This window comes from Apodemus sylvaticus, chromosome 2, assembly GCF_947179515.1.
Source record: "Apodemus sylvaticus chromosome 2, mApoSyl1.1, whole genome shotgun sequence".
In the NCBI taxonomy this organism is placed as follows: Eukaryota; Metazoa; Chordata; class Mammalia; order Rodentia; family Muridae; genus Apodemus; species Apodemus sylvaticus.
In genome coordinates, this window is record NC_067473.1 from 62,291,692 (window position 1) to 62,413,587 (window position 121,896).

The 121,896-nt window shown below is 44.6% G+C and overlaps 2 protein-coding genes across 3 annotated transcripts; both read right to left on the minus strand.

Annotated features, from left to right (window-relative positions):
- Positions 1 to 1,864: 1,864 nt before the first annotated feature.
- Svopl (SVOP like) lies at positions 1,865 to 70,315 on the minus strand. The gene is made up of 15 exons (XM_052172837.1): positions 70,234 to 70,315; positions 69,768 to 69,859; positions 65,892 to 65,990; positions 60,530 to 60,601; positions 58,914 to 59,038; positions 56,531 to 56,594; positions 52,434 to 52,559; positions 48,650 to 48,778; positions 46,514 to 46,587; positions 43,846 to 44,057; positions 40,223 to 40,334; positions 39,386 to 39,467; positions 38,316 to 38,405; positions 3,001 to 3,114; positions 1,865 to 2,263 (listed from the first exon to the last, which is right to left on the minus strand). Exons 1-15 carry the CDS (start codon positions 70,313 to 70,315, stop codon positions 1,865 to 1,867), a joined length of 1,872 nt encoding a protein of 623 aa, XP_052028797.1.
- Positions 70,316 to 78,075: 7,760 nt separating this feature from the next.
- Atp6v0a4 (ATPase H+ transporting V0 subunit a4) lies at positions 78,076 to 121,688 on the minus strand. 2 transcript variants are annotated; one of them, XM_052172471.1, is made up of 20 exons: positions 121,572 to 121,688; positions 120,409 to 120,487; positions 120,051 to 120,145; positions 115,541 to 115,666; positions 114,895 to 114,989; positions 112,850 to 112,976; positions 109,487 to 109,569; positions 108,603 to 108,696; positions 105,322 to 105,534; positions 102,499 to 102,649; positions 100,166 to 100,305; positions 97,766 to 97,923; positions 93,935 to 94,028; positions 91,445 to 91,563; positions 88,444 to 88,660; positions 84,791 to 84,892; positions 83,613 to 83,720; positions 81,107 to 81,224; positions 79,897 to 80,068; positions 78,076 to 78,389 (listed from the first exon to the last, which is right to left on the minus strand). In XM_052172471.1, exons 1-20 carry the CDS (start codon positions 121,686 to 121,688, stop codon positions 78,296 to 78,298), a joined length of 2,502 nt encoding a protein of 833 aa, XP_052028431.1. In that variant the 3' UTR covers positions 78,076 to 78,295. The 2 variants fall into 2 exon arrangements, with proteins under 2 accessions (XP_052028431.1, XP_052028432.1); XM_052172472.1 differs by lacking the exon at positions 114,895 to 114,989 and adding an exon at positions 114,778 to 114,786 and having other exon boundaries at positions 115,539 to 115,666.
- Between the last annotated feature and the right edge of the window lie 208 nt (positions 121,689 to 121,896).

The following is a 121,896-nucleotide window of genomic DNA, read 5'->3' on the forward strand; positions in this document are numbered from 1 at the left end:
ACAGTTTGCTAACACAGCATTTCATTGTGGTTGCAGCGGCAGTCTTTTCCTCTGCACTGTGAAGGAGGGTAGGGGAATCCTCAGCCCGCTATGGTCTCTATAGTGGGCCTCCATAACAAGCCTGAACAGCAGTAAAAGACAAAATGTAAACGCAGATGCTTTGGATGTCTTCTTTCCACAGCATGTCTTTCCTAACAGAGCTTGCATAGCCAACACCCTCATATATCACTTTTCCGCAAACAGTACGAAAGTTATCGGAAAGCTGCACATCCACCATGGGAAGCAGTAATTCCCTCCTATGATTAAACAAAAAAGAGTAATGGCATATGGAGAAAATTAACTTTATTCCCAGCTTCTTGCCAACCACATACAGAATAAAGTAGTTCTTTTGTAAAGTACCAAGACCATAATTTAAATTCAATGATAATCAGTCTTAATTTCTTGCCTTAGCTACAGAATTGCCATCCTTCAGCCACAGACCATATGGAGCAATACCAAGTATTTGTCTAAGGTTAAATAGTTGTCGATACCAAAAGAGAAGTATATCCTCTACCCTACCTTCTAGTCCCATTCAACCTCAGGGTTTGTTGGTTTGTTTAAGGGGCAAATGGTTTGGTGGTAGGCTGTTATTTGTTTGTAGACAGGATCTCATGTAGCCCAGGCTAGCCTCAAACTTCTTTACAGCTGAGGATAACCTTGAACTCCTGATCATCCTGCCCCCTCAACCTGTACATGCTGGGATTTCAGGCATGAACTACAGTGTGGCTAAGTATATCCTATAAGAGGCTTTCATACATTGTTTCCTAAAAAAGAGTCCAACTGCAGTCTTTGTTTGCCTTGGATGCCTTAATATATACTTGTCTTCTTAATTACCATGAGCAGAAGTCAACCCATTTAGAAAATAATCAGTAACTCGGTGAAGATCAAAACACACCTTTCTCCACATAGTATTGCAGGTCCTCATTTTATTTGCTATGGGAAAGAAAAAAGAAATTAGTTGGTAAGGCTTTGTTCTTAATTTACAAGGAATTAGATACATCATTTACAACACTAGCTTTATAATTTAGAGTTGATGTGATACGGATGTGATCTGAAGTCCACATTGCACTTATGCTGGGTTTGCTTTTGTTCTCGCCAAGCATCGTCTTTTTTTCTGTGTAGTCTTGGCTGTGCTGGATGTCTCTTGTGTAGATGAGGCTGGCCTTGAACTCACAACACCTGCCCATGCCTGGCACTATAAACACATTCTTTAATGACTGAGATTTTTTAAGTTTACCAACTCAACACTAAGCTATTGACCAAGTTGGTTTATCCAGTCAAATTACTGCTCTGCTGTTGTCTTGTTTTGAAAAAGATGTGCGTGTCCATGTGACTCTGATCACAGCAGTGAGCTATGTGTGAATCTATATGTGCATCTTTAATGTTCCTAAAACCACCACCATGTAGTGGCCATGGGTGTGTTTGTGTGTAAATACTGAACCAACATGTTGAAGGTTGACAGTGCCCCAGTGCCAAGTTTCTGTCCTACCCTGGCAACAGGCTTTATAGGTGAGTATGAATTGGAAACCTGTGAAGGCACATTACAGGATCCAGTAGGTTCTTCATTCATATTTCTAAATGTGGTAGCTCATACCTAATAACCCTAGCACTGAAGGGAAGGCTGAGGCAGGAGGGTCACCACTAATGTATGAAATGGAAATTTTGGAAGGAAATGGAAAATTAAAATGTGCCCAACTTGTCCTTAGTAATACTTTGCATAATGGGTATGGTGATCCCTTATAAGAAAGACAGCACCTGAGTCATCTTGTCTGACTAGTACTCAGTGATGGGATCAACTGCAGATTATTTCTGTTAACACTGTGCTCTAAGGTACAAAAGTCCCCAGACCCTCCTTTCTCAGTGATAACCAGATCTTGGTAGGCCTCCGTGTTCTATTCTGAGAGCCGTGGTCCCAAGTTCCCAGGGACTTGAGCATAGAACTGTGTAAAGGAGCCTGTGTCCTCCCTTCATCCACAGCCTCCAGAGAAATAAGGAGCCCAAACACAAAAGCGAGCGAGCGAGTGAGCTCGGGGCCAAAATTCATAGGCCAAATAATTCTGCCTTCATAATCTTTAATGTTAATTAGACCAATCATGAAAGGAAGAATGAGAAAGGAAAACGCAAAAGGGGAAAAAGCCAGTCCTTTGCGGCAGGACTGACGAGTCTGGGGAGGTGAAGCCATTAGGCGCCATCTGGCCATGTGACTGGTCAGTGGCATGGCATTCTGGGAAGACATTCGCTCAGGCAGGTGTCATCTTAGCGACATGGGTTTAGTTCAGCTGTGAATCTCCTCTTTCAGATGCAGTGGAACTGGAGGTACATTTATTTGTGGCATCTGGAAACCACAGCTCATATACCAGCCTGCTTCTAGATGAAGAAACCACTCGTACATGGTGCCTGAAATTAGGTTTTCCAAAACCAGCTGGCCCAGGGAATCCACATTGAAATGTCCACCCCTCACTAAGATACTAGGGGAAGGAAGCTAGTCTGCTAGCTACATCCAGACCATGTGATCCCAAAGGCTCTGCGGTAATGTTTTACCCCAGCGACCTGATTTCCAGCAGTACCTTTTACATAAAAAGATAGGAGGAAAATCCTTTAACTTCACCTTTATTGCTGTTAAAAACTATATGTGAGAAAGACTCAAGATTCAGAATTTCTATCAAGACCCTGATAATGAGAATTCTTTGCCTGATTTAATAAAGGCTTATCCCTATCCCACACTTCTCTTTGCACAAAAGTGGCGGCTAAGGAGCTAAAACGTGGCTTAGGTGAATTACTGTTCTGGGTTCAGCTCTCAGCTAGCTCCCATTTGGGGCACCTCACAGATGCCTGTAACTCCAGTTCCAGGGGCCTTGCACTTGCTCACACACCCACATACAGACACATACACAGACATGATTAAAAATAGATTTTAGGTGGTAAATGCAAGAAAATTCAAGAACTTCCTGAGCCACTTACCTGCAAAGCACGTCCTTTGGTCTCAATGGGAAGAGTAAATGCAGAAATGGCGCACACAACACAGACAGATGAGAAAAGACACAGGGCTCCCAAGAATGAGGCACTCATTAAGACCTGTAGTCAAAACAGAATGACTTGATTCATTATGCCCCAGTCACTTTACTGGCCTTTGATATCAAAGAATGTGTTACCCCCAGGCAGTGGTGGCGCACGCCTTTAATCCCAGTGCTTGGGAGGCAGAGGCCGGCAGATTTCTGAGTTTGAGGCTAGCCTGGGCTACAGAGTGTTATCAAATACATATATAAATGGTTCTTGTAGCCAGATGTGTTATTGAGCCTTTGGAACATCAGTTTGATTGGACAAAGCTGGGGTAGGCATCCTGAGTGGCTGGCATTAATATACACTGCACACCTTACATCTCTTTGCACCTACCTGCCTGTCAGATTTCTAAATTCTAGAGCAGATTTCAATATCTGAGGACACAGGAAAGTCTCCTTGTTCTCCCAGCTGCTCAGCCTACTTAATTCCTAATCTCACTTTGTGGTATACTTTTTACAAAACCTCCATTCCCTCCTTCACTTCTGACAAGGCAACAGAACTATTTTTTTCCAGAAGAGATCTCCAGTCTTTGAAAAGATTGCTACCCTGTCTTGTCTCTATTCATAATGCTTTGTATGACTTGTCAGAACTTTGTTTTGTTTTCTTTAAGACATGGTTTCTCTTTGTAGCCCTGGCTGTCCTAGAATTTACTCTGCAGGCCAGGCTGACCTCAAACTCAGAGATCTGTCTGCCTCTGCTTTCAAAATTCTGGGATTAAAGGTGCATGAGTGACTGTCAAAACATTCCATTTAATAGTTTTTTTTTCCATGTAAGAAAGGGTTTCTGTCAGTCTATAGTTGCCTCCAGTGCAGAAGGAACAAGGTGGCTTGCTAACATCAGACTACCTACAGTTTTGAAAGATCTGGAAGTTACTGAGTCTAGTCCAACCCTGTGAGTTTAGAGGTGAGCTTGCCCTGGCTCGTCACAGTAACTATCAGCACAAAGTCTTGGGTCTCCAGAAACCAAAGCCTAGTGATACTACTAAACCCAGAAAGCAAACGCCAGTATATAAAGTCTACTGCCTTCCAAACTAGCAAATAATACCACATATGTAAACAGAACCCATCACATCAACCTCTAATTAATTAGAGTTGACCTAACATGATAAATAATATTCATATGGGGAGAGTGCTTTGAAGGGATTGGCTTGGTCTCATGTAGCACCGGTGTGCCTGAACTCACTCTACAATTGTGATTAGCCTTGAACCTCTAATTCTTTTCTTTTTCTTTTTTTTTTTTTTCTTTTTGGTTTTTTGAGACAGGGTTTCTCTGTGTAGCCCCGGCTGTCCTGGAACTCACTCTGTAGACCAGGCTGGCCTCGAACTCAGAAATCTGCCTGCCTCTGCCTCCCAAGTGCTGGGATTACAGGCGTGCGCCACCACCGCCCAGCTGAACCTCTAATTCTTCTCTGCCTCCCAGATTCTATGAATGTAGGCACAAGTCACCTAGCCCTCTGCTCTCTGATTTTCCTCACCAAAATAAAATTTTCTGTATTGTGAGGCTGGGAAAACAGAAAAGGGACAGAACCCAAAGAGACCAGATAACCTGCACAGTACATGGTGAGGTCACCACACAGCATGCCTAGAATCCAACATTTCTGTTACTGAACATCAAAATTCTCACTATCACTAGAATAGATTCTAAATTATCCCTACCTTTTTTTTTCTTTGCACCTATTTCAAGATTGTGAGTTGGGTAAGACTCTAAAGAGTTTGGTTTAAATTATCCAATTATCATACAAGCCAGGTCCAGAGAGCTAGAAGATTGTCTAGTCTTTTTGCTTCCCTAGAGAGATGTAGGGCCCTGCTCTGTGGCAATCCAGTGTATAGCTAGCTGTCACTGCACATTAATACAATCTAAGCTAGCCAAAGGAATTTTCTATTCTTCATAATCAAGAAGTTTATGGAATTAAATGATTGTAGGAATCGTCTGGGACTTAAGGATGTAGCTAAATGTTAAGAAATCATGCTTAGCATGTGTCAAAGAGTTTCTAATGTGACAAAACACCATGACCAAAAAGCAAGTTGGAGAGGAAAGGGTTTGTTTGCTTTATACTTCCAGAACATCATTTGAGGAAGTCAGGACAAGAACTCAAGGAGGGTTGGAACAGGGCAGGAACTGATGCAGAGGTCATGGAAGGTGCTTACTGGCTTGCTTCCCATGGCTTTCTTAGCCTGCTTTCTTATAGAACCCATGACCAGCCCAGTGTTGGCACCACCATCATGGACTGGGCCCTCCCCCATTGATCACTAAATTGAAAAAATGACTTACAACTGGATCTCATAGAGGCATTTTCTCAACTAAGGGTCCTCTCTGATGACTCTAACGTGTCAAGTGGATACACAAAACCAGCCAGTACAGCATTTATGAGTCCTGAGTATAGTCAGCATTATAAAAATAAATGGAAGTTCAGTTAAAATTTGTCTTTCTAGAGTTCACATTGTCTAAGTCAAAAGGAAAAAGAACACTACTTTTAAAAGTTTCAGGAACAAGGGCTGGAGAGATGGCTCAGCAGCTAAGAGCACTGACTGCTCTTCCAGAGGTCCTGAGTTCAAATCCCAGCAACCACATGGTGGCTCACAGCCATCTGTAATGAGATCAGATGCTCTCTTCTGGAGTGTCTGAAGACAGCTACAGTGTACTTACATATAATAAAAAAAAAAAGTTTCAGGAACTAAGGATGTAGATCACCTAGCTTGTGGGAGTTTCCAAGTTCAATCAGCATAAAACATAAAGAACTAAAAAGCAGAGCTGTGTAGCTCTCTGTGATAGAGCAATTACTCAGTGTGAACAAGGACCAGGGTTCAATCCCACAACAAGGAAGAGAAACACAAAAAGCAGAGCCTAGACCAGAGGCAAGAAACTCTATGTGACAAAGAGAGTCTACTAGACAGCAGTCACAGAGGTTAATATACAAGATGAAAGAGCTCAAACAGCTAAAACCAAGAGCAGAAGTAATTCACACATGACTCGGGACCTTTATAAAGCCCTTTCTTGTTTTAATATTTTTTTAAATTTATGTGTGTGCGTGTGTGTAGATATGTATGAATGAAGATGTCCATGAAGGCCAAAGGGCATGTCAGTCCCCTGGAGCTGGAATTAAGAGGTTTGTGAGCTACCTGATGTAGGTGGTAGGTACTGAACTCTGGTCTTCTGGAAGAGCAGAAAGAGCTCTTTCTTGTTTTTTTAAGATTTATTTATTTATTGTATGTAAGTACACTGCGGCTGTCTTCAGACACTCCAGATCCAGAGGGCGTCAGATCTCATTACAGATGGTTGTAAGTCACCATGTGGTTGCTGGGATTTGAACTCAGGACCTTTGGAAGAGCAGTCAGTGCTCCTAACCACTGAGCCATCTCACCAGTCCCAAAAAGAGCTAACTGCTGAGTCCACTATCCCTTTCTTAATAGACAAACAGAAGAATTAAACTTTATGACACAGACCAACAAGGTCTGATTACAGTCCATCCAATATCAACAGAGAGCCCTTTTTCAGATGTTCACCAAATGCTGAGATAAACCATATCCTTGGACATAAAATAAATTTCAGTAGACTTGCAATAATTAAAATAAAAATATTCTAGCTAAAAAGGCATCAAGTTATAAATAAAGACAATAACAAAATCTTCAAACCGTTCTAAGCTATCAAGAAGCTCAATCTAAACTGAATACAATGGAAATGTATTAAATTTGTGAGACAAAGCTAAAAGTGTAAAAAACATTATTTAGGAATAAATACACATGAAGGGGCTGGGGTTATATACTTCAATAGACTGCAGTCTACTATTCACCAAGCACTGGCTGGGTTCCACCCCTAACGAGCGCTATTTAAACAGTGAAGCAGTATCCACCACATGTGGATAGTGGATAGCACTAGGGGTCATCCATCCTCGGATGTGTACATAGCAACTTTGAGGTGAGCCTTGGTTACATAAAATCCTGTGCCCAGAATTAAGTTAGCATAAAAAATTAGGAAAGTGCATACTTATACATTAATTAAATGAACAGCACATGAATGAGCTTTAGTCCTTAGATAAAGCCTTACATAATTCTCATCAAGGTAATTTGTAATTCTAATGGAAATAAAAATTCCCAGAAGGAACATGCAATCAGTTTGGAAAGAAAATTGTTTTTAAAATGAATTTCAAAGAACTTGTAAGGGAAAAAAAAAATCAGGAAACCTGAAAGTTTTCAGGGACCTCTAGGGAGGTGATTAGCCACAGGTACTAATAAAAAATTGCTATTTTATAGAAAAAAAAAAGCAAAGTAGTGAATCCCAAAAGATCACCTGTGCAAATTTGTCTTTACTAGAAGAGGACCATTATTAAATCAGGTGAGGAGAAGCTAACAGCCATTAATCCTTACACCTGCTAAGCAGGCTATGGTTGAGCTACAGTCCCTGCTTTTGTGTTGCTCTAAGAGCCATATTCTTACCTCAGACCTTAAGCATAGAGTAGAAATCAAAGCTTAAAAAGCAGGTGAATGTAGTTGGCCTTGTGGCACATGCCAAGACTACATAGACAGACCTTGTCTTTAAAAAAGGCATTTAAACATGACAAAAACACCATAGATTAAAAGTATTGGCTCATAATTTTTTAAAAATGTATAGGTCCGAAAGTTTTGATAGTAAGCCAAAAAGCAGACTATAAAGTTACCTGTGTTGTAGGGGCTGGAGAGATGGCTCAGGGGTTATGAGCATAAATTTACCGCTCCTGCAGAGAACCTGAGTTTCATTTCCAGCCTCCGTGTCAGGAAGTTCACAGCTGCGCATAGCTCCAGCTCCAGAGAGATACACTGTGCACCCATGTGCATACACAATACAGACATATATGCCTATACACAATTTAAAATGTAAGAAAAACTAATCCCCATTTTTAAAAAAAATCTGTTGCAATGGTAAAATAGAGATCTACCCTGACAAGATCCATGTCCTTCCAGAAAGAGGAGACACCACACACTCCATGATGGGAGACAGCCACAAGCCAGGAACAGAGCTCTGAACAAGACCTTCATCTTGGACTCTTGTTCTAGAACGTTAAATAACATCTGGTTATTTCCACACAGCCCATGGTCTTTTGTTTATAGCAGTTGAAGAGGCAGCAACTGACCCAATCTGTAAGAATGTGTGAAGAAATGTCTGAAGCTTAATCAAAAAAAACTGGAGTTAAGATTCTTTTAAGACACTCACATAGAACTTCAGAGAGAATCGATAGGTGAATCTGGGGCTTGGAAATGAGGCCTGACACAAAAATGAGAATTTAGGAGTCGTGAATGTGAGCATGGCAGGACAGCCAGAGTCCCAGCACTTAGGGCATAGAGGCAGGAAGATCAGGAGGATATCACAGTCATCTGCTACATAGGGTATTTGAGGCCAATCTGGATATGTGAGACCCTGCCTCCCTCAAAAAGGGTGGGGCTTGGGGCTTGGGGCTTGGGGCAGGAGTCAGATAGCTCAAATACTAAAGCCTGATACTACCAAGCCTAAATTCAATGCCTAGGATGCTCATGATGGAAAGACTGTGACTTCCGTGTATGTCACAGCACATCCATACACACAAACACACACAAACAAATTTAAGAGCTCTGGTTGCTCTTCCAGAAGACCTGGGTTCAGTTCCCAGTACTCACATCTTTCTCTAACTTCAGTTCCATGAGAGCCAATGCTTCCTGGCCTTAAAGACTGCACACAATGGTGTATAAACAAAAGATACAGGCAAAACACCCATACACATAAATTGTTTTCAAATTAATGAAAAAACTCTTAAAAAGCAAGCTGACAACTCTCCCCCCACCCAAAGGTCATGGGCATATAGTTGGTAATTAAAACTGTAAGAGTGATGGAACTAAGTACAGAGCAATGAGGAAAGATAAGCATCCAATATTAACAGCAAGAACAACACATAAAGGAAGCAGAACAAAGATAAGCCTCAAAGCAACTGAGCTGAGTGCACCAGAGGAAAAACAAGAAGGTAAGATGGTAGATGTTACCAGCAGGAAACAAACTCCTTAATATGGCTGGGAGCATAAGTAACCTTTGGATTTAGGGCCCTGAGCAGTGATAGAGGAGGGATTACTGCAAGAGTCAGTGGAAGAAGAAGTGCCTCAAGAGTTTACTGGAGATTCTGGAGGACTTGGTTTACAGCCTGTGGAACTTGAAGCATCTTAAGAGGCTGACTGGAAGTATTCAGCAGGGACGGTAGGTAGCAGTCACAGGTGGATGTGATTACACAGTCAGGAGCCTCGATGAGCAACCATTCAGAATGAGGTCTGCCTGTTGACTTCTCTAAAACAATAAAAACAAACAGTAGCTAGGGGTTGGAGAGATGACTTGGGATAAAGCACTTCTGATCCCCAGGACCTGTGTTAATGCTCAGCAAACCAGCCTACTGGCAGATTCAGCAAGAGACCCCTACCTTCAGAGACTAGAGAGTGATTGACACTTGACACCAGTCTCTGCCTACACAGTCACCACCTGCACGTGCATCCACTTACACATGTGCATACCCATGAACTTGTAAATACAGACAAGGCAAAATGAAAGTTATACAGTAAACAAATATTAAAATAAAGGTGTAAAATGCCTATGAATGAACTTACAACACATGAATCTCTCAGGAGCTATGGAAGGAAAGGAGCACAGATGGAAATTACAAATAGACACAATTCTCAGAAAGATAGAGACAACATTTTTAAAAAGTCAATTCTTAATTAACCAATACCTTTAGCAAGCATCAAATCTTAGTAGTGGGCTATATGTATCTTTGCATGTGTGTCAAGGATAGAATGTCTGCCTGACATATTGTAAGATTTTGGTCCAATATCCAGTACCAAGTCAAAAAGAAAAAAAGAGAAAAAAAAAAACTTATGATTTGGGCTATTGGGAGCTAAGAGGCTAAAACCAGCAAGTGACTTTTCTGGAGATGGCTCATTATTTTGCATGGCTGAGATGGGTAAACTCTGAATTGCAGGGCCTTCAGAGATTACATCTCTGGATTGATTCTTGTTTATATGTCTTTCCTGTCATTATTACAAAGTCCAATTATTCCTGGGCATTAGCCCACCCTGTTGGGCAGATTTTCTACAGATTAACAAAGATGTACTCTCATGTAGCAATGCTATGTAGACAAATTGATGACTTCATAGTTCCTGATAATGATTTTATAGAATTCCTAAATTTATACAAGTAATTTCCCACTCTCTAAAAAGCTGCAAATAGGGCTCTGTAAGCCTCCATGTGTCACAGGCTAATTGCACTAGGATAAGAACTCCGGGCTTGGAACAAATTTATGACCAGGAAAAACATTCCTTCTAGGTTAGCCATGAGCCCATTATCTGGAAACTAAAGGTCATAAGCTGAGAATGGGCAATTTATTATAGGTGCAAGGACAGAAAATAAAATATTGACCAGTTTATCTATACAAAACTTCAAAACTAATGAGATGCTAGGCAGATGATTTGCTTCTTGACAAAACCTGTGATAACTTAAGACAAAATTATTGTTTTAAACTTTTAATGAACTTATGGAGCTAATAACAGATAATGAATGTTTAGTCAGATACTAGTCTTAATGGAAACACATGTAAACATTTCTGCTGTGACTTATTGACCTTATCAATTTATGACTCAAATTAGTGTCTTAAACTTACTATGGACTTTTAGAATGTAAAGATGCTTGCAAACCCATGTGAAGATTTATCCTGAAAAAGTATTAAGAACTAAGAACAACAATAAGGAAGGGGCTTTTTTTTCTTTTTCAGGAATAAAAAGGTTAAGGGTTTTTTTTCTTACTTGTAGGGCTTTTTCTTTTTTTCTATTTTTTTTTTGAAAAGAGAAGTAAAAACACTTTATGATAAAATTAAAGATTTATATGGAAAATATTTCAGATGAACATATTAAAATTGACAATTTTATGGAAAATTAAAGAGTAAAGTGGTAGGCATATAAAGCATTGCTAAATTAATTGAAATATGGAATAGGAACATTTTATGATAGAATTTAAGATTTACGTGGAAAATATTTCTGATAAAATTGTAGAAAATGTAGAAAAACATACTAGAATTGAAGATTATCATGGAAAATTTTATATAGATATAATAATGGAAGACACAAAAGTATTCCTAAGTTGATTGAAAGTGGAATTATAAACATTTTCTGATAAACTTAAAGATTTATATGGAAACTATTTCTGATAAAATTGAAGTAATATATAGCAAAACAAGTTAAAATTAAAGATTATCATGGAAATTATACAGATAAAATGATAGGCATAAAGATAATTCTAAGTTGATTGAAGGTGGAATTATAACCATTTTCAGATAAAATTAAAGATTTACATGGAAAATATTTCTGGTAAAATTTAAGAAACATATAAACACGTTAAAATGACTATTTCATGGAAAATTTTACATATAAAATGATATAAAAACTCTTTCTAAATTGATTGAAGGTGGAATTAGAAACATTTGTGATCAAATCAAAGATTTAGATTGAAAACATTTCTGATCAAATAGAGGAAATATATAGAAAGATATTAAGATTGAAGATTATCATGAAAAATAATGCAGATAAAATGGTAGACATAAAAAACATTACTAAATTAATTAAAAGGTGAATTACAAACATTTTCTGATAAAATTGAAGATTTACATGAGAAATATTTCATTAGTCTATGTGTTTTTACTGGGGAGTTGACTCCATTGTTGTTAAGAGATATTAAGGAATAGTGCTTGTTGCTTCCTGTGTTGTTTTTGTTTGTTTGGTTTGGTTTGGTTTTTTGGATTTGATTTTTTTTTCAAGACAGGGTTTCTCTGTATAGCCCTGGCTGTCCTGAAACTCACTCTGTAGACCAGGCTGACCTCAAACTCAGAAATCCACCTGCCTCTGCCTCCCAGAGTGCTGGGATTACAGGTGGGCGCCACCACTACCCCACTTGCTTCCTGTTATTTTTGATGTTACTTTTATGTTTGTGTGGGTATCTTCTTTTGGGTTTATTGGAAAATGATTACTTTCTTGCTTTTTCTAGGGTGTAGTTTCCCTCCTTGTGTTGGCATTTTCCATCAATTATCCTTTGTAGGGCTGGATTTGTGGACAGATATTGTGTAAATTTGGTTTTATCATGGAATATCTTGATTTCTCCATCTATAATGATTGAGAGTTTTGCTGTGTATAGTAGCCTGGGCTGGCATTTGTGTTCTCTTAGAGTCTGTATGAGGTCTGCCCAAAATCTTCTAGCTTTCGTCGTCTCTGGTGAGAAGTCTGGTGTAATTCTGATAGGTCTGCCTTTATATGTTACTTGACCCTTTTCCCTTACTCCTTTAGAAGTCTTTGTTTAGTGAATTTGGTGTTTTGATTATTATGTGCCAGGAGGACTTTCTGTTCTGGTCCAGTCTGTTTGGAGTTCTGAATGCTTCTTATATGTTCATGGGCATCTCTTTCTCTAGGCTAGGGAAGTCTTCTTCTACAATTTTGTTGAAGATATTTACTGGGCCTTTAAGATGTAAATCCTCGCTCTCATCCTTAGGTTTGGTCTTCTCATTGTGTCCTGGAGTTACTGGATGTTTTGAGTTACTAGCTCTATGCATTTTGCATTTTCTTTGACTGTTGAGTCAATGTTTTCTATGGTATCATGAGCACCTGAGGTTCTTTCTTCTATCTCTTGTATTCTGTTGTTGATGCTTGCATCTATAACTCCTGAATTCTTTCCAAGGTTTTCTATCTCCAGAGATGTCTCACGTTGTGATTTCTTTATTGTTTCTACTTCCACTTTTAGATCCTGGATGGTTTTGTTCAGTTCCTTCACTTGATTGTTTGTGTTTTCCTGTAATTCTTTAAGGGATTTTTGTGTTTCTTCTTAAAGGGCTTCTGCCTGTCGACCCATGATCTCCTGTATTTCTTTAAGGGATTTTTGTATTTCCTCTTTAAGGGCTTTTACCTGTTGACCGATGCTCTCCTGTACTTCTTTAAGGGAGTTATAAGTTTTTCTTGAAGCCCTCTATCAGCATCATGAGATACAATTTTAAATCCAACTCTTGCTTTTCTGGTGTGTTGGGGTATCCAGGACTTGCTGTGGTGGGAGAACTGGGTTCTGATGTTGCCATGTGGCCTTGGTTTCTGTTGGTAGGGTTCTTGTGCTTACCTTTGGCCATCTAGTTATCTCTGGTGCTAGTTGGTATGGTTGTCTCTGGCTGGAGTTTGTTCTTCCTGTGGGCCTGTAAGCCTGTGCCCTTATTCCTCTGAGCTCAAAAGTGAAAGCACTACTTGGAGGTTTCTCTCTCCTGGTGGGCTATGCACAGAAGGCTGTGGAGTCCCCCACCTCCCTGGTGCAAATGGCAGTGGGAAGACTTCCATCCCAGCTGCTCCACTGATCTTATGCCCTGTGTGCTCCTAGCTGGTCCCTCCAGAGAGAAGGTGGAGATCTCACCTCTGAGCTCAGAAGTGAAAGCACTGCTGGGAGATCACTCTCTCCTGGCGGGCTGTGCACAGAAGGCTGTGGAGTTTCCCCAGATCCCTGGTGCAAATGGCAGCATGAAGACTTCTGTCCCTGCTGTTCCACTGATCTTATGCCCTGTGTGCTCCTAGCTGGTCCCTCCAGAGAGAAGGTGGAGATCTCACCTCTGAGCTCAGAAGTAAAAGCGCTGCTGGGAGATCACTCTCTCCTTCTGCTATTCACAGAAGGCTGTGGAGTCTCCTGGATCCCTGGTATGCAGGGCTTTTTCTTATTAGCAGCAATGAAAGATAGAAGCTTTTTCTTTCCATGAGCAATAAAGGGTGGAGCTTCGTTTTTATCCAAAATGAGTGAGTTTTTTCTGCATTGGTGCTTGTTCATTGGAACTTGCTTGGGGACGCTTTTGCTCCAGCCACCAAATGTATATATGCATATGTAATTATAGGCTGTATATGTAAAGATGCATGGACACTTGGGGGGGAGTTGATGAAACAGGTGGTCATGCTGGACCAGAGTATGTGTGTGCATGCATATTGTCTGTGTAAAAGATATTAATTCTTTTCCTTTCTTTTCTATCTGGTTCACAAAAAGTTCATGAGTCCCAAGCCTCTCACCTGGACAGTGAGAGGTCATTGAACAAGAGAGAAAAAAGAAACCAGTGCTTATTAGCACAAAATAGTAAGAGAGTGTTACATAGAAAGAAACCAGTGCTTATTAAAGCACAAACAGTAAGATTATAAGGCCAGAGATCATCAGTCTTTAGCCTTAGTATAGCACTGTGCCCTACCTAGTACCGTTTAATAGTAAAGACTGGGGCAGACCCAGCATTGAACAAACACAGGAGGTAGAATGCAAGTAAATAATTCTCATGGATATCTAAAAACATCATCATGGTGCTTTAACCAGCCACTTTCATTGGAGCAATGAAAATATGATTAGCAACAAAACCATCTAGCTCAGAGGACTGGAATAGTGAATTGGTAATGCACCAAACAACTGGGAACATAAGCAGACTGACATTTCTAAGTCCTCAGCAAAAGACAGATCATCCAATAGTATTGAGACAACTAGCCTGCCACTTGAAAAAAACCGTTCCTTTCATGAGACCTCAGTAAAGAAATTTCAGTAGACTTAATTGAAGAGGGCATATCGGGGATTTCTAGTCAGAATCTGGGCTTCATCTTTTGCAAAAGTAATTTGGGTTGGGGAGTTAGCTCAGTGGTTGAGAGCACTTGATGCAAAAGCATGAGTTTGACAAAATCCAACATGCTTTTATCATGATAAAAGTCCTAGAGAACACGAGACTGGAGGGAACATGCCTCAACATGATAAACATGATATGTGACAACTCCATAGACAATACCATCCTTTTAAATGGAGAAAAACTCAAAGCAATCCCATTAAAATCAGGAATGAGACAAGGCTGTCAACTATCTGCATACTTTTTCCACATATGCTTGATACTAAGCAATAAGGAGAAAGACACTAAAGAGTTACAAACAGGAAAAGTCAAATTATCCCTATTTGTAGATGATACATAACATCCCAAAAAATTCCACCAGAAAATATTAATGACCAACAATTATAGCATAGTTGTAGGACACAAAATCAAAGCCTTTTTTTATGTCAACAAACATGCTGAGAAAAAGGATCATGAACACGCTCTCATTCACAATAACTAGTTGTTTTTTAATCTAGGAATAAGTCTAAAGAGGTGAACAATCCCATAATAAAAACTTTTAATTACTGGAGAAAGAGATTGAAAAAGACACTAGAAAATGCAAAAACCTCTCATGTTCATGGATCAGTAGAACTAATATTGTGAAAATGATCATTTTACCAAAAGCAATTTATAGATTCAGTGCAATCTCAATCAAAATCCACATGGTATTCTCCACAGAAACAGGGGGGGAAAAGTAATCCTAAAATTTATTTGGAACCACAAATGACCCCAGACATCCAAAGCAATCCTAAGCAAAAAGATGAATTTCCAAAGGATTATGATCCCATCCCAGAGCTGTAATAATAAAACAGCTTAGTATTGGTACAAAAACAGACCGTGGAGATCAGTGGAACAAAACAGGAGACCTACCCAAGCACATGTCAGCAGAGCCACCTGATAACAGGCAAAGTGGAGAGAAGACAGCATCTTAAACAGATGGTGCCAGGAACATGTGATGTGCATATGAAGAATAATAAAATAGAACCCACATCTATCTATTCCAAATAGATCAAAGACCTCAAGGCAATGGCTGAAATACTGAAACTTTTAGAAGAAAACGCAGGCAGTACAAGGTGTAGGAAAAGACTTCCTGATAGGACTCTGTTTGCTTCAGGGATTAATAATGACAATGGACACATAGGACCACAAAAAAGCTTCTGTACAGCAGAGAAAACATGAGAGGAGGAAGCCCACAGAGTGGGAGAGCATCCTTGCCAGCTTTACACCTGTTGTGTCTATGGGGCCATACCTGTTGCAAGATATTTCCTATCCATTCACACTGAGGCAGTGAGAAACCAGTGGTTGGAGGGGAGAGGAGGAGGAGCTAAGAGAAGTGAGGGAGGAGGAAGAGAGAGGCATGGTGGACCACAGGAATGGAGCAGGGAGAGAGAGAGACATGGATATCCAGATGGCATCAGACATATTTCTGGTGTTTTGGAGAGGTTAGAAATATTGGGATAAGCCGGGCAGGGTGGCACACACCTGTAATCCCAGCACTCTGGGAGGCAGAGGCAGGCGGATTTCTGAGTTCGAGGCCAGCCTGGTCTACAGAGTGAGTTCCAGGACAGCCAGAGCTATACAGAGAAACCCTGTCTCGAAAAAAACCAAAAAAAAACCAAAAAAACCAAAAACAACAACAACAACAAAAAAAACCAAAAAACCAAAAAACAGAAATGTTGGGATAAATTGGCATTATGTAATTTGGAGTTTCTTATACATAAATATATTTGGTTAACTATTCAAGTTTAAGAGTCATGCTTTACCGGATACTTGGAAGGAGTGGTTCAGTCCTGGCAGGGTGGTACTCTTATTATTTATTACCCACTACATTTGAAAAACCAACATGGATCATATTTCCACTAGAAACCTGAGATTATTAGTCTAAAAGTTAAAGTTGGGGGGGGGGAGGTTATGTTGTTGTTGCTGTTATTAAGCAACTAAGAGCGCCAAAATCGGGTCCTGCAACTCAAGAGCACCAAGTTGAAACAAAGGAAAGACTGAGATGAGAATGCTAAGAACCCCTAGTGGGGAAAATAGGGCTTAACAGGATACTCAATTCCATCTAACATGGGTGCCACCGGATGGATTTCTGGGTTGAAATCCTGCTTTGATAGCTGCCTGCTTATAAGCGGGTACAGATGGAAGGGCGAATCAACTGCATTAAGTTAGAATAAAGATAGTTTATTTCACTGGCTTTAGATTGTTTTAAGTTGAACTAGGATAGGGAAGTAGTCACTGACTCTAATGAGTGTTGTGACAACAATTGCCTGCTTAGCACAGGTATTAATAATTAAAAGTCTGTATCTTGGGGTAGAGAGCTCAACAGATAGATGGTATAAAGGTATAGCAGAATGGCTGCTCTGAGCAGAAAGCCAAACAAAAGATGATATAGTTTGTATACCTAGCCAGAGAAAGCTCATATTCCTTTTTAATGTGGCCTACACGTGGAATTTTGGGTATCTTTTCCTGCTTGGCAATATAGTAAATGCCTAAGTAGAGGCTCATTCAGTATCTTAGCTAATTTCATTTGTTTTAGATTGTTTTGATTTCCATAATGGGTGTGATGTTGAGTTTTGTGGTTATATTATTCCTCTGGGAGAGAGATCAAAATGAAGGTTTTTCTGTTTACTGGCTCAAGGATATGCTGATTTAGGGAAAAGGGTTTGTCTTTTGTGTTTTTAGAAAGAGTGATTAGTCTCTGGACATCTTCCAGAGCTATTTGGATCAGAAATGATAGAGGGAGACCTCCAAAGGACTAGACTCCAGAATACCAAACAGAAAATCTATCTTCGTGATATTAAAATTTTGTTTTGAGATTTATATATTACAGAAAATACAGCCAGGTTGAGTCTCCTCGTCACACATGCTGAACTGCTTGGAACTCCTGAGGTCCTGGACTTCGGCTAGATCCACTCAAGACACAGACATCAGAGACCAACCAACTCCCCCATCTTCCCTACCCTTCCTCCACCCCCTTATTAATATATCAGCGCCCATACTCAGCTTGAAGAAGTTACGAAGAAGAGTCGTCAGCCCAGTTCCCATGATACTTCCTCAGGATCCTGTTATACCACACCTGGGCATATACCTAGAGGATTCCCCGGCATGCAATAAGGACACGTGCTCCACTATGTTCACAGCAGCCCTATTTATAATAGCCAGAAGCTGGAAAGAACCCAGATGTCCCTCAGTGGAGGAATGGGTACAGAAAATGTGGTATATTTACACAATGGAATACTACTCAGTAATTAAAAACAATGAATTCATGAAATTCTTAGGCAAATGGTTGGATCTGGAAAATATCATCCTATGTGAGGTAACCCAATCACAAAAGAACACACATGGAATACAGTCACTGATAAGTGGATATTAGCTCAGAAACTATGAATACCCAAGACACAATTCACATATCATATGACTTCCAAGAAGAAGGAAGGAGAGGCCCCAGATCCTGAAAAGGCTTGTTCCAGCATTGTAGGGGAGCACCAGGACAGAGAAGTAGGAGGGGGCTGATATGAGAATGGGCAGAGGAAAGTGAGCTTTGGGAACTTATAGGGAGGCCGGGGAACTGGGAAAGGGAAAATCACTTGGAATGTAAAAAAAGAATATAGAAAATAAAAATTATAATAAAAAAAGAAAATTGAGATAAGACCTTTATCATTGTAAATTGGTATTATGTAATTGGGAGTTTTATATACATAAAGATATTTGGTTAACTATTTAAGTTTAAGAGTCATGATTTACCAGGTATTTGCATGTAGAACAGGAGCACAGGACTCCCGCTGTTTAGTCTATGGTGGGGAGGAAACACAGCTGGGATGCTGTGAGAGCTAGCTGGGAAAGATTGGCTCGGCTGTGACAGTGAGAGCTGCCCTGAGCAGGACATGCTGGGACTTGGTGCAGAGGCCTGGCTGGACAGTACCATTTATAATTAACACTACACATGACTACTATCCAGAATATATTTTAAAAAACAAGTCAAAAAACAAAGTGAAGGGCTGGAGAGATGGCTCAGCAATTAAGAAGAGTACTCAATGTTCTTCCAGAAGACCCAGATGGTTCCCAGCACCTACATTAAATGCCTCACAATCATCCCCAGTTCCATGGGATCCATAGCCTCTGGCCTCTATGGATACCTATATTCATGTGCACATACTCACATGCACGCATGCACACATATAAACACACACACACACACAATTAATAATACAAATTTTAAAAGAAATAACCCAATTTGAAAATGGGCTACAGATCTGAATAGAAAGTTCTCAAAAGAATAAATAAGTGGCTAAGAAATATCTCAGGAGGAGTTCAATGTCCTTAGCAATTAGAGAAATGCAAATTAATACTACTTTGAGACCTTATCTCAGTCAGAATGGCTAAGATCAATAAGATAGCTAACAACAAATGTTAGAGAGGATGTCAGGAAAGGAAGCCCATATTTACAGTTAGTGGAATTGCAAATTGCCATAAACTCTAAGAACCAATTCGGGAAATTCTCGAAAGCTAAGAACAGAGCTACCATCTGGCCCAGCTGTACCACTCCTTGGCATAAGCACCAACATCTTACTCCACAGATACAAGTTCGGTAGCTAGAAAACAGGAACAACGTCAATGTCCTTCTGCTGATAATTAAATCATGAAAATGTAGGAGATAACACACTATGGAATATTATTCAACTATAAAAAATTAAAGCATGAAACATGTAGGTAAACAGATGAAACTTGAAAACATTAAGCCAGGCATTAATTCCAGCACTCTTGGGGTAGAGGCTAGTAAATCTCTGAGTTCAAGGTCAGCCTGGTCTACACAGGGAGTTCTGGGGCAGTTAGGGGTTACAAGTCAGGAAGCAGGAGCTGACACAGAGGCCATGGAAGGATGTTCCTTACTGACCTGCGTGAGTTCCAGTCCTGACTTCCTTTGGTGATCAGCAGCAGTATGAAAAGCAAAAGCTGAATAAACCCTTTCCTCCCCAACTTGCTTCTTGGTCACGATGTTAGTGCAGGAACAGAAACCCTGAGTAAGACAGTGGCCCAGACCTAAAACAAACACTTCATGTCCTGTCTTATTTGTGGATCCTAGCTCTGGGTTTTTAAATCTGAGTATGTAGCCAGGAGTTACCACAGAAACTAAGAAGGCTAAAGAGGGACCATGGGGGTAGGGGGAAAAAAGGAGCTTTAGAAAGGGGATAACAGGACACAGGAGGGATGGAGGGAAGTGGGGAAATGACAGAGTGGAGACTTAACTGCAAAGGAGAAAGGAAGTCAATGTAGACAGGGAGGGAAGAAAAGGATAAATATACACTAAGAGCATGAAAAGCCATAGGGAAATATATTGGTTTATGTTAACATATACTACAGACGTGTGTGTGTGTGTGTGTGTGTGTGTGTGTGTGTGTGTGTGTGTGTGTGTGGTATAGAGAGGGTGGAGGGAAGAAGGAAAAGGAGCAGTTATGACACTTAGGGTGATACTGAAAGACCTAAGCCCCTCATGAGAAAATTAGACCCTTAGCGAACTTAGAGCCTGAGACAGAAATAGAGTCGGAACTGCATGTTTGGCTAAGCCCCACCTGACTGGACCCTTAGTTCTGGGAATTGGCTGACTTCAGCCGGGCCCCAGGGCTAGAACAACCTGCTCTGGGAACTAGGTAATTTGTGGCATCCTGTACTTCCCCATTTCTGTACTTCCCCATCCTGTACTTCCCCATCCTGTACTTCCCCATTTCTGTACTTCCCCATTTCTGTACTTCCCCATTCCGTGCATGTTTTTTCCTCCACCCCTTGCCTTGTGATTTTCCCCTTTAAATACCCCTGACTTCAGTTGCTAGGGGTCGAACTCCTCTACCCCTGTGTGGCATATGAGCTTGACCCCAATGCACTGGTTTCCTGAATAAACCTCATGGTTGCAGCAGGGACGGTCTTTTGTGAGTTCTTAGGGGTCGCGTTATCTCAAGATTTGAGTGAGGGTCTTCCCTCTCTGGGGGTCTTTCAATGCCATAACTATCTAAAGCCCCAATACACAGTATGGCCAACTTCCTTCAGGGTCATTGACCAGGATAGTCAGAGACTCCCAACATTACACAGAGGTTATTATTGCTGTTGCCCTTGGTTACATACCCAAACTTGAAGATAATAGCTATTGCTGAAGACAACACACACTTTGGACACAGAAGTGGAGGAATTGAGATGGCATTGACCTGGAAGCCTCCTCCCAGAGGACTTGTGAGAGCCATGTCAGAAACAACATGCTGGCTCACCTCCGCCTAAAATGGCGACCCACTGCCAGACGGGGGACTTTCCACTCCACACATGACTAAATAGCCTGACCACAAAACACCCTGCCTGGGGTGAGGCCAGATAAGAAAATGACCCAACAGAGGAACAATTTCAGGAAAACCATCAAGATGGGCAGGATATGGCCGAATGACCAAGACAGTCACCCCATATGATTTAATAGTTTTAAATGTCTCTTGGGGCAGCCAGTCGGGGTAGTCCAACTCAGGCAGCCACCTAGACTTCCCAGACAAAATGTACATAAAAAGTGTGTGTTTGGTGAGCTTGGGGTCTCCCCTTGCCTGTGTGCTGAGGGACCCCAACGCACACTGGAACAATAAACCTCTTGAAGTTTGCAGCCATCCCAGCGGTCTGTGGTCTTTTTGAGTGAGAGCTGTCTGATGGACTCTTACAGACTAATTCTCACATCCGATGATTCTATGGAAGCTGCCAAGAGAGCAGAGCAATCCAATCCCCAGTCCTACCTAGTGCTAAAGCATAAGACCCTACAACCACCAGCAGCATGGCAAGCTATCCCCAATGGTGCAATGGTGGTCCTGACATCTTAACTCTAAAAACAACTGCCTAGCAGGGCCCAAGGCTTGCTTGGTAGGAGAGATGTCAAGCCTAGTACTACAAACATAGTCAACTATCTGCACCAGAGGAGAGCCTGCTACCATTTTCCTGAACCAATATATTTTCCGTTTTCTAACTATTTACCCTGATAGCCACAAATAAGTGTTGCTCTCAAGCCTCTTTGAAGAAGTTTTGTTTTGCATCAGAAAGAGACACTACAAAAATTGACAATTGATCAAAAAAGCAAAGAGCAGCAGACCATGGGGTATCCATATGCAATCAATATAATACAATTAGCCTCCACCTAAGGCTCAGAAACATCACAGAAGATGAAGCAGGAAGACTGGAAGATCCAGAGGTCAGGAATGTCTGCTACACAGTAGTGTCTTCTGTATGACAAGAAGCTTTACCATGAACTCTCAACAATACAAACCTGCCAGTGTAGATGAAGGACAGCTCACAAAGGCCCCGCTCCGAGAAGAAAAGCTGCAGGCAAGTAAGAGCTAATAAGATAGGGACATGCAGTCTTCTCTAGGTACAAGTCTGCTGATAAGGTATCCAATCCTTAGCCAGCAGCCCAAAGCATGTACATATACAAGCAACATTAACTGGACATAGTAGGCTCTGTGTGTGTGTGTGTGTGTGTGTGTGTGTGTGTACACGCATGCGCAAAATAATAATTGCTTCAGGTTTCTGTCTGTGTCTGGAAATTATCCTCTGCCACAGGGCTCTATACCCAGGTGGCACAGGGAGATAGCTAGCCTCCCAGGAGTACAGACAGGCCTGTAAGTGCAGGTAGGACCACCACTGCTACTCAGAGGAACCTGCCTAGAACTTTCAGGACACAGGAACCGAGGGGTTACCTGGGACAGGAGGCTTCCAATTTCTGTCTGTGCCCAGATCTGATCCTGGGCCACAGAGCTATATACACAAATACCACCAGGAGAGAGCTAGTCTCCCAGAAGTGCTTACACACCTTTGAGCACAGAGCTGACCCTGTACCACAACTTTCCATACCTAAATTCCTCATGGAGAGAACTGGTCTCCCAGGAGTACTGACACACCTGTTTGCAGAACAGACAAGCTACAGTCAAAGACAGCAAGACCAGCTTACACCAGAGATAACCAGATGTCAAAAAGCAACCACAAGAACACAAGCAACAGAAACCAAGGCTACTTGGCACCATCAGAACCCAGTTCTCCCACTACAGCATGCCCTGGATACACAAACACACGAGAAGAACAAGACTTTGATTTAAAATCACATCCCATGATGATGATAGAAGATATTAAGAAAGACATAAATAACTTCCTTAAAGAAATACAGGAGAACACAGGTAAACAAATAGAATCCCTTAAAGTGGAAACACAAAAATCCCTTAAAGAATTACAGTAAAACACAACCAACCAGGCAGTGGTGGTGCACGCCTGTAATCCCAGCACTCTGGGAGGCAGAGGCAGGTGGATTTCTGAGTTCGAGGCCAGCCTGGTCTACAGAGTGAGCTCCAGGACAGCCAGGGCTATACAGAGAAACCCTGTCTCGAAAAAACCAAATAAAAAAAAAACAAAAAAACAAAAACAAACAAACAAACAAAACAAACAAACAGGTGAAAGAACAGAACAAAACCATTCAGGATCTAAAAATGGAAATAGAAACAATAAAGAAATCACAAAGGGAGACAGCACTGGAGATAGAAAATGTAGGAAAGAGATCAGGGGTTGTAGATGCAAGCATCACCAACAGAATACAAGAGATAGAAGAGAGAATCTCAAGTACCATTGATACCATAGAAAACATTGACACAACAGTCAAAGAAAATGCAAAATGCAAAAAGCTCCTAACCCAAAACATCCAGGAAATCCAAAACATAATAAGATCAAACCTAAGTATAATAGGTATAGAAGAGAGTGAAGATTCCCAATTTAAAGGGCCAGTAAATATCTTCAACAAATTTATAGAACAAAACTTCCCTGACCTAAAGAAAGAGGTCATTGTATGCCCATGAACATACAAGAAGCCTATAGAACTCCAAATAGATTGGACCTGAAAAGAAATTCCTCCTGTTACATAATAATCAAAACACCAAATGTACTAAACAAAGAAAATTATTAAAAGCAGCAAGGGGAAAAGGGTCAAGTAACATATAAAGGCAGACCTATCAGAATTACACCAGACTTCTCACCAGAGACTACAAAAGCTAGAAGATCCTGGGTAGATCTCATACAGACCCTAAGAGAACACAAATGCCAGCCCAGACTACTATACCTAGCAAAACTCTCAATTACCATAGATGGGTAAACCAAGATATTTCATGACAGAACCAAATTTATACAATATCTTTCCACAAATCCAGCCTGACAAAGGATAATAGACAGAAAACGCCAACACAAGGAGGGAAACTACACCCTAGAAAAACAAGAACATAATCTTCTTTCAACAAACCCAAAAGAAGATAACCACACAAACATAAAAATAGCATCAAAAATAACAGGCAGCAACAATCACTATTCCTTAATATCTCTTAATATCGATGGATTTAATTCCCCAATAAAAAGGCATAGACTAATAGACTGGATTTATAAATAGGACCCAGCATTTTGCTGCATACAGGAAATGCACCTCAGTGTCAAAGACAGACACTACCTCAGAGTAAAGGTCTGAAAAACAATTTTCCAAGCAAATGGTCCCAGGAAACAAGCTGGAGTAGCCATTCTAATATCAGATAAAATCAACTTTCAACCAAAAATCATAAAAAAAAAAAAAAGATAAGGAAGGATCATCAAAGGAAAAATCTACCATGAAGAACTCTCAGTTCTAAACATCTATGCTCCAAATGCAAGGGCACCCACATTCATTAAAGAAACTTTACTAAAGCTCAAAGCACACATTGCACCTCACACAATAATTGTAGGAAACTTCAGCACCCCACTCTTACCTATGGACAGATCAAGGAAACACAAAATAAACAGAGACACAGTGAAACTAACAGAAGTTATGGACCAAATGGATGTAACAGATATCTATAGAACATATCATCCTAAATCAAAAGAATATACCTTCTTCTCAGCACCTCATGGTACCTTTTCTAAAACTGGCCATATACTTGGTCATAAAACAGACCTCAACAGATATAAGAAGATTAAAATAATCCCATGTCTCTTATCAGATCACTACAGATTTAGGCTGGTCTTCAATAGCAACAAAAACAACAAGAAAGCCCACATACACGTGGAAAATGAACAACACTCTACTCAATGATAACTTGGTTAAGGAAGGAAGGAAGGAAGGAAGGAAGGAATAAATTAAAGACTTTTTAGATTTAACGAAAATGAAGCCCCAACACACTCAAACCTGTGGGACACAATGAAAGCAGCCCTAAGAGGAAAACTCATAGCTCTGAGTGCCTCCAAAAAGAAACTGGAGAGAGCATACACTAGCAGCTTGACAGAACATCTGAAAGCTCTAGAACAAAAAAGAAGTAAATACACCCAAGAAGAGTATAAGGCAGGGAATAAACTCAGGGCTGAAATCAACCAAGTAGAAACAAAAAGAACTATACAAAGAATCAACCAATCTAGGAGCTGGTTCTTTGAGAAAATCAACAAGATAGATAAACCCTTAGCCAAACTAGCCAGGGGGCACAGAGACAAATTAACACAATCAGAAATGAAAATGGAGACATAACAACAGAAACCAAGGAAATCTAAAAAATCATCAGATCCTACCACAAAAGCCTTTGCTCAACAAAACTGGAAAATCTGGATGAAATGGACAATTTTTTAGACAGATACCAGGTTCCAAAGTTAAATCAGGATCAGATAAATGATTGAAACAGTCCCATAACCTCTAATAAAATAGAAGCAGTCATCAACAGCCTCCCAGCAAAAAAAGCCCAGGTCCAGATGGGTTTAGTCCTGAGTTCTATCAGACCTTCAAAGAAGACCTAATACCAATACTCTCCAAATTTTTCCACAAAATAGAAACAGACAGAACACTACCCAATTCATTCTATGAAGCTACAATTACTCTGATACCTAAACCACACAAAGACCCTACAAAGGAGAACTTCAGACCAATTTCCCTTATGAAAATTGATGCAAAAATACTCAATAAAATTCTTGCCAACCAAATCCAAACACATCAAACATATCAAACAATCATCCATCATGACCAAGTAGGTTTTATTCCAGGGATACAGGAATGGTTCAATATAAGGAAATCCATCAACATAATCCACTATATAAACAAACTCAAAGAAAAAAACCACATGATCATTTCATTAGATGTTGAGAAAGCATGTGACAAAATCCAACACCCCTTCATGATAAGTCTTAGAAAGATGAAGAATTCAAGGCTCATACCTAAACATGGTAAAAGCAATATACAACTAACCAGTAGCCAACATCAAACTAAGTGGAGAGAAACTTGAAGCAATCCCACTAAAATCAGGGACTAGACAAAGTGACTCACTCTCTCCCTACCTACTCAATATAGTACTCAATATAAGTCCTAGACAGAGCAATTAGACAACAAAAAGAGGTCAAAGGGATACAAATTGGAAAGGAAGAAGTCAAAATATCACTATTTGCAGATATGATAGTATACTTAAATGACCCCAAAAATTCCACCAGAGAACTCCTAAACCTGATAACTTCAGCAAAGTGGCTGGATATAAAATTAACTCAAACAAATTAGTGGCCTTCCTGTACTCAAAGGATAAAGAGGCTGAGAAAGAAATTATAGAAACAACTCCCTTCACAATAGTCACAAATAATATAAAATATCTTGGTATGACTTTAACTAAACAAGTGAAATATCTATATGACAAGAACTTCAAGTCTCTGAAGAAAGAAATCCAAGAAGACCTCAGAGGATGGAAAGATCGCCCATGCTCATGGATTAAGAGGATTAATATAGTAAATTAATATATAAAAATTGCCATCTTGCCGAAAGCAATCTACAGATTCAATGCAATCCCCATCAAAATTTCAACTCAATTCTTCATAGAGTTAGAAAGAGCATTTTTCAAATTTATCTTGAATAAAAAAAAAACCCAACATAGCTGAAAACTATTCTCAACAATAAAAGAACTTCTGGGGGAATCAGCATCCCAGACCTCAAGCTGTACTATAGAGCAATAGTGATAAAAACCACATAGTATTGTTACAGTGATAGATCAATGGAATAGAATTGAAGACCCAAAAATGAACCCACATACCTGTGGTCACTTGATCTTTGACAAAGGAGCTAAAACCATCCAGTGGAAAAAAGACAGCATTTTCAATAAATGGTGCTGGTTCAACTGACAGTTAGCATGCTGAAGAATGCAACTTGATCTATTTGTATCTCCTTTACAAAGCTCAAGTCCAAGTGGATCAAGGACCTCCACATAAAACCAGATACACTGAAACTAATAGAAAAGAAAGTGGGGAAGAGCCTCCAGCACATGGGCACAGGGGAAAATTTCCTGAAGAGAACATCAATAGCTTATGCTCTAAGATCAAGAATTGATAAATGGGACCTCATAAAATTACAAAGCTTCTGTAAGGCAAAGGACATTGTCAATATGACAAAACAGCAACCAACAAATTGGGAAAAGATCTTTACCAACCCTACATCTAACAGAGGGCTAATATCTAACATATACAAAGAACACAAGAAATTAGACTCCAGAGAACCAAATAACCCTATCAATAAATGGGGAGCAGAACTAAACAGAGAATCCTCAACTGAGGAAACTTGAATGGCTGAGAAGCACCTAAATAAATGTTCATCATCCTTAGTCACTGGGGAAATGTAAAACAAAACAACCCTGAGATTCTTTCTACCTCACACCAGTCAGAATGGCTAAGATCAAAAACTCAGGAGACAGCATGTGTTGGCGATGATGTGGAGAACAAGGAACACTCCTCCACTGCTGGTGGGATTGCAAGATGGTTCAACCACTCTGGAAATCAGTCTGGCGGTTCCTCAGAAAACTGGGCATAGTACTACCAGAGGATCCTGCTATACCACTCCTAGGCAAATACCCAGAAGATTCTCCAACATGTAATAAGGACACATGCTCTACTATGTTCATAGCAGCCTTATTTATAATAGTCAGAAGCTGGAAAGAACCCAGATGTCTCTCAACAGAGGAATGGATACAGAAAATGTGGTATATTTACACAATGGAATACTACTCAGCTATTAAAAACAATGAATTCATGAAATTCTTAGGCAAATGGATGGAATTAGAAAATATCATCCTGAGTGGATGAATTTGGGTTAATAAGTGGATATTAACCCAAAGCTTGGATTACCCAAGATATAACTCACAGACCAAACAAAGCTCAAGAAGAAAGAAGACTAAAGTATGGATACTCTGGTCCTTCTTAGAAGGGGAAACAAAATACCCACAGGAGGAGATACAGAGACAAAGTGTGGATCAGAGACTGAAGGAAAGGCCATCCAGGCACTGCCCCACCTGGGGATCCACCCCAAATAAAGTTACCAAACCCAGCTACTATTGTGGATGCCAACAAGTACTTGCTGACAGGAGCCTGATATATCTTTCTCCTGAGAGGCTCTGCCAGTGCCTGACAAACACAGAGGGAGACGCTCTCAGCCAACCATTAAACTGAGCACAGGGTTCCCAGTGGAGGAGATAGAGAAAGGACGGAGAAGCTGAAGATGTTTGCAGCCTCACGGAAGGAACAATAATATGTACCAACCAGTACCCCCAGAGCTCCTAGAGATTAAACCACCAACCAAAGGGACCCATGGCTCCAGCTACATATGTAGCAGAGGATGGCCTTGTTGGACATCAAAGGGAGAAGAGGCCCTTGGTCCTGAGAAGGCTCGATGCCCCAGTGTAGGGGAATGCCAAGACAGGGAAGTGGGAGTGGGTTGGTTGGTGAGCAAGGGGAGAGGAAATGGGTTAGGGAGTTTTAGAAGGGAAACCAGGAGAGGGGATAACATTTGAAATATAAATTAAGAAAATATCTGCCAGGCAGTGGTGGTGCATGCCTTTAACCCAGCACTTGGGAGGCAGAGGCAGGCGGATTTCTGAATTCGAGGTCAGCCTGGTCTACAGAGTGAGTTTCAGGACAGCCAGGGCTATACAGAGAAACACTGTCTCAAAAAAACAAAACAAAAAATATCTAATAAAAATAATTAAAAATCTGGAAAATAAAAAATTATATAAGCATAATTTTCAAATAAAAATGAAAACATATATACATTATGTGTATCAAAATTAACCTTAAATTATTACCTACATACAATAACCTACAGATCATATAAAAAAATAATCTTATGGGCGGCGGCGGCGGCGGCGGCAGCAGTAGCTGGTCCAGCTGAAGGGCCATCAGCGGTGGAACCAAGGCGACACAGGGTCCAGTTAGGCCCTGCGCCCACGACCACTGACCTTCGCTGACCAGCCGGGCGGCAAGCAGCTGCGGTTCTGCGGAGCCTTTCGCTGCACGGAAGCCACTTCAGAACTCGGCTTCCCGCCAGTCAGGAGAGACTCACCTCCATCTTGATTCCTGGCTCCAGAGATCGGACAGACTGAGGTACACAAACATAATCCTAGGCCCAACACCGCAGGGGTCTGAGCCTGATGGGCGTTGGCCTGCACCCAGGCCCTGGGCTGTGCGGGTGGCCATCGGGGTGCCAACCCAGCCAGGAGGTTTTTTTTGCCCTGGCCAGCGCACGCGCCGCCATTTTGCCTACAGGACCCAGAGTGCTCGGGAGGGCAGAGACGGCTAACAAGCGTAGCCTGAGGCTAACAAAACGGGGGTCTAGACCCCAAAAGGCACAGGACTGACCCCAAGAACTGGGCGGCTTGGTGGGCCATCTGTGTGTCAACCCGCCCAGGAGGTTATTAGCACAACAGACACTCCCGGCGCTTTCGGGGAGCGCGGACGCACACGCCGGCCATCCGGGTCACCTGGTGGACCCAATTAACAGTCATAGCCCTAGGGGAACTTTGCTCGGATCTTGGCCTCCCAGGCTTTTGCCTGGACTCAGGGCCTGGGCGACAAGGCTAACCTAGTGTGCGCCAGCACGGTTGGGGAAATCGGCTGCCCAGCGGAGTGAGCGGAACACAGGGGAGGTCACAGCAGCATACACCTTCGGAGCTCCCTGGGGGTGCACATGGGTTCCATCTGGTCCACAGACACAATCTGGGGCAAGGCCTCAGGCAGAAGCCCTCAGGTCAACTCTCTCTGCTTCAGATCAGCCTCGGCGGCCTCACCACATCTCCAGGTCCCTCAAGAGGCTAGAGGGGGCTTCCGGGCGGCCAGCTGGGAGAAGTCGGTGTGCTCCAATAAATCCTGCGGGCCCCAGCGGGAGCCTTCAGGTGCCTGCTTCGGGATCTGAACAGCCTGGACAGCAGCACCCTGTCTACAGGCAGTGCAGGGTGTAAGCTGTGCACCAGAGGCCAACGGGGAAGGGGCAGCTTGCACTGGTGAGTCCAGCACTGACAAGACCAAGTAACACCAGTGAGAGCTAGATGGCAAAAGGCAAACGCAGGAACGTCACTAACAGAAATCAAGGCAATATGGCAACATCTGAACCCAATTCTCCTCTACCAGCATGCCCTGGATACCCCATCACACCAGTAAAACAAGATTTGGATTTAAAATCACTGGTCATGATGCTGGTACAGGAACACATGAAGGACATACTTAAAGAAATTCAGGAGAAAATGGATCAAAAGTTAGAAGCCCTTGCAAGGGAAACACAAAAATCATTGAAAGAAATCCAGGAGAATACAAAAGTCAACAAGGAGGAAATGCAAAAAACACTTAAAGAAATACAGGAGAACTTTGGTCAACAGGCTGAGGTCATGAAAGACGAAACACAAAAATCTCTTAAAGAAATACAGGAGAACTTTGGTCAACAGGCTGAGGTCATGAAAGAAAAAACACAAAAATCTCTTAAAGAATTACAGGAAAGCACAAACAAGCAAGTGAAGGAGCTAAGCAAAACCATCCAGGATCTAAAATCAGAAGTAGAAACAACTAAGAAAACTCAAAAGGAGACAACTTTGGAGATAGAAAGCCTTGGGAAGAAATCAGGGGACAGAGATGCAAATATCAACAACAGAATACAAGAAATAGAAGAAAGAATCTCAGATGCTGAAGATTCCATAGAAACCATGGACTCAACAGTTAAAGAAAATGCAAAATGCAAAAAGCTTGTAACCCAAAATAGCCAGGAAATCCAGGACACAATGAGAAGACCAAACCTAAGGATTATAGGCATAGATGAGAGTGAAGATTTACAACTTAAAGGGCCAGCAAATATCTTCAATAAAATTATGGAAGAAAACTTCCCTAACCTACAGAGAGATGCCCATGAATATACAAGAAGCCTACAGAACTCCAAACAGACTGGACCAGAACAGAAATACTTCCCGTCACATAATAATCACAACACCAAATGTTCTAAACAAAGAAAGAATATTAAAGGCAGTAAGAGAAAAAGGCCAAGTAACATATAAAGGAAGACCTATCAGAATCACAGCAGACTTTTCACCTGAGACTATGAAGGATAGAAGGTCCTGGGCAGATCTCATGCAGACTCTAAGAGAACACAAATGCCAACCAAAACTACTATATCCAGCAAAACTCTCAATCACCATAGATGGAGAAACTAAGATATTTCACGACAAAACCAAGTTTACCCAATATCTATCCACAAACCCAGCCCTAAAAAGGATAATAGGAGGACAACACCAATACAAGGAGGGAAACTTCACCCTGAAAAAAGCAAGATAGTAACCTTTCATCAAACCCAAAAGAAGTTAAGCAATCAAACTTAAAAAATAACGTCAAAAATGATAGGAAGTAACAATCACTATTCCTTAATATCTCTTAACATCAATGGACTCAATGCCCCAATAAAAAGACACAGACTAACTGACTGGATACGTAAACAGGACCCTACATTTTGCTGCTTACAGGAAACACACCTCAGGGTCAAAAACAAACACTACCTTAGAGTAAAAGGCTGGAAGACAATTTTACAAGCAAATGGTCTCAGGAAACAAGCTGGAGTAGCCATTTTAATATCAGATAAAATTGACTTTCAACCCAAAGTCATCAAAAGAGACTCTGAGGGACACTTCTTGCTGGTCAAAGGAAAAATACAACAAGAAGAACTCTCAATCCTGAACATCTATGCTCCAAATGCAAGGGCACCCTCTTTCATAAAAGAAACTTTATTAAAACTCAAAGCACACATTGCACCTAACACAATAATTGTGGGTGACTTCAACACTGCACTTTTCTCAATGGACCGATCAGGAAAACAGAAACTAAACAAGGACACAATGAAACTAATTGAAGCTTTGGACCAATTAGATTTAACTGATATATATAGAACATTTTATCCTAAAACAAAAGAATATACCTTTTTTTCAGCACCTCATGGTACCTTCTCCAAAATCGACCATATAATTGGTCACAAGACAGACCTCAACAAATATAAGAAGATCGAACTAATCCCATGCCTCCTATCTGATCACTATGGAGTAAAAGTGGTCTTCAATAGCAACAGAAACAATAGAAAACCCACATACACGTGGAAATTCAACAATACTCTACTCAATGATACCTTGGTCAAGGAAGAAATAAAGAAAGAAATTAAAGACTTTTTAGAACACAATGAAAATGAAAACACAACATACCCAAATCTATGGGACACAATGAAAGCAGTGCTAAGAGGAAAACTCATAGCCCTGAGTGCCTCCAAAAAGAAAATGGAGAGAGCATACATTACCAACTTAATGACACACCTGAAAGCCCTAGAACAAAAAGAAGCTATTTCGCCCAGGAGGAGTAGAAGGCAGGAAATCATCAAACTCAGGGCCGAAATCAATCAAGTAGAAACAAAGAGAACCATACAAAAAATCAACAAAACCAGGAGCTGGTTCTTTGAGAAAATCAACAAGATAGATAAACCCTTAGCCAGACTGACCAAAGGGCACAGAGAAAGTATCCAAATTAACAAACTTAGAAATGAAAAGGGAGACATAGCAACGGAAACTGAGGAAATCCAAAAAATCATCAGATCCTACTACAAGAGCCTGTACTCAACACAACTGGAGAATCTGGAGGAAATGGACAATTTCCTTGATAGATACCAAATACCAAAATTAAATCAGGACCAACTAGACCATCTGAACAGTCCCATAAAGCCTAAAGAAATAGAAGGAGTCATAGAAAGTCTTCCAACCAAAAAAAGCACAGGACCAGATGGTTTCAGTGCAGAATTCTACCAGACCTTCAAAGAAGAGTTAACACCAATACTCTTCAAACTATTCCACAAAATAGAAACAGAAGGAACACTACCCAATTCCTTCTACGAAGCCACAATTACGCTGATACCAAAGCCACACAAAGATCCAACAAAGAAAGAGAACTTCAGACCAATTTCCCTTATGAACATCGATGCAAAAATACTCAATAAAATTCTTGCCAACCGAATCCAAGAACACATCAAAACGATCACCCACCATGATCAAGTAGGCTTTATCCCGGGAATGCAGGGTTGGTTCAATATACGGAAATCCATCAATACAATCCACTACATAAACAAACTCAAAGAACAAAACCATATGGTCATTTCATTGGATGCTGAAAAAGCATTTGACAAAATTCAGCATCCTTTCATGCTTAAAGTCTTGGAGAGAACAGGAATTCAAGGCCCATACCTAAACATAGTAAAAGCAATATACAGCAAACCGGTAGCCAGCATCAAACTAAATGGAGAGAAACTTGAAGCAATCCCACTGAAATCAGGGACCAGACAAGGCTGCCCCCTTTCTCCTTATCTTTTCAATATTGTACTTGAGGTACTAGCTCGGGCAATTCGACAACATAAGGAGGTCAAAGGGATACAAATTGGAAAGGAGGAAGTCAAACTATCATTATTTGCAGACGACATGATAGTCTACCTAAGTGACCCAAAAAACTCCACTAGAGAGCTCCTACAGCTGATAAACAACTTCAGCAAAGTGGCAGGTTATAAAATCAACTCAAGCAAATCAGTGGCCTTCCTATACTCAAAGGATAAGCAGGCTGAGAAAGAAATTAGGGAAATGACCCCCTTCACAATAGCCACAAACAGTATAAAGTATCTTGGGGTGACTCTTACCAAACATGTGAAAGATCTGTATGACAAGAACTTCAAGACTCTGAAGAAGGAAATGGAAGAAGACCTCAAAAAATGGGAAATACTCCCATGCTCATGGATCGGTAGAATCAATATAGTTAAAATGGCCATTTTGCCTAAAGCACTATACAGATTCAATGCAATACCCATCAAAATCCCAACTCAATTCTTCACAGAGTTAGAAAGAGCAATTATCAAATTCATCTGGAATAACAAAAAACCCAGGATAGCTAAAACTATTCTCAGCAACAAAAGAAAATCTGGGGGAATCAGTATCCCTGACCTCAAGCAATACTACAGAGCAATAGTGTTAAAAACTGCATGGTATTGGTACAGTGACAGGCAGGAGGATCAATGGAACAGGATTGAAGATCCAGAAATGAACCCACACACCTATGGCCACTTGATCCTCGACAAAGAGGCTGAAAACATCCAATGGAAAAAAGATAGCCTTTTCAACAAATGGTGCTGGTTCAACTGGAGGTCAGCATGCAGAAGAATGCGAATTGATCCATCCTTGTCTCCTTGTAGTAAGCTCAAATCCAAATGGATCAAGGACCTCGACATAAAGCCAGACACTCTGAAGCTAATAGAAAAGAAACTGGGGAAGACCCTTGAGGACATCGGTACAGGGAGAAAGTTTCTGAAGAGAACACCAATAGCGTATGCTCTAAGAGCAAGAATTGACAAATGGGACCTCATAAGGTTACAGAGTTTCTGTAAGGCAAAGGACACCATCAAGAGGACAGATCGGCAACCAACAAATTGGGAAAAGATCTTCACCAATCCTACATCAGATAGAGGGCTAATATCCAATATATATAAAGAACTCAAGAAGTTAGACTCCAGAAAACCGAACAACCCTATTAAAAAATGGGGTACAGAGTTAAACAAAGAATTCTCACCTGAAGAACTTCAGATGGCGGAGAAGCATCTTAAAAAATGTTCAACTTCATTAGTCATTAGGGAAATGCAAATCAAAACAACCCTAAGATTTCATCTTACACCAGTCAGAATGGCTAAGATTAAAAATTCAGGAGACAGCAGGTGTTGGAGAGGGTGCGGAGAAAGAGGAACACTCCTCCACTGCTGGTGGGGTTGCAAATTGGTACAACCACTCTGGAAAGCAGTCTGGCGGTTCCTCCGAAAACTGGGCACCTCACTTCCAGAAGATCCTGCTATACCACTCCTGGGCATATACCCAGAGGATTCCCCACCATGTAATAAGGATACATGCTCTACTATGTTCATAGCAGCCCTATTTATAATTGCCAGATGCTGGAAAGAACCCAGGTATCCCTCAACAGAAGAGTGGATGCAAAAAATGTGGTATATCTACACAATGGAGTACTATTCAGCCATTAGAAACAATGAATTCATGAAATTCTTAGGCAAATGGATGGAGCTAGAGAACATCATACTAAGTGAGGTAACCCAGACTCAAAAGGTGAATCATGGTATGCACTCACTAATAAGTGGTTATTAACCTAGAAAACTGTAATCCACACATCAAATGAGGTACAAGAAGAAAGCAGGAGTGGTCCCTGGTTCTGGAAAGACTCAGTGAAACAGTATTTGGCAAAACCAGAACGGGGAACTGGGAAGGGGTGGGAGGGAGGACAGGGGAAGAGAAGGGGGCTTACGGGACTTTCGGGGAGGGGGGGGCTAGAAAAGGGGAAATCATTTGAAATGTAAATAAATTATATCGAATTAAAAAAATAACAATAAAAAAAATCTTATTTCTGTAAACGTATATAAAATTCTTTACCTATGTATCAAAATATTACCCTAAATTTGCATCAAAATACAAAAATCTCTACTAATGTAAGATTATGGCAATGAAATTTTTTTAGCTGAAAAAATGAAAAGAAAAAAGAAAAATAATAATTATTCAGTCACAAACTTGAGGAGTGAGAGGGGAAGTCGGAGCAAAAGACAGGGTGGAAATTATGTAACTACAGAACTCATGTAAAATTCCCAAATTTAAAAGAATCTTTTAAAAAAGATATGTTAAAAAAACTAGAAGAAATACTAATATTATATACTAATAGAATAACAACTTATTTCATAAAACAAAGACTATTAGTGAATTACATAAATATTGTAACAAAAAAATTTTTCTACAATGGGGAGGGGAGACTTACACTCCAGAAACCATTTCTTAAATTAGTCACTGAAAGAGGATTCAAGGTGAAGAGACCTCCCTCCTCTTAACAAAGGCTCCATCTGTTGGCTCTGCCCCATTGTCTGAGTGAACTTCCCCATTGGCATTCCTTTGTGAGGTGTTGTATGTATGTGTGTGAGGCAGGCACAGTGCCTTCATTTATTTGCATAATGGTCTCACTTAATAAGATGTCTTGTTCAGGTTTTGGCCACAAGAGGGCAGTCTCCATTGCTTTGGCTCCGTACTTTGCCTAGCTGTTCTTCACTCACTGGAAGGACTTAACCACCTGTCCACAGGTCTCAGTATAGCATACATCGCTGAACCAAGGGGACTCCTAATGTCATTGACTCTGTAGGTCTATACGGCCCTCCAAAATTCCTATGTTGAATTCCTAATCTCAGATACAAGCACATTCTATTTGGAGGTAGGTCCTTTGGGAGGTGTTTGCTCCCTTACAAAGCAGGCCACACAAGGCTCTTTCATGGGTGCAGATACAATAAGGTGGCCATCAACCAGCAAGGCAGAGGGCCCTCACCAGAATCCAACTCTACAGACATCTAATCCTGTGTTTCCTGTCCCTAAAACTGTCAGAAACTTATTAGTTATAAGCTACTCAGTCTGATGGTTTTCCTGTTTGTTTTTGAGACAGAGTCTCACCAAGCTCTGAATCTAAACTTACTAGGTGGGTGAGGATGGCCTTGAACTTCTGGCCTTCCTTCCTCTACTTCCCAAAGTGCTGGGACTGCAGGGGCTGGAACCCAGGGCTACTTGCATGCTAGGTAGACACTCTTCCAACTGAGCTACACCCCTAGCTCCTCAGTCTATGAGAAGTTGTTATAAGAGTGTGATACTTGGCTAGGATTAAGACATCAATTCCTAAATGCTTCCTGGAATAAAGGAGAATAGTCCCTGGCCTCGCTCCATGGAAGCTCTGTGCTGAGCCCTTCTGCACTATAGCAAAGCCTTTATTTTAAGTTCCCCTTTCTTTGTTTGCTTGGAAAACATAAACCTGGATTTCATTATTTTTGTTGCAATTAATTTCTTAACAACTAGATACCTCAAAACATTCACTTTGAAAGATGCTTTTGAATTAAACTTTATATATTTAGTCTTTAGATTATGTAAACATATTACTACTGTATATGGTTTTTACTTTTAAAATATATTTTATGCATGTCTGCATACGTGTGTGTGTGTGTGTGTGTGTGTGTGTGTGTGTGTTGGGGGGGAGCTCTATGTGTGCAGTACCAGAAAGGTCCGAAAGAGGACATCGGGTATCACAGAGCTGCAGACACACAGAGCTGTGGATGCAGACACGTCAGTCACCCAACATGGATGTTGGGTGTAGGAATTAAACTTTAGTCCTCTGGAGAACCAGCAAACCTTCTAAGCACTAAGCTAGCTCTCAGGCCTGGAAAGGTTTCCCTTGAACTTATTGAATCACCTGTTTTAGAAAATAAGAAATGAAAGAACCTTGTGAAAGGAAAAAGCCAGCTACTAATCGCCGGTCTCCCATTGGCCGGCAGAGCCTCCCTCTTTCTGACCATTGCCAAGGCCCCTAGAATCAATGTGACCCTGATGCAGAGACAGTGCCCGTTCCCTGGGGAGAACACTGCAGGTGATTGAGAACCCAGAGTCTCCATCCCCACTGGAAGCTCGGAGGGAAAGCTGGCCTCAGCCTACTCATAAGGGGACAGGGGGACAGGGTAGGTATCCCCCACTTTGGGTGTCCCCTTTTGCTTGTAGGCTCTTCTATGCTACAGGTGAAATGGGTAAAAAGGATTTTCAAAAGCAACAATGTAAGACAAAAGCAGCACCCATTTTTCAGACAGGAAAACACTTTCAGGGGAGTTTAAAAACTTTGTAGACACAAAAATTCCCCTACTGAAAGATAAGAAACACCAGGGCTGGAGATGTGGGTCCATGGTTAAGAGCACTGACTGCTCTTCCACAGGTCCTGAGCTCAATTCCCAGCAACTGCACAGTGGCTCACAACCATCTGTAATAGGATCCAATCCCCTTTTCTGGTGTGTCTGAAGACAGCTACAGTGTACTCACATACATAAACTAAATATTCTTTTTTTAAAAAAGAAGATAGGATTTTATCCCAGCCTATGCCAGACTTCAGCCCCACCTCCTGGGGTCAAGGCTCCACCTTCCTGATCCCCAGTATTTTCTTGGTTTTCAACAGTCCATCCTGGCTGACAAGTTCCACAAGGGATAGAACTCACAATTAGAGCCCATAGACAATTAAGCATTTATGCCCCCCCCCCAATAAAGCAGGAATTCTTGATACACCTTACTCTGAGAGCACCAGGGTCCCCCTTTCCCTACTCCACTGAGGTTCAGTCTCCTTGCACACCCTTCTTGGGTACCTGCGATATAAATGGAGCTACCATCGCTCCAATGCGACATAGGGAGCCGCTGGTTCCCATCCCTAGAGCGCGCATCTGGGTTGGGTACACCTGCAGAGAAAAGGAACAGAAAATACTCATTGGTGACTCGCCTTCCCAGGACTCTCTTCTTCCCTGCCCTGTCTAGTTCAGGATTCTGTATTTGTAGCAAACTGAATGGATTTCGGGGCAGAAGATGTTCTTTGTCTTTGGTATACAGTTATGGATTTTTTTTTTTTTTTTTACAAAAAGGCACATTTATTTATTTCTCAAGGGTATGCCTGCCTTTATGGCACATGTGGAGGTCAAAGGGTAACTCAAGGAGTCAGAGCTGTCCTTCTGTCACGTCAATCTGGGAGGTTGAACCCAGACTGTCATGTTTGGCATCAAGTGCCTTTTCCTGGTGAGCCATCTCCCAGCCTGTGGTGATTAATTTTTATTGTCAACATAGTTGGATGTAGAGCTTCTTAAATTAATAAAGGGCAGGGCATTGGGCATACCCTAATCAATTGTTTAATCTGCTAATGGACTCCATTTGAATGGACTAGAACTTTGGAAGCCTTCTTAGAAGACATGGGCAATGGCATGTGCTTTTGAGGGTGTGTCTAAGCTCACACCCCTTCTTGTTGCCCGCCCCCCCCTTGGCTTCCTGGCTGCTCTGAGGTAACCAGCTTTTCTCTCCCTCACCCTCTGACCATGGTGTCTCTGTTACAGACCAAAGGGTAAAACACACAGCCATATGAACCAGAACAACTGAAACACAACTAAAAGAGATCTCTCCCCAAAATTATTTCAGGCCTTTGTCATAGTGACAAGTTTGACTAACATCCTGATTTTTGCGAGAAAGGGAAGAGACCTTGTCTTTGAGAGCCTGGATTTCGGGAGACTGAACAAGGGAGGGGACCCACATCAAACTCTTCTGACATCATCTTCACAGAATGTTTTAGGAAACTTGTCAAATGGTTGACCACAGTCAGAGATGCACAGATTAGCCACCAACTGAAAGCTCACTGGGCATGTCCTGTGTTGTCACACCATTCCCCGGTGCTCACCTCAGCAGTGTAAATGTAGATGGTGTTGAAGTTTGCTGCCACCAGGGCCCTCAGCATGAAGAGGAAGCCAATGAGACCGGCACTGAGGAAGAAGCAGAGGACGTTATAGAACAGACACCTAGGACCTTCCAAGATGGTCTCACCAAGCTCTGAGCCTGGGCAGTACTCAATCGGCCTAAGCCAGTTTCCTCACAATCCAGTCACCAAAGCAGTGTGCTCGGGCCTGATGCTCCCTGATGAGCACATGCCTTGGGAAAGGTATTTATTGGTGTAATTGCTTTGCCCACATGTTTTGTGTTCATGACATGCACGCCTGGAAGATCAGACAGGGCATCAGATCCCCTGGAACTGGAATTCAGGTGGTTGGGAAACATTCCATAGGTGCTGGCAACTGAACCTGGGTCTTCCGCAAGAGCAGCAAATGCTCGTATCTGCTGAGGAGTCTCTCCAGCCCCCGCTTATTTCTTCTTTAAATCACTAGATCACCTAGTGCCTTGTAGGCTGTAAATATGTTGTCTGTGTCACTGGACTAGTTCCTGTGGGTCCAGATAATTCGGTAAAAAGCTAGGGCTGTTCTCCGGTTCTCCAAGAAGCTTTGCATAAGGAACCTAAATACACTAGTGGCTAAGGTGAGTGTCCCAGGACTGCACAGCATCCCAGGGAGCTGAAGGAGGTGGGGCAGAGAAGAGGCAAGGGCCTTTCAGTCTGACAGACAGGCTGTTCTCTACCCTCCCTTGTGAAGTGACATGTTCCAAACTCCACTGATCACCGGGAGTCGAGAAACCCCATTTGATAACTTTCATATCACGTGTGTAAGAGCAACTGAAGGGCAAATACCTTGAAGTGCAGATATTGAGGAGAAGGAAAAACAGAGCCGTGCACCCCATGGTGATGGACAGGCTCAGGCGTCGGCCCAGGAAGTTGATGCCCAGGATATTTAAAGGGTTCACTAGAAAGCAAACAACAAACACAAGTGGTTAACACCTTGGAGCAAAAGTGGTATCCATAGACACCAACGGGGACACCGCTCCCCCATGTCACTTCATAAGGACGCAGCAACCATCCGAAACCCAGGCACGCCGGCATGGCATCTGTGGTGTCTCCAATTACTTTTTCCTTATGGGTCCATGAATAACAAAATACCATGTATACATAAAGGCATGTTTTCCTTTTATTTTCCTTCTTTTTTTGTTTGTTTTTCTTTTTTTTTCTTTTTTTTTCTTTTTTTTTTTTTTTTGATACAAAGTCTCTCTGCGTAGTCACGACTGTCCCAGAACGCATATAAACCAGGTTGACCTCAAACTCACCTCTACCTCCCAAGCACTGGGACTAAAGGTATATGTCACCACTCCTAGCTTTATTTTATTTTACTTTATTTCATTTTAGTTTATTTTACTTTTTTGCTTACTCTACCATAAACACCTTTTGTAAACTGCCAGATTGCTAGAATTAAATGTGATATACCACTGTCCACTGAACTCAGGGCTCCACCGGTTTTCTGTTTTTGAGACAGGGTTTCACTGTGTCAGCTTGGGCCACCACACTTGGTTGTGAATGCCATTTAACTTTTGGAGATAGGATCTCCTATCACTGTCCTCAAACTCAGCCAAAGATGGCCTTGAATTTCTGATCCTCTTGTATCCAGTTCCCAAGCAATCGGATTACAGCCACACCCCACTACACTACAAGCCTGGGGATTTTGTGCACATAGGAGGGCAAGCACTCAAGCAACTCTGCCACACCCAGTCACACTGGCTTTAATGGGCCATCATTCTGCTGGTAAAAATAAAACAGTGCTGCCAATTGGAACTCTAATTGTAGGATTTCCCCATTTTAGCTGGGAAGGGTGCACACATGCCTTTAATCCCAGTACCTGGGAGGCAGAGACAGATGGATCTCTGTGATTTAGAGACCTGCTTGGTCTACAGAGTTCCAGGACAGATAAAGCTACAAATAGAGAAACCCTGTCTTGAATACCTAGAGAGAGAGAGAGAGAGAGAGAGAGAGAGAGAGAGAGAGAGAGAGAGATCCCCACTTTAGACTTATTGAATATCTTGACATTCTTCTCCAGAGTTCCATCCAGGTAAATAGATGGAAGTAGGAACAATCATATTGAATGAGGCAACCTAGCCTAGCCAGGCAGTCGCTGCATGTTCTCTCTGACAGGAGGTTCCTAGCTGCACATGATCAGACATGAGTATACAACCTGAAGGAACTGCAGGATACAGGAAAGTGGAAAGTCATTGTTGTGGGGAGAGGAGGGAGAACAGTGGAGATCTGAGGGGGAAATGAGAAAACGGGGTGGGGCTTATTGAGGGTAGAGAGATGGCCCAGCAGTTAAGAGCACTTGTTGCTCTAGCAGAGAAGGGCCTGGATTCTATTCCCAGCACCCACCCACATGGTGGCTCACGACCACCCATAACTCCAGCTTCAGCGGATCAGACACCCTCTTCTGATCTATGAGGGCATGCATGCCTGCAGTGCACATACATACAGGCAGGCAAAATAGCCATACACATAAAATAAAGTCTAAACAAAAACCATAAAAGTAAAATAACTAGGGAAGTGAGAAGAGATAACTATATAGGAGGAGGAGAGCCAGTAAAATAACAGGAAGAATATCTGAGAACAACTAAGAAACCGTAGTATTAGCCGGGCAGTGGTGGCACACGCCTTTAATCCCAGCACTTAGGAGGCAGAGGCAGGTGGATTTCTGAGTTCGAGGCCAGCCTGGTCTACAGAGTGAGTTCCAGGACAGCCAAGGCTACACAGAGAAACCCTGTCTCAAAAAAACCAAAAACAACCCCCCTAAAAAGAAACCGTAGTATTATCTTTAAAATGCCTAGAATATGTATAAGTCAGTGTACATATATACATATGCAGTTTAAATGAATTTTTCTGTGTTGACTGACAATATACCCCCAAGAGCTGAAGACTGTCTAACAAAAACCCAAACAAAACAGGCATGAGCACTTTTGAGTTCTTGGTCAGGGACCTACCAAAAAGCAAAGTAGAACAAAACAACTACTGCAAAACTATCAAATCATACAAAACAGATCAGATTGTACAAAAATCAGATCGTACAAAACATTATGGGATATATTGTTGCTCTTGGCTTCTTCCCAGAAATGGAGGTTAAGTCCCTACTGCTGAAGATACCACACCCTTCAGACAGAACCCAGAGGACCAGAGCTGGATCTGACCTGAAATCCTCCTTCCTGAGGACCAGAAGGCACCATGCAAGCTTCCAAAGGAAGGAAACAGCCAACCATCCTATGATGCCTGTGAACCGAGCCAATGACCAGCCAGGCACACTGACCCTAATAGTGCATGCACACCTTGGCACTCACCAGAGCACACTTGCCCTAATAGTGCATGCACACCTTGGCACTCACCAGAGCACACTTGCCCTAATAGTGCATGCACACCTTGGCACTAACCAGGGGCATACTGAGCCTAGTAGTGTATGCACATCTTGGCACACACCAGCAGCTGTTTAATTGGCCATAAGGCCCACTCAACAAAAAGGAAACCATGCCTGGAAATGGAAACCTACCCATCTCTCCAGGACTGGTGAAGTCATGTTTCTTGGAGAAGACCCTACAGTCCCCATTTCACTGAGCCAGCATAATCGCTAATGACACTATAAATATTCATTCTTATTCCCACAGATAAGCATGGTCTTCACCCCTCATCAAGGAAACTTCCCTGCAACTGCTGAAAACCACAACCAATCAAAATCCAGAGTTGTAGAACCCAGATCCAATGGATGCATCTTCAAAATTCTTGCATCTAAAGCTCAGGGAACATTGTGGAAGAGGAGAAGAAAGATTGTAAGAGTTAGGGTGAAAAGGGAAGTGTGCTGTAAAACCATACATACATATATACACATACATACATACATATACACACATACATACATATACATATATACATACATACATACATACATACATACATACAAAACAAAACCAATCCAAACAAAACAAAACCAAAGGCTATAAATTTGAGAGTGGAGTTTGTGGGAAGGAAAAGAATTTTTTTATTATGATCTCAAACACTGGATCTTTTTCATATGAGACCAGGTCTCACTACTTATGTAGCCCCGACTAGCCTGGAACTCACTATGTAGATCAGGCTGGCCTAGAACTCACAAAAGTTCCACTGACCTCTACTTCCCAAGCATTGGGATTAAAGCTGTATGTATGCATTTTTAGCCTAGAGTGTATGCCACCACTCTAAACTAAAAAATGTATCTTGGCACTGATAAAATGGAATACTTCAAAGCTTTGCTCCTTTAGGCCCTCCTCAACCACAACACCCCAAGCCCAGGATGTAGCAGTGTGCTCTGAAGACCTGAGGTGTTCTGCTTTGTAGGGACCCCAACAGGAGGTCACACTTCTCTTAGACGCTGAACTGAAACCCTGCCTGAAACAGGGCAGATGCACAGGCAATCTTACAAGCAATTTCCCCGAGGGTGCTGATGATCATGGTCCTGTAGTCAGAGGGAGCAAACATGTGGCAATAGCAGGGACTCAGACTCTCCTCTGAGTCCCCTGGGGTCTCCACCACCTCTGGTTCTGACTCCGACTTCGAACCGCAGACCAGATCCCGCTCGAGCAATTCAGCGCTGGCCAGGATCACCCCGTAATAGGCAAAAGAAATTCCTAGCCTGGAAGTGTGAAAAGGATATCATTAGCAGAAGCTTTCACCAGGCCTTGGGGACAAAAAGAACCATGGCAGACAGGGACAAGACGGGAAGTGGTCTATGTGGAAGGAACATAGAGACAGAAAACAGCCTAGACGGCATCTACAGTATCTGAAGATGCTTTTGGAGAGACACACATTGGCATTTCTGTTGGATGTAAACTTCAAACTGCAATTACCGACTCCTCCCATGTACGTGTTTTTAACACTAACAGACATGCCTAGACAGGATTCCAAATCATCGGTTCCCGTGTAAACAGTAGGCAGCTGTGCAAGGAATGCTTCAGTTACTTTGCAAACCTGCAAATCCTTGGTGCATGCAGTCCCTTTAAAGATCAAGTTTTATCTTATGTGTGTTTTGCCTGCATGCATGTATGTGCGCCATGTGCATGCTATGCCCTTGGAGGCTAGGAGAGGGCATTGGATCTCCGATAGCTAGAGTTAAATGGTTGTGAGTCACTATGTGGGTGTCAGAAACTGAACTGGGGTCCTCTGCAAGAGCAGCCAGTGTACTTAACTGGTGAGCTATCTCTTCAGCCTGGTGATCTTTTTCAATATAGCTGTTCTTATCCATTATCGAGTTTATGAAAACTTGTAGGGTTTTAATTTGTATTTTCTTGGTGACTTTAAGGTTGAACATGTCTTGATGCACAGTTTGGGTGATATACCTAGTCAAGCTTTTTGTCTATTTCTAAACTCAGTTGTTCGGGCTGGAGAGATAGCTCAGTGGCTAAGATGGTTTGCTGCCCTTCCTAAGGAGACAGACTTGAGTTCCCAGCACCCGTGTTGGATGGCTCACTCCCATGTTTCCAGGAGATCTGACACCCTCTTCCAGCCTCCTCTGCCAACCACACACACACATGTGAAGTACAGAGAAATTCATACACACAGATTTAAAAAAGAAAAATCTTAAACTTGATCACCTATCTTAACTTGTTGAAAGACAATTACATATATATTATTTATATTTTATATGCTTATTATATATTGCATTACACACACATATATACCAAAAATGTGATACGTGTGTGTGTGTGTGTGTGTGTGTGTGTGTGTGTGTGTGTGTGTAAAATTTCTTCTCTTAGTTGATAGTTTGCCATTTAGGCTTTTCTTTTTTTTTTCCTGAGACAGGGTTTCTCTGTGTAGCATTGTTTGTCCTGGAACTCACTCTGTAGACCAGGTTAGCCTCGAACTCAGAAATCTGCCTGCCTCTGCCTCTCAAGTGCTGGGATTAAAGGCATGTGCCACTACTGCCCGGCAAGGCTTCTCATATTACGTGGCACAGAGATACTACATTTTTGTTTGTTTGAGACAGGGTTTTGTGTACCCTAGGCTGGCTTCAAACTGGTAGCAGAAGGTAACCTTGAACCTTCATCCCCTTGTCACACTTTCCAAGTGCTGACATTATAGGAATGTACCATCAAGACCAACTCCAGAGATGGTAATTTAATGTAGTAAAAGCCATCAACTTTTCCTGTGTATTAAGCATCTTTTGAGTCCTACTTGGAATCCGTTGCTTACTCAAGGTTAAGGCTGTACAGTAGAGAGGCCCTCCAAAGGCTGTCCCACCGCCATTGGTGAGCTCAAAGGGTCTGTTGTAGGATAAACAGAGAGCCCAGACTATAGAAGGCCAGGAGGTGAGCACAGACAGTCATGGGAAGAGTGGAAACATTGTAGAATATTAAGGTTTCCTTTCTCTTTTTACAGTTTCATCATGGGGCGGGGGCTGGGGTAGGGTGGGTGGTATTAGAACGACAAGACAGTGAAGGAGAAGCTATTTGATCTTCCATGTGTATTTCCCCTGTGCCCCTGAAAGTGGATTTACAGTAGTCCTTCTATCCATAAGGGATTCATTCTAAGACCCTCAGTGAACACCAGAGATCATCAGGGTGCCTCACATGGAAGTTCCTATACAGACTAACAAAACAATCTGCAACATGCCATAATAAAAATGTGGTCTCTCTGTTGAAGAAGCCAAAGTAAGTATGATCTTTGGATTCTGGTTAACTATGGAAACAAATCATGAGAGACAAAGTTAAAAAAAAAAAAAGTGTATTTGTGGGACTACTCTACTTGAGTGGGCATCTTCCAAATACCTGTTGGGGTTTTTGTTTGTTTCTTTGGTTGGTTGGTTGGTTGGTTGGTTGGTTGGCTGGCTGGCTGGCTAGCTGGTTGGCTGGCTGGCTTGGCTTGGCTTGGCCTGGCTTGGTTTGGTTTGGATTGGTTTGGTTTGGTTTGGGTTTTTCAAGACAGAGTTCCTATGTGTAGCCCTGACTGTCCAGGAATTTGCTATGTAGCCCAGGCTGACCCTGGATTCACAGATCCTCCTGCCTCTGCCTCCTGAGTGCTTTAATTAAAGGCATTCATCACCACATTTAGCACACCTATTGATCTTTTGCCTTGCAGTAATTATGTTCTTACCATATGATCCAGATCTGTAATGTGGTCCGAAGGTATTTAGAATCTAGTAGATCTGCAAATCTTCCTCTTTTCTCCTGGGAAAATGCACAGGAGGGTCAGATCACAGACACGGAAAGCTGAGGACATATTTCTCTGATGTTATTGATCACACAGATAGAGAGTTACACGGGAGTATGGTGTGGTGAAATAATCCTTGAGTGGGTTGGTTATGAAGCCCTTTCCCCACCAAATCCAAAAGACTGATGTGTTAAAAACCAGGCCTAGGGTCTGGAGGGCAACCCCTCAGTTAAGAGCACGGTGCAAAGGACCAGTTGGATCCCAGCACCCACAAGGCAACTCAGAACCATCCCTTACCCAGCTCCATGGTCTCCAGCGCCCTCTTTTGGCCTCTGGGGGCATTGCCTGCATGTGGAGTGTACACATACACACAGGCAAAACATCTAAACACACAAAGTAATAATGTTTTCAAAAACCTGGCCCTGGCTGGTAGATCCAGTCACTGAGAATTAACTTGATAATGTGTGCTCTGCTTAGCTGACAGATTAATCTACAGAAGTATTCAGAACTAGAGGGCATTTGGAAACTTATGAAAAATTTCAGAGGTAGAACCCGTTTGTCCCTAGCCCTTTGTATCATTCTGCTTCTCAGCTGTCATAAAGTGGGCAGCTCTGCTCCAACATGTCCTTCCGCCAGGGTGCTGTGCCATCACAGACCGAGAAACAGTGAAGCCTGGTGGGTACTGACTGTGACCTCTGAGGCTGAGTCAAATGCGACCTTCCTCTTCTTAAGGAGGTGAATGTCTCAGTTACCGGTCTGCTGCTGTAACAACCATCACAACCAGTCGACCTACAGAAGAAAGCTTTTAACTGTTCTTATGGTTTCAGAGGGTCAGAACTCCGTGACTGACATCCATGCAAGGGCCCCTCCTTAGTGCTAGTGTCCTCTGAGCCTTCAGGATGAGGCTGCTAAGGCTGTGCTGCCCACAGCACCAAGGGCAAGCTCTCAGTTCAGCATTCCTTGTGCCAGCCCTGCACACGCCTACCTCCATCTTGGCTCCGTCTCCCACCTGCAGGACTCCTTCTCCTCCACCGAGACCTGCTCTCCTGTCTGTGCCATTTACTGTCTCCTCCTGCCCCGTGTCTGTGGCTCAGGCAGCTCTGGCTCAGCTACTCCTGCTCCCATGCACTGTGGGCACAGATATCAACTCTGCAACCAACTCTCCCACATGTGACCAGCTTGCTTGGATTTAAAGAAACCTTCCTTCTATTCTGGTCTAAAGAGTAAATTCTTTGACCAAACTATTCATCCCCTATCTCCCAAGTTGCCTCTAAGGGAAGCAGTACAAATGGTGGGGACAGGAGTAACTGGAAAGATGGCTCACACATTATAGTGATTACTGCTTTTCAAAGGGCTGGAGTTTGGTTCCCAGCACCATGTTGGATGGCTCACAACTGCCTTAATTCCAGCTCCAGAAGATCCAATACCATCACACACACACACACACACACACACACACACCTTTAAAACACAAAAGAGGGGCTATCAAAATGGTTCAGCAGGTAAAGGTGCTGGCTGCCAAGTATGACTACCCAAGCTCAATTTCCAGAAAACACAAAGTAGAAGAGAACTAACAACCACAAGTTGTTCTCTGGCCTTCACACGCATGCTTTGGCACATGCATCTACACCCATACCCACAAACATACATATAAATAAATACACATTATAAAAATACTTCAAGTAACAAGACTAACCCATGAACAGAATACATGACTGTACCCTGGCCCTGACAGGCAGAACGTTTTTTGAAAAAAACTGTTGGGCTTTGTGGAAGTATCTTCTCAAAATGAGACAAAGCCAATACAAGAAAATAAAGTAAAAAATTTAAAATCTTCATATCATAAGCCATGGAGGCAAATGACATGCTTATCTCTGCAAGGTAAGAGCTAATCATTTGTGTTTTATAGATAGCAAAAATCAAGTCAGGTAATTTATCAGAATCGCAGGGTAGTATGGCAGAGGTGAGGTAAACGAGTCCCAGCTCTAATCTGCTCATCCTAGGCTCTCCCTCTGCCTCCAGGAGCCAGACTAAAGACCATGGGTCCTGCCAGTGGAGGACGACCCGGTGTGAACTCACCAGGATGGGCTCCACCAGCTGTCCCTCTGGCATGACCGAGCGGTTCATCTTAGCAATGCTCTCCAGGGTGTCCAGTGCAGCCTGGGTGTTCCCAGTGGAGACGTTGAAGCGAGCAGATTCAGGGATAAACTGGGCACAGATTACAAAGAGCATCAGTGCTACAGGTTCCACAGACTGTAAAAGGTGCTGTTGTTACCACTGCATGCCTCACTCAGTCCCCACCCCTATGGGAAGGCTGGCAAGCTTAAAGGCACACAGCATATCAAGCTGATGAATTTATGCTCACTCAGAAATTTTCCTCTAGGGAGAGAGATCTTGAGAACAACAAACACTTGACCAAAACCAAAGGACTAACTTTAGATATTTGAATGCAATATAGATTTTCATTTAATTGTTTTTACAGATGCATCAATTATATAATGGCAGGTATTAGATTCTGGGCCTGAGAGCAACTCACATACAACAAATTCCAGGCTGCACTTGAACCTAGGGCCTTGAGAACACCTAGTGGTGGGAGATAGTTGGCTGAGAGAGCAACAAAGTCTTAGTCTACAACCTCAGAGACCAGGGTCTTCCCACAGGAAACAACAGACCTGATAGCCACTGGCCCCAAAGCACCCGAGGGGTCTAGATGTGAATCTTGGTGCTGGTGGGTACACACTGGGGATTAACCCAAGGCTTTCTGCAAATGAGGTAAGCATTATACCCCCGAGTCATACCCCCAAGCACTCAGGGCCAGGGGTGAGCGAGGGGCAATTCTGAGCAAGAGATCTGAGGAAAATGATCCTCTGAGCCTGTATAAATGAGAGAAGGGAGCTTGGCCCTGAGACTAGCCATGGGGAAGATGTGTGGATGTGTGGAGGTCATGATTTTGCTTAGTGTGCTTGGGAGGTTATCAACTCAACTCAAAACAAAACAAAACAAAACCTTTAAAAGATGCCAGGTGAGAAGACAGAACCACAGAAGTCTGTGACCTAACCATAGGCTTTCTAAAGCTGCGAGTATCCCCTTGGAGACCTAATTCTCTTCCTCAATATTCTCTTTCTGCTTCCTTCTCTCTCTCCCTCCTCCCTTCCTATTTCCTTCCCTTTCTTTTGTACGTAACCCAGGATGGCTTCAAATCACTATGTAGTTGAAGATGACCTTAAATTCCTGAGCCACCCGCTTCCATCTCCTGAGTACAAGGATTAGAGAAAGCATGTGTTACCACGCCCTATTAGCGCAGTCATTATACACTGTGCTAATAATGAACAAACCCAGGGCCACTTCAAGAATGCTAGACAAGCATTCAACCAACTGAGATACATACATCCCCATGACTGAAAATTACTGCAGCTCCAAAGGACCAGACACACTCCAATTCTGTGATGGTTTGTATATGCTCGGCCCAGGGAGTGGCACTATTAGAAGGTGTGGCCCTGCTTCTGGTTTCAATCTGTGACCAGAGTTGACCCTGTGCCAAAGCTGGTCTTTCAGGAGTGCTGACACATGGGCTTACAGGAGGGACAAGCCACAGTCAGAGACAGCCAGACCAGCTAACACCAGAGATAACCAGATGGTGAGAGGCAAGGGCAAGAACATAAGCAACAGTAACCAAGACTACTTGGCATTATCAGAACCCAGTTCTCCCACCACAGTGAGCCCTGGATATCCCAATACACCAGAAAAGCAAGACTCTGATTTAAAATCACATCTCATGGTGATGATAGAGAACTTTAAGAAGGACATAAATAACTTCCTTAAAGAAATACAGGAGAACACAGGGAAACAGGTAGAAATCCTTAAAGAGGAAACACAAAAATCCCTTAAAGAATTACAGGAAAACACAACCAAACAGGTGAAGGAATTGAATAAAGCCATCCAGGATCTAAAAATGGAAATAGAAACAATAAAGAAATCACAAAGGAAGATAGAAACCGAGGAAAGAGATCAGGAGTCATAGATATAAGCATCACCAACATAATACAAAACAGAAGAGAGAATCTCAGGTGCAGAAAATACCACAGAAAACATTGACACAACAGTCAAAGAAAATGCAAAATGTAAAAAGCTCCTAACCCAAAACATTCTGGAAATCCAAGACACAATGAGAAGACCAAACCTAAGGATAATAGGTATAGAAGAGAGTGAAGATTCCCAACTTAAAGGACCAATAAATATCTTCAACAAAATTATAGAAAAAACCTTCCCAACCTAAAGAAAGAGATGCCCTTAAACATACAAGAAGCCAAATGCACAAAACTAAGAAAGAATATTAAAAGCAGTAAGGGGAAAGGTCAAGTAATATATAAAGGTACACCTATCAGAATTATACCAGATTTCTCACCAGGGACTATAAAAGATAGAAGATCCTGGGCAGATGTCATACAGACCCTAAAAGAACAGAAATGCCAGCCCAGGCTACTATATCCAGCAAAACTCTCAATTACCATAGATGGAAAAAACCAAGATATTCCATGAAAAAAAACAAATTTATACAATATCTCTCTACAAACCCAGACTTACAAAGGATAACAGATGGGAAACTCCAACACAAGAAGGGTAACTACACCCTAGAAAAAGCAAGAAAGTAATCTTTCAATAAACCCAAAAGAAGATACCCACACAAATAGAATTCCACCTCTTAACAACAAAAATAACAGGAAGCAATAATCACTCTTACTTAATAGCTCTTAACATCAATGGACTTAATTCCCCCAATAAAAAGATACAGACTAACAGACTAGATACATAAACAGGATCCAGCATTTTGCTGCATACAGATTTGGAAAAGATCTTTACCAATCCTACACTGATAGAGGGCCAATATCCAATATATACAAAGAACTCAAGAAGTTAGACTCCAGAGAACCAAATAACCCTATCAAAAAATGGGGAACAGAGCTAAACAAGCACCTAAAAAAATGTTCAACATACTTAGTCATCAGGGAAATGCAAAGCAAAACAACCCTGAGATTCCACCTCACACCAGTCAGAATGGCCAGGATCAAAAACTCAGGGGATAGCAAATGCTGAAGAGGATATGGATAAAGAGGAACACTCCTCCATTGCTGGTGGGATTGCAAGCTGATACAACCACTCTGGAAATCAGTTTGGCAGTTCCTCAGAAAATTGGACATAGTACTACCTAAGGACCCAACTATACCACTCCCAACATACCCAGAAGATGTTCCAACATGTAATAAGGACAAATGCTCCACTATGTTTGTTCATAGCAGCCTTATTTATAATAGCCAGAAGCTGGAAACAACCCAGATGTCCCCAACAGAGGAATGGATACAGAAAATGTGGTACATTTTCAGTTATTACATTTCAGTTATTAAAAACAATGAATTCATGAACTTCTTAGTCAAATGGATAAAATTAGAAAATATCATCCTGAGTGAGGTAACCCAATCACAAAAAAAAAAAAAAAAAAAAACAAACCCACACATGGTATGCACTTGTTGATAAGTGGATATTAGCCCAAAAGCTCGGAATACCCAAGATACAACTCACAGACCAAATGAAGCTCAAGAAGAAGGAAGACCAAAGTGTGGATATTTTGATCCTTATTGGAAAGTGGATCAAGATACCCAGGGCTCACAGCCAACCAATAGAATGAGCATAGGGTCCCCAATGGAGCAGCTAGAGAGAGGACCCAAGGAGCTGAAGAGGTTTGCAGCCCTGCAGGAGGAGCATATATATAATTAAAACTGAAAGTAAATCTGTTTTTAAAAGAGGCTAACATAAAAAAAAACATTTGTGGAGAAAAGAGGCCTGTGGTCCAGCAGAAAAGCATCACCTTGAAGGCCATGATGAGGATGATGCCGGGGATGGAGGCGATGCGGATGAGCCAGCGCCACCCAATGGTAGGGATGACCACGGAGGCCAGGCTAATGATGAGCAGGGAGCCCGCCAGCCAGAAAACCTGCGGAGACAGACCAAAATGTGACTGTTCCTTCCGTCCTGCCTCTTTGACATTTCCCCTTCTATAGAGCCTTGGGGTCGATCCTTTTGTGTAGTTTATGAGAGAGGTGGGAGTTCTGAGGGGTGACAATCGGGTCCTACTTCCAGGGTGGTTCCTCTGATGTGAGGACTTGATAAGTCACTCTGCTCCATGGCTCCGTTTGTTTTTCTATAAATTGTTGGCTCTACTTTAGCTACAGAAAACCTGTCAGCAATGCCACTACAGTTTAAAACAAACAACAAAACCATCTAATACTCTGGAGGTTTTCAACACTGATTTGTTTTCTGGCACAGATAATAAAATCCCCAAGTCTTGAGAGGCAGAAGAGGGGGTGGGAAAGCTCTCGGCTCCCAGCTCTGGGCCATCGTTTTCTCAGGATGGAACGTAGTTTATTTACTGTTTGCTTCCTACGCTCCTTTAGACACAGCCAATAAGGAAATATTTTGTTCCTTTTTCCAAAAACAGTCCATAGAATACATAATACTTTTTTGTTTTGTTTTATTTGGTTTGGTTTGGTTTTTTTGGTTTTTGGTTTTTTTGGTTTGTTTTGTTTTTTTTGCGACAGGAGTTCTCTGTCTAGCCCTGACTGCCCTGGAACACACTCTGTAGACCAGGCTGGCCTTGAATTCAGAAATCTGCCCTGCCTGCCTCTGCCTCCCAAGTGTTGGGATTAAAGGTATGTGCCACCACTGCCCAGCTTACTTTTTTTTTTTTTTTAATGTTTACAAATTTGATATCAAGTGCTGTGGGCCCTGCTGGTCAAGAATTATTATTAGAACCATTCCCATTAGCCTGAGCACCATTTAAGATGAAAAATAATGTTCACTCCATCTCACAGCGATAGAAAGAAGGTAGCATATTAGAAGACCCTTTATGGAGTCAATTGGTGGTTTTTAAAAATATTTTTATATGTATACATGTTTTACCTGCATATATGTTTGTGTACCATATCTGGTGATCGAGGAAGCCAGTGGGTGTCAGATTCTCTAGAACTGGAATCACAGATGGTTGTAAGCTGTCAAGTGGGCGCTGGGAATTCTATGTCCTAGAAGACTATCAGTGATCATGAACAATGAGCCATCTCTCCAGGCCCAAAGGAGGATTGTCTTATAAATGATAATTTCACCAAAAAAATTGATTATTTTGGAAAGTGTTAGGGCTATAAAGAAAATAGAATAATGTATGGAGAATGACTTGGGTGACAAGGCACAACTCTTCTGAAATAGCTATAGCTGCTGTGTAAGAAGAGTGAGTGATAGTTGGTGTGGCACTGGGATGGATCTCAGGGGAAAGATGTTTTTAATGCATTTGCCACACATTTTTGAGGGTAAGGGTGACAAGGTTTGTTGGTGAACACTTGGATGATGGGTCCTTGAATTGGGGATGAGCCAGCAGGGTCTGGAAATTAAGTCCGGAGAGAGGAAGAGTAGAGTCTACTGTGGCTCCTACATTTAAGTCAGATGGCAGAAGGTGAACGGCTTGCTTTGACCTGGAATAGAAACATGAATATCACAGGTCTAAGGGAAAAGTAAGGTGGCAAGCTCTACTAAGGTTACATGTAGCAGTTTGAAGAAAATGTCCCCAAAGGCCCATAGGGAATGGTACTATTAGAAGGTGTGGCATTGTTGAAGTAAATGTAGCTTTGTTGGAGGAGGCATGTCACTAGAAGATGGACTTTGAGGTCTCAGAAGCTCAAGCAAATCTTCCTTCCTACTACCTGCTGATTTGGCTGTAGATCTCTCCAGCACCATATCTGCCTGCAAGCTGCCATGCTTCCCACCATGACAATAATGGGCTGAACCTCTGAAACTATAAACCAGCCCCAATTAAATGTTTTCCTTTATAAGAGGTGTCATGGTCATGGTGTCTCTTCACAGAAAAACAAAACAAAACAAAACAAAACAAAAAACCCTAACAAGGTAGAAGTTGGTACCAAGGACTGGAGTTTTGTTGTGATAGGTTAGACCATGCTTTTGTTTGGAGGAATGTGGACTTTGGGGAAGCCATGAAATGTTTTCAGTGGGGCTCGATGGGCTGTCCTAGTAGGAGCATGGAAGACAGTGGTGCTGAGGGTGACAAATTGTTGAGGCCTGGCTCAAGAGCTTTCAGAAGAGAAGAATGTTAGTAAGTGGCCTAGAGACTGTTCCTTTGACGTTTTGGTAAAGAATATGGCTGCTTTCTGCCCTTGTCTGAAAAAATCTGTCTGCCGCTAAGTTAAAGAGTTTTTGGATTGATTGTGTTGGCAAAGGAAATCTAGAAACAGCCTGATATCAATTTTGTTGTGTGTTTATCGATCATGAAGAGAAACAAAGTGAACAGGAAAAATACAAAAATGTGCAGTGTGAAGGGAAAATGGGTTTCTGGAAGTGGAATGGAGCTAAATCCTGGGTTCAAAGGGATAAGCGGTTTAAAGAAAAGTCTGACATTAAATGGAATAGAGGGAGTGGTGACCCCAGGGTAAGATCCCACCCAGATAAGCTTCCAACTTGAGAAAAGAAATTAAAGAACAGCTTCAGTCTTCGTGTGGTGGTGCACATCTCTAATCCTAGCATTGAGAAGGCAGAGACTGGCAGATCTCTAAGTCTGAGTCCAACCTGGTCTACAGAATTCCAGGATAGCCAAGTTTGGGCAGCAAAGGAAGCCATCAAAAACATAAAGCTGGTGAAACCCCAGTAAATGTTTTCCCTTATAGAGCTGCTGTGACCACGGTGTCTCTTCACAGCAATAAAATCCTAACGTTGCATTTCATGACTTAAGATATTCTAGTGACTCTCAGATAAATGGCTACCAGCTCTCAATTCAGGGAGGTGTTCTTGGTTTTTAATAGATATTTTTGGAGGCAGCAAGAAGAAAGCATAGGTAGAGCTGTCCATCCTTTTGTGCAGGATTCATATCCATGAATTCTACATCTATGGTTTTGGCCAACTGTGTATGGAGGATATTCAAAAACAAAGCAAGTCTTTGCTGGACAACTGTATACCTACAAAATATTGATCAAGCAACTCATATGTAAATGATGAAAAGTGTATAGGAAGGGGGTAGGGTATATGAAATATGACACCAACTTCTATAAGGAACTTGAGCCTCCACAGATTTTCACATCCTCAGGGACCCAATCTACCATGGATACAAACAGATGTCTATTCTGGCAGCCTCTGGAGTTGACTATTCAACTCAAGCAGACATAGACAAGATGGGGGCATTGAAGAAGCCCGTCACCATCCTAGACAGACGGATTGATTAGTATTGAAGTATAAAGTGCAGACACTATGAAAAAAGATACATTCCTGATCATGAAACACTGAAAACAAAACCTGGTGAGAAATTGGACTCACCATTGGGTGTTTCCAGTTCTTGATGGTTGTTGTTGTCTAAATTCTGTGTCAAAATGCAAAACAACCTCCTATCTTATTTCTCCTGGACATTCCCTGGAGTTGAGACAGTAGGGTCTGAGGGCATCAAAAACAGTCCTTGGGCGCAAGATTGATAAAGCTTCTGATGACCTCTAGTCAACAGGCAGCTAGGGTCTGTGGGAACCCCGGAGGAACAGCAGCTGCCAAATCACAATCATGGTGCCTTCCTCCAAGTGAAAGCAATGTGGATCTGGACACACCAGCATCCTTGGAAGAAAGATGAGACATACAAAAAAGGTGGAAGCTGTCTCCTCCTCTGAACTCTCAGTGAAGTGAGAAAGGCCATCTTAGATGTGCTTACGCATCACTGCTGGGCGGCACAAGTCCCCAGCTCAGAAAATCCTCAGATTGAACCTCTGGCATTAGACATGCTTCTTACCCACTAGTTGATCCCAAGGTCAATTAAGTGTTTGAGTGTTGATTGGAAGGAAGGCAACCCACAGCCCTGGAGTCCCCACAGCCCTGGAGTCCCCACAGCCCTGGAGTCCCCACAGCCCTGGAGTCCCCACTTGACTTTACCTGAGACAAGGGTAGCATGTAGCCTCGGTATTTCGTGGGCAAAAATTCAGTCTTTATGATTAACCTGCACAGGGAATGGAGAGAAACAGTCATTCTGGTTTTAGAAAACTAAGCAGCTTTCCTTTAAACAACCACAAGTTTCCACCTCAGTAAAGACATTATAAGCATGGTTTATAATGAGATGGCTCAGCAGTTAAGAGCACTTGTAGCTCCTGCATGGGACCTGAGATTGGTTCTCAGAACCACAGTGGTACTTATAATCATCCTTAATTTCAGTTCCAAGGTATCTGACAGCCTTTCTAACCTCAGAGGGCACCAGGCACTCAGAGAATATACATGCATACACACAAGCATACATACATACAAGCTGCAAATCACTCACACACATAAATCTAAAAAGTATTTTAATTAAAAAGGAGCTCGTTGTATATGAAGCTATAATTGTTACAGTGACTTTCCACTTCCAGTGAGAAGTGAACTTGTGACTGTTCCTCACTTGTCTGTCACTTTGCCACCACGGTCGTTTTAAACAGGGATATTAGCCTTTTCGCTTCAGTCAAGAGTTTTGGAAAACAGCTTTGTCAAATTGAATCACCTTTTAGGTGTGAAACATACCTAAGAAATCAAAATATATGCAAGGAAAGGCAAAGAATGTTCACTGGTGACAGTCACAGTGCAGTCCTAGTGAAGTACAGAGGACTTGTAAATAGAAGAACAGAATGAGAGCCCAGCAGCTTTTACATTGTTTTCTGTTAGCATTGTTAGCCAGAGCCGGGCCTCTCTGTCTCTCTCTCTCTCTCTCTTCTCTTTTCTCTCTTCTCTCTTCTCTCTTTTCTCTTTTCTTTCTTCCTTCCTTCCAAAGTATTAATTGGGCTTCTTCTCCAGGGAGATTTTTAAGCTCTTTCAATATCTACGCCTATCCGGATCTTAGCTCAGATACTTAACTAATGCCCCAGGGAAGAACCCTTCTGCTTTTGACACTTTAAGGCTATGCCAGGTGCTTTAACATCTCCTGGCAAGATTGAAGGAGAACAGCCCTCAGGGCGTCCCAGAAGGAATAGCCTGAGGGGTGCTGTAGATTTCTAGAAGGCCCCATAACTGGAACATTAACATAGCAACTCACACCTAAACACTGAGACCCTGTGCATATGCCTAGCAGCAGGCGACAGGTTGGCAGGGAACAGCCACACACATTCATTTAAGCCTGTTTCAGGATTTTTCCCTCCACATTGCAAATTCTTTCTGGTATGGGTTTTGTTTTTTATTTTGATTTTTTAATCCAAATATTTTTATTTTATTTTTAAGTGTGTGTGTGTGTGTGTGTGTGTGTGTGTGTGTGTGTGTGTGTGTTCATTTGCATGTGAGTGTAGGTGGTTTGTAGGTTCCCAAGGAAACCAGAGGCATCAAATTACCCCTGCAGCTGATTTGAATTTGGGCCCCTCTGCAACAGTGGTAAGTACTCTTTTTTGTTTTGTTTTGTTTTTTTGTTTTTGTTTTTTTTTTTTGGGTTGTTGTTGTTTGGATTTGGTTTTTTTGAGTCAGGGTTTCTCTGTGTAGTCCTGGCTTTCCTGGAGCTCACTCTGTAGACCAGGCTGGCCTTGAACTCAGAAATCCGCCTGCCTCTGCCTCCCCCTGAGCCATTTCTCTAGTCCTGTGTAGTTTTAAACTATAGGGCAATGGCGCTTTGTAATGGATGGATGCTCCTGAGTGTTACAGTGCTTGTATTTGGCCCCAGAGTCAGCTATCTATCTCCTTTGAGGCGAGAGGGGGTGACGGGGGGCAACAGAAAGGGATAGGAAGAGTGCCATAAAACAGTGTACAGGAAAAAGTTTAAATCCCACATGCCCTGACCTTCCTTCCAAACCACGACGTTGACCATGAGCTATAGGACTAACATGACTACCCACTTCAGTCACTGACCTGCAGGACTAACATGTGCTTCACCTACTTAGCATAGTCGTGTGTGTATACATGCTTGTGTGTGTGTATGTGCACATCTGCGTGTTCTGTCCACCTGTATATGAATCTGTGCCTCCTCTCTCTCTCTGTGAATGTGTACATGTGTGTCTGTCACTGTCTTTGTTTCTGTGTCTGTGAGTGTGTGCATGTCTGTCTGTGTACATGTGTGTATATGTGTGTTTTGTCTGCCTGTATATGAATCTATGTCCCCCAGTCTATGTGTGAATGTGTACATGTGTGTGTATGTCTCTGTGTGTGTGTGTGTGTGACTATGTGCATTTATGTCTGTTTCTGTGTGTGTGTGTGTGTGTGTGTGTGTGTGTGTGTGTGTGTGTGTTGCATGCATGCATTTGCAAGTGCACTCATGCACATGACTTGCAGGGCATCAACATTTCTCTCCCAAAGTCTCTGGAGTAAGTCTTACCCTTGTGCATGGCCAGACACACCACAGCCTACCATTGTCCGCAGAAAGACAAACCAGACGTAGGAGGGAGAGAAGGAAGTCAGTAAGGAGAAGTAGGCTCCCCACAGGAACGAGAGCAGCAAAATCTGAAGCAAGAAAGAACACTTGTTACTGGACCTGCCTGGGGAATGAAGGGGTCTCGGACACCTCCAGAGGTGGGTGCGTCCCCACCTGTCTGTGGGACATCAGAGCCACAGCACATGCTGGTCTCTCTCAGTCTCCACTGACACATTCTAGGCCATTCCCTGTCTGAAAGCCCCTTTACCGTGTTTAGCATGTCCACCCTCAGAGGTGACACCAAACAGAGCTCTGCCCTCCCTCCTCACAGGGCTGTTAGGAGCAAAAAGAGGCCCTGTGTTGGAAAGAGTATACAAAGCAAAATTGAAGAATTGCTTTTTCTTATTTACAAGAACAACAGAAGTTTAGTGTATGAACTAAAGTTCCCAGGAAAACCACAGTTATGCTGTTGATTTTTACAGAACTGGTTGGCTGCTGAGAACTGTGACTTTAGAAAGCTGGACTGCTGCAGATCCAGAGACAAATTATCTTAGGATATCCTTAGCTCTCTCAATAGACAGTTTCCACCTGCCTCTGTATCAGGTCCAACATACTAGCGATTATAAGGGAAAACCTTTAGATTACATTAACTTAACTAGCTTTCACTGTCCCCAAACTAAACAATCAATATCATCAGATAACACCTGGGACCTAGAGCAGAGATTACCCTGCTTTGCTTAAGCCACCAACCTAATGTCCCCAACAGGTGTATTTGCTATTAAATCGCAAGATCAAGTTGGAACGTTGTCTTAGTTAGGGTTACTACTGCTGGGATGAAACACCATGACCAAAGGAAACTGGGGAAGGTTGCTACTCTTCCACATCAGTGTTCACCATCCAAGGAACCCAGAACAGGAACCCAAACAGGGCAGAAACCTGGGGGCAGGAGGTGCCATGGAGGGGTGCTGCTAACTGGCTTGCTCCCCATGGCTTGCTCTGTGCTCTCTTATAGAGTCCAGGATCACCAACCTGCTGATGGCACCACCCACAATGGGCCAGGCCCTCCTCTCTCATCCACCACTAAGTAAGAAAATGCCCACAGGTTTGCCTTCAGCTGGATCTTATGGAAGCAATTTCTCAACTGAGGCTCCCTTTTCTCTGATGACTCCAGTTTGTGTCAAATTGATATAAAAGTAGCCAGCATAAAGTCGGGCATGGTGGCACACACCTGTAATCCCAGCACTTGGGAGGCAGAGAGAGGCAAGCCGATTTCTGAGTTTAAGGCCAGCCTGGTCTATAGAGTGAGTTCCAGGACAGCCAGGGCTACACAGAGAAACCCTGTCTCAAAAACAACAGCAACAACAACAACAACAACAAAAAGTAGCCAGAATAAATGTGGCATTTAGGATAACCTGAATCTGTGTTCCTGCTGGTTACAATCACTCGTGTTTGGTTCCTTATTAAGCTATCTCTTATCCCCTTTGAGGTGAGAAGTATTGACATGGGACAAGAGTCCAGGAAGAGAAGCAATAGGGAATATCCCAAAGGGAGGTGTGTGCAATCCTAATGGCCTGACCTACCTTCCAGCGGCCATATCTGTCAGCTAGGAGACCAAAGAGGATGCTGGATACCATGTAGCCAAAAAACACCATCTAGAGTCAGGGTGAAAAAATAACAATGTTCTAAGCAGAATGCACCAGTAAGCTATGTGTTTGCTACATTAAGCAAATAACCTCAAGTCTCAAGTAAAATTAGGCTGCAGATGGGTTTCCCAAAGCATCCCGGGGCTCAGGGAGCACAGGCAGGCTCCTGGGTCAGTGTCTAGGCTTCTTCTACAAACATATCGCACTGACATGACCCAGGTGGAAATGGGTCCCCAGAGCAGGGAACTGCTTTCCTTCTCCCAGACACTGGCTTCAGCTGTGCCTGGACCAAAGCTGTGACTTCCCATGGTCATTTAAGATCTGGTCATGCCTGTCATGCCTTATTCCAACACAGGCTGCTGCCACCAAAGCAGCCTTTCTTTGTATGGTCACACACACAAGCTTCACATGAACACCTGAACCAGTCATCCACTTGAAAACTTCTCAAAGGCTGGGGCAAGGGCTTGCTTAGCACACATAGAGCCCTGGGTTCTGTGCCCAGCTCCACATAAAATCAGGCATGAGGATTCATGTCTGTAATCCCAGCACTCTGGAGGTAGAAGCAAGAGGGTCAGAGATTTAAGGTTATCCTTGGGTACACAGTGTATTGGAGGCCAGCTTGGGCTACGTGGATGCAGAGAATCACAGACTTGGCCTGGTCTAGCTGCCTTGACAGGCACTCGTCCTAGGTTTTTCAGGTTAGAATCCTAGCTGCTGCGGCACTGTGTGCCTTTCAGTTCCTAAGACAGAGGCACTCCCTCGGGCAGTGGAGCAGGCAGGTCTTCTGTGTAGCTCTGCCTTCCCTAGAAGTCAGCAAAGCATATAGAAGCTTGACTGGGCGATTACTCTTAATTAGTCATTAGTCTTATGTACCCTGTATAACTTGTGAACAACATTGTATCCTGGCAACTACAACTGTATTCTGTTTCTGATAAGCATATAAAGAGTCTGATTGCTTGCAATAAACTTGTCTTAGCCCCAATCTTGCTGAGAGCCTTCCAAACCAGGCCTGGTTTTCATTCCCACCAACCATATTAGGAGATGTAAGCTAAGCGCTGGCTGGTGCTTACACAGAGACCCTGTCTCAATAAACAAACAAATACATAAAATCTCGGAACTGTAAACCCTAAGGTGGAGCTGCCTTGTGCTTCTCTCTCAACTCACACTTTGCTCAGCCCTGGCTTGTGTGTGCCTGTGCACTTAGCGCCTACTTCTCTGCCTTCTGACATCTGCTTTTCCCCTTAGGAAACCTCCTGGCTGGCGCCTCCAGGGAGAGAGAGGCACAATGACAGCTTCGCTTCCAGTACTTCTCAGGGAAAATGCGCTCTCTCTCTCTCTCTCTCTCTCTCTCTCTCTCTCTCTCTCTCTCTCTCTCTCTCCATGCCTTGTTTCTCTTCCTCCCTGCCCTTTATAACACTCACAGGAACTATTTGAAAGCCATCCAGCAAGCATGAAAGCCATCATGACTGTGCAAATGTCTCTGTGGTTGGACCAATCCTATTTTAAGAATATACCCTGGAGCAGTATGGCTGGGTCACATACTGGCTGTAGGCTTAGTTTTCTTTAGAAGCCTGCATAATGATTTCCATGGAGGCTATGTCGGTCTCAACAGTGAATAAGGGTTCCCCTCCCCCACACCCTTGCCAACATTTGGCAAGGTCACTTGTTTTCTTGACAACAGCCACTGTGACTGGGGTGAGAGGAAATCTTGAAGTTGTTTTAATTTTCATTTCTCTGATGGCTAAGGATGCTGAATATTTTAAATGTCTATTGGCTGTTTAAATTTCTTCTTTGGAGAACTTTTCATACCATACACTGCATCACTGATTTAATGAAAAATTTGGGTTCTTGGTGGCTTTTTTTCCCCCCAGTTCTTTACACATTTTGGGGGATTGGCCTCCTGTCTGAGCTGGCAAAGATTTTCTCCCTTTCTGTAGGCTGCCTCTGTACTCTGCTTCCTTGGCTGGCTTTTTAATTTCACATAATCCCTCTGGTCAACTGGGGTCATTTCCTGTGTTATTGGAGTCTTTCAAAAAGTCCTTGCCTATTCCCGTGTCTTAAAGGATTCTTCCCGTGTCCCTCGAGCAGTTTCAGTGTTTCGGGTTTTATATTAAGGTCTCTGATCCATTTTGAATTGATTTTTTTGTGTAGTTCTAATTTCGTTCTGTACTCAGTTTTCCCAGCACCCTTTGCAGGTAGGCGAGATGCTCTCCCACGAGTGTTTTTGTCACCAATCTCAAAACCTTTGTGGCCATGGCTGTTATGTCTGTCTCCCCTGCTGTATACCCTCGGTCTGCATGTGGGTCTTGGCCAGCACTGCTCTGTCTATGGCTCTGTAAGGCCATTTGAAATCAGAGACCTGCATTAATCTCGCTGCTTAGGGTTGCTTTGGCCACGAGGAATCTTTTGCATTTATACATTAATCTTAGGATTGTTTCTTCCAAGTTCTTCAATGAGTATCATTGGAATTTAGATGGGGATTGGAGCGAATCCTCAGGCTGCCCTCACCAAGAAACACACTTTCAGGGTATTAATTCTGTCAATCCATAAACTCGGAGACTTCCCACTTTCTGGTATAGCCTGTGCTTTTATTCTATTCAGTGTCTTAGTTTTCACCTCATAGCTCCTTGGGTTACAAAAGCCATGATTTTTGCCCTGGGCTCTACTTTTTGGGACAGAAACTCGACTCATAGTCTGTGTTGGCCCCAAAGCCTGCATTTCTGTAAGATCGCAAGGCAACAGGACCTGTAACAACGTCCTTGTACTCTTCCCTGGGGAGCTCTCAGCTCTTATTTAATATAAAATAGGATGCTGCCAGGTCTAGTGGCACATCTGTAATCCCAGCCCCTGGAGACTGAATGGGGGTGGGGGGCAGGTATACAAATGAAAAGTTCAAGAAAGACAACTTTCTGACTTAAGCACTACACACTCTTCTGCTTTTTCAGAAAAGGACAGACATCTTGCTGTGACTGAACACACATCTGGGCCTGAAGCCTTCCGTCCTCCAAGACATGGAAAGAAGCAGGATTTGAACTTGTCTTAGTTAGGGTTTTACTGCTGTGAACATACACTATGACCAAGGCAACATTATTAGGAAAATATTTAATTAGGGCTGGCTTACAGAGGTTCAGTCCATTATCATCAAGGCAGGAACATGGCAGCATCTAGGCAGGCATGGTGCAGGAGGAGCTGAGAGTTCTGCATCTTCATCTGAAGGCTGCTAGTGGAAGATTGACTTCTAAGCAGCCAGAATGAGTCTCAAAACCCACCTCCAATTGACACACCTACTTCAACAAGGCCACACCTTCTAATAGTGCCACTCCCTGGGCCAAGCAAATACAAACCATAACAGAACTTACTACACATTAAGAGCTTACAGAGAAGTTCTTAGGGAGAGAATGGGGGTGCATCACAGATCCCAATTCAGAGGGGACTTTGAGTGGAAAGGTGACCATCTGTCCTCACTATCCTACAAAGCAAGGGTCACTCCCGTGTCCAAATCCTTGCAAGCTCAAAAGGTATGGTGGTTTGAATAGGTATGACCCCCATAAACTCATATGTTTGAATGCTTGGCCCATAGGGAGTGACACTGTTGGGAGGTGTGCCCTTATTGGAGTAGGCGTGGCTTTGTGGGAGGAAGTGTGTCACTGTAAAAGCTTTGAAGTCTTATATATGCTCAAGCCACACTCAGTTGACACACAGCCTCCTTCTACTGTCTTTGGATCAAGATGTAGAACTCTCAACTCCTCCAGCACCATGTCTGCCTGCACACTGCCACACTTCCCACCATGATGATAATGGACTAAGCCTCTGAAACTATAAGCCAGCCCCAGTTGAATGTTTTACTTTGTAAGAGTTACTATGGTCATGATGTATCTTTACACCAATGAGACTCTAACTAAGAATTGTTTATATTTTTATAAGAATATAAGCCAGGTAATGGGGAATCAACAAGAAAGCGTCTAGAATTTTCCATAACCACTTTCAAACATTAGCCCTAACCCTGTCTTACAGAATCTCTCCCTCGAAGCTTCTGCCACCACCTGCCTGTAACAGGTCACCACCTTCCTGACTTCCAGACAGTCCTCTCAGTCTGGCCACATCCTGGATGTCATTCTATGTTCTGTGTCTATTAAAAAAAATCAGATTTAATGACAAGTAAACTGTACAGGCTGGTTTTCTGTGTCAACTTGACACAAGCTGGAATTATCACCAAATAAGGAGCCTCCCTTGAGGAAATGTCTTCATGAGATCCAGCTGTATGGCATTTTCTCAATTAGTGATCAAGGGTGGTGCCATCCCTGGGCTGGTGCTCTTGGGTTCTATAAGAGAGCAGGCTGAGCAAGTCAGGGGAAGCAAGCCAGTAAGAAACATCCCTGCATGGCCTCTGCATCAGCTCTTGCTTCCTGACCTGTGTGAGTTCCGGGCCTGCCTTCCTTTAGTGGTGAACTGCAATGTGGAAGTGTAAGCTCAATAAACCTTTTCCTACCCAACTTGCTTCTTGATCATGAATGATGTTTTGTGCAGGAATGGAAACCCTGACTAAGACATAAGCCCACTCCTTTCTCATTACCCTGTGCTTCTCCAGAACTCCTAGGCTGTCTTCGCCTAATTCCAGAACACGGCCTCACCTCAGGGCACTGCTGTTCATCACTACATACTGCCTCCCTGGTATCTGGCCATCAGCCATACTTCCTCAGATTTCTTGGAACACCCAATCATAGCCCTCTTTAAGCCCCTCAGTGGCTGCTCATGGATACAACATGGCCTCATATTTTCAATAGGTCTTCTTTGCATAGTAGCCAAACCATGTGTCAGATAGAAAGCGTACTTTAATATCTATGTCATAAGAAACAAAGACTATGAAGTACAAATCCCTTAATGTAAAGTGCTTCTTGTTACATGGACTGGGAATCTGAAAACTACAACACATACTGCATCAAATGTCTTTTTCAGGGAGGGCTTAAAGCTTTGGTGGACGTTGAGTGGAAGATCACCTGGAGGGGGGATGCTAGGGAGGAGGGGCTGGGCTGTGGTTGATGGCAGTGCATGGAGAGGAGAATGTTCTAGAATTATTGAGGAGATAACATCAGCTAGGAATGCCTGGCTACTTATTAGACTAAAAGGGAAAGAGAGAAAGGCATTAAATGCTAACTGCACAGGGCCTGGAAACCCAGGAGCTGTGGAGGCCAGCACTGCTCATTGTGGGTCGGGGTAGGGTTGGTAGAGCTCTCGGAGTACTGGAAAGAAAGCCAGGCACTGAGGTGGTTCATTCACAGTGCAGGCAGCAGGTACTCACCGTGGTGACAAATGCCACCTGCCAGTTCTCCAGCTGCCATTCACAACGGATAACAGGAGACACAACTGCTATTAGCATGATCTCCATGGCTTCCACAACCTGCGAGAGGAGAAGGAAAGAAAGCCACATCTATACACCTGATCATGTCACCTCCACACAAGCATGTCACCCTCCTATTCCAATGGCCTCTTTCCCCTAAGCCAGCAGTTCTCAGCCTGGGGCTCCTCAACCTGGGGGTTGAACAAGCCATTTACAGGGGTCACCTAAGATCACCAGAAAACACAAATATTTACTTTATGATTCATAACAGTAGCAAAATTACAGTTCTTAAATAACAATGAAAATAATTGTATGGTGGAGGGGTACCACAATATGAGGAACTGTATTAAAGGGTCACAGCATTAGGAGGTTGGGAACCACTCCCCTAGGTGGAGGGGGATACAGAAGAGCCAGTCACAGTAGCTTACACCTGTGACCCCACCGGGTAGGAGCATCATGGGTTTGAAATCAGCACTGGCTGGCTTCAAGACCCGGAATCAAGAAACCCAAAGCAGTACAAAAAGAGGTAGATCCATATAGTCACCCTTAGCTTTCATAGATGTAATATTCATGGTTTGCACAACTTGAGAGTATCCCTAAAGACGGAGAGCACATATTCCTTCTCACACATCCTGCTGAACTGTGCGTTTGCTCAGTGACTCTGACTGAGGGGCCAGGCACTTAGCTAATGGGTGAGCCTGGCTAGCCAAGGCACATTATTCAGATGGTAGGACACACCTTTCCAAATGGGGTTTTAAAATAGCTTCTTATATCAGGAAGCTGAGATCTTAAGAAGACTGGAAAGTTTCTGAAGGCTGAAACAGTAACAGAACAGACACAGGTTAGGAGCTCATGATCAGGACCCAGTGCCTCCTGAGCAGATGGTGTAGCAGGTACTACTAAGTATCTCAAGAGGAGAATGGATAACTAGCGCTCTAGTTTGCTTCATGTTGCTGTGAGGAAGACCATGACCATAAGCAACTAGGGGAAGAACAGGTGTATCTAACACACAGACTACAGTCCATCATTGAGAGAAGCTAGGCTACAGAGGAGAATTAAATAGCTAAACTGCTTTGTGTTCATCACTGGTCTCACACACACACACACACACACACACACACACACACTCATCTACCCAAGAGCTATCTGGATTCACTAACAAAACACATACACACACACACACTAGTTAATTTTAAACATGCCTTGACTAGCTCAAAGGTTGGGCAGGTCTCATCCCCGGCCCAGTTGGCATACATTTCCCTCTAGAACTCCTGGCTCAGCACCTTCTAATCTATGTTTTGTCTCTGCCACCCTATTACCTTCTGGGCAGCCCCTGCTATAGGGCGGCTTTCCCTTTCTACCTGCATTTGGATGAATTTTCGCCTGCAGCTCTGTCTCCCTCTGAGGCATGGTGATCTTTCTCTCCTTCCTTTCTCCCAGTTCCTAGCCCACAGGAATCTAAAGGTCCCACCTCAGTCTACCTGGCCAGCCATTGGCTATTGGTTCTTTATTAACTGATCAAAAAACAATTGAGGACAAGGACCTTCAGTGTTTAGACACAGAGATTCCTGATTTGGGGAGCTGGATTAATTCAACGCACTAGAACCAACCCCCAACACCACGGTAGGAGCTCAAGGCAGAAACCTGCAGGCTGGCACTGGAGCCGGGTCTATGAGGAGAGGTATTTACAGACTTGCTTAGCCACCTTTCTTAAACAGCCCAGGTCTGTCTGCTCACCCACAGTGAACTTCCATCCAACCCACCCTTGCATCAATCAGCAATCAAGAAAATGTTCTCCAGACATGCCCACAGGCCTTTGGCTGAGGTTTCCTCTTCCCAAGCAAGGAAACCTAGCCAAAACAATTAACTTTTTGTCCATATCCCACACTCCATTTCAGGGTGGGTTTATCTCCCAGGGAAAGAAAACAGATGCCAAAGATGAATGAGCAGAAACAGGTGAATTAGGTTTTAAAAAACCCATGAAACAAAACCAACCAACCAACTAGAGACTTGATAGCACAGGATGAGCTTCTTAAAGACAGTTGTAGAGAGAGATATGCCCAAGTGTGGGTGTGACTCACTTCATATATACATATACATACACATGTACATACACATATACATATGTGTATATATAACAAATTAATAATATATTAATAGTAAATAATTAATACTAATATAACATACTAATGTAATATTTAGTATATTAGTATATTACATTAGTGTGACATTAAATATTATACTAGTATTTAATGTATTGTGTATTTGAGTATGCATGTGTACCACATGTATGCAGGACCCATGGCAGCCAGAAGAGTGTATTGGATCCCCTGGAACTGGACTTACAGATGGTTGTGAGCTGCCATGTGAGTGCTGGAATAAAACCTGAGTCTTCTGCAAGAGCAGCAAATGCCATCCCTCTAGCCCAACCTTATTTCCTCAGTCTAAGAGCTCACCGACTTGGCTTGACCCAATGGCCAGCAGACCCCAGGGATCCATATCTTTCCCTCCCACTGAGATTGCAGGCGCATCACCACTAAATGCAGCCTTGGTATGGATGCTGGGGGTCAGACTCGGGCACCATCTTTGTTTTTGAGATAGGGCAGGCTGTGAACTCTTGGCCTCAAGTGATGCTCACACCTCAGTCTAGGTATCAACTGGGACTAAAGTGCCTACCACTGTGCCCAACCAGATCTGAGGACTTGCGCCTGCAGGACAGAATGAACCCTGACATCATAGACAAGGAAGAGAAAGGAGAAATAAAGAAGAGAGCATGTCTGTCTGCAGTTTCTCTCATGACACCACTGGGACAGTATGGGATCGGTTATTACAGTAATGTGGCGGCCTGGTGTGGAAAGGAGGAGCCTTAATTCTAAGCTGCTAGGCTTTCTTGTTAGTGTGTGGTTTGTCTCCCCTAGATGACAGCGTGACCATCTCAGAAAAGCGTTTGATTTACTAAACTTGTCTTCCAATCTTCTTACTTCCTCCTCTCAAGTCCCAGAATCACACCCTTGTGTTACCTGCTTCGGTTCATGAATATTTGATGAAAGTCTTTAGAGAATTAAATATTTAGGATTGCAATGACCTAACTCCACCATACCAAGGACAACATAATAAGATCCCGTTTCCCAAAAGAAAGAGATTTGACTTGATCTTTGTGCAGGGTGGGGGGGGCATCTATCCCATAGTCTTAATGGGACTTCACATGCTAGGCAAGCTCTTTTTCACTGAGATATATCACCAATCCTTTCTAAAACTTACAAAAGCCTAAGCGCGTGCACACATGTGTGTGTGTGTACACGTGTATAAGGATATGCGTCACTGTGTACATGTGAGGAAAATCAGATCTCATATATCCCTAGCTGGCCTAAAACTTAACACCTAGCAGAAGATAACCTTGAACTCCTGATCTTCTTATAGCCATCTGCCAAATATTCCAGATGTACCCACTACGCCTAGGACACAACACCTAGGATTTAGGAGAAGCAAATGCCACTGATGTGAAGAAAACCACCAAGTCTTCGGGGGCAGCAGGTGTTCCAGATGATACCAATGCACACATGCTTGAGAGCTTGCATCTGCTCCGCACGGACTAACCCCTGGTCCTTTCCCTTCTTCCCAAGAGCTCAGTGTAAACCTGTAAGATGAGTCTTGAATCGCCAAAAGAGACACGTGCATTCCATTATTGCTAGCCAACCCACTGCAAAGGCTGATGAAATAATTTCCACAGGATTCCCACTTCTGGAATGGACAGCCCAGTGCTGGGGGCCAGCAGAAACTTGGTGGCAAACAGTGAGGACAGAATCAGAGCTGTAGAGGTTCTCCAAGTGCACTCACCCCGGTGCTGCCCATGATTAGGAAGAGTGCGATGTGGAAGCGCCCGAAGCCGATAGTCTCCACCGCATCCTCCACGGTGAATGTCTTGGTCTCTGACAAGGAAGACACAGTGTGAGGACCACTTGGTGCAGGGGCTAGGCCAACCCTTGAGGACCATGGCCCACCTTTACAGGTATATGCAACATTATTATTATTTATTACTCAATCTTGTGTAGCATAGACTGACTTCAAAAGCCTACGTAGCTGAGGATGTCCTTGAACTCCTGATCCCGGTGCCTCTCCTCTCATGTGGGATTACAGACGTGTGCCGCTGTGGTACTGAGAATCAAATTTAGGACTTTGTGCAGGTTAGGCAAACAGTCTACCAACTGACCTACAGCCTTGACCTCCCCCTTGAATATATAATTCATTATTATAGCAATGTTAAGCACTTGCTTGAAAGCTGGAGTTTGGGGGATGGTCTTACCTTTCTGCTGCGGTTCTGGGGCTGCCTGGCTCAGTTTCCGAAGGCTGATGATTGTCACAGGCTCTGTCTGCTTGGCTGCCATCTAGGTCATTGATTCCCCACACAGCTTCCCTAATGAAGTCAGGGTGAATAGCAAGGAAGAAATATCATGGTTATAGAATACATATCAATATGCCAAGTCTACTCCATGTAAAATTGCCTTGAGCCCTCAAAAGTCCTAGAAGGTAGGTTGGCAGGTAGGCTCAGCCAGTAAAGTGCTTGCTGTGCTTGCATGAGGAGCTTTTTGTGTACATAGAACCCATGGGGAAAACCTGATGTGGAGACAAGAAGATTCCAGGGCTTCCTGGCCAGCCAGCATGGTCAAATCCGTGAGTTGCATGCCAGTGAGAGACCCTGCCTCCGAAAATGGTGGACAGCATCCCTGAATGACCACATCCTAGGCTGACCTGTAGCATGCACATGCACACAGATGCACAGGCACCTAAGGTTGACCTGTACATACAACACTCATAAGCACCCACACACATGCACACACAAGTCCTAGAGTATCTTTGTCCTCTGTCTCCATTTCGTCTGGAACAGACTACTCTTGTGTGTAGATTCCCTCTGCTATCTACTGGGCACCTGGCTTGAGGAATTTGCCTTCTTCTGAACCTCCTTCTCCTCACCCCTAAAATGGGAGTAATATAGTATTGCACCTAACTCTTAGGCTGTGTGAGGAGCAAACACGTTAGCTCACAGAAAGCATTTATCTTCCACCTGGCATGCACTGACCTACTCTGTAAAAGGAAGCTGAGAGCGCTAGTCACTCCTGCTATTAGGACTGCTTATTAAGCATTTGCTACACACACACACACACACACACACACAGAGTGATGATTGACCTGTCTTAGTCAGGGTTTCTATTCCTGCACAAACATCATGACCAAGATGCAAGTTGGGGAGGAAAGGGTTTATTCAGCTTACACTTCCACATTGCTGTTCATCACCAAAGGAAGTCAGGACTAGAACTCAAGCAGGTCAGGAAGCAGGAGCTGATGTAGAGGCCATGGAGGAATGTTACTTACTGGGTTGCTCTGCTTGTTTTCTTACAGAACCCAAGACTACCAGCCCAGAGATGGCACCACCCACAATGGGCCCTCCCCTCCCCCTTAATCACTAATTGAGAAAAATACCTTACAGCTGGATCTCATGGAGGCATTTCCTCACCTGACGCTCCTTTCTCTATGATAACTCCAGTTTGTGTCAAGTTGACACACAAAACCAGCCAGTGCATGACCCAAGCAACAGTGGTACATGCCTTTCTTTAATCCCAGCCCTCAGGAGGCAGAAGTATGTACATCTCTGAGTACAGAGTTCAAGGCCAGGATGGTCTACAGAGTGAGTTCCAGGACAGCTAGGGTTGCACAGAGAAACCCTAACTTGATAAATTAATTAATTAATTAATTAATTAAAAAACGGTGACTACAAAAACTGGAAATACAATGAGGATGTTACAGTGCATTTGCTCATAGGAAACTCAAAGTGAAAACCTTCCTGGTTGTCAGAGTTACATGGGAACACTCAGTGTCATCAAAGCAAAACACTCAAAAGAGGCCATATAAGACTCCAGGATAGACTGGGGAGGGGCTCACAAGACTCCACCCCCTGCTGAGGAGTTACTGGCAGCTGATGGCTGCTGGGGAAGGAAGGGAAGCCACTTTTCAGAGGTGTGGGTGCTGGCAGGTTGTTCATGCACATTCAGGCAACACTAATGGGGACCTTAAAGGGGCTGTCATTAAAAAGCAGAGCATGAAGGTGGAGGGTCACATGTCAAAGGTGTCGAGAGAACTGAGAGCGCGGGGTGGCGCTAATCAAGAGAAGAGCCGTAGAGCTGGAGAGCCAGCATGGATGCTAAGAGCACTTACTGCTCCTTGCAGAGGACCTGGATTTGGTGTCTAGCATCTATTTGGCAGTTTACAGCCATCTGGAACTTTGGTTCCAGGGCATCTGGTGCCCTCTGCTGGCCTCTGCATGTACTAGACAAACAAACAGTCCATATATGCACATGCAGGTAAAACACTCAAACCCATAAAATGAAAATAAATAATTTTTTAAAAAGATGGGCCATATGTGTGGCAAAGTATCGAAGGACTGTGGAGGTGCTGTGGCTTCTTTTAGCATGTGTAACACTTTCAAAGTGAATGACTAAAAATAAAATCCTGTGATTCTTACATAATTTCTCCAGAGAGTCACAACATATAAAGGTGCATAGAGAGGTGTTCAGCAATGCTAATCAATAGAGAGAGGCAAATCAAAGCCACAAAGAAACTTGGCTCACCCCCTGAGAATAGCTATTATCAGAACGTGGGAATAGATAGGGCTTGAAGACATAGCTCAGCGGTAGAACACGTGTGTGATACAAGTGAAACTGTGGAACCCTTGCACACTGTTCATTAGAATGTAAATTGGATTGAATAAGATGTTTCCTCAAAAAAAAAAAAGGAAAAGTAGAACTATCATATTATGCAATGGTTCAAACGCTGGAGACAAGGATCTCCAGAGGAACCAGAGGCAGCGATCCTAAAGGAAAACCTGTGGCTGTATCATGTATCATGCTACAACATCACTTACAACAGCCAAGACAGGAAGCAACCTAACCGTCTATTGATGGATATGCACATAAGAAAACTGCACCATGTACGTACAATGGAGTCTTATCCAGCCATAAAAGGAGGAAATCCTGCCATGGGTAACAACATAGAAAGTCTGAGGACATGACTGTCAAGTGGAATAAGTCGGGTGTGGAAGGATCGATGTGACTCCGATGATGATGGCAGGCAATCATCAAAGATGATGATCCACCTGCCGGGGATGTGAGGCAGGGGCATGGTGCTGGGCAGCTGAACCCAGATGCAGCCAGTCTGAGGGATGGACCATATACAGGAGGCACACGATGCTGTGTTCTCTACTAAAACTGCCTGAGGATAGGACTTACGCCGAGTGCCTCACCAGATGGAGGAGGAAGGAGAGAGGAGGAAGAGGCCAGAGCAGCAGAGAAGGCGGCAACTTGAGGTGAGTGGAGTTAGTCACAGCATTCAGAGTGGCTTCACAGTTGCACACTTACTTCCAAATGGATGCAGTCTCTGTGTTAGAAGTGACAACTTGTAGTCCAATAAATGACACATCACACACAGACCCACCCAGAAACAGTCTCCTTTTCCTAGAACATAGAAGCCACAGTTGCCTCCAGGAGCCCAGGAAGGGCATCCATGTCCGTCAAGTGTTGGAGCGATGTCTTGTGTTTTGTGGGCCTCTGTGAGGTATGTAAGGGAGGGCATCATGTGCTCCATGTCCTAAGAATTGTTCGACATAGCTGCTGACACACAAGATAGGTGTTACAACAACGACCCTGTGTCTTTGGGGTTTTTGGTTTTTGTTCTTTGTTTTGTTTTTTGGTTTTTGTTTATTTGTTTTTTTCTTTTGTTTGGGGTTTTGGGTTTTTTCCTCTAGAAAGTCACTGTCACAGAGAGAGCACACATGTTCCCAGCATGGAATCACAACAATACCACTCAGCTATTACAATCTACCAAATTGTCCCTCCTAAGCAGCAACAACAAAAAGTTATTCTAAATAACAGAAGCCACAGTATGACATCATCTGGAAGTGCAGGCGCTAGTTCACCTTCTCTACTGATTAAAGAATTAAAAGGTAGAAAGGTGATGTTACCAGAAATCTCAGGGAGTCCCAGCAAACCAGGGGCCTCTTTGGGGGATCTTAGTCTCTTCCATAAAACCATTTAAGAACAGACATAAAGAGAAGCTGGGGGACAAAAATAGATTAAAATGGAAACTTGGGGACCATTTATCAGAGTCGAAGGAAAAGGGAAGGGCAGTCCAGCTGTAAATCTCACATCTGCCGGGAGAAGCAGAAGGGAGAAAATAGGCTGGCCTGGACCTCAGCCTCAGGCAGCAGCACTGTGGGGGGCAGGGAGCTTTTGAAAAGGGACAAGTGAGCTGGCGATGACTTAGTGGTTAAGAGCACCTACTGCTCTTGCAGAGGAAAAAAAAGGGTTAAGTTTCCAGCATCTACACAGGGGCCAAGGACCTTCTCTAACTCTCAGACTCATGGGGTCTGTCATCCTCTCCTGGACTGCGAGGGTACCAGGCGCGCGCACACACACACACACACACACACACACACACACACGGGAGAGAGAACTTTGGGTGTTGTTCCTGTGAGCTGCCTTCCCTCACCCCCTAGACATTTGTGTGCATGTGGAGTGTGGATGACAACCTCAGGTGTCATCCTCAGGAATGTCACCCATCACCCTTGAGACAAGTCTCACCTTGACCTGCCAGTGAGCCGCAGGAATCCTGTTTCTGCCTCCCCGTCCCTGGAATTCTGAGTATATGCTACCACACCTGGCTTTTTATGCCTGTGCTGGAGATCTAACCTCAGCTCCCATGCTTACGTGGGCTAGCCCTTTCCTGGCTGCCATCTCTCCATCCTCTAGTTGGTAATTTGTTATGAAGTATTGGCATTTGATTATAAAATGGACTTTGTAGTACATTAAATACTCTCCTTCCCCAACAGCCGTCAGTTGTTGCCAACAGCTCCTCAGGTAGGTGAGGATCTGTGAGGGAGAAGAGAAGGGAGAGAGGGAGGGAAGGAGAGAGGGAGGGAGGGAGAGAGGAAGGGAGGGAGACAGGGAAGGAAGGAGAAGGAGGGAAGGAGGGAGAAGGAGGGAGGGAGGGAAGGAGGAAGAAGGAGGGAGGGAGGGAGGGGGAAGCAAAGAGGGAAGGAGGGAGGGAGGACAGGGTAGAAGCTAAACCAAACTAACCCAGTAAAACACGGAAAAACCTAGCATCCCCAGCGAGCTCTTCCTTAAATGCTGAAGTGAGAGTTCAGTGCATGCCCCGCCTTCAGACAGCCAGAGAAGGGGATATGGGCAGACATGGACAGACTAGGGGTTGACTCTGCCACTCAAAAGTGCAGGTGGGGCCCCAAGTAAGCAAACTCCCAGGAAGACTGACCACTTCATTCTACTGTATTTCAATATACTGATTTTTTTAAGCCAGAAATAATTGGGCCCTGTAGATCTTTTTTACTGATGTGTGATGCAATTGTTTTATAACATCATCAATAAGGGGCTGGGAGAGTACTTGTATGAGGACCCCAATTTCAAATTGACCCATATTAAAAGCTAGTATGACCTCTAGAACCAGCAAGGGGGGGGGGGAATGGGAGGGTCACTGGGTTCTGCTCGCTGCTAGCTCCAGGTTCAGTAAGAGCTCTTTCTCAAGGGAGTGAGTGGGCAGCGATACTGCGAGCACCTGGTGTCCTCCTCTGACTTCTGGGAATGTGCATATGTGCGCGCGCACACACACACTTCCACATAGATAATACATAAATATTTCTTTTTTTTAAAAAAAGGTTTCGAGCTCCATTTGCCTCCAGCTACACACTAATAGTCAGCCCCCTCCCTCCTCTGAACAGCAGCAGTAATGCCAGATACAAGCCTGCTGCCTGAAAGTGTCTCACCTCTGTGTTCCTTGGCCAGTGTTCTGTCCAGGCCCCTGTGCGCTGTCTCCCCACAGCCCTCTGGCAGCACTGAGGGCCTCTCTCCTCTGAACTCACCTTCCAGAATGGCCTGCCCCCTTCCCTACCCTCCTTTCAACTCACTTCTCCAGACTGAATTCAATTAAGGAGCCACCTGGCATCCTGAGGGCACGCCCCCTTTAAACAGCCCTCACCCGATCCCTTGTTAAAGAGAAAATAACAGTGAACTGCCAAGCCTTGGGGGACTTTGGCTTGTCACTCCCAGGCTGGAGGGCATTTTTGAAAGAGTAGGGGTGGGCTGTTCCTTTGAGCCATCGATTCGCTGCATTCTTTAGATGGATGTTGTACTGGCTGGTTTTGTGTGTCAACTTGACACAGGCTGGAGTTATCACAGAGAAAGGAGCTTCAGGTGGGGGAATGCCTCCATGAGATTCAGTTGTGGGGCATTTTCTCAGTTGGTGATCAAGGGGAGAGGGCCCCTTGTGGGTGGGGCCATCCCTGGGCTGGTAGTCTTGGGTTCTATAAGAAAGCAAGCTGAGCAAGCCAGGGGAAGCAAGCCAGTAAGAAACATCCCTCCATGGCCTCTGCATCAGCTCCTGCTTCCTGACCTGCTTGAGTTCCAGTCCTGACTTCCTTTGGTGACGAACAGCAGTATAGAAGTGTAAGCTCAATAAACCCTTTCCTCCCCGACTTGCTTCTTGGTCATGGTGTGCTGCACAGGAATAGGAACCCTGACTGAAATAGGTGTCCAGAAGAACACCAGCAAGCAGAGAACTTAAAACTCCCTGGTGGTCATGGCAGTAGGAGAGCCGTAGGCTTCTCAAAGGCACTTAGAGCCGGTCTATTCTGTCATCGGTCATTGGCTTGAGCATCCCCTCCATTGCCCAGGTCTTACAATCCCTTTTCTATAGTGGAGAGAGGTGGAGAGCCTTGTATGCACCACTTGGTGTCTCTGAGTTTGAGTTTCACTTGTGACATCTCATCATGTGCATTGCTGGACAAGAAATGGAATTATTCTCCCTGCCAAGTGCATAGAAGGTTTGGGCATTGCCTCTATCAACCCCAGTCAATCTTGACACAGGTCAGCAGATGGCGCCTAAAAGATAAGATTCCCAAGCTGGGAAGATGGCAAGCGGAGAAAGTGCTCGCCACACAAGCATGAGGACCTAAGTTCAAACCCCCCAGAAGGTATGTAAAAGCCAGGCACAGTAATGTGAGTCTATAATCTCACTGTCCCTATAACAAGCTGGGAGTCAGAGACAGCAGCATGCCTGGAAGCTCACAGGTTAGCTACCCCACTGTACACAGTAGCATGGGAAGCTGTCCTGTAATCTCCTTGAGTGCCATGGCGTACATGCCCCTGCACTCATACACGCTAACACACGCAAGCGCACTCCCATCTAAAAGGAAACTTTGAATACGATCAGTTCTTTATGTAGAAAGGACTTAAGTCAACTGGGGAGCATTACAAAATGTCACTTATTGTTAGTCCTACTTCGACAGTTGCGGTAGAGCTGGCAGCTCTTCGCCTAGATTCAGGTCATTCAGAAAGAACAGTGCACAGGAGGAATCTCCTCAGGCACTGGGGGAATCATGAGTCCAGGGGTCCTAATCTGTTAGTTCTGGCCTCTCAGCCCCCAACTATGAGGAGATCTCCTTCTTTGTACAGTTTCCATAATCCACCATGCCTCTGCATCTCCTGTTCCAGTTACCCCAGCATAGGGGTGTTGACAGTGAGCAGTGCCCCAAGAATGATGTCATGTGGTCATGTTTCATTTCCCAGGACGTGGCGATGCAGAGAGCCAGGGCTGGGCCTCCCTCTCCACAGAGGGCATTCGCTGTGCTTCCTCCTGTGGAGTGACAATGTTTGAGAGTTCCTAAGCTTGTCATGCTAAGCCCCAGTCAAGGGGGAGGTGAAGGGAAAACAAACCTGATCCTGCCCTGGGATTAGGTTGTGTAACCCCATTGTTCCGTGTTGGCCTTTAAATGCCGATGACGCTAAATGTTAAGGATTAATTTTGAATAACGACATCTTAAAGAAGCAGTGAATAAAGCAGACGTTTATTTTTCATGATTACAACACTTGAAATACGGCAGGAGCCTCAGGTGAGGGGGCTCTTGCCTGACGGTTCAGCATTTGGGAAGTAGCGGCAGGAGGAGCCTAAGGTCAAGACCGAGGACATCCTTGTCTGTGTGGCTATTTCCAGGACAGTTAAAGCTACAGACCTTGTCTCAAAACAGAAAGAAAATAAAATAAAAATAAACTCTCACAGGAAGATAGTGGTCTAGTGCCCCCTCCCCGGCTCCCCGGTTATTTTACTGTTTGATCACGAAGACTACACATGAAGTCCGAATGAGTCCCCTCAGCTGAGTGGCTAAGTCCTGTCAAATACTGCACCTTACACAGCCTCACACTTCAGATGGACCAGAAGGGCTGAGGCACAGGACCCCTGGCCTGGGCTGATGTCAGAGGCACGAATGTACTTCTTCAGCTGTCACCTGCACCGGGATGCAGACAGGCCTACTCCTCAGTTGTCCCTTCCAGGACGTGCTTAAAGGAGAAGGGGGCGAACTTGGAGCCAGCCCCCTCATAGAACTTGTTCTGGAATTCCACCCTGTGGTGATAGGGAAGAGAAAGAAAAGCAGGTGGAAATGCCAGCTAGAGGCTGGCAGGCAAGAGCAAGGTGCAGAACACCATGGGAACCAGATGACCTTTGGAGCCTCCTTACCACGCCTCCTTCCTCCCACCTCTCTTCCTCAGGCTTCACGGGTCACAGCACACCCCTCCCCCACATCATGGACTCCCACAGCCTCCATCCAAGCAAGGATGTATCACTATTCCCTCCATGCACTATTTGATCATCACAGTACATGAGGCGTCAGCCCTCTATGCAGTTGTGACTCTCCTCTCTCTCTCTCTCTCTCTCTCTCTCTCTCTCTCTCTCTCTCTCTCTCTCTCTTCTCCCAGCTCCTCCTCCTCCAACCCCCATACACTCCTACTGTCATTTCCCTTCAGAAAAGGAAAGGCCTCCTCCCAGGGATAGCAACCAAACGTGGTATATCAAGTTGCAAAAAAGGCTATTAGCCTGCATTTTTTTTTCTTTTTTTCTTTTTGTTTTTTTCCAGACAGGGTTTCTCTGTACAGCCCTGGCGATCCTAGAACTCACTCTGTAGACCAGGCTGGCCTTGAACTCAGAAATCCACATGCCTCTGCCTCCCAAGTGCCGGGATAAAAGGCGTGTGCCACCACTACTCAGCCGGCCTGCATTTTTTATAGTCATTTCATGACCAAAGTCACCCTCGCTCATTTCTGTGTTGTGGTGTTATGTGAGGTGTGCTTCATGCAATCGGGGGACATGTCAGCATGGTGACAGGAGATGCTTCAATTCTCTTCACTCAACATGTAAACATAAAACTATGTTTTGGAGCTAGAGAGGTGGCTCAGTGTTTAAAAGCACTGGCTGCTCTTTCAGAGGAAGATTTGATTCCCAGCACCCACATGAGTGTGTATAACTCCAGTTCCAGGGTGTTTGATGCCCTCTCCTGGCCTCCACAGGCACTGCGTACATAAGGTATATTGACATACATACTGGCAAAACACTAATATGCATAAAATGAAAAAAAAATCAAAATAAAAAGTTCCCTAACGATAGCAGCCCCGGTGTGTACTGAGGATGACCGGGATGGCTTTGAGACAACGCAGCACCCTCAGCCTACTTCACCGCTTGTCTCTGGGTTCATCTGTGATGCTAAGGGCTTCCTGGGGCACTCTGCAGTTTCCTCTGCAGGGCTGGGTGGCTTGTTTCTACTGCTGTAACTCCTGCCCTCAGCAACCTAGCGGCTAAGCACCCCAACTCGATTCACAGGCTCTCCTGAAACCTGTTTCAGATCTGCCACCTGACTAAAGTCAGCTGTGGGAACCCGAGAGCAAATCAACTCTGGGAGCAAATGAGAGCTTCCTAACTGCGCAGCCGGCTCATCTGCACACGTGTGAACATACGTTACATCATACATTCTATATAAATGGGTAACTAAGGTTCCACAAATGGCGTTAACTGTGACTCCGGCCAGCCAGCCCTGCAGATGGCCCTTCCCCGACTCCCTGAGGACCAGCAGGCTTACCAGTGCAGCCGGAGGGCGTGCAGAAAGGCAGAGAGACCCTCCATGATGAGGAGAATGGCCACAGTGAGCACAGCGAAGACCGCAAAAATGATGAAGACGCCGATGAGTCCTCCCCAGCCTCGCATGCGGAGGCCGATGCTCATCACCATGGTCCAGAGCACCTCGGACAGTTCTGTGGGGGCAAGCGGAACCCCCTCAGCCTCCAGCTGTGCTAAGTGCACATCTGTCAGCCTATGCCTCAGGTGCCAAGGTGCCTCTGAGGGTCACACAGGAGTTTGTCTACCACAGCTATGATCACCGTGGTGGAGCTTCCAACAACGAGAACCAAATACTCCGTACCACACAGTGATCAGCAGGAAGCCAGCTAGAGCTGTCGGCAGCAAGAGGAACAAATGTGAAATAACACAAACGACACAGGCACAAAAATGCTAAATCTAAAAGACTGCGCGAAGCACGGTGTCTGTGGCCCTCCTTGGGCTCAGGTGTTGAGATCTGAGCTTTCGATGTCACAGTATTTGGAGACAGGGTCTTTGCGGGAAGATGATTGAAAACATTACAAGTGTCCCTCTGCCACGGGATTAGGGGAATTAAGAACTCTGACATCTCAGTTCTCACCCCCACCTCTTCCTGAGGGCGTTAGCGAGTGAGCTTCTGCCCCAGCCCACCCACACTGGCACTCCACCTCGAACTTCCAGCCTCCAAAATGAGGGTCTGGCTGAATCCACACAGGCTGACGTGGCATTTTGTCACACCAGGACCAAGCTATGATTCTGGTTTTGGTTTTTTGGTTTTTGTTTTTTTTGGGGGGGGGGTTTGTTTGCTTGTTTTGTTTTGTTTTTTGGTTTTTTGGATTTGGTTTTTTCAAGACAGGGTTTCTCTGTATAGCCCTGGCTGTCCTGGAACTCACTCTGTAAACCAGGCTGGCCTCAAACTCAGAAATCCGCCTGCCTCTGCCTCCCAGAGTGCTGGGATTACAGGTGTGCGCCACCACCACCCAGCCCCAAGCTAAGATTCTGTTCACAAAAATTCAGAAACACAGGAAACTATTGTAGGTTGATTAAGGACCCGAAAGACACCAAGGAAACACACTAAATAACCCTGGGAAGACACTTCCAGAAGCTTACGAATCCAGTAAGCCTGGTCTCTGGGTAGGATGGTTGTCAACTCCTCGCCCTCCCCTGCCCCACACAGTCCTGGGTTGTACACTCACCTGCGTGAGCCAGGCTGAGGGCCCAGAGCCGGAGGTACGAGGCTGTGTTGGAGATGCAGCCCAGGCAGTACTCAATGGTGTGGATGGCTTGGTGGACAAAGATGTCTCCAAAGTTGAACTGTGACAGAGCATTTTCTATCTTATTTCATTAAGTTCTTTCCTCCCTTCCCTCTTCCTTTTATAGTGAGAACGTTAAAATCTAATTTCCCTTTTTATTACAGCAATCTACATATTTCTGGAGTAGGATACATTGTAATAAATCCTCATCTTATCAGCGTAATTGGAGGGCTTTGAACTCCTGTCTTCCAGTTAGTTACAAACGATATCATACATTACCATCAGCCACAGTCACCTGGGTCGAGATAGAAAGGGGAGGGATGGGGTCATGGGAAGGGAATGGGAAGACAGCCAGCAAGAGTCCAGAGTTCTAACATTTGCTTAAGGCCTTTTTCCTTCCCAGCTGCGAACCTGCAATTTTCTAGAAACCTCACATAAATAAACAGATAGATAGATAGATAGATAGATAGATAGATAGATAAAATCCGTCTTCAGCAAAGGACAAGCCCTAAACCCCTTGCACAACCCTGTGGCTTATTGGTTATAATGCCCTCCAGCCTGCCTCGGGAGCCACCCTGAAATCTCCCCCAGAAAGAGAGGAGAGGGGAAGAGTGTGCTGAGAACACTTTGAACCGTAACCCCTGAGCTGCCGGATGGTCTGGATGGCTGACGTGGAAAGACAGCTGTGAATCGCGACTCTCCCTTGAAGACTGCCCACCCGCACCTGGGATGTCTTATTCTTTTCCCAAGTACCTGCTTCTCTTAGCCCCTGTGCTTAAAAATGTGCTTTACAAAACCCTGACTCTCCTTTAAGAAGCCCACAGGAGGTCTTGAGTGTGCTTTAATCTTCCCCTGGGCCCTTTTGTTTTGTTTTGTTTTAATAAACTTCAACTATGCTTCATACTGCCTCATTCTCAAATTCTTTCTGTGTCTAAGTTAAGGATGGGTCTCCTTAGGCTGCTGCGGGCAACAGGGAGGAGTCACGTCTCATCTCCATCCTTGCTGCCACAGGCCGGCTGTGGAGCCCTAGATCTTAGCCTTGCTCCCTGTGCCTTGGTAGCCATTACTCCCTCAGTGCTTTCTTCCACGGGAAAGCAGCATTCGTGATACACAGATGAGTGGGGGATGGGTGCTAAGAAACTTCTTGCCTAACTAGGTGAGGTACACATTAATTTACTTGAGGAAACGGCTGGAGTACATGGCACCGTTTTCCAGCAACAACAGAAAGGGCTGAGCAGAGGAGGTGGAGCTACACTGCGGCATGACGCATGCGCATGCGTAGAGACTGGGAAGGGACCCTTGTTTCCCAAAGAGGAAACTGACCCTGGAAGGAAAATCCAGTCGGCTTGCGCTATTGTTGAGTCCAAAGTCAAAGGGAAGATCAATCTGGTGGAAACCAGGCCTTGTTAACTGAGGAACAGCAGACAGAGATCAGGTGGTGATGTTTCTAGAAAGATGAAATGCGGGGAAGAAGTGAAAGAAGTCAGAAGTCAGTGGTGAGCCAGAGGGATGTGAGTAGAAAGACGCAGAAAGAGGTGAAACATGGCGGAAGATTAATCTGCAGGCACAATGGGTCGGACTGCCAGATAGGAAGGAGGGTAGTGGTTGGAAGACCCCATGGCCGTCGTTACTGCCTGCTCTGCTGACTTGGGAGCAACAGCCCGTGGGGCAGCTCACAGCCTAGTGGGGAAAGCACGCAAAAAGGCAGCTGCCACTCCATAGCACGGCCACGGGACTGGCTGACACACGGAGTATTTCGGGATTATGAGGAAGGTCTCCTACCCAGTTGCAGTCAGGGATCATATGGGACTCGAGGTGCTTGAGCCCAAGTAGCTGCCAAGGATGGCACTGATAACACTGAATTGGAGGAAGGGGCAGCTGACTTGCGGGTGCTCAGTTTGGGGTGACAGTGAGTTACACGGGAAGAAGCGTACAGCAGGGAATTCTAGGCATGAGACTGGGGCTTAGGAAAGCCAGGTACATTATACTGGAGAAAAGGCTTGGGATCCACAGTAATGGATCCCAATACTTCAATACCTCAAGCTAGACCCAAGCTGTGGCACCAGTGCTAGGCTCACACAATGTTGCTGGGGCTTGGAGATGAGGTTCTCAGCCCCAGGGACCCTCTAGGCCGATGGGCTGATAGGTTGGTTGGTACTCACACACTCTTAAAGATAACAGCAGTAACTGGCCAAAATAGTAAAGCATTTCAAATTCGACGTTAACTCCCTGTTCTGATCCACTTAGATATCTCCCTTCCGTGGGCTTTCTGAAACCTGCTGACCGAGGAGCCACAGGCTGAGACCAGCAGAGGCCTCTAGAGCCTCCAGCCCGTGCCTGGGTTCATTCAGGCAGGATGGTGTCTGCGCCCTTGTGACTGTAAAGATCACATGCCAGTGCTAGCCTCTGCAAACTGAGAGGCTAGCCTGTGGTACTCTGTCTCAGCTACCTCCTCCTCGTGGCCGTCCTTCATCCCATGGGCACCTGCAGTCTTCTTAGCAGAGGGACCGGAGTGCTCACCCTCCATGGCATCGTCATGGATCGTGAAAGACTGCAGCTGGTGACAAGCAGGGAGAGGAAGACACCTTTCAGCTTGGCCTCTGAGTTAGTGAAGTCTTAACAAAATAGTGGCCCTCATACAGTGTCAGCTAGGTGTCTCTCATCTATCACGGTTTGCCGTCTACTTTGCCATCCTCCTTCTCCAGGTCCCACATAAACGCTAGTTGAGGTTAACAGGCACCTTACATTTCAGAAAAGTAGAAATTAATGCCTACAGCCATCAAAGGCATCTAAAATTTCAGTACAGTCCTCTGTATCTTCTGCACCAACAGAAAAAAATCAGGGAGTCTTCCTTGTTCCCTGGGAGGGGTTAATCTCCCCAAATCCTATAGCTTTACATTTCTGTGCACCCTGGGTACAACTGAGGCTCATGCCATGTTAGACAAAAGAAAAAATATTGATTGAAGTTGATATTTGACAGGAAGTTATTCATAAATTAAAACTGATTTATTTGAATGTGCCTACTGTGAGGGTTTCCTAAGACATAGGCTGTAGCAACATGGTGTGAAATCACAACCTTTTAAAAGTAGAATTATATGGGGGCCATGGTGATGTATGACTGTAATCCTAGTACTAGGGTGGCAGAGGCAGGAGGATTGCTTCAGGTTGAGGATAGCCTGGGCTACATATGAATACCAGACCAACCAAGGTTATATAGTGAGACTGTCTTTAAAAAACAAAAGATAAGGGGGTTATTCTCTCTCCGTGTGCAGGGCGACCCCAGCATGCTGGAAATTAATAAAAATTCCTCTTGATTTTTGCATCAAACAAAAAACAAACAAACAAAAATTAAGCCGAACAACAGTCTAGCTGCTAAGTAATCTTCAGATTAATTCTGAATAATTAATCCAGAAATTATTCTGGATAGAACACACACATATCCTATAAGCAGAGTCAAGACTTACTGTGTTTGGGAAATGAACAGCCATTGTGCTGGAAGTAAAGGCCCTCGAGGGACTCTACACTCGTGAGACCTTCCCGGCCTTGTACCACTCTCCCCACCTGAGACTTCACTTCTAGGAATGTGTGCTATGACCCACAGTGGGCAAACTGAAAGCCAGTACTCACCTGAGATTTTTGGTGCTGGGCTCTAAGAACAAATGGCTTAATCAGAAGCATCCACGGCACAGACACCAGCGCTATGATGATGAAGAAAGTCTGGACTTCTTGCTGTAAGATCAAAATGATGACCAGTCACTGAGATGACCAAGAAACGCCCTTCCCATGCACAGTGGGATTTCCCGTGCTCAAGGGGTGAAGACGGGCACTTCAGCATCCCCTGCACCATCTAAAGCTTCCCAACAAACCACCCTCACATCTGCTACATTTCTAGGGTAGACAGAGAATGTTGTCCTGCAGTGCTCTGTGCATGGAAACCATTTCTATGTTGCCTACTCTCTGTGTAGCCCTTGTGGTATTCTCATGCCATATAGAGCCAGTCGGGTCCTTTAGGGACACCCTAATGAAGACAGCTTTATGTTTCCCTCCCCTTTGACTCTGCTACACAACATAGTTACCATTGTTGCAGAAGAAAACTGGCAGGTCACATGACTCCAACCGTCTCTCTGCTGAAAGCCTTGGTCATCTTATAGTCAATCAGTAGTTACATATTTCTACCAGTGTGAGGTAATTATTTGAGTTCTCTCATCTTCCTTCCCTCCCCTCTCTCTCCCCCTTCAAAAAGAAAGCAAGAGTTCCCCACACCCTCTACATGGCTTCCTGCCTCATGTCCCTCATAGACTGGGATGTCCACCAAGCACTCCGAGCCCAGTTTCTCAAGGTCCCCCCTTTGACCACCGCTGAGACCCAAGAGGAATCCCCAGCTTCATAGTTCCTTTCAGGCCCCTCCCCCACTTTAGTTTTTTTGGGGTTTTTTGTTGTTGTTGTTGTTTTTTAACATTCCTCATCCACATTTCCCAATTCTGAGGAGTGATTCAGCTGCTATTGTGGAAAGAGGGGAAGATGTCCTGACCAGGGCAGGGACAGTAAACTGTTCCAGAGCTGAGGAAATGCAGCAGGTGAGCCTTCTAGTTTCCTCAGCTGCTCTCACCAACTCAAGGTTCCTGTCAGGTGATGGTTTATAGCACTGGCAGCCACACAGTCTACCCCGGGGAAACATTTTATCTGGGTCTGCTCAGTCTCCTACCCTCCATTTTCCAGGCTCAAAAGAGGGAGGGGCCATGTGTCCTCACCCTGTTCTTACCCAATGAAGCCCCCCACCCCCCTACCCCCCACTCCCTCCACTCCCCAACCCCCCACCCACACACATAAAGCTACCTCACTGCCGTTTGTCCATGTTTTCAACCAGACCTTCTGTGCCTAGACCTGGCAAGGTTGTGTGTGTGTGTGTGTGTGTGTGTGTGTGTACAAAAACAGAGCACAGCTAAGAGGAGGCTTCAGTGACCGCCATTTGTTCCAATCTTATGACCTCAGACCGAGGTTATGGAAATCCCAAACTGTGTCAACATAATTAATTTTTCTAGGTGACCTTGGGAAAGGCAACCAATGCCTTGTGATGTTTTTGACTAGAACAAGAAGTTGCAAAGCCACTATCTGCAATGCCTGGTGCCTCTTCCAAACTATGTGAACCCCTGGCCTCTCTACAGATAGTTAACACTGTAAACCCTTGGTTACTCTAAGGCCAAATCCTACAAGAAAGGATTTGTTACTTGGTTACTCTAAGGCCAGTATTTACAAGAAAAGGTTTATTTGGGAAATCCAAAGAAATGTTCATTCTGATGCCAGCGTGGGGTAAATGATCTTCAAGACACACTTCCTTTGGGCCAGCACTCTGGGGCCAGCTAAGGTTGCTTTAAGTGTTGAACAAGTCAGACACAAAAGGGCCCTCTGAGGAAGGTTTCTTCTCTGATTATTATCTAAAACCATCTCTGACAAAGCCTTGTCAGGAGGCAGGTTTTCTTCTGGCTTGATGCCTCTGGAAGGAAGGGAACACAGCGAGGAGCCAGGGAAAAGGCTCAGAGTCGGCCAGGACACTTAATGTTTGCAGGTCCTGCCTTCCACGGAGGAGCCACCTGTGCAGTCCTAGCCGCAGCGCTTGGTCCAGAGGAGTCAGGGCGGAAGGGGGTCTTCCACTTACAAAAAGCTGCCCTCTACCTGCATTCGCGGGCTCACCTCGGGGTGAGGCCAGAGTAAAAGGATGAGTCATTGAGCTCCTCTTACATTTAGTACTTCTATTATTTCAAGATAAAATACACTTTATGGGGAGAAGGAACATGCTGGATGGCAGCAGAGGCCGGGCGAGGACAAATGAGAATGAAGCATGAAGACACGGATGTGTGACGGTTCCGTGATGAGACCGTGACTTATATGCTCACCTGAACACTTACTCAGCTACCTAACAAATAAACATTTAAACCTGCTGAAAATACTAAGTTATACTCAACCGTCCATCTCTGCAAGTTCCACGTCTGCATAGCCAGACACTGGAAAATAATGACAAAACAAAACTGTCTGTACTGCCCACATTCATTATTTCCATTAGAAAATGGTGTTGCAGCGATTTATTGGCATTTACAGGGCACTGGATGCCAAAGTCATCCAGAGAATGTGGGGGGAGCACGGCATGGTGGCGCACACCTTTCGTCCCCACGCTTGGGAGGCAGAGGAAGGCAGATCTCTGTGAGTTTGAGGCCAGCCTGGTCTATAAACTGAATTCCAGAACAGCCAGGGACTGTTTCTGTTATACACAGAAACCCTGTTTCTGGAGTGAGTGTTGAAACATGGGATATTACATGAACTCTACACAATACTGTACCATTTTACACAGGCGATTTGAGCATCCGTGGATCTGAGGATCTACAGGGGTTTCCTGTCCTAGGACAATCCCCTTAGATCCCCAGGGGTAGCTGTTAAGCTGATAAAGAGGCTAAAGGAAACAGGAAAGATCAGAGTGAGAGTAAAACTCAACTGTTGGAGCACACATGCATGGAGAACAGAAAATGGGGGTGAGCTCCAGCTGACTTTGGGAATCATGGGATATCGTGAGCCTGGCCCACAGTTTTCCAGAAACCCGCTGTCTGTGGAAACAAAGGAACTTCCACTTTTGGTTTTATTTCTATTTTCTTTCATGTGAAGCTTAGCTAAAGTTTGCTTTTTTAACAAAAGATTTTGTTTGTTTGTATTTAGACAGACTGTCACAGTGTAGCCCTGGCTGTCCTGGAACACGTTTTATACAAGACTTCAAACTTAGAGATCCATCTGCCTGGGCCTCCCAAGAGAAACCTTTAAGGAATTTATTTATTTACATTTATTTTGTATGCACATGAAGATCAAAGGACAACTTTCAGGAAGGAACAAATGCTCCTTCCACCATATGGTCCCAGGAATTGGACTTGGTCATCAGGAAGGCAGCATGCACTGCTGAGCTATCTTGCCAGTCCAAGAGTTTCAAATCCTCAAGACTTAAAACTTAAACTGGAACATTTTACAATTCAAGCCAATCCATCAGAAGGATTATTTTATCCTCTTTTCCTAGCCAGTTTCCAATTCCTCAACAATAATGTCCCTTGTGCATTACCCCAGCAGGAAGACTGGCAGCCACAAAGCAGTGCCAGTCCCCTTATTTAATGAGAACACACAGTTCTTCCCGGAGTGCTACGATGGCTCAATCTTGCGAAGAACGACTCTCTGCGGTATTCCGACTGTGAGAGACATTTACAGAACTGAGTGGGTCTCAGGAGGTATTTTCAAAGCAGAACTACCTGATGGCCATACAGAGGTGCGTTGGAGGCGTCATCATAGTCGAATAGAAACATGCCTATGAAGTGGATGAGGATGCTGGGAGCCTTCCGGGATGTGTGGGCATCATAGCGACACCACTTGAAAATGATCATGAAAACCAGGTATCCAAACAGACTCAGCATAAAAATCATCTCGGGGATGAACTGTAGAATGATGTTAAGGGTTCTTCTGAAGTAACTAGTGGTGGAAAACACAGGTAAGACAGAACGTTAACAGAACGTCGGCGCTTAAGCTTAAGCGCGCCCCCTAGAGCACGCAGTGCTCATTTCCTTCTTGAGCGCCTGCGGGCTTAACACGGGTGGGGGGGGGGGAGGCTTTTGCACAGATTTGGGGAACCTACGTCTAGAAGGTACCATGCAGTGATCTAGCCAGTTCTCGTGGAGACTACACTCCCAAGTCGTATTTGAAGGTGAAATGAAGCAATAAGACATTCGGGAGCCTTTCTCCTACTCATGTGCTAAGACAGGGGCTCCCGATCTACAGCCTGGGCTACACGGAGCCTGGAAACGAAGATCGATTCTAATATGCAGCTGGAGAGAGGCTCCGTGATCACCCAAGCTGGATTCCCAGCTCAGGTGAACTAACTTCAGTTCTAGGGCTTCATTTTCTGGCGCCTCTCAGATCTCTCTCTCTCTCTCTCTCTCTCTCTCTCTCTCTCTCTCTCTCTCTCTCTCTCTCTCTCTCTCTGTGTGTGTGTGTGTGTGTGTGTGTGTGTGTGTGTGTCTCTAAATCTCTCTGTCTCTCTTCTCTGTCTCTCTGTCTCTGTCTCCTCTGTCTCTCTCTTTCTCTGTTTCTGTCTCTGTCTAAGTCTCTTGGTCTCTCTGTCTCTATCTCTCTCTGTCTTTCTGTCTCTGTCTCTCTGTCTCTGTTTCTGTCTTTCTTTGTTCTCTCTCTCTCTCTCTCTCTCTCTCTCTCTCTCTCTCTCTCTCTCTCTCTCTCTCTCTCTGGATCAGCATGGAAAGCTCTCAGCCACTGACCCAGCCTCATGCCTACCTGCCTGCTGGTGTTTTCCGTCATGTTGATAATGGACTGAACTTCTGAAACTCTAAGGATGCCTTAAGTTAAACACTTTCTTTTACAAAAGTTGCCATGGTCATAGAGTCTCTTCACAGCAATAAAACAGTGCCAAGGCACCTAGCCTGTGTGAGGCGCTATGTGCAATTCCTAATGCCTCATGAAAAGAAAAGAGTATTTAAGATCCTGAAATTCTACAAATTCTCTCAAGACACAATGCCAAGGTAGAGGAATAGAAAGTTCAGAACCTTCTGCTGTAAGACAGCCCTACCAGGCTAAGAGGGGAGCTCTAGAGATAGAAGAATCCCTGATGTATAAGGAGGCCAATGACCATCCAGTGGGAAGCCCTTCCCTCAGGTACCACACCCCCGGTTTTCCAAGCAGAACCGTGTCTGTGGGCTCTTGAGTTACAGTCATCCTACAAGTGGTTCTTGCCATAAAAATGGGACCAGAAATGGCACCTGCTGCTTTGGATAGAAACTTTAAAACTCGAGTAACTCGCCACCTTTTCTCTGGCATGGCACCTGCAGGGCTCCAGGTAGTGGCCACCCATCCTCTAAGTCCCTTGGTGTAAGGATGACAGATGTGGAACCCATGTGGGCCCTGCAGCTATGGTTCATGGTCTTCAGCTGCTGAGGCTGGAGTTGTTCATTTCCTGTAACCACACCGTTCTTGTCATGCCCTGTTTTCTTCCTTCCTTTTTCCTTCCTTCTTTACTTCCTCCAAGAAAAACAACAACAACAAAAAAAAAAAACAAAAACAAAACAAAACAAAACAAAAAAAACAGGATCTCCCACAGCCCAGGCTGGCCTTAAACTTGCTATATAGCTAAACCTTGAATTCTGGTTTTCCTACCTCCACCCAAGTGCTAGAATTATAGGGGCGGTGCAATTCCATTTTGCAGTGTTGGAGACTGAACCTAGGTCTTTATGCACACCAGGCAGACACTGTAGCAACTGAGCTAAACCCCCATTCTATTTTGTTTAACATGATAATCTCACACTGTCAGGCACTGAGCCTACAATCTCATTCACTAGGAGCTAAAATTGAGGCTTAAACTGACTGATTCAAGCTCTCCAGCATTTCTGTGGGCCAATGCTCCTAGGTAGCAAGTAGGATTTGTGTGGTACCTGCTGTCAGCTGCCATGTTCAAGGCACAGTGAGTAGTGTGTATGATGCTGTCCAAGCACACTTTTAGCATCAGCAAGTTTAAGAAGCTTTCAAGAGACTGATGTTGACAGAAGGAAAGGAACAGAGTGCAGATACGAACAGAAGGGAGAGAGGGGGGAGGGGGAGAAGGGGAGAAGGAGAGAGAGAGAAAGAGAGAGAGGAAGGGAGAGGGAGAGGGAGAGAGAGACTGCCACACACCAGCTGGAAGACAGGATGATGCAGGATTGGGAGCACCTTGGCCAGAATTCATACAAGTCTTCCCAGACCCATTAGGAAGAAAATGAGCTGGATAGCATATCAACCTTTTCTTTCAGGTAGAGGGAACAAGAGGTGCTGTAAGCTCCCTGCCCCCTGCTGAATCATGAGATATTTTCCCGGTGAAAAGCACACACTTACTTCAACAGAATCTGCATGGCAGAAACAAAGGTGCTTCTGATTCTGGCCAACCAGCCTATCTCAACTCAGCTCAAGCCAAGACCCGCAGGGAAGCTACCTGACTTACAAAGGCTCACTGGTAGCTCTGTCTCTCTTCCTCATCAGTTCCATTAGACGAGCAAGAGAAGGTGAATAGAGAGGTTCACACATAGGTAGAATCAGTCGTTGTGTTCTTGAAAAAGACCCAAGTTTGGTTCCTAGAACTGTGCTAGGCAGTTCACAATCACCAGTGACTCCAGCTTCTGGGGTCCATGAGCCCGCATTCACATGCCCATACCCACATTCAAACACACACATACACGTACACATAATTTAAAATATTTTTTGAAAGAAGAAACTCACATGTGATTGAAGAGGCTGAGAATAACACCAAAAAGCATATGAACAATTCCCAGGATGACTGACATCTTCATCTTATAGGAGTTTAAAAATGTGAGTTTGTTTGAAGCCAGGTTCCAAATCTGGATAAGAAACATGACAAGAAAGACGTGAGGCAGAGCTGGGAGGCCTGTAGGAGCTGGGGCTGCAGCACAGAGAGGAGCTGCTCTGGGGGCGACATGACGTGGGGCTCAGAGAAGGGAAGGGACGAGTCTGTTGTCACTGCAGCTGTGACAGCGTTAGAAGAATTGGTGCCATTGATCAGATAGCCAGGTGCTAGAAGAAAACCAAAGATGAGGACTTGTGAGGTGGCCCAGGGAGGGAGGGAGCTTGTTGCCGAGCCTGGCTACCTGGGCTGGTTAGTCTCAGTCAACTGGACAAAACAGAGTCACCTGTCACCTCCAGAGATTGGCCTGTGGGCCATTTTCTTCAGTAGTGATTAAAGGGGGAGGCCTAGTCCACTGTGGGTGGTTCTGTCCCTAGGCAGGTCGTCCTGGCTGTAGATTGGAGCAAATAAGCAAGCTAAGAGGAGCAAGTCAGTAAACAACTCCCTCCGTAGCCTCTGCTTCAACTCCTGCTTTAACGTCCTCTCACTAATGGACAGTGATCTGTGAGGCGAAATAAACCACTTTTCCTCCAAGTTGTTTGTGGTCATGGTGTTTATCACAGCAACAGGAAATAAATTAAAATACAACCTGAAATCTATCCTTGGAACCCACATAAAGGTAGAGGAAGAGAATACATATACCACACATACCAACACACACTAACATCTATATCACACACACACACACACACACACACACACACACACACATGCGCGCGCGCATGCACGCAAGTGCACACACATATTCACAAGACACATAGAATCAACAAATAATAATAAAAATAAGATCTTTACGAAATATCAGCCACTCATGTTAGACTCTCACATGTTGCAGTTTATAAACAGACTTTCAAGGGTTTTACCTGTTTTGATAAAACTTAGAATGCAGCTGGGACTGACTGAGCAGTAGGTCTGAAGATTTCCATGCAATGCTTTCTGCTTTTATTGGGTGAGGAGAGGAGAAGTCGGGGAAACTGGAGGAGATGACACACATGAGGGAGGCAACTGAGAGGGAGGCGACCAGAGAGTCACTGTCAGGCGTGCGCTCGGTGGCTGAAGCTGAAACTGGCCACTCTGCTCTGTTCCACACAGTCCTGAGAATCTAGACCACCGGAGGCATGGTTGGTTGGGAACACAACAGTGACACCTGGTGGCTGTATGCGCTGGCTTTATCTGAATGAGCATTATGAACTTTATCCATTCACAACGGTATTTTCCCCCCCTAGATTTCTCGTAGTGTAAAGGCTTTGAAAATGCCACATCTAGTTGACTGAAAGATACAGCAAACAAATGAGTAAAATGAAACATCTAAATAATCCACAGGAACCTGGGGAGATAGAGCGACCTGTGGAGTGTTTGCCATGCACACATGAGAATCCAGGTTTGACCCCAGAACTCATGTAAAAATGTGTGGTGGCGTGTGCTTTTAGTCCAAAGCAGGCAAAGACAGGAGGACCCCTGCAGCTCACTTAGCAAGCCACAGGTTTCAGTGAGAAGTCTTGACTCAAACATAAGATAGGCTGCTCCTAAAGAGACAGCCAAGTTTGACCTTTAGCCTGCCAAGAAGCTAAAGTCATACTTTATAGTGTAAGATGTTACCCACTGCAAGAAAATACCAAAATAGGACACTTGATCAGAATATTAAGTAACTTATTTAATGTATATACTTTCTAAGCAATCAACTTGTGTGTGCTTGAGCATGTATGTAAGAGAGACAGACAGACAGAGACAGAGACAGAGAGGGAGAGGGAGAGAGAGAGAGCACGCATGTCTTCAGGGAATATCCACCATCTTGTTTTTTGAGGCAGGACCTCTCACTGGCCAAGCCCGTGATCACCTGACATCCTCCTGATGGTTGGGATTCCAAGCACATCCTACCATGCCTAAGATTTTGTTTTGCTTTATTCTTTGAGACAGGAGCTTGCTATGAAGACCAGGCTACCCTCAAATTTATAAAAATTCTCCTGCTTCTGTCTCTGAGTGTTGGGATTAAAGGTATGCGCCACCATGCCCAGTCCATATCTGGCTTTTGACATGAAAGTTTTGCAGACCAAACTCGGGTCCTCAATCTTGAAGCACCAAGCACTTGCCAGCTGAGCTCCCTCTGCAGACTTCAAGGGCTCTTTAAAAGCGTGTTATTAGCCAGCAATGGGATAGCTGCTGGAGAAGGAAGGGGGCAGGAAACTCCATAGGAAGGAGAGTCCAGGGCGAGGCAGAATTCATCCGCTGGACGCAGCTCTGCCTCTGAGTTTATCCCATCTCTCCCCAGCTTGCTATTCCTTCTCTATTCAGAGTTCTCAACCACATGGCATCCATAACTGGCACTTCACCCCGGAGGGAACTCTTACCGGATCAATCCCAAATGGGTAGGGATTTCCAGAATACACTCCTGGGATGGCCGGGTCCAGCTGTAAATACGGATTATTTTCCACGGTGTGAGCACTAAGGAGACAAAGAAGAGAGACAAACACGATATAAAAACAGATACTACAGTGACATCAGCCATGAGCTTGAATGCCCACCAAAGCCCAGCTGCTGACGAGGTGGCAAGTTTGCTCACTCAGCAGCTCCATATTTGGTCACAGAATAGCTACTACTATGTATCCACTACTGCCCTGAGGCCTGAGGCTTCTGAAACTACCGTCCGGACCACACAGGTTCACAGCCCAAGTTTCCAAAGAGCCATGGCTCTGACTGGAATGAGTGAGGAAGACCAGAAACTGTAACATGTGGGAGGCAGTGGGGGCTGGACTGAGGGGTACAGACTGGTAACAGACAGAAGTTAGGAAGGGGTGGGGGAGGCAGAAGATCTCCCAGGGGACATCTGGGCCAGTCCAGGATGGATTTTTTTTTTTTTTTTTTTTTTTTGGTTTTTTGTATTTGGTTTTTTTAAGACAGGGTTTCTCTGTATCGCCCTGGCTGTCCTGGAACTCACTCTGTAGACCAGGCTGGCCTCGAACTCAGAAATCCACCTGCCTCTGCCTCCTAGAGTGCTGGGATTACAGGCGCATGCCACCACCGCCCGGCACAGATGGAATTTTTATACAGACCTTCATCTCTGTAAAACTCAAGCCCAGCCCCACCAAAAAGGAGGGGGGAAGAGAAAGAAACTATAAAAGTTGGTCAGGCTCCTCAGTGAACATGGGAGATGTGTCTGCCTCCCCCGACTCCTGTCCTACAGTGTCTAGGTTACAAATATGCACTGCCATGCCCAGCTTTTTAAATGGATGATGGAGATCTGAAGTTGGATCCCCAAGTATTTTACCAGGTGACAAAGGTTCCCAGCTCCCTCCCTCTTTTTTTTTTTTTCCCATGAGTCTCTACAGAAAGCCCAGGGATTTTCTATATGTGATTGAAATAAAGAAAAGAAGACTGACCACTGTGACAGAGTGCCCAGGAAAACTCTCTCCATGCTACATCATTGTGCCGTGGTCCCAGACAGTGGCTTAGGACATCTGGAAGCTTACTTGGGACAGTACTATGTAGCCTTCCGTACTGGGACATGCACCCAGCCCCAGGGACCACAGGCTTACTGTCTCCAGATGAAAGGCACCAAGTGTCAGAGGAAGCAGGCCCGGGACCCAGGCTCTGCCTGATGACCTAACTCTAACTTTGCTCCGCCTCACTGAGACCATGATTCTGCTTTACCCTAGCTGGGGCGTATGGCGGGACACCTGTCTGCCCTAGCTCCAGGGTGTCTGACGAGTCTGGAGATGAAAAGGAGCTGTTTGCAGGTGCGTTAAAGAGATATACTCCTACTCATGTCTGCAGAACAACACGTTCATTCACACTACAAGGAAAATGAAATTTCATGTCGTTTTGGGAAACCATACAGATTTAATATAATTCTTTTTTTTTTTTTTTTTTTTTTTTTTTTTTTGGATTTGGTGGTTTTGAGACAAGGTTTCTCTGTGTGGCCCAGGCTGTACTGGAACTCACTCTGTAGACCAAGCTGGCCTCGAACTCAGAAATCTGCCTGCCTCTGCCTCCCAGAATGCTGGGATTACAGGTGTGCGCCACCACCGCCTGGCTTAATATAATTCAAAACTAAGTTCTTCGAGGCTTCTCTTCAGATGCCTATTCATTATAAAGGGGGAGGTGCAAATGTTGCCAACTGCCTGTCTTCAGTTTTAGCCTTCATTTTTCTTTATTGCATTGCCGTCCTCTACACCAAGAGCCTGGGCCTTCCAGAGAAACCAAATGAGAGCTACAGAACCTGCACAACTCCAGCTAGAAGCTGTCACCCTCTGGCCTGGGGGTGGAGTCCGTGGTGCTCCACTTGCTTGTGCAGGGACCAGGTTTCAGTCCTTTTGCTAAAAAACAAGACAAAACACCTTCCATTCTCTCCAGAGAGCTAGCTGGTGTAAGTTTTCCAGAAATGTCCACCAAATAAAATGCCCCCAGAGAAAGTTCCCTAGAGCTAATCTCAAATGAGGCTGCTTGCTTTTTCTCTCCCTTTTATGTCCTCTACAGACGTAGATGAACAAGTAAAAAAAAGTCTTGGTTTCCTCCAATAGGCTGGGCACAGTCAGACACACCTTTAATCCCAGCACCTGGGAGCCAGGCATCCCCAAATGTTGAAGGCCAAGGTTATGCAGTGAGACCATGTCTTAAAAAACAGAAAGAAGCCGGGCAGTGGTGGCACATGCACGCCGGTAATCCTAGCACTTGGGAGGCAGAGGTAGGCAGATTTCTGAGTTCGAGGCCAGCCTGGTCTACAGAGTGAGTTCCAGGACAGCCAAGGCTACACAGAGAAACCCTGTCTCAAAAAACCAAATTCAAAAAAACAAAAAACAAAACAAAACAAAACAAAACAGAAAGGAAGGGGAGGGGAGGAGAGGAGAAGGGAGGGAAGGGAGGGGAGGGAAGAAGAGGGGAGGGGAGGGAAGGAGAGGGGAAGGGGCGGAGGGGAGGGCAGGGCAGGGGAGGGGAGGGGAGGGCAAGAGAGGGGAGGGAAGAGGAGGGAAGGAGAGGGAAGGGGAGGGAAGAGGAGGGGAGCAGAGGGGAGGAGAGGGGAGGGGAGGGAAGAGGAGGGGAGCAGAGGGGAGGAGAGGGGAGGGGAGGGAAGAGGAGGGGAGCAGAGGGGAGGGGAGGGAAGAGGAGGGGAGGGAAGGGAAGCAAGGAATGTTATAGCAATCCTGAGTAAAGAGGAGGAAGAAGAGGAAGAGGAAGGACAAGAAGCAAGGCTGTAACTACACCGTTTCTCTCTCTCTCTTTCTCTCTCTCCCTCTCTCTCTCTCTCTCTCTCTCTCTCTCTCTCTCTCCCTCTCTCTCTTTCTCTCTCTCTCAAACTCTGAAACCCCTCCTCCCTAGATCCACAGACTGTGGCATTAGAGAGCTTCCAAGGCCCCGCTTTCGTCCCAGGAGATTCCACACCATCCTGCCTCTGTCAGCCACAAGCAATCCTGGATGCTGGCAATTCGAACTCACGATCGACCGCCTCGATGCTCTTCATACTGAACTCTAGCTTTCCTGAGCAGCCTAAGAAATGTTGGGCTGCGTGGGGTGGGGTGGGTGGGGGACCTGGAACACTGAAAGCTGAGGGTCTGTATACGTCATCGCCGGTGCCAGCCTTTTTAAAGCCAAGTCTTCGCTCCTAAATCCTGGCTATCAAATCCCCACAGGAAAGCCAGCATGTTGCCAGCCTCGCCCTCTTGGCTGCCCTGGGCTGCTCAGTCTCTAACTGCTGCACCATCTATTTTTACCAAAGTGCCTGCTGCACAGCGCACCTCCACAACAAATATTTAATTGAACTGGAATTTGACAAGCTATCTCTCCACCACAGCCAGTTCAGTGGCTGGGTTATCTATTTTTATCTACTGCACAAAATAGATAAAATAAATACTGGGTCTGGGGAGCTGGCCTAGCAGTTACGAGTACTTGCTGCTCTTGCAGAAGACCTGAATTCTACTCCCAGCAAGCAAGCGGCAAGTCAGAAAAGCTATCTATAACTGCAATTCCAGGGGGAGCCAAGGCCCTCTTCTGACCTCTGCTGCGTGCACACATTATACATATATGTACATGCAGGTAAAACATTCATACATGTAAAATACTAATAAATATTTCTTTAAAAAAAACTGAATTGTTGGGTGAAATTTCAGGGGCAGCTGTGGTCAGAGCCTCGGGCCACGCGGTCTTTGTATGGCCTGCAAGCAGGCCCTAGCAGGCTGTGAACTTACTTCCACGTGCCGTTTCGGAACATCGGCTGGACGCTCCAAGAGGAGCCAAAGATGTTAAAAGATTTGGAGAAACAGTCGTTGTAGATCAAGCCGGTGTAGATGGAGAAGATACCCATGAGCAGGATCAGATAGCGCCCATTGAAGAAGATGTTCCACATCTGGCCCGGGGGAAAAAGGATGAGTGTCAGTCAGTGGGCTCTGAAGTGATAACAGGAAGGGAGGGAGACATGGGGTATGTCCAGCATCAGTAGTGTGGGGAGAGATGACATGACCAAGGCAGACATCATGCACACACACACACACACACACACACACACACACACACACACACACACGTAGGTCAGCCAGAGAACCTCAGGCCTTTATTCACTGTGCAAATAAAAACCGTGTGAGCCTCGCGCTTTCTCTTTCCACAGAATGGATGGCTCTGCACACTGAGGTCTCGTCTGCTAAGGAACCGGCATGCCGTGGTCTCCAGCACCTCCGGGAGACAGGTCCTGACTGGCCTCTGCCCAGTCACCGCAGGTCGGATCTGTAGGCCTTTGGGGCTTTGTCTTCACAGAGCCAAGCACAGTTGGACTGCTGTCTGTCACATCGGCTAGGGACAGCAGCTTCCTGGGGTGCTGGCTGTGGCTATCATTCATCCTAAGAGCGGATGACAAGTCCATTTGCAATTTTAAATGCTTCCATGGAAAATGACATCTGTTAAGCTTGTCATGGAAGACTGAATTGGTCACAAGACCTTGCTTATGATTAACTTACAGTGACATCACGGCACTCCTTCTAACCAATCCAGCATCTGCCAGAGGACTGTAGCCATTCTTATAGTCTGGAACATAGCTAAGGGCAAGGCTCCATTCTGTCAAGTGTATTACCGCAAGCTTATCTGCCATTAACTGACCGACCGGCAGATAAACTCTAACCAACACAGGCACCCAGTGGCCTCTGTGTTCATAAAACCGTGGAAGGAGACCGTGCCAAAGGCAGTGAGAAGTGAAGTGCCAATATCCAGGACTCCTTGGGGTTTCCTAAAGGTTCTGCCACGAACAAAATATCCGTGGTACTTTAAGATAGGTTTTAAAGGAAGCTACAAATAAGGTGTAATTCTTGATGGCAATTTTTGAAAATTACATATTTTGTAGACAAGCACAAACACACAAAATGAAAATATATTCAAAAGCATTCATCAAAATCTTTCTCTAGGTGTCTGCACTGTAATCTGACATAAGTTCTACAATTAAGATGTATAGCTTTTATAATCAGTGTAAAGCAAGTTTTTAAAAAATTAAGAGGAGGCTAGATTTAATTCCAGCACTCCAGAGGCAGAAGTAAGCAGTTCTCTGTGAGTTTGGGGCTATCTCCAATTATATAGTGAGATCCTGCCAATAATAATATGATAATAATGGTAGTGGTGATGATGATGATGAGATGATGATGATGGTGATGATGATGATGATGATGATGATGATGATGATGATGATGATGATGATGGAGCTGGAGGTGCAACCTCATGGTAGAACCCTTGCTTAGCACACACAAAGCCCTGGATTTGTTCCCAATACCCTCAACCATCAACAAAACCCACTGCTTTGAGTTTGTCTAGCACGCAACATAAACCTGGCACAGCATTGGATGCCTGCAATCTCAGATCTCCAGAGTTAGAGGCAGGAAGCTCAGAAGTAAAAACATCATCCTTGACTACACAATGAATTTGAAGCCAGGCTGGGATAGATGAAATCCTGTCTCAAAAGCATATAAATAAATAAATAAATAAATTTTAAAAAAGCAAAAACCAATGTCTTCTAATGTCACAGACAGAAAGAAAAAGAAAAAAGATGAGTTTAGAGCAAGAAACCCCACACTAAGAGTTTTATGTTGAATTGGGTTATTTTTACAAATATATGTTATTCCTTATAGTGACAGTCACATACACATTTTTTAAAAGATTGACTCTTAGAGTTATTTCCTATGTGTGTGTCTGTGTGAGCACATGTCATACATGGGCAGGAGCCTGAGGAGGTCAGAAGAGGGCGCTGGATCCCCTGGATTGGGAGAGTAACAGGTGGTTGTGAGCCACCCCCCAAGGCTTCCTGGACCGACCACCACGCACTCAGCAGTCCACAGCAGTGTTAGCACTCTTAACTGCTGAGCCATCGCTCTGGCCCCTTACATATACATTTTGCACCTGTCTTTTGTTTGTTCCAGACAGTGTCTGGTCTCGCTATCTTGGTCTAGCTGTCCTGGAACTGTCTCTGTAGGCTAGAGTAGCCTTGAAGAATTCACCAGCTCCTCCTGCCGCTTCCCCCCAATGCTGAGATTAAAGGCATGAGCCACTGGCGAACAACCCCTTGAAGTTACAGTGTAATATTTTCCCTCCGGGAACACTGGCGGACCACCCACCTCATTGGTGCTCTTCTGAGCCAGCAAGTGCCTCTCATTTAGGACCATCCACAGGGCTGCCATCAGCATCACCATTCCGTGACCAAAGTCTCCAAACATCACAGCGAACAGGAAGGGGAAGGTGATGATAGTGTAGGGGGCTGTAGGGGTGACAGTCACAGCAGCTGAGATCCTGAATGGGTCCCCACCCCCAACCAAATTCTCCCTAGGGAAGCCCCTCCCCTCCCCATCTGCTGCCAGGCTTACACAAGCCTTCCTGATTGTCTCTCCTCCACCATCTCCATACAACCCCGGCTTGGCTCCCAGGTGCCTGAGCCAACCCATGAAGGCAGCTCTCCTTTCTTGGTTTATGTAGTACTGAGATTTATACAGTGATTAGGGCTTCTCACCGTCACAAAGTTAGATGACACTGTGATCACTGATTTTGACTGCTTGCTGAACTAGATTCCTAGTGAGAATGAGACCCTGAGGTCTCTGGTCTAACCACTGGTTCAATCCCTTAATGGATTTCTCAGATGGTGGCTTTAGGAGGGGTGAAAGGTTGAACATGGAGTCTCGGGCCTTGTCTGCTAAATAAGGGATTGGAAACTGGCAGGCTACAGCCTGAGGCATCCCTAGGGGACAGTTCCCGAGCTGGCATCCGGTGTCTGCTCCTCAGATCTGTATTCATCTGAGGGCGTAGATCACTGGGACTTGTGCTGGCTAGTTTCTGGATGGTTTTGGTCAACTTGACACAAGCTAAAGTCATTCTGGGAAGAAAAGGTCTGTATCAGTTTGATCGATAGGCAAGTCTGTGGGCATTTTCTCATTACTAAATGATGTGAGAAGGTCCAGCCCAGGGAGCAGTGTCGCTCTCGTCAGGTGGCCCTAGGATGTATAAGAAAGTAAGCTGAGCAAGGCACGAGGAGCAAGGCAGTAAGCAGCACCCTTCCGTGGCCTCAGCTTCAGTTCCTGCCTCCAGATTCCTGCCTCGATCTCTAGCCCTTATTGATGAACTACAACTGTAAGCTGAAATAAACCCTTTCCTGCCCAAGATGCTTTTAGTCATGGCTTTTATCAAAGCTACAGAAATCAAACTAGGACAAGATTCTACCTTGCCCCGACCCCTTCCCACATCCTCTTTTCTCCTCAGCTCTACCCAAGGGACCAAGGGACCTTAGGCTAAGCCCCCTGAAGCTGGAAGCTAAATAAATCCTTCCTCCCTGAGGTGGCCTGAAGGGCAAATGTTCCCCACAGACTCACGTATTTAGATACTAGGTCCCCCACCCCCACCCCACCCAGTTGATGGCACTGTTTGGGAAGATTATGGAACCTTTAGGAGGTAGAGCCTTGATGAAAGAACTGTCCCTGTGCCCTGGGATTTAGGTTTTATAGCTGTGTTCCACATCCTATTCTCTGTCTGTTTCCTGTATGCAGATGACGGTGCGATCCCCTCAGCTTCCCAGTCCTACTGCCCTGCCTGCCTGCCTGCCACGCCTATTGCACACCGTGCCATTTCTGGAACCAAGAAATAAAATAAAGCCTTCCTTCCCTACATTTCTTTTTGTTAGGCCATTTTGTCACAGCAACAGGAAAGTACTAATATAATCCCATCTCCAGGAAGCTGTTTATAGAGGTCTATGGCCAGTGTTATAAAAGTGGCTAATACAGGACTGAAAGCCTGTCTCTGACTTCTATACTCTTTCCAACGTCATCTTTGGTCTGTCTCCACCACAGACACAGCACCAACAGTTACCCACAGGCATTGGGACCCCATGGGGCCCCTGCAGTATTGGTCACAAGTTGGAAAAGACTCAAGCTGTAGAACTGCACTGTTCTCTGTGTGGCTACAGACCATCTTGTCTCCCCCTCTGTTTTACTATCCAGGCCACCAGAACTGCACAATACCAGGCACTATAGATCTATTATGCTGACCCAAAATCCTGTGTATCCTGTCTTTGTCACACCATAACTTGTGGATTTTAAAGATGCTAGAGGGTCTTGGCTGACTTAGAGACAGATGAAAACTAGGGTTGACTGCCATTTAAAAGAGCCAGGTGTGGTATGACACATTTGTAAGATCAGTGCAGAGATGGAAACATGGAGATCATGAGTTCAAAGCCATCCTGGGCTACATACAGGACCCTGACTCTAAACAAATACAGACACAAGGATATAGAAAGACAAAAACCAAATCTTTCATGAGTCAGCATTTACAAAAGACAATACAGGAAATCAAATGAGTTGTCGAGTGTCACGGTGTAATCGGATTCACCTCCTGCATCTACCGAGAGGCACACCTTAGTAATTTTCATTTTCTTGCTACCACATTGTACAAGCCGTCAGAGCCTTACCTGGGTTTATCTCTCGGTAGCTACCTACACCGTATGCATCAACAATGTTCTGGAAGCCAGCTGTAAATTTATTGGTCCTATTGAAGGTGGGAGGGTCTGCTTTAGCTTCCACTTCTGTCATGATGGGGACCATGGAGGAGCCACTGAGTTCCTGCAGACAGAACAGGTGACCAATGCGTATGGAGGAGAACTGATTGCTGGCACACAGATCTGGACATGAACTTGGGACATCTCCACCTTCCAGAGAACAAGGGAAGGTAAATGTGTCTCAGTGCTTACCTAATGTCTCTTACATGAGAGTGTCAAAAAGCTGGAACTCATCCTGGTTCTCTGGCCATCTTCCCCCACCCCCATCCACAACACCTGCACACACACACACACACACACACACACACACACCTCTGCTCTAGGTTCTCTATTCTTCCCCCTCTCTGCCTTCTCCTTCAGAAACTCAGCCACTTTGCTAACTTATACTCATCTTTCAAGGTGACACAAGCTTTCTCCCACATGTCTTTTCTAACTGCCCAGTAGGTTGACCTGACCCAGAAGCTCTAGATGCCTACATCTGAATCACCAACTTGCCCCGGCTAGGTCCTCCCTGTCCCGTCTTTTCCCAGAGTCCCCATTTCCCCAGGTTCCTGTTCTGTCCCTTTTGGCTTAGTGGCCCCCATTCCAGCTCAATATTTCTCTCTCCAGGGTCCTGGTGTCTCTTCTCTGGGCTGCCACACTAGCTGGGCCTCACCATCCCCTCCATCCCCTCCATCCCCTCCAGCCCCTCCAGCCCCTCCATCCCCTCCATCCCCTCCAGCCCCTCCAGCCCCTCCAGCCCCTCCAGCCGCAGCCCTTCTGCCGACTTCCCCACCCACCCACTCTGCCCAGTCATATCTGGAATAAAACAAACCAAAGGTGTTGGTCTTCAAAGCTTCCTACAGTCTAAAGTGTGAAGTCAAAACACTCTCAGAGTCAAGGCTTCTGTGCAGGTAGACCTAATCCTCCACTGCCACCTTCATAACCAAGACAACAAAAACCACCTCTCCGGATGCCAAGTCTTCACAATTCTCTGTGCTCTCCACCTCACCACTCCACATCCCATGGCAACCAGCAGGCGTGCCTTGAGTGGGCCTCTACCAACTAACTACAAAGGTCTTTACAGAGTTTAATCTCGGTTCTCCTGATGTTATCACAAGATACACCTCAAGACAAACCCGTTTTAGAAATGAAGAAACTGAGGCACAGCGGAATTAAGCAACTGCTCCAGGTCATAGAGCAGATGGAGTGGTTTCCCACTGTGTTAAGGAGGAATGGGAATCCCCTCCTTAGCAGCAAGGCCTGAAGCTTTGCCCCTTCCCATACACACCGCATGGCAGCTGACAGGGCGGCTGGCAGAGGCCACAAGGGGTTATATTGGCAGTGGTGACAGTATCCAACAGCTGTTCTAGCTTCACGCTTCCCTCTGCCTCCTACCCACACAAGGCCTTCAACTCCTGTGTGGGGAAACACCTGTGGCAATTCTGGGAGACTGAAGAAACTGCTCTAACCAGCCTCGTAGGAAGCCTAGCTTTATGCTGACACAGGATGACTCTGCATTGAGACAGGGTCTCCAGTATCTCAAAGCTTACCAGATGCTCCACCTGCCTAGCCACTTGCCTCGTAAAAGTCTCCCATCCCCCAGCTGGCTCCCACTCAGTCGTCACCCCAGTGGGGTTCACCATCCCTATTACCTCGTGCAATGATCCAAGCAAGTGCATCACATTCTCCAGCAGGAACCAGTCAGTCCTCTCTCCCATCGCCACAGAGCCCATCCCCACTCGTGGTTCACTCTAGCCCTAAGGATTGTCCCATGTGGCCTTGCATGGCCTGAGGGGTCTTCCTGCCTGGGCTTGGATGATAGTACTATTATTCTCACCTATCGAGTACCAAGTGTCAGCTCTCAGGCACTTTTTGGGCTGGGTCTCACACATCGACGAGGACAACAGGTGGTTAGAACCAGTTTCTCTCCCATGATGTCCCCCATTTTCTTCACCTATATTCACGGCTGCCTGAGAGTGTGTACTCAGGAGCATGGGTATTGCCCATCTCTCTAGAAAGTCTCAATGGTGGGGCTATGTCTACCCAGGGGGGACTCTGAATCAAGTGTGTTCATGTAGCAGATGAACAAGGGCTTAGTAACTAAACAGTGTGTGTGTGCATGTGTGTGTGTGTGTGTGTGTGTGTGTGTGTGCGCATGTGTGTGTGTGTGCATGGCAGCTGGCACACTGATGAGCCATCTGTGCCTTTGAGCTCTTAGTACACAGGCCTGGTTGTTTTCGCCTCTCTGGCTAGCCTGTATCTCTATAAGGTGACAGCACCCGTAGTCATATTGTGATACCTGTTACCACAGCTTTCAGAGAGGTGGCACATAAACACCCAGCATATGCTCGCCCGTTCTTCAACTGCTAGAGAAAAAAAAAAGACTCTCTTCTGTGCCTTCGCACTGAGTTAAGAACTGAAGGTAGAGAGGCTGCGGACATAGCTCAGATGGTGGAGTGCTTGCCTACCGTGCTCTAAGCCCGGGTTCAGTCCCAGCACTACATAAATCGGCTGTGGGAATGTATGCCTAGAGGTGGAAGTTCAAGTTTATCCTCAGTTACCTAGAGAACTTGAGACTAGCCAAGAATATGTGTAATACTGTCTCAATTTTTTTTTTAATGTACTAAAGGTACAAGAGCAAGACAATCGTACCCAAAAGCCGCCTGTGACGTTCTCAACCCCAGAAAGGACAAGCAGGGGGCTGGGAGGCTGGATATGATTTGCCTCCCATCCCCGGTTGCCCCTGGCACTCACCATGCCCTGCTCTAGGGCCTTCTTAATGTGTCTAGTGTCTGCTACTGGGAACCAGATCTCGGCGATGATGCACTGCTGGGTGACGTCAATGTTGCACAGGTTCAGCACGTGGTAGACAGCCTTCATCTTCTGAACTTTGATGACCCAGGCGTGCCAGTTGGCAGCTGCTTCCTGCAGTAGACGCTGTCGATGAGACTCTGTTTGGGTAATGACCTGAGCCAAAACAAAAGCAGAAAAACAGTAAACATTCATGGGGGGATTAGACACAAATGGCAAAAAAATTAAAAAGGGACTTCATTCGCCATAACGGCTTCTCCTGCCCTGAGAAGAACATACGAGCCATTTGTCTTCTCTATCCAAGGTTAGAGCTGACAGGCAAGACCGCATCTTCCCTTCCCTCTAAGATCTCCTTCATGCGATTACTCTGGGTTAAAACTGTGTGTCAAGTTAGGATGAAGCCATGCTGGATTAGTGTGACCCTGGATCTAGAGATCAAGGCACACAAGGAGGACACAGTGGGAAGCGTTCATTGATGAGAATGGTGTAGCCATTAGCCTAGGGCATCCTTGCCAGAGGCCACCAGACAAGAATGGGAAGGTTCCTCCCTAAGGCCCCTCAGCAAGAGCCCAGCCCAGGTGGCACCTTGATTTTGGCCCTCTGGTCTCCAGAAAGATCTGTGTATGAGAAGCAACTTCAACCTACCCAGTTTGTTGTCATTTGTTACAATGTTTCCGAAACAGACCAAACGATCTCTGTATCAGTCCAATAAATGCTAAGTGAGTTCATGAACGGGCAATTTGACATGAATAAAATTCATTGGATAGAATTAGATTTCATGTTGCGACAAATAAAACAGGCTCATCTTTTTCAGAAACCTTTCATATGGCTATTGTGGCATACTATACATGACATATCATAAGTGTAAGACCTTTAATACACAGGCCTGCACATGTGTCTTGAAGTGTCACTAGAGGGTGTAATGCAACCTAGCCTGAGGATCAGCAGGAGGCAGGACCACCTGTCACACATGAAACTTTCACAGAGTTCACAGCAAAGCTCACCCTAACAAAAAGACAAAGTACCCTCCAGGAAAGAGCCTCCTGCAGGCCCGAGATGGCACAGCCTGTGAAGGCCAAGGCTGACTTCCTGAGTTTGAGTCCCAGAGTTTGAGGGGTGGAAAGAACCCACTTTTACAAGTTGTCCTCTCTCCTCCACATGCCATAATGCTTGTGCCCACACACGTACATACATGCACTCACATACATACACATATACACACACTCACACATGCATACACAATCTCTCTCTCTCTCTCTCTCACACACACACACACACACACACACACACTCCTTCCAGCGCACAATGGGGTCCATCTGCCACAGTGACTTTCCCTGCCTCCCCAGCAGGGAGGGGCTGGTCATCAATCCCCAGTGACATCTGTGATGAGAACAGTCTGGAATGAGGCAGCGCGGAAGCTGGCCCAGCCAACCTCTAGCCAGTCGGTCACTTGATCCCGTAACTACACACGCCTGCTTCCACAATTTGTCTTACACAATCCCAACCAGAAGGAGCTGCCAGATGGTGTGTGGGGTCTCAGATTCATCCTTGGGCATGACTGAACAGAAGGGGAGGAGCTGGCCAATCACAACTTCCCCAGATCCCTGAGGACAACACCCAGGCCCCACTGTGCACAATCAGCCTTCTTTCTTTCCCACGCTCCTCACGATGCATCCCTGAGGCCTGCATAGAGTATTTTCATGAAAGAAATCACTTGAGGGAAACAGTTTCTGGGACAGTGGCTAAAAAGGAACAGAGACAATTAAATACATTAAATACACATACTCTAGGACAGTAAAAGTGTCTGTTAGCCAAAGGCTTTTAAAACACACGTGCAGATGTGGCATATATGTGTAACTCCAGCAGTGAGGGTGAAACAGGAGGATTGACATGAGTTCAAGACAAGCCTGGACTGCATAACTAGCTCCACCAGTAAGACACAGTAAGACCCGATCTCAAAAAACGAATAAATAAGGGACTGGAGAGATGGCTCAGCCGTTAAGACCCCTGACTGCTCTTCCAGAGGTCCTGAGTTCAATTCCCAGTTCACAACCATCTGTAATGGGATCTGATGCCCTCTTTTGGTGTGTCTAAAGACAGCGACAGTGCACCCATTTGCATAAAATAAATAATATTTAAAAAATGAATAAATAAAACCTAATTTCTAAACCCACACACTGAAGATTTAAATTGTGCTGGCCTATTCAGTAGCCATGTCCAACTTTGAGAACTTAGATTTGATAAAAAATTAAATAGGGACTCTATTAGTGAAGCACTTGACAACCGAATTCAATCCTAGAACCATCTAAGAGTGCCGGGCACTGTGGGATACGCTAGTAATCCAAGGCTTGGGGGCAGAGACAGAAAGATCCCTGAGACTTGCTGCCCAGTTATCCTACCTAACTGGTGAAATCAGGGACCCTGTCTCAAAGAAGGTAAGTGGTATCCCGGAAGATAATATCTGAAATTGAAATTGCTCCCCCAGCTTCTACACGTGAGCACATATATGCAGGCACCTGTGGGTGTGTGTGCACAAAATTTAAATAGAAAGCAAAATTCAGTCCCTTAGTGAAACTAGCCATATTTCAAGAGTTCAACAGCTGCCTGTGCCCCATAAGCATGGCTGCAGAGCAATTCTGTCACATGGAGAGTTACAATGGGCAGCACCACCGATACAGAGTATCAGATCACCCATCAGATATAGGCCCAGCCACTTCAACAACCAGCTTCCCTGCTGCTGCGGTTCCAGAGTGTTCTCATCACAGACGAGTGATGGTGTCCCTAGGGATGATGACAGGCCTTTCCAAGGAAGCGTATCTGGGGTGCATCTAGCACTCACACGGGAAAACCAGCTTCACTGTTTTCACAGTGGTTAATCGGCGGAGCAGTTTGGTACAGGCAAACTGGTTGTTCCACTCAGGTGGCTGACGTGTTGGTTGCAGACTCACCAGGCAAAGGTTGGCCATAAAGGGCTCCTTTCATCAGATACGGGCGGCTGGCTGCCTTGAGGTAAGCTAGGGCTGTGGTCCACTCTAAGCTGGGAGCAGCATGTGACAGTCATGCAGGATTATCAGCCCCTGCTTACTGAACGCTGCTTTCTAGTTGTGAAATCTGCTGCAGCTCCAACCAGAACTGCATAGCAAACATTCCAGGCAGGGGCCTGGGCCAAGATCCACATGGAAAAGGCAGAGCCCATCAGCCCCTGGGCCGAAGCCCTCACTCACAGTGATTAAGTCTTCCAGCCTCACGTTGACACTGGCCAACATCTCTCTGCGCTCAGCTGCGTGCTCCGGGCAGGGGTAGATGGTGGCACGAAACCTGTGTTAAACACATTCCAAAGGACACACATGAGGTACTGCAGAAAAGCTTCTACAATCCCACAATGCTATGAGGCTGTCACTGACTGATATGACTCAAATGGCCGAGCCTTGACTAAAATGGCCTCCTGTGTGGTCCTTAGAAAATGATTCACAACAGCTGGGCACAGTGCCTCGTGCCTATAACCCCCGGCACTTAGAAGGCTGATGACACAGGAGGATTACAAGCTCAAAGCTCCTTCAGAGAGAATCCCAGGCCAGCCTTGGTGTGTACCTCAAGGGGAGGGCGGTTTCCTAGCCTGAGTGAGGCCCTGGGTTCAATCCCCAGCAAAACATACACACACAAACATAGGTAACATCAAGATGGTTCTACGGAAACAGCTGAGCCATGGTGATTACTTTCTCCTTTTCTATTTGCTCTTTTTCAGGGCCAGTGAATCAAATCCGGGCTCTCCAGCATGTCAGGCAAGTGCCCCACCACAACGCCGCAGCTCCCTCTCCAGTCAGCCCACTCAAGAGGCAAGCAACAGTAGAAGAACAAGGGATAACCGGGACCAGGCCCTGTCACTACTTAGTTATCTTGATAACTGGTTTAGTTACCTTCTCCCTATTCATAGGCTCACAACTATTGAAAGTCCTTGTGTCTTCAGCATCATTTAAAATGATCTTCTGAAGTTACTCTGAAGTCCTAGTCGACTTCAAAGAGGGCCCAGTCCTGTGCATTCTGCACGGCACAACTCTTTACCCATGTCCAACCCCAACCAATCACCAAGACGATGCGACAGTCTCACCCATCACAGATCTTCTTGATTTTCAGCCTTAGCTGTTCTCCTTGGTAAAATATGATGAATATATTCTTTTTAATTTCTTCTTTCTGGAATATCAGAAAAAATTATTTTCCTTCCTTCCTTCCCTCCTTCCTTCTTTCCCAGAGTTGGGGATGGATGCCCTGTGTAAATATTCCACCACTGAGCTATACCTAGCAGAACATAAACTATAAAATCTGAAAGCCCCAAAGTAACAGGGGCGTTGCTTGCTAATCAACGAGGCCACAGGTGGGTGTCTAATTCTGCTCTCACCCCCATGGGGAAAAGCCATGCTCACACCTAAGAAAATACCTCCAAGAGAGGCCAGGGTATGCCAAGGGTCAAAACAGCAATAGCTAGCAGGGCAGCGGAGCAGCCGTAAACATCTGCATGTTACAGGTTAGTCTAGCCCAGCTGCTTAACAAAGGGGAAGCTGTGACTAAGTTTTGACTCACACAGCTACTGACTAGGTGCCCTTAAGAACATTGCTTAGGCCGGTGGGTGTGGTGGGTATGTTGGCACACGCCTTTAATCCCAGCATTCAGGAGGAACTTAAAGTTTCAGGCAGTCGGGGCTAAGTAGAGAGACCCTGCTCAAAACAAAGGAACAAGCATAAGGGGGGGAAAAAGCCATTGCTTAAAGTGTGTTGCAGACTGGGGAATATAGCTTGCTCTGTGGCTGAGAGTGTGCTTGGCTTGTACAAAGCCCTCGGTTCAAATCTCAGCAATGCAAACACAAAATTTATTTGTAAAGATGCAAATATGAACTGAAACTGCTGTCAGCTTGCTGTCACTGCTTTTCATCTGAAGTGATAAAGAAAAACTACAAAACGAGTTGCTGAAGACGACAGTCCAATGACCGTGTCACAGCACTCAGGGCCCTGGACTCAGGTGCTACTCAGAGAGAGGCCACTTGTCAGGCCCAGAAAGTGTCATGAAAATGGCATACACCCTTCAAACCAGTAAGCCTACCTTCCTTGGATTCATCTTACAGAATTGATTCATTAAGAGGTAAAACTCCGCACGGACTAAGACGATGAGAAAAAGTCTTGAGTCAAAGCTGGCCTAGGGATAGCTACGCTATCTCAAAACAACCACCCAAAGGTCAGGAGCAGAGACACTGTGGAGGGTAACAGGAAGCAAGTGTCCAGAGATACATCCTGAAGGTCGCATCACTGAGCGTCCCTCACGGCAGTAAGTGCAAACCGATTGCCTTGGAGACTGCTCATAGGAACAGGTCAGAGGTGCTCTGGAATTTCTGCCAGTGCCTACTTTACACTATTTTCCAAACATCCTCCACCTATGGAAGCTTGTGGTCTTTTTTTGAATGTTGAGGTCATCTAGTTTCTAGATCTGCTACAATCAGGGATCCATTCTGACTTCCTGGCACCTGCTAGGTGACCCTCTGTCCACGATCCTCTATAAATACTCTCTCCCACCACAATGACTACATTGTCAAAACCTAATTGAAAAGTAGCAATTCAACATCACAATTCAAAATAACCATAGAAACCGTATATGGTGCCCATACCTGTGATCTTAGCACTTGGGCACTATAGGCAGGAAGATCAGAGGTTCAAGGCCTGTCTCTGCTACACGGACAATTTGAAGTCAGTCTGGGCCACGTGAAACACTATCAACACACACACACACACACACACACACAAAGAATAAAGGATGCACAGGATTATGGGTAGAAATTTTCTTACTATAAGTGAAAAAGAGCAGAAAAATCATTTCCATATAAAATTATAACTCCACTCAGGAAGAAGAGACAGTGGATCTCTGAGTTCCAGGCCACCCTGCTCTACAGAGTGAGTTCTACGACAGCCAGTATTATACAGAGAAACCTTATCTTGAAAAACCAAATAAATTAAATAAATAATTATAATCGCCTTGGTTAGAGAAAAGCAATACAAGAAGATAGTTAAGGGCTGGAGAGATGGCTCAGTGGTTAAGAGCACCGACTGCTCTTCCAGAGATCCTGAGTGCAATTCCTGGCAACCAAATAGTGACTCACAACCATCTTCAATGGGATCTGATGCCTTCTTCTGGTGTGTCTGAAGAGAGTGGCAGAGTACTCATATACATAAAATAAATAAATAAATCTCTTTTTAAAAAGGAAGATAGAATATATTGGTATACTGGAGAGCATTTGGGGGGTCTTTTTTTTTTAATTACTCACAGGAAAGAGCATGGACATGGTCCCCCACCATCAAAAATAATGTGGCTGAGTTTCTCCCATTGAGTCAGTACATTTCAGACGTATTGGATAAGTCTCGCCCTGGGATAACCTTAGCATCTTCTCACCAGATAAAAATGTGGGTTTTTTCCTTATTCTCTATTTTAACTATCTTTTTTTTTTAATCAAACAAAACTTAAGATTAACATTTTAGCTTCTCCTCTGGAACATTACGGACTTTTGGCTTCTGGGAGTGAAGAACAAGTAGGCTTAAATATTAATTGCAAGGCTAGAGGAAGCAATTAGCTCATGGAGTTAACAGGAATAACCCTATAGCTTCAGGGAAGAGCCTTCTCAGGGAAGCCTGTGGACTGCAGGCAGCAAGCATCCTTTTATTTTGTCAGCATCACCTGGGAGGCCCTAAGAAGTGCAGATGCTCAGGCTCCTGGCTCCACCCCAACACAGCTAGATCCCAGGTGACCCTTCAACTCTGGGGCACACACTGAAGCTTGAGAAATGGGCTGTACTCAGCTCTGGATGATGGAAACATCAGCCTCAAATGGTACTAGTATTTACATTTCTAGAAACAATATGCCTACCTACACAGTTGGATGAATGAATCAACTATGCTGTGTTAAGAAGAATTGGTCCACTGGGCAGAGGTGGTGCACACCTTTAGTCCCAATGCTTGGGAGGCAGAGGCAGGCAGATTTATGAGTTCAAGGCCAGCCTGGTCTACAACATTAGTTCCAGGACAGCCAGGGCTATACAGAGAAACCCTGTCTTAAAAAACCAAAAAGAAGAAGGAAGAAGAAGAAGGAGGAGGAAGAGGAGGAGAAGGAGGAGGAGGAGGAGGAAGAGGAGGAGGAGGAGGAGGAGGAGGAGGAGGAGGAGGAGGAAGAAGAAGAAGAAGAAGAAGAAGAAGAAGAAGAAGAAGAAGAAGAAGAAGAAGAAGAAGAAGAAGAATTGGTCCTTGAATAGACCTGTCCAATGTACTAAATTTAAATGGTGGGGGGACGCGGGGGGGGGGGGGAGGTGAGATGAGGAGAGAAGAAAGGGTTAAGGAAAGAGAAAGAAAGAGAAGAAAGGAGGTGGGGGAGGAAACAGAGATAGTTGCTTGAGAGAGGGTGGCCTCACAGAGCCCCCCTGCAGGCCCGGGCTGCCCACCGTCACAGGATCCTCCAGAAGGGCGTCCATTTCACTGAACTTCAAGTACACATTTCCCCGGCAAACTCTCCACAGCAGCCTCTCGAAGGAAGCCATCCTCTCCCTGTTTATCACACCGGCCGTGAACCTAGAGAGCAGGAAGAGGAGATATCCATAAGGCCTGGGCCCGTGGGAGGGATGGTGGGAGCTGCTTACAAAGCCACATACGCCCCGGTTCCAGCTCGCTCACATCGTAGATTAGACTGTTTTCTTTGATATTCTGTGTCCTTAATCATTGCAATTCTATCTATACTATATATAACATTATATGCTATATATTATATAGTGTATATAATATGTATTATATATAATAGACCTTTTTATGGTGTTGAGGCCAATGTCAGTAAATATTCAATGGTCTCGACACACTTTTATCTTTAAAAAGCAATCCGTTATGAAACACACATTAGCCAGGTGGTGGTGGCACATGCCACATGCTTTGATCACAGTACTCAGGAGAGGGAAGCAGATGGATCTTGTGAGTTTGAGTCCAGCCTAATCTACAGAGCAAGTTCCAGAACAGAGGTAAACAGGAAAATCCTGTCTTGAAACACACATACAGCTGGGCGGTGGTGGCGCATGCCTGTAATCCCAGCACTCTGGGAGGCAGAGGCTGGCGGATTTCTGAGTTCGAGGCCAGCCTGGTCTAGAGTGAATTCCAGGAAAGCCAGGACTATACAGAGAAACCCTGTCTCGAAAAAAAAACAAATCCAAAAAACCAAAAAAAAAAAAAAAAAAAAAAAAAAAAAAAGAAAAAAAAAGAAAAAGAAAGAAACACACACACCACACACACACATACACACACACACACACACACACTGAACACATTGATGTCAAGGTATCCTGGTACATACATAACTGCTAGCCTAAATGTCTGACATGGTCTTCAAACTGTAAATTTTCAATGTTTTATTACTTTAGATTACATTGATCTTGCATTATCTTTGGGTAAAATATTTATATAAACATTATCTTCTTTCCATTTCAAAATTTGTGGGTTTCTCTGTGTAGCCCTGGCTGTCTTGGAGCTCACTATGTAGAGCAAGCTAGCCTTGAACCCATAGAGATCCTCCAGCCTCTGCCCCCTGAGCGCTGGGATTAAAGGTGCATGCCAACAAGCCCAGCTCCATTTCACATTTCATTAGGTTCTCAATGTGTACTGAATGAAAGATTAGGGACCTCCAACCACACTGTTCATAAATACCTTAAACCTCACCAATCTCACGAGAACACTGAAAGCAATCCCATGTTGAATTGTCACATATTCTCAAGAGTATTGTATGTCATATTAGTATCAGATATTTAGGGTTGATTTGCCTGCTCAATTCTGTCATTTTCAAGGATGTTTGAAAACTCCAAGTGCATTTTATCAAACATAAGGGGAAAAAAAACATATCTACCTCCTAACTTTGTCCCAAAGCTAAGGAACAGTCACATATAAAGAATGAGCAGATACTCCTCATTGGGACCATGTACACAGGTATGTTCCAAGCTTGAAAACATAAATATTCATGAGCAAGGGATACTCCCTCCTCCACCTCACTGTAGAAAGAATCTCTTGGGTACTGTATGGAAGCATCACCTGTCAGTCAAATGCTGTTGGCCTATTAGCTTAGGCAGGAAATAGGAGGTGGAAGTTCCGGTACAGAGAGAGGATTCTTGGTATAGAGTCAGGCTCCGAGGATTCACCCAGGAACATGGAGGAGGAAACACGTGGAACCTGAGCAGAGGTGCCTTGCCATGGGACTGAAACTTAGAATAAATGGGATATTCATTGATGAGTTAGCTAGAGGACAAGCCAAAGCTTATGGCCAAGGTGTTTGGGAATATATTTTGAATATCAGAATTGTTTTTCTGGGCGCTTGGGGTGTGGGAGGAAGACCATGCACCCCACCAGCCTTGTGTGTTACTCCTGGGTCTGTTTCTGTGTAGAAGCGTTGTATTCATTTACAGGCTGTTCCAGACACCTATACACACCCAGTTTTTGAGCATGGAGCTATACTAACCCCAGCTTTCCAGTCATGAATGCAGGTATGGCTCTTAACTCCAAGAGACCCGAAGTGTCCTCAACAAAGAAATCTTCACCTAAGTTGGTTTCTGTCTGAAAGATAAAACACCGGCCCTGTCAAACACAGGACAACATAGAACCCCAGGGCTTGCTCTGTTTCTAAGGAAGCTTTGATCTTCCACAGATGTCAACACAAATGAACAGGCAGAGAGCTCCTTGTCAGGAGACCCTGCCCCCAACACAACTTCCCACCCCAAGCTTAAGTCTGCTCAAACCAAGACCCCTCTAGAGTTTTGACTCTCCTTCTCTTGGGCCATACTTTCATTTTCTTAATTGAGACAGGGTCTCATGATGGCGCCTGGCTGGCCTGGGACTTGATCTATAAGCCAGTACTACCCCTGCCTCCCAAGTTTTGCAATTGAGGGGGTGCAACACCATACCCAGCCTAAGCACCACAATATTTTTTTAATTCAATTGAACCTGAGTCACTGCTACTGCACCTGGAATATTTCCCTTCACTGATAGCCTGGCGCTGAGGCAAGAACTAAAGTATTTTATTCTTAGTCCAGACCAGTCAGTTTTCAAAATTGGAACTTAGGACTCTGAGGGAAAGGCCCTTTATCGACTCCACCCCAAATAAACACCTCAAAAAAGTCCTGGGTTTTCTTTAGGAGGTATTTGAGTTCTGTCAATTCCAGAAAGCTCTTCTTCAAAGCCTGATGGTTCTGGTTGGCTTCCTGCAGTTCTCCTTCCAACTTCTCCAGAGTAGTCTGCAGGGGAGGAAAAAGGAGCTGGTTAGAAAGTGTTGAGACATTTCTCCTATACGTTAACTAATCAACCAGTAACCATAGCCAATAACCAGACATCAAAGAGGCAGTCCCCTGTCAGAGCATAGCTGAAGCTGTGCCCTGTTCAGTTGCAAACCATACATCCTTGTAGAATACAATGAAAGCCAGACTGTCCGGACGGGACAATGCAAAAATCACTCTGTGGAGTGGGAGACAGCTCATGAGGAAGTCATGGTGTCTTCCCCATTTAAAACCCCTAGGAGGTAAGTCATTTACACATCGGAGATTCATTCTGCCAGACACACTGTGATGGTGGTTAAAATGCAAAAGAAAGAGACTGTATCATCTCCCTCAACCACTCCCCTGACCACACCCCAGACACCCCAGGTCTACATGGATCTGAAGAGCCAAACACAAAGGAGAGAAGAGAGGGTACAAGAAAGATGAGGAAAACAGCAAGGAGGCAGAAGTGAGCCAAAGAAGAGCTTCTTTTCCCAAATGAGCACATACACACACACACACACACACACACACACACACACACACACAAGAATAAGGCTTGGGATGAACTCTGAGAAAAATCACCAGCAAAATCAAGACAGAAAAGTCGCATGAAGTTAAATCACCTTCTACAGAACAGTCTAGAAACACAAAGAGATAAGGAGGGTGCCGCTTTCACTGACAAAGAAATGGTTAAACTGAGAAATAAGAAAGCAGGTAAGAAGGGGACAGACAAGATGGCTCAGCAGGTAGAGGTGCTTGCTGCCAAGAACAACGACCCACATTCCATTTGTAGGACTCGCATGGTGAAAGGAAAGACCCAACGCCTGAAGCTGTCCCTGGCTTCTACAGCACAGCAAGCGCGCATGAGCACACATGCACACTCAGGGATACACAAATTTAACAATCTGAAAAATAGGTAGACATAAAAAAAGAATCGAGTATATTCTACACAGAATTTGTAAATGTAATATTGAAATTTCACAGCCAGGCACGGTGTCTCACATCTTTAATCCCAGCACTCAAGAAGCAGAGGCATGAAAACTTCTGAGAGTTGGAAGCCCGCCTGGTCTACATAGTGAGTTCCCGACAGCCAGCGCTATATAATAGAGAGACCCTGTCTCAAAAACAAACAAACAAACAATAATATAAAGACCTGGAAGATCACTTTTTTTTAAATCAACGGAAAGGGCTGGAAAGTTGGCTTAGAGTTAAGAACACTTATCTTGCAGGGAACCAGAGTTCAATTCCGAACACCCACGTGAAGGCTCGCAACCACTTATAACAACCACCTGTAACTATCCCAGGAGACCTAATGCCCACTCTTCTGACACCTGTGGACACCAAGCACTCACATGGTGCTCAGGCATACACGCAGGCTAAACACCAGTACACATAAAATAGAATTTTAAAAATAGTTTAAAATAACAAGAAAAAAATAAGTTACAGAAGAAAAACAATATAGCTGACCAAGATAAAATTTAAAATGGAGAACAGTAAGCCATGGTGTGTGTGTGTGTGTGTGTGTGTGTAGCTCTCTATAAATTTGTATGGGTACATATGTGTGTAGCTGTGTGTATATTTGTATGGGTACATATGTGTGTAGCTGTGTATATATTTGTATGGGTACATATGTGTGTAGCTGTGTATATATTTGTATGGGTACATATGTGTATAGCTGTGTATATATTTGTATGGGTACATATGTGTATAGCTGTGTATATATTTGTATGGGTATATATGTGCGTAGCTGTGTATATATTTGTATGGGTACATATGTGTATAGCTGTGTATATGTTTGTATGGGTACATACTGTGTAGCTGTGTATATATTTGTATGGGTACATATGTGTGTAGCTGTGTATATATTTGTATAGGTACATATGTGTATAGCTGTGTATATATTTGTATGGGTACATATGTGTATAGTTGTATATATGTTTGTATGGGTTCATATGTATGTAGCTGTGTATATTTGTATGGGTACATATGTGTGTAGCTGTGCATATTTGTATGTGTACATATGTGTATAGCTGTGCATATTTGTATGTGTTCATATGTGTGTAGCTGTGTATATTTGTATGTGTACATATGTGTGTAGCTGTGCATATTTGTATGTGTACATATGTATGTAGCTGTGTATATGTGTATGTGTACATGTGTGTAGCTGTGCATATTTGTATGTGTACATATGTGTGTAGCTGTGTATATTTGTATGGGTACATATGTGTGTAGCTGTGTATATTTGTATGTGTACATATGTGTGTAGCTGTGTATATTTGTATGGGTACATATGTGTGGAGGTGAGAGATCATCAGCCTTAGGTGCTGTTCCTCAGAAGCCATCTACCTTGACTTGTTGGTTTGGTTGTTTTGATTTGCCTTTCAGATGGGTCTCATGTTGGCCTATTGTCCGTCTCATAGGACAGTGAGCCCCAGGATCTGCCTGTCTCTGCTCTCTCAGTATTGGAATCACAAACATGTACCACTATGTCTATCTTTATTATTGTTGTTCTTATTTAACGTGGGATGTGAGGAATCAAACTCTGGGTCCTTGTTTGTGAAGGAAGCAACTTCCCTATCCTCATGGTTTGAACAGGAATGACCCCCATAGATTCATGTGTTTGAATGCTTGGCCATAGGGAGTGGCACTATTAGGAGGTGTGGCCTTGTAGGAGTAGGTGTGGCCTTGTTGGAGGATGTGTGTCACTCTGGGGTGGGCTTTGAGGTCGTATGCTCAAGCTATGCCCCGTGTGGGACAGTCTCTCCTGCTTTCTGCTGATTAATACGTACAGCTCTCGGCCCCTTTAGCACCGTGGCTGCCTGCACAGTCCTGTTTCCCAGATACGATGGTGGTGGACTAAACCTCTGCACCAGCCCCACTTAAATGCTTTCTTTATAAGCATTGGCCTGGTCATGGTGTCTCTTCACAGAAAAATCAAACAAAACAACAAACAAAAAACTAAGACATCTATTGAGCTATCTTGGCAGTGTACAACTATGTGAGGGTACTAAACTAAAGGGCAGAGTCAGAAACCATGACAATGAAAATGGATTAAGGTCACCTACTAGCCGGGAGGTGGTGGCGCACGCCTGTAATCCCAGCACTCTGAGAGGCAGAGGCAGGCGGATTCTCTGCAGTCTAGGACTAGGCTCGTGTTCCAAGAGATCCAAAGTCCTTCCTATCCTTCTTGGGCACCAAACACACATGGTATACATACATACATACATACATACATACATACATACATACATACATGCAAACACATGTATAAAATAAAAACAGCTATTTTTTTTAAAAGGAAGGCTATCCTCTGCTCCCTGAACTTTATAATGTCAGACAAATTTGGAGCAGTGAGACTCAGAATTCCTCCCTTGGCTCAGCTGAGGGTTTTACAGGACTGTCAATAGAACCAACCACCCCACGCTGAGTCCAGCTGAGTGGACTTTTTTTAAGGTGGAAAGAGCCAGTTCACAGACTTTTTTTATGCCAAGCACATAACTGGAAAACATCCCATTCCACCCATATTGACCCTTTCAGCTCATCCCGTGTCAACACATGAAGACCTCACTGCCTGCGAGAAACTTTGGTGCACAGAAGAAATCTCTCCTCAAAGTGGGGTGAGCTTTGTTGACAAAGCAAAACAGCTCCCCCTTAATTAGCATAAGGGCCCTAAAGTTGCACCCTGGGATTTTCTTAGGATAGTGTCTTAGTTGGGGTTTCTACTGCTGTGGCAAAGCACCAGGACCAAAAGCAACCTGTAGAGAAAAGGGTTTTTTCACCTCATCTCCACATCACAGTCTGTCACGGAGGGTCGTCAGGACAGAACTCAAACTGCACAGGAAGCTGGAGACAGGAGCTGATGCAGAGGCTATGGCTTGCTTCAGCCTTCTTACAGAACCCAGAATCCAGCCCAGGAATGGCACCACCCACAATGGGCGGGGCCTCCCACAATCCATCACTACTGAAGAAGATGCCCTATGGGCTTGCCTAAGCCCAATCTATGGAAGCATTTTCTTAACCAAGGCTTCCTCCTCTCAGATGGCTCCAGTTTGTTTCAAGTTGGTATAAAACTAGCCAGTGCAAGCCGGGCAGTGGTGGCGCATGCCTTTAATCCCAGCACTTTCACAGGATTTCTGAGTTCGAGGCCAGCCCGGTCTATAGAGTGAGTTCCAGGACAGCCAGGGCTATACAGAGAAACCCTGTCTCAAAAAAACAAAAAACAAAAAAACAAAACAAACAAACAAACAAAAAAACCCATACAAAGTAACCCCCAAGAGGAACTATCACCACCTGCTGGGGTGTAAAGGACCTGAGAACCACTTGACCATTCTGAGCTGGTAAAAAGTACCAGTAAAGCACTTACCTCCAGGGTGATCATTTCCCGGGGGAGAGGAGTCTCTGGATCCTTGTCAGGCACTTGGATTATAATCTCATTTTGCATCTCATCTTCCAGAAAACCTGAAACACAGGTGATCATGACTCCCCAGAACTAAGAGGGGGTCCAGCAGAACAGGTGCCCTTGGCCAGCTTGCCCTGTGCTGTTGGAGCTCCTGCCTAGCTTCGGGCCCATCCTCCAACCTTCCGTCCCCTCCACCCTGGGGATCACCTCAGAAAGTATCACTCATAGCACGGAGTTATGCCATGTAGAACGAGGTGGTTACGTCCTACAAACCAGTTACGTCTTCCGGTTCACACTTGGGCAGTAAGGGGAGGTAGCTTACGCAGGATTCTCTCCAGCGACTCGCACCTTCGGACCTCATTCACAAACTTCCTCTGGAAGCTGTTCACATTTGCATTTAGCTGCGAGAAAGGGGAACCACGGGCTTACGTTAGGATCCTTCAACACTGTATCATCTTCTTGATGCTGGAGACTGTTGCTAGGAATGTGTTCGGAATAGATATGGCTGAGCACAAGATGCATGAGTTATAGGCAGGGTGCACCCTCCAGTGCCTACACCCTTCAGTGGGGTCAGGAATATGAGGGACCTTGAATACTGAATGGGTCTACATAGTGCATCTGGGTCACCAACAAGAACTCAACTTGTGCCGTGAGTAACTCTCACACTGGGTCAGGAGAGAAGGCTCAGTGGTTAAGAGCGCTTGCTGTTCTCACAGTTAGGTTTCCAGCACCAGACTCAGGCAGCTCATAGCTGCGTAACTCAGCTCCAGCGGATCCAACGCCTACGGCCTCGAGAGCGCCTGCTCACATGCATGTACTCGCATACAGGCACACATATCTACATGTGATAAAGTGATAAAAATAAAAGCTTTTTAAAACGACTGGTCTCTCCTCAGATGCTATGCTAACAACTAGTGATGCAGGCTCCCGCAAGGGAGCTTGCTGAGGAAATAAAGGACTAATTTTCTAAACTGAACTCAGTAAAAGCTTGACAAAGATATAATGGCCCGTGAGAAGCGACGCCCCAGGCTGCCCATTCCTAGAGTATCTTCACTGGAACTCCGAGTCATTAGTCCCCGCTGACTCCAGAATGTGCTGCCTCTAGGCTGACTAGTCAGAGAAAACAGACTGTCTGCTTTCAATGGATTCACTGGAATCCAGTGGATCCATTCTCTGATTCTTTGGAAATCAGTAATCCACGTGTTCACTGCCCAGATGCATTGGAGAGGTTGTACGAGGATTGAAACAAGGAGATGTCTAACATCCAATCCTTGCACTAAAGCTTCCAGAAAAGACATGGGAGGAGGACTTGTTGACCGTCATCAGAAATCTTAGCCAGAAGTCAGGGCCATGGAATTCCACCCATCCCGGCCTTGGGATCTTCTTCCGGCACCAAGTGTTTTGTTGATTAGCAAGAAGTATTGTGCAAGGGCTATCTGCAGCCTTCCCCACCTCCTCCTTATCTCCAAAGAATGTAGAACCTACATCTTTGAACTGAACCAAGCCAAGTTCTCCCAGCTCAGCCACACAGCAGTAGGCAGCCTCCACCTGGAGAAACACTTGGGATAAGCACATCTCCTCGCTTCGAAACACGGAGGCCATGTTGGCCCAGCCTTAGTCTGGAGGGGAAAGAAACAGAGATTGAAGGTAATAAATAGGTGAAAATCTTAATGTGCTTTCTTTCCGTTAGGATTTTAAAAAATCGGGACTGGATTAAAGTTCAGTGATAGTGTACTGATATAGCACATGTACAGTCCTAGTTCAATCCCCAGTACCTGCTCCACCACAGACAGACAGACAGACAGACAAG

What these genes read in the sequence shown, in the direction of transcription:
- Svopl (XM_052172837.1), bottom strand. Translation starts at nt 70,315, where the DNA reads ATGGCAGCCAAGCAGACAGAGCCTGTGACAATCATCAGCCTTCGGAAA. An exon ending in TCCTCATCATGGCCTTCAAG is followed by an intron (nt 48,779 to 52,433) that starts GTGATGCTTTTC and finishes ATCTGTGCCCAG; the next exon opens with TTTATCCCTGAATCTGCTCG. An exon ending in AGCTGGTGGAGCCCATCCTG is followed by an intron (nt 46,588 to 48,649) that starts GTGAGTTCACAC and finishes GCATTTTCCCAG; the next exon opens with GAGAAAAGAGGAAGATTTGC.
- Atp6v0a4 (XM_052172471.1), bottom strand. Translation starts at nt 121,688, where the DNA reads ATGGCCTCCGTGTTTCGAAGCGAGGAGATGTGCTTATCCCAAGTGTTT. An exon ending in GCTTGGTTCAGTTCAAAGAT is followed by an intron (nt 120,488 to 121,571) that starts GTAGGTTCTACA and finishes CCTTTCTCGCAG; the next exon opens with CTAAATGCAAATGTGAACAG. An exon ending in AAACCCAGGACTTTTTTGAG is followed by an intron (nt 114,990 to 115,540) that starts GTGTTTATTTGG and finishes TTTATCTTTCAG; the next exon opens with ACAGAAACCAACTTAGGTGA.